The sequence below is a fragment of the Oncorhynchus mykiss genome, chromosome 8 (genome assembly GCF_013265735.2).
Source record: "Oncorhynchus mykiss isolate Arlee chromosome 8, USDA_OmykA_1.1, whole genome shotgun sequence".
In the NCBI taxonomy this organism is placed as follows: Eukaryota; Metazoa; Chordata; class Actinopteri; order Salmoniformes; family Salmonidae; genus Oncorhynchus; species Oncorhynchus mykiss.
This window is the reverse complement of record NC_048572.1, coordinates 29942586-30084828: the sequence shown is the minus strand read 5'-3', so window position 1 is coordinate 30084828 and position 142243 is coordinate 29942586. Positions and strand designations below refer to the sequence as shown.

At 44.3% G+C, this 142243-nt stretch overlaps 3 protein-coding genes and 1 long non-coding RNA gene across 9 annotated transcripts in view; 3 read left to right on the top strand and 1 right to left on the bottom strand.

Annotated features, from left to right (window-relative positions):
- Nucleotides 1-22584: 22584 nt before the first annotated feature.
- Nucleotides 22585-83065, top strand: ches1 (checkpoint suppressor 1). 2 transcript variants are annotated; one of them, XM_036985251.1, is made up of 6 exons: nucleotides 22585-22801; nucleotides 41219-41785; nucleotides 53287-53435; nucleotides 70675-70733; nucleotides 77208-77316; nucleotides 78384-83065. In XM_036985251.1, the coding sequence occupies exons 2-6, from the start codon at nucleotides 41237-41239 to the stop codon at nucleotides 78901-78903; spliced, it is 1386 nt and encodes a 461-aa protein (XP_036841146.1). In that variant the 5' UTR covers nucleotides 22585-22801; nucleotides 41219-41236; the 3' UTR covers nucleotides 78904-83065. The 2 variants fall into 2 exon arrangements, with proteins under 2 accessions (XP_036841146.1, XP_036841147.1); XM_036985252.1 differs by lacking the exon at nucleotides 22585-22801 and adding an exon at nucleotides 22862-23494.
- LOC118965505 lies at nucleotides 44818-46248 on the top strand. Its single transcript, XR_005052851.1, has 3 exons — nucleotides 44818-45582; nucleotides 45674-45712; nucleotides 45787-46248. It is a non-coding gene; the product is annotated as an uncharacterized LOC118965505 (long non-coding RNA).
- A 15404-nt stretch (nucleotides 83066-98469) lies between the features above and the next one.
- gtf2a1 (general transcription factor IIA, 1) lies at nucleotides 98470-112318 on the top strand. 5 transcript variants are annotated; one of them, XM_036985247.1, is made up of 12 exons: nucleotides 98470-98722; nucleotides 100503-100604; nucleotides 100886-101036; nucleotides 104103-104141; nucleotides 104327-104391; nucleotides 105065-105140; nucleotides 105341-105379; nucleotides 105617-105750; nucleotides 107259-107360; nucleotides 107630-107884; nucleotides 109407-109496; nucleotides 109742-112318. In XM_036985247.1, the coding sequence occupies exons 1-12, from the start codon at nucleotides 98693-98695 to the stop codon at nucleotides 109847-109849; spliced, it is 1191 nt and encodes a 396-aa protein (XP_036841142.1). In that variant the 5' UTR covers nucleotides 98470-98692; the 3' UTR covers nucleotides 109850-112318. The 5 variants fall into 5 exon arrangements, with proteins under 5 accessions (XP_036841142.1, XP_036841141.1, XP_036841145.1 ...); XM_036985246.1 differs by having other exon boundaries at nucleotides 105617-105768; XM_036985249.1 differs by lacking the exon at nucleotides 98470-98722 and adding an exon at nucleotides 99807-99944 and having other exon boundaries at nucleotides 105617-105768.
- A 2389-nt stretch (nucleotides 112319-114707) lies between these two features.
- Nucleotides 114708-142243, bottom strand: part of LOC110529762 (thyrotropin receptor) — a 31013-nt gene continuing 3477 nt past the window's right edge. The window contains exons 2-12 of the mRNA XM_021612271.2: nucleotides 135965-136036; nucleotides 132076-132150; nucleotides 130021-130095; nucleotides 129561-129635; nucleotides 126507-126584; nucleotides 125946-126014; nucleotides 124100-124177; nucleotides 121794-121982; nucleotides 117278-117620; nucleotides 116587-117168; nucleotides 114708-116407 (exon numbers count right to left, since the gene is read on the bottom strand). Of these exons, the coding sequence (XP_021467946.2) occupies nucleotides 115784-116407; nucleotides 116587-117168; nucleotides 117278-117620; nucleotides 121794-121982; nucleotides 124100-124177; nucleotides 125946-126014; nucleotides 126507-126584; nucleotides 129561-129635; nucleotides 130021-130095; nucleotides 132076-132150; nucleotides 135965-136036 (2260 nt within the window). The 3' untranslated portion in view covers nucleotides 114708-115783. The remainder of the gene's footprint in view (nucleotides 116408-116586; nucleotides 117169-117277; nucleotides 117621-121793; nucleotides 121983-124099; nucleotides 124178-125945; nucleotides 126015-126506; nucleotides 126585-129560; nucleotides 129636-130020; nucleotides 130096-132075; nucleotides 132151-135964; nucleotides 136037-142243) is intronic.

Below are 142243 nucleotides of genomic sequence, written 5' to 3'. Positions count from 1 at the left end.
TGTACAAATGGTTAAAGTACATAAGGGAAAATACATAAGCATAAATATGGGTTGTATTTACAATGGTGTTTGTTCTTCACTGGTTGACCTTTTCTTGTGGCAACAGGTCACAAATCTTGCTAGTGTGATGGGACATTGTGGTATTTCACCCAGTCTCTCTCTCTCTCTGTCTCTCTGTCTCTCTCTCTCTCTCTCTTGTCTCTGTCTCTCTGTTTCTCTCTCTCTATCGCTCTGGTGGCTTCACACTACGATATACTGACGTACCCTGACACCGAGTTGAAGGGAGAGTGAAATGGAGAGTGTGTGTGTGTGTGAACGTAATATGTGAATGCGTGTGTAAGATGCATGTCTAGGCATGCATGGATGTATGTGTGAGAGAGCCAACACACCACATGCTACAGTCTTCACATCCATATGTATAGAGGGCGTTGCAGAATCATTTGGTGATCATTTGAAGGACTAGATGATGTAAGCTGAGGTCTCATTGATGCTGGTGCCAGTTCATATAGGAACATCAGGGGTATGTTCTATTAGGCAGAATTACTCACTAATGAGTAATGTCATCTATTATCATTTGTTCACACATTGGTTTTAAGTACTAATGTTCTTGATTGAATAGAAGAGACAAAAAACTGCAACCCCCTCCCATATGGCAATCCGGGGAGATCAAAGCAAATACTAAAAGTATTTGAAAGATTTCTATAAGTATTTGAACCCAGGTCTGATAGCCAACTGTGTCTTCTCCCATAGTAATGTATTTAGTATGAGACTGAAGGGCCTGGCCGACTGTATCCCCCTCATACACTTCCATCCTTCAAGACATCATTAGGCACTAACTACTTAGTTTATTACCATGGCGACTGACTACAGGAAGTATTTACCAAAGTGAAAGATGATTCAAAAAGTGTTGTGTTTAATAATTCATCAACTTCAAAGGCCTCCTTATTGAACTTCATGAATAAAGCAACACCACGGTCAAGAACTGTGTTTTACAGCAAACTACCAGAATACACAGGCTATAGAGGGAAACGTCAGTTAAAGTTAGAGAGAGGAAAAGAGGGATGGAGGGAGAGAGAGAGGCAGAGAGAGAGGGAGAGAGATAGAAGGAGAGAGATAGGGAGAGAAAGAGGGATGGAGGGAGAGAGAGAGGCAGAGAGAGGCAGAGAGGGAGGCAGAGAGAGAGGCAGAGAGAGAGGCAGAGAGAGAGGCAGAGAGAGAGGCAGAGAGAGAGGGAGAGAGAGAGAGGCAGAGAGAGAGGGAGAGAGATAGAAGGAGAGAGATAGGGAGAGAAATAGGGATGGAGGGAGAGAGAGAGGCAGAGAGAGAGGCAGAGAGAGAGATAGAAGGAGAGAGATAGGGAGAGATAGAGGGAGCGAGGGAGAGATTCAAAGGTAGACAGACATAAAGAATTGACACGCACACACAGTGGTCAGTCTCCCTGTTGTATGTCCTGGTGTCATTTTATGCTTCATTAGTATCTCGGATGTTCATTAAACATGGCTTCCCCTCAGCAGATATGGTTCCTACAAACTCATTACCAGTCTGGGAGCTAGCACTATGCTAACAAACGGCTCATCAACTCCCACGGGAGGTCGCGCTATGCTAACTCATGAAGACTTAGGGCTAGCATGGAGTTAGCCTGCTATTTGTGCAAAAAAACATTCTCGACACAATGTGTCACTATCTTTCTTTGTGAGTTAATGGGACCAGAGATTTTATTTCAGAGAACACTGGTAGATTGAGGAGGGATGCTTTTTAGAGTATAATTTTAAAGGGAGTGAGGAAAGCGAAAGTAGTTTTATTTTTATAGTCAATTATCGACTTAAATCATACCACGAGACATCCATGTCTTCATCACTGCAAAATATTAATTGTTGAGTTTGATTATATTTCAAAGATTACAAACAGTGTTTTCAAGGTATTTTACTATTTCTGAAAAACATATTTTTTAAGAAATGTGTCATTTTTAAACCTCTCTCTCACCCTCCAATTTAACGTCAATTATCTAAAAACATGTTACTTCTTATGGCTGCAGGGGCAGTATTGAGTAGCTTGGATGAAAGGTGCCCAGAGTAAACGGCCTGCTCCTCAGTCCCAGTTGCTATTATATGCATTTTATTATCAGTATTGGATAGAAAACACTCTGAAGTTTCTAAAACTGATTGAATGATGTCTGTGAGTATAACAGAACTCATATGGCAGGCAAAAACCTGAGAAGAAATCCAAACAGGAAATGGGAAATCTGAGGTTGGTCGATTTTCAACCCAGCCCCTATTGAATACACAGTGGGATATTGGTTATGTTGCACTTCCTAAGGCTTCCACTAGATGTCAACCGTCTTTAGAAACTTGAATGAGGCTTCTACTGTGATGTGGGGCCGGATGAGAGCTCTTTGAGTCAGTGGTCTGGCAGAGAGCCAGGTCCTGGTCACGCGCATTTCACATGACAGCGAGCTGCGTTCCATGGCATTTCTACAGACAATGGAATTCTCCGGTTGGAACGTTATTGAAGATTTATGATCAAAACATCCTAAAGATTGATTCTATACTTAGTTTGAAATGTTTCTACGACCTGTAATATAAGTTTTTGAAGTTTTCGTCCGATGTTCGGATGGACCTGCACGAGCGTTTGGATTTGTGTACTAAACGCCCTAGCAAAAGTAGGTACTTGGACATAAATAATGGACATTATCGAACAAATCAAAAATGTATTGTGGAACCAGGATTCCTGGGAGTGCATTTTGATGGAGATCATCAAAGGTAAGGGAATATTTATAATGTTATTTCTGATTTCTGTTGACTCCAACATGGCGGATCATTTCCGTAAAAAAAAAAATGAAATCTGACACAGTGGTTGCATTAAGGAGAGGTATATCTACAGTGCCTTGCGAAAGTATTCGGCCCCCTTGAACTTTGTGACCTTTTGCCACATTTCAGGCTTCAAACATAAAGATATAAAACTGTATTTTTTTGTGAAGAATCAACCATGCTCTCCATCCAACCTCACTGAGCTCGAGCTGTTTTGCAAGGAGGAATGGGAAAAAATGTCAGTCTCTCGATGTGCAAAACTGATAGAGACATACCCCAAGCGACTTACAGCTGTAATCGCAGCAAAAGGTGGCGCTACAAAGTATTAACTTAAGGGGGCTGAATAATTTTGCACGCCCAATTTTTCAGTTTTTGATTTGTTAAAAAAGTTTGAAATATCCAATAAATGTCGTTCCACTTCATGATTGTGTCCCACTTGTTGTTGATTCTTCACAAAAAAACACAGTTTTATATCTTTATGTTTGAAGCCTGAAATGTGGCAAAAGGTCGCAAAGTTCAAGGAGGCCGAATACTTTCGCAAGGCACTGTATATTTCTAACAATTGTATTTTCATCAACATTTATAATGAGTATTTCTGTCAAATGATGTGGATACATGTATGTTTAAGGAATATAAATTGAGATTTATATTGTTTTGAATTTGGCGCCCTGCACTTTCACTGGCCGTTAACGGGATTGCAGCCCTAAGAAGTTCTCAAAAAATAAAAATATTTGCATATGTTGTAGCTTAGGTTTTGTGTTGTGCCCTCTACTGGTTGAGATACAACATGCTCTTTAATACAGGCTGGGTGTCATTTCAATCATAGAAATGTAATTCATAGAATGGACCTATCCCTTCAGACCACAGCAATATACTTTGTACACCATTGATGTTTCAATTTAACTGAAATTTGAACTTCTAATTACTACCACAAAGATGGCCACCGGTCCACCCATATTTGAATGTCAACTTAAATGGTCAGGTTTATTATCTACAGTCACATGCCTACTTATTCAAGGGTTTTTCTTTAATTTGACTATTTTCTACATTGTATATTAATAGTGAAGACATCAAAACTATGAAATAACACGTTTCGATTCATGTAGTAACCAAAAAAGTGTTAAACAAATCAAGATTTATTTAATCATTTAGATTCTTCAAAGTAGCCACCCTTTGCCTTGATGCACACCCTTGGAATTCTCTCAACCAGCTTCACCTAGAATGCTTTTCCAACAGTCTTGAAAAGAGTCCTTCACTCTGTGGTCCAACTCATCCCAAACCATCTCAATTGGGTTTAGGTCGGGTGACTGTGGAGGCCAGGTCATCTGATGCAACACTCCATCACCCTCCTTCTTGGTCAAATAGCCCTTACACAGCCTGGAGGTGTGTTGGGTTATTTTCCTGTTGAAAAACAAATGATAGTCCCACTAAGCGCAACCCAGATGGGATGGTGTATCGCTGCAGAATGCTGTGGTAGCCATTCTGGTTAACTGTCACCAGCAGGGCCTCCCGGGTGGCGCAGTGGTTAAGGGCGCTGTACTGGGTTCGCGCCCAGGCTCTGTCGTAACCGGCCGCGACTGGGAGGTCCGTGGGGCGACGCACAATTGGCCTAGCGTCGTCCGGGTTAGGGAGGGGTTGGCCGGAAGGGATATCCTTGTCTCATCGGGCACCAGCGACTCCTGTGGCGGGCCGGGTGCAGTGCTCGCTAACCAAGGTTGCCAGGTGCACAGTGTTTCCTCTGACACACTGGTGCGGCTGGCTTCCGGGTTGGATGGGCGCTGTGTTAAGAAGCAGTGCGGCTTGGTTGGGTTGTGTATCGGAGCATGACTTTGAACCTTCGTCTCTCCTGAGCCCATACGGGAGTTGTAGCGATGAGACAAGATAGTAGCTACTAAACAATTGGATACCACGAAATTGGGGAGAAAACGGGGTAAAAAAAAAGAAAATAAATAAATAAATTGAAAGAACGTGTCACCAGCAAAGCACAGTGTCACCAGCAAAGCACCCCCACACCATTACAGCTCCTCCTCCATGCTTCACAGTGGGAACCACACATGCGGAGATCATCCGTTCACCTACTCTGCGTCTATCAATGACAGGGCAGATGGAACCAGAAATCTCAAATTTGGACTCATCAGGCTAAAGGACAGATTTCCACCAGTCTAATGTCCGTTGCCTGTGTTTCTTGTCCCAAGCAAGTCTCTTGTTCTTATTGGTGTCCTTTAGTAGTGGTTTCTTTGCAGCAATTCAACCATGTCGAGATGTGTCTGTTACTTGAACTCTGTGAAGCATTTATTTGGGCAGAAATCTGAAGGGCAGTTACCTCTAATGAACTTATCCTCTGCAGCAGAGGTAACTCTGGTCCTTCCTTTCCTGTGGCGGTCCTCATGAGAGACAGTTTCATCATAGCGCTTGATGGTTTCTGTGACTGCACTTTAAGTTTCAAAGTTCTTCAAATGTTCCGTACTGACTGACCTTCATGTCTTAAAGTAATGATGGACTGTCATTTCTCTTTGCTTATTTGAGCTGTTCTTGCCGTAATATGGACTTTTACCAAACAGGGCGTCTGTATACAAACCCTACCTTGTCACAACACAACGGATTGGCTCAAACACATTAAGAAGAAAATAAATTCCACAAATTATCTTTTAACAAGACACACCTGTTAATTGAAATGCATTCCAGGTGAATACCGCATGAAGCTGGTTGAGAGAATGCCAAGAGTGTGTAATTCTGTCATCAAGGAAAAGGTTAACTACTTTGAAGAATCTCAAATATAAAATATATTTTGATTTGTTTATCACTTTTTTGGTTACTACATGATTCCATATGTGTTATTTCATAGTTTTGATGTCTTCACCATTATTCTACAATGTAGAAAATAGTACAAATAAAGAAAAACCCTTGAATGAGTAGGTGTGTCCAAACTTTTGACTGGTACTGTATGGTTCTATGATGTTAATAGGTTTACTATGGAGGATTGACAGTATCATGTAAAACAACATACATTCCCATTCAAGTCAACATTATCTGATGTGTGGACCTCCAACCATCTTTGTAGTACCATTTGAAAGTAGAAATTAACATTTTATTCCCATTTTGATACATTTTATTAGCTGAAACATGACACCCACCCTTTATTCAAGAGCATGTTGTGTCTCAACCAATGGCGTGCACAGCACAAAAACCTTAGAGGATGTAAAATAAGGTCTAAGCTACAACATATTCAAATAATAAGAACAAAAAAGTGTACGTGATTTTAGATAATTGACGTTAAAGCGAAAAAGCTTTTATTAGAAAATAGTTTGAAAAACATTTTTGCATGCTTTTAAATTATATCAATCCATACCATGTATCTTTTTCATTGAGAAGGACATGGATCTTATGAGATGGTGGGGTATCCAAAACTCTGTGCACCTTTATCTCTTGAATGTTTTGCCATTCAGGTCCTAAAAGTAACTTTCTGACCACTTCTTCAATAAGCAAATATGTCTGGAAAGTTTTATTCAAATCAAACGGGGTGCTGTCAAAAAAGGGATTAAATTCAAATGGATTTATCCTCTTATGATATGTTTTGTGACCACACTTTAATGCCATCGCTTTCTGAACGGAAGAATGAAAAAACGTTCTATTGAGTCAGCATTACATAAAGGTCTAGCTCTCTCTCTCTCTCTCTCTCTCTCTGCCAGGTATTACAACCATAACACCATCCAGCCTTGCCTTCTGTTGCATGACCCAGATTTTCCCAGTACAAAGGATGAGTAACGTGTCAACTTGTACAAACAAGTTCAGAGTCCCTTAAATGTTCCCTTCATCAACATCTTTGTAGCATAGCTCTGTGTAGTTTCGCTACAAAGCCATGCTAGGAAACTCTGTGCTGTTTTGACGGCCTGGAAAGCCTGTACCAGTTGTGTCTTGATGTGAACTAGCTAGGAAGGTTATCGCAGTGCAGTTGTTCTGTGCCAGCATTCAAACCTTCTATTGGAATCATTTATATGTAGATCATTGAATTCATTTATTCTATGTCTGCTTGGTTAGACCTTTTTGCTCATGTGGAAAGGCGACCATTAGTGAGAATTTGAACAGGCAATGTACCTTCTAGGAACCCTGCATGGTTGGTAAGTGCCTGCAAATGTTTGGCAAATGCTTGGCATTGTTGGAAAAGTTTCCACTCCAAACGCTATGAACTTCTGTGCCAAAGTTATTAGTTCGGTCTAACTTTGAGATGATATTGAAAGCAAATAAATACCCAATGTCCTTTGCAGAGTATGGCCGTTGTACAAGAACAGATTTTGGAAGTGCACCACCGACAGATTCACAGTGCAGTGAATAGAATAGGATTGTCTGTCTCTTTCTCTCTCCCTAACTGTAGACACTATTCCAGGGAGAACCTCCACAGATCATCTCCATTCATTGTGGGTTCCTTTTATTTGTTCACATTAACATCAAAGGGCTGTCGGCCTCTCTGGGGAAGATGCAGCTTATGTATCAGCGCTCGGCTCGCTTTGACTGATCTGTCTCTTTCAGTCAGACCTAGCTGCCCTTCCAATGTCCATCCCTCATCGCACGGAAGTACCGCAAGCATGCACACACACGCACACACAGTCTTGTACAGCTAACCTTGTGGGGACACACATTTCAGTCCCATTTAAAATCCTATTTTCCCTAACCCCTAACTCTAAACTTAACTCTATCCTGTACTCTTACCCTAACCCTAACCCTAACCTAACCTTAACCCTAACCCTAACCCTAAACTAAACTGAAATGGTCCACTCACACAGACAGTTGGTGAAGGCGCAACAGCGCCTCTTCAACCTCAGGAGGCTGAAGAGATTTGTCTTGTCACCTAAAACCCTGACAAACTTTTACAGATCCACAATTGAGAGCATCCTGCCGAGATGTATCACTGCCTGGTACGGCAACTGCACCGCCCACAACCATAAGGCTCTCCAGAGGGTGGTGCGGTCTGTACAACGCATCACCGGGGGCAAACTACCTGCCCTCCAGGACACCTACAGCACCCGATGTGGTAATGAACACTATGGAAGACAGAGAGCTAGTTTCAAGCATAGGGCGCAGCAGGTGTTTATTGTAAAGGACCACAGGAGAAGGTCATACACAGAGTGTCCAACAAGGCAACAGTACAGGCAGGGAAAAGGCTAGTAATGTCGTTCCAGATGATCAGGCAATAGGTTGATAACAGGAAATCCGATAGGCTAAAGTACAGGCAGGGAATAGGCAAAAGGCGTCATTAGTGAGGCAGGCAAAAATTGCCTCTTTGCGTCAACTTCATGTAATTGTCAATAAAAGCCTTTGACACTTATGAAATGCTTGTAGTTATACTTCAGTATTCCATAGTAACATCTGACAAAAATATCTAAAGTCACTGAAGCAGCAAACTTTGTGAAAATTTATATTTGCGTCATTCTCCAAACTTTTTGGCCACGACTGTATATATCTTATACCATCTATTGCATCTTGCCTATGCCACTCGGCCATCTTTCATCCATATATTTATATGTACATATTCTTATTCCATCCCTTTAGATTTGAGTGTATCAGGTAGTTGTTGGGGAATTGTTAGATTAGAAGCACAAGCATTTTGCTACACTCGCTTTAATTAACATCTGCTAACCATGTGTATGTGACTAATACAATTTAATTTGATTTGACCCTAGTTCCTAACCCTGACCCTAAAACTAACCCTAACCCTTAACGTAACTCTAACCCTAACACTAATTCTAACCTTAACCCTAAAACCCCTAGAAATAGCATTGGTCAAATTGGTCAAATTTTTGTTTGTGTACTATTCTAGTTAAACACGTCCACACACACACATACACACACACACACACACACACACACACACACACACACACACACACACACACACACACACACACACACACACACACACACACACACACACACACACACACACAGTCGAAAATGCATATCACCCAATACCCAGCAGTCAGTGGTAGAGTCCATACAATCCATACCTTCACTGAATAGCGTTGAATTTCATATTGCTTTTCTGAGAATGGCTCAGGAATTGATGAGCGTGTCTCTATCGGCACCCTATCCCCTATAATTATCAGGAATCACGTTGAGCTCTCTCTCTCTCTCTCTCGCTCTACCACTCTCTCTCTAGACCTTTCAATTTCTTCTCTCGACCCCTTCTCTCTACTTATCCCAACCCACCTCTTCTCCTTTCTCTCTCTCATTGTTAATGTACCCAGATGTGATGACCATTCCAGATTAAAACACACAGGACATGACTCATTAGCCAAGGGCTTCTTTTATCATCTCTCCCTCTCTCTTTCCACATTTCTCTCCATTTCTCTGTTCTATCTCAATGTCTCGCTCCCTTCATCTATCTGTTCTCCCTCCTTTGCATGTTCCTGATCCCCTGTTCCACTGTTCCACGCCCCTTTTATGAAGACACAATAGAACCAGCCAGACCCACAAAGGTTACAGGGATCTACAGCCCTCTCTGTGCCTCAGAGGTCAACCTCTCTCAATGGGCCTCACTTATAGACACAAAGCGCGCACACACACACAAACTCACATGGCCCATCTGAAAGATTCTTTTAGTGAGAAACCAGTCTTCTCAACGGGCTGATATTGCTTTAGCGTCTCTCAATGGGGTTCTGTATTGCACGGTGCTGTGTGCGTTTCAGTCTGACGATATAGTTAGCGTCACGGCTCTGTAGTTGAAATTAGGGGAAGTGGATGACGTAAAAGCTAGAGTCCTGTAAACTATTCAATTGGTTCCATTGTGCTCGGCAAACAAAATCCAACCTAGCTTTAAGTATTTGAAACAATCACCGCCTGTGGGTTTTATGGCGAGCTGGACAGTGATATCTCTGCTCAAATGGCATGTCTGGTCCAATGTCTGCGTGTGTGGCATGTTAACCATGTCTGTTATGGGGAAATGGCGTTAGGTGATACATTGCATTAGGCTCAACCACTGCAATCACATCCAGCAGGAACTAAGACATGCCGGTATGTACTATCAGCTTGTGTTGGGTTTACATTGGCGTTAATAGTCAGGATATATAAACCAGTTATTACAGCTATCCCATGTTATATTTATGTTACTCTCGTTCACTGGTCAGTTCATCATTAATCACACACTAACGATGCATGGCAACTAATGACAGCTGAGTGTTCTTCCTAAAAGATGGAGATGAAGGGTAAACAACTAAACAAATAAACAAACAAACAGCGGAGCTGATGACATGACATCAACTGGGCCAATTAGATGGCAAGCCCAGATTGTCTGGCTGCAGGCTACACGCACACACACACACACACACACACACACACACACACACACACACACACACACACACACACACACACACACACACACACACACACATACACACACACACACACACACAGGCACACTCATATAACACACTCACTCAAACACACTCATGTAACACACTCACTCAAACACACTCATATAACACACTTGCGCACGAGTAGAATGGCAAACACGCACACGTGTGCACGCAGGTCGGCAGACACACACACACACTCATGTACGAGCATACACACACATAGACGCACACAGACGTAGATAAACAGAGCTTGCACATAGACACTCATGCACACAGACGCACACACACTTAAAACACACACCATAATTATAAGCACATGGAGATATACATGCAAACTGCATCATCACACAAGAAAGTACACATACACACACGCATATACACGTCTAAAACTCTACTGAGTGAGGCAGCCATCAAATCATGCTGTCTGTCTGTCTGTCTGTCTGTCTGTCTGTCTGTCTGTCTGTCTGTCTGTCTGTCTGTTCTCCTCTAGCTCATTGATTTTGTTTGTTTGTCCCAGGGCGATGGGAGGCCGTATTACACACACACACACACGAGAGGAGCGTTCCAAATTGTTCGATGTAAGTGGGTCATGCTTTCCTACGGTCTCTTGAAAGAGAAAGAGCTTTTGTGCATCTGTCGCCGAAAGGCAATCGCACCCGCCATGGTTTTTTGGCTGCATGTTTTATGAGTATTTATGGAATAGGCAGGGATGGTTGTGGAATAGGCCTATGGTGCTTGCTTGGCTGGGAGTGGGTCTGGGAATGTGATTGATAGGTGATGAGGGGGTTTGGGGGCTGAGGGTTGGGTCTAAGAGGGGGTTTGGGGACTGAGGGTTGGGTCTAGGAGGGGGTTTGGGGACTGAGGGTTTGGTCTAGGAGGAGGTTTGGGGACTGGGGGTTGGGTCTAGGAGGGGGTTTGGGGACTGAGGGTTGGGTCTAGGAGGGGGTTTGGGTACTGGGGGTTGGGTCTAAGAGGGGATTTGGGATCTGCGGTTTGGGTCTAGGAGGGGGTTTGGGGACTGGGGGTTGGGTCTAGGAGGGGATTTGGGAACTGAGGGTTGGGTCTAGGAGGGGGTTTGGGGACTGAGGGTTGGGTCTGTGACAGGTAATGATGAGTGGTTTTGGGGCTGAGCTGAGCTGCACCACTGTGTAATCAGACAGGCCACGGCTCCACCATTCCATGCACCAGGGAGGAAGTTTGGCACGAAAGTAGAGTGGCTAGACCTGTCACATCAAATGATGCCCAATCATTCACCCACTTTATAGGTCCAGGATATGTGTGGGCTATTCCAAATTGGATGCCCCTGGCCTACAGTGGAGTGCGTGGTGTGTCTGGTCTGTCTGTCCAGACAGCGATTTGAAAGACTATGAGTATCTGTGTGTGTGTGTGTGCGTGGACGTGCGTGAGTGCTATATCACACTGGTTTGAAATGAGCAATGAGCAGTGCAAAGTAATGGTTTGTGAACTGAATTGGAGAGTTACATTTGGTGTTGTGACTGATTTTGTTTCCTAGAGCAAGAGAGTGTCACAGGAAATGCCCAGCTAGCTGCATAAATGAACAATCTACAAAATGATCTATGCTGTCAATCACCCATGCAGGTCAGGGTGCATGTCTGCATTAAGTGTATCCAATGTCATATAACAGTTTATAATGAATCTCTTAAGATCAAACAGATGGCGCTGGAATGGAAAGCCGGAATGGGTAGCTGACGTTTTACGGCTGCTGGCCAATTCTGTTATTTTGTGTGTATTTTTTTTAACACAATGTTTCTTCCATCTTTTCCTGCAACCGGAAAGTGCTTCTGGACATCAGAACAGCTGTCGCTAACCTCGATTTGGATTGAGATTTCTACTTCAACATGTCGGACGGCGCAGGACATACTGCTCACCCCGGACCAGGCCCTTACACCCCCGAGACTCGGAAGAGAAAGACAGAGGGCGGCGCAATAGAGGCCCACATACCCTGATGAAACTACATGAGCTAGGAGATAAACCTCCTCTACCCTCCGTTCTATTGGCGAACGTACAATCACTGGAGAACAAACTGGACGAGCTGAGACTATCCTATCAACCGGACCTGAAGAACTGTGATATCTTACGTTTCTCGGAATCGTGGCTGAACAACTACATGGAAAATATACATCTAGCTGTTTTTTCTATGCATCTGCAAGACAGAGCGGCAGCTTAGGGTAAACTCAAGGGGGAGATTTGAGTCTATTTGTTAACAACAGCTGCTGCATGATCTCTGATACAAAGGATGTCTGGAGGTTCTGCTTGCCTGAGTTCGAATACCTCATGATAATATGTAGACCATACTATTTGCCTAGAGAGTATTCATCTATGTTTTTCGTAGCTGTCTATTTACTACCACAAATCGATGCTAGCACTAAGACCTCACTCAAGGAGCTGTAGAGGGCCATAAGAAAACAAGGAAATGCTCATCCAGAGGTGGCACTCCTGGTGGCCGGTGATTTGAATGCAGGGAAGCCGAAATCTGTCTTACCTCATTTCTACCAGCATGTCACCTGATGAAAAAACTCCAGATCACCTTTACTCCATACACAGAAACGCATACAAATCTTCCCTCGCCCTCCATTTGACAAATCTGACCATAACTCTATCCTCCTGATTCATGCTACAGGACTGTTATGCTAGCACAGGCTGGAATATGTTCCGTTCTCATCCGATGGTATTAAGGAGTTTACCACATCAGTCACCGGCTTCATTAATAAGTGAATCAATGACGTCGTCCCCACAGTGACCGTACGTACCTTTCCAAACCAGTAGCCATTAATTATTGGTAACATCCTCACTGAGCTAAAGGCTAGAGCTGCAGCTTTCAAGGAGCGATACACTAATCTGGAAGCTTATAAGAAATTCTGCTACGACCTCCGACTAGCCATCAAACAGGCAAAGCATCAATACAGGACTAAGATCGAATCCTACTACGCCGGCTATGACTCTCATTGGATGTGGCAAGTTTATCACGGATTACAAAGGGAGGCCCAGCCGCGACCTGCCCAGTGAGGTGAATTTATCAGACTAGCCAAAGGCCTTCTATGCTCTCTTCAAGGCAAGCAACACTGAACCATGTATGAAGGCACCAGCTGTTCTGGATGACTATGTGATCATGCTCTCCATTAGCTGATATGGGTAAGGCCTTTAAAAGGGTCAGCATTCACAAGTCCGCAGTGCGAGACGGATTACCATGACGCGTACTCAGAGCATGCACTGAACAGCCGGCAAGAGTCTTCACTGACATTTTCAACCTCTCCCTGACCCAGTCTGTAATACCTACATGTTTCAAGCAGACCACCGTAGTCCCTGTGCCCAAGAATGCCAAGGTAACCTGTATAAATGACTATTGCCCTGTAGCACTCACATCTGTAGTCAGGAAATGCTTTAAAAGGGCTGGTCATGGCTCACATCAAAACCAAACACTTCATTCCACAGTAAGAACCTCATACCAATGGTCAAGCATGGTGGTGGTAGTGCGATGGTTTGGACGACTTGCCTTAATAGAAGAAACCATGAATTATCCTCTGTATCAGAAAAGGAGAATTTCAGGCCTAGTCAAAGTCCAGAGCTAATCCCAATTGAGATGTTGTGGCAGGACTTGAAATGAGCAGTTCATGCTTGAAAACCCACAAATGTTGCTGAGTTAAAGCAGTTCTACATGCATGAATGGGCCCAAATTCCTCCACATTGATGTGAGAGACTGATCAACAACTACAGGAAGTGTTTGGTTGCAGTCATTGCAGCACAAGGTTGCACAACCAGTTAGTGAGTGTTATGGGGAAATTACTTTTTCACACAGGGGAATTGGGTGTTGCATAACTTTATTAATTAAATATATCAAATATGTATCAATTTGTGTAGTTATTTGTAAACTAAGGTTTCCTTTATCTAATATTAGGTTTTGGTTGAAGATCTGATAACATTCAGTATCAAAAATGTGCACAAATAGAGAAAATCCGAAAGTGGGCAAATACTTTTTCACGGCATACTTTTTCACTGCATACTTTTTCACGGCATACTTTTTCACTGCATACTTTTTCACGGCATACTTTTTCACTGCATACTTTTTCACTGCATACTTTTTCACGGCATACTTTTTCACTGCATACTTTTTCACTGCATACTTTTTCACTGCATACTTTTTCACGGCATACTATTTCAACGCATACTTTTCACGGCATACTTTTTCACGGCATACTTTTTCACGGCATACTTTTTCACTGCATACTTTTTCACGGCATACTTTTTCACGGCATACTTTTTCACGCCATACTTTTTCACGCCATACTTTTTCACGCCATACTTTTTCACGTCATACTTTTTCACGGCATACTTTTTCACGCCATACTTTTTCACGGCATACTTTTTCACGCCATACTTTTTCACGCCATACTTTTTCACGCCATACTTTTTCACGCCATACTTTTTCACGCCATACTTTTTCACGCCATACTTTTTCACGCCATACTTTTCCACGCCATACTTTTTCACGCCATACTTTTTCACGCCATACTTTTCCACGCCATACTTTTTCACGCCATACTTTTTCACGCCATACTTTTTCACGCCATACTTTTCCACGCCATACTTTTTCACGCCATACTTTTTCACGCCATACTTTTTCACACCATACTTTTTCACCTACTCATTAAATTATTTTTTTATTTTTATTTGTTACTATTTTCTACATTGTAGAATAATAGTGAAGACATCAAAACTATGAAATAACACACATAGAATCAGGTAGTAAACAAAAAAGTGTTATTAAAATCCGCTGAGCAGGACTTACAGATAAAGTTGCAAATGGAGGGTATATTGCTTTCTGAGTTCACCAGTAAACTACCAGAATGCTGGTATCTTTCAAGGATTTTATGTAATCTGTCACAGGACATCGAGTGGCCCTTTTGGGTACTTCAGATTATCACAGGTGTCTGTATTAATCTCTGATCCTCTGCATGTCCTTATCACACGTCAAATGTATTGAATAATTCAAAAAGAAGATTTTAAAATAAAAAAAATTGTGACAAAGCTGTAAGTATTCTCCTAAATATAAACCATCAACTAAGTGAATATCATTGGTGCCTAGTTAAATAAAGGTTCAATAAATAAAATAAATGATTAAGTTGACGGTTTCAGCATGAAATATCCTTTATAATATTTTTGACCCACATTTTTTTTTTTTTAACTGTGTCAATATTTATTTGTTGTAAATGTTTTAATGCCATTGTATTGGAGGCTTTTTTCACTAATTTGGATATTTCATCTTGTACCATATGGTCTGTCCACTAGAAACTCATGGATAATATGGACCCCGATATAATATTAAAATATAAATGAGAGAAGTTACGATAGATTGCCATACATTTTCTGTTAATTACCAAAATTCCTGAAGGATTCTCGTAACTTTGGTAAATTACTGGTAGCTTTACAAACCTACATACTGTAAAGACCTCCAGGCAGGAGGAACACACCCAGGGACTCATGCTGTAATACTCGACCCCCACCAAGGCCTCTCCTCCTGATTTAGACTGGCCTCCACTGCTACCTGCTGTGGAGTTCAATGTCCAAGATCTAAAGGAGATGTACTTCTCTGTGGGTAGCTCTGCCACCAACATGAGACACAGGAGTTGAGGCAAAGAGATTACAGATCAGAGATTAGGGAAGGTCATTAGGTAAAGGAGAGTATGCATGGCTCATAATGTCTATCATGATAAATACCTACATTCGTTCGGTGTGTTTGAACCAAGTGGAAATATCTCATACATTTGAGTCATTCTAATAAATGTGCAAGAGAGAGAGAGGGAAAGAAGAAGAGGATAATGGAGGAATCGCTTTTTCACATTCTGAAAATGGAATCTCAATGTTAAGGTCGGCAATAAACAGGAAATATTGAATATGATTTCATCTTTGTCTTTCCATAGTACATCATTATTTTTCAGTTTCTCTTCCTCTCCTTTTTGCTTTCTCTCTTTCCTGCTCTCTCTCTTTCCTGCTCTCTCTCTCTCCCCATCTCTCTCTCTCTCTCTCTCTCTCTCTCTCTCTCTCTCCATTTCTCTCTCACTGGGTGGGATGAGTCATTGAGGACAGAGGGAGGGAAGAGAGGAACGGGAGGGACAAGAGTAGAGAGAAAGAGATGTAGTGGCTGTGTTCTATTCCTCTGGAGGTGTACTGCCCTTCACACTCTATCCTGAGCACCACGTCACCGACACTGGGAGAGGGCAGGGCACTATACATCATGGTATATATATATATATATATATATATATACACTGAGTGTAGAAAACATTAGGAGCACCTGCTCTTTCCATGACATAGACTGACCAGGTGAATCCAGGTGAAAGCTATGATCCCTTATTAATGTCACTTGTTAAATCCACTTCAATCAGAGTGGATGAAGTGGAGGAGACAGGTTAAATAATGATTTTTAAGCCTTGAGACAATTGAGAAGAGAGTCTTTGAATGGAGCATGGTAGAGCGGGCCAGACGCACAGGTTTGAGTGTGTCAAGAACTGCAACGCTGCTGTGTTTTTAATACTCAAGTTTCCCGTGTCTATCAAGAATGGTCCACCACCCAAAGGACATCCAGCCAACTTGACACGACTGTGGGAAGCAATGAAGTCAACATGGTCCAGCATCCCTGTGGAATGCTGAGTGTACAAAACATTAGGAAAACTTGAAGTCGTCGGGGCATGAACTCTACAAGGTGTTGAAAGCGTTCCACAGGGATGCTGGACCATGTTGACTCCAATGCTTCCCATAGTCGTGTCAAGTAGAGTAGAGACCCTGCTGTGTGTCTCTCTCTGGCCCTGGGCACACAGACAGGCAAGGACTGGAGAGAGAGTATGTACTTGAACTATTTGCACATGTGGTTACAACACTGTGTGTAAATATATATATATATAGCCATAATATGACATTAGAAATGTCTCTATTCCTTTGGAACTTTTGTAAGTGTAATGTTTACTGTTTATTTTTGGCAGTTTATTTCACTTTTGATCATTATCTATTTCACTTGCTGTGGCAATGTAAAGACATGTTTCCAATGCCAATAAAGCCCTTTAATTGAAATGAATTGAGTGTGCATGTGTTTGTATACGTGCATGCGCATGCATGTTTGTGTGTTGGCGAACACTTGTCTGTGTGTGGCCAGCGCGCTCGCCCACAGGTTTATAGCTGTGTCTGGGTGTGAGAAGTGGACTCTATCACCCGCTGGGCCTCAGGCTCACACACTTTCCAAAATAAACAGCTCCTGCAGCCCGGGATTACTATCGATCCATACCCAGAAGGGGGGGGGGGGGGGGGGGGCGGGGGCGAGAGAGAGAAAGGGGAACCTTCCAGCCAGGGAAGTCAGGGAGAAACAGACTATTTCCCAGGAATGTATGTTTCACCAATTGCAGGTTAGGAGGTAGAGGATGATTTAAACACCACTCATCCATCCTACTGTCAAGCTGTAATAAGAAGCCTCTACAGGTTTAACAGTAGCCGTCCAGACTTCTGTGTGTGCTTGTGTGTGTATGTGTTTAAAAAAAGTGAAGACAAAAAAAAACACTGAGAAAATGAGTAAATGGTCTGTTGTTTGATTGACAGCTTGGCCCGCTGTCTGTTTCCTGTCAAACATTTGATTGCTCGCCCGCCCCCTCTGGCCGAGGCTCATGGGTAGGCTGGACGGAGTGGCAGCTCCATTTAAGGAGTTAAGGATCATGGATGGCTAACTCACAGACCTGTGTGTGTGTGTGTGTGTGTGTGTGTGTGTGTGTGTGTGTGTGTGTGTGTGTGTGTGTGTGTGTGTGTGTGTGTGTGTGTGTGTGTGTGTGTGTCAACTTGACTCCTTCAAGGAATAACACACTGACTATACAGTAGTGTATGTATACTGGTACAGTAGTGTGTGTATACTGGTACAGTAGTGTATGTATGTATACTGGTACTGTAGTGTGTGTATACTGGTACAGTAGTGTATGTATATTGGTACAGTAGTGTGTGTATACTGGTACAGTAGTGTATGTGAGGACCAGCACTCTTCTCCCCATATATTACCTACTGAGCATACTGTACCAGTTAGACATGGCTACCACTATCCAGTTACATCACACACTCAGCCTCCTTCCTCCATCCCTCTTCTGCTCTGTCAGCATGCACCTCCATTTGCTGATGAACAGGGGGAGGAAGGAAAGGAGGTGGAGGAGCAGGGGATAGAGAAGAAGAAGAAGAAGGAGGATGAGGTGGTGGAGGAGTGAGTGAGAGAGAGAGAGAGAAAGAGAGAGAGAGAGAGAGAGAGATTTGTTTGGCTCCTAAAGCAGATAAAACAGCAGTAAACTCTGCAGACATGTATAAGATCCTGACTGTCACTAGGACGTAACACAGCCCTCTGGGTCTGCACAAACACACGCTGCCTTCTAATCAGAGAAAGACACTGTATGGACATAATATGACATTTGAAATGTCTTTATTCTTTTGTGACTGTTTACTGTTAACCTTTTATTGTTTATTTCACTTTTGTTTACTATCTATTTCACTTGCTTTGGCAATGTCAACATACGTTTCCCATGCCAAAAAAGCCACTACAATTCAATTGAGAGAGAGAGTGAGGGGGGAGAGATGGGGCCAGAGAGAGAGAGAGGTGGGAGAGAGAGAGAGAGAGAATACAACCACTATTTATCGGTTTAAAAACACTGTAGCTGGTAATATAACATTTAAACGTCTTTATCCTTTTGAAACCTTTATGAATACAATGTTTACGCTTCAAACACACTGACCGTGTCCTTGCGCAAAATTGTACGGATCGGAATATGTACAGTTTGAGGCATGTGCATTTCTTTGATGAGCACCATACCCAACGCTCTGCAACTGCCTCTGCAACGCAGTTCTGCAAGGCAAACGCAGCCTTTCATTGGAAATGAATGTAATTCTGCTGTACCAAAATGCAGTGACGCTGTCGGTGTGTTCCAAGTGTTACTGTAAATTAAAAAATAAATGTTTTGTGTTGTTTCTTGTTTCTTCTCACTTTTGTTTCTTGTTTATTTCTCTTGCTTTGGCAATGAAACATGTTTCCCATGCCAATAAAGCCCCTTTGAATTTAATTGAAATGTAAGTCCACATTTATTAGTATAGTGTTGTTACCACAGTAATTACACAGGGATAAGGGAGACTGAATGTAAAGTGTTACCCCAAAATATACATTTGAGCTTATTCCTAGCCTAGATTACAATGTCACTATCTTGTGATTCATGTTTATGTCAGAAAGTATGTGCTATATGGCGTTGAGTGTGTTTAAACCGTTTGCTGACAATATATGGTGTTACATTTCACACATACAAATCAAATCCAATGTTATTGGTCGCGTACACATATCTTATAGATGTTATCGCAAAATATGTGTAAATCCTTTATTTTTTTTCGTGGGATTTGCGTGTACAAGCCTTCCATGCTTATGTTCCTTGCTCCAACAGTGCAGTAATACCTAGCAATACAAAACAATAAGCGCCCTAAAAAGTCCCTAAAAAAAGTAAGCGCCCTAAGTCCCTAAAAATAATAAGAAAGCAAATAAGAAATAACAGAGGGAACAATGTCAAGAGTCCGGAAAATAAATGTATATGTATATATATAAATACATGTATTATTTTATGTTAAACAATTTTATTATTATAGACTAGACATCAACTAAATTATATAGTACCAGTCAAGTTTGGACACACCTACTCATTCAAGGGTTTCTCTTTCTTTGTATAATTTTCTACGCTGTTGAACAATAACGAAGACATGAAATAACACATATGGAATCATGTAGTAACCAAAAAGTGTGAAACATATCAAGATACATTTTATATTTTGAGATTCTTCAAAGTAGCCATCCTTAACCTTGATGACAGCTTTGCACACTCTTGGCATTCTCTCAACCAGCTTCACATGGATTGCTTTTCCAATAGTCTTGAAGGAGTTCCCACATATGCTGAGCACTTGTTGACTGCTTTTCCTTCATTCTGGTGTCCAACTTATCCTAAACCATCTCCCGAGTGGCACAGCAGTCTAATGCACTGCATCTCAGTGCTAGAGGCGTCACTACAGGGTCACTACCAGGGTCACTACAGACCCTGGTTGGATTCCAAGCTGTATCACAACCGGCCATGATTGGGAGTCGCATAGGGTGGCGCACAATTGGCCCAGCTTCATCTGGGTTAGGGTTTGGCCGGTGTAGGCCGTCATTGTAAATAAAAATTTGTCCTTAAATGACTTGCCTAGTTAAATAAAGGTTAAATAAAAAAAATATAATAATAATCTCAATTGGTTGAGGCCGGTTGATTCTGATGTTGGTCATCTGATGACGCACTCCATCACTCTCCTTCTTGGTCAAATAGCCCTTACACATCCTGGAGGTGTGTTGGGTCATTGTCCTGTTGAAAACAATTTACAGTCCCACTAAGCGCAAACCAAATGGGATGGCGTATCGCTGCAGAATGCTGTGGTAGCCATGCTGGTTAAGTGGGCCTTGAATTCTAAATAAATCACTGATAGTGTCACCAGCAAAGCACCCCCACACCATCCCACCTCCTCCTCCATGCTTCACAGTGGGAACTACACATGCGGAGAGCATCTCTTCCCCTACTCTGCGTCTCACAAAGACATGGCGGTTGGAACCAAAAATCAGAAATTTGGACTCATCAGACCAAAGGACAGATTTCCACCGGTCTAATGTCCATTGCTTGAGTTTCTTAGCCCAAGCAAGTCTCTTCTTCTTCTTGGTGTCCTTTAGTAGTGGTTTCTTTGCAGCAATTCGACCATGGAGGCCTGATTCACACAGTCTCCTCTGAACAGTTGATGTTGAGATGTGTCTGTTACTTGAACTCTGTGAAGCAATTATTTGGGCTGCAATTTCTGAGTCTAATGAAGTTATCCTCGGCAGCAGAGGTAACTCTGGGTCTACCTTTCCTGTGGCGGTCCTCATGAGAGCCAGTTTCATCATAGCAGAGGTAACTCTGGGTTTTCCTTTCCTGTGGCGGTCCTCATGAGAGCCAGTTTCATCATAGCAGAGGTAACTCTGGGTCTACCTTTCCTGTGGCGGTCCTCATGAGAGCCAGTTTCATCATAGCAGAGGTAACTCTGGGTCTTCCTTTCCTGTGGCGGTCCTCATGAGAGCCAGTTTCATCATAGCAGAGGTAACTCTGGGTCTACCTTTCCTGTGGCAGTCCTCATGAGAGCCAGTTTCATCATAGCAGAGGTAACTCTGGGTCTTCCTTTCCTGTGGTAGTCCTCATGAGAGCCAGTTTCATCATAGCGCTGGATGGTTTTTGCGACTGCACTTGAAGAAACATTTTCCTGGATTGACTGACCTTCATGTCTTAAAGTGATGATGGAATGTCGTTTTTCTTTGCTTATCTGAACTGTTCTTGCTATAATATGGATTTGGTCTTTTACCAAATCGGGCATCTTCTGTTTACCAACCCTACCTTGTCACAACACAAGTGATTGGCTCAAACTGATTAAGAAGGAAAGAATTTCCACAAATTGACTTTTAACAAGGCACACCTGTTAAATGAATTGCATTCCAATTGACAACCTCGTGACGCTGGTTGAGAGAATGCCAGGAGCGTGGAAAGCTGTCATTAAGGCTACATTTAAATATATTTTGATTTGTTTAACACTTTTTTTGGTTACTACATGATTCCATATGTTATTTCATAGTTTTGATGTCTTCACTATTATTCTACAATGTAGAAAATAGGAAGAAATACAGAAAAACCCTTGAATGAGTAGGTGTGTCCAAACGTTTGACTGGTACTGTGTATATATATATATATATATATATATATATATATATATATATATATATATATATATATATATATGTGTGTATAGTAACTTGAATTAAAAATGTATAAATGACAAAGGCTCAATGCTTCTTTCTTTAGTTGAGTGTTTCCTGTGTTGATGAAGTCCTTCAGTCAGCCGGTCAGTCAGCCAGTCAGTCAGTCAGTCAGTCAGCCAGTCAGTCAGCTAGTCAGTCTAGCCTACTGGAGCCTCTGAACAGCATGATCTGATCAGCTCCCTCTAGGAAGGCCCTCGTTGCCCTGGTAACCTGCTGACGCTCTGAGGGAGGAAGGGCTCTGTTCAGAGACAATGGCATTCTTTCAGAGAACTACACTAGCACTAGGACCCTGGAGAAGACTGGGACTCCTGTTGGTGAGCTGTGGAACACACAACCCTAATGAGAGAGAGAGAGAGAGAGAGAGAGAGAGAGAGAGAGAGAGAGAGAGAGAGAGAGAGAGAGAGAGAGAGAGAGAGAGAGAGAGAGAGAGAGAGAGAGAGAGAGAGAGAGAGAGAGAGAGAGAGAGAGAGAGAGAGAGAGAGAGAGAGAGAGAGAGAGAGAGAGAGAGAGAGAGAGAGAGAGAGAGAGAGAGAGAGAGAGAGAGAGAGAGAGAGAGAGAGAGAGAGAGAGAGAGAGAGAGAGAGGACTACAGGAACGCAGTCAGTCGCCTGTGTTGCTCAGTGCCAGAAACGCAGAGCTGGGGCGGAAATGGAGGGGCTCAGGCTCAGTGGAGGGAACTGACATTGCAAACTAGGAGAGGAGAGGTAGAACTATCGGAGAGGAGGAAAGGAAGGGGCTCGTCTGGACAACAGAAGGATTCTAAGGTGACTTTATGGCTCTTTTCAATCGCTGTCTGTGGTGGTGGTGGTGATGGGGGGAGGGGGTGTGTGTGTGTATATGTATGTGAGTGTGTGTGTAGACTTTAGCAACCAAAGGAGGTTAAGTGTTGACATGTGCTGCTTCTGCACTTCTAAGTAGAGAGACAGTGTGTTTTTCAGTGTTACACAGCGAGGGATAGTTATGTGTTTGTTTTGAAGGGAGAGTAAAAGGGAAAGTCTGAGTGAGTGTTGACAGTCGTCGACTGGAGGGAAGGGGTCCAGAGGAGTGTACACTTTTAAGGGAACAGGGGGACCCCATCCACTCATGTTAGAAGGAGAGATAGAGTAAAGCGAAAATTGAGAGAGAGAAAGAGAGAGTAATTTGAGAGAGAGAGAGAGAGAGAGATAGCGATGGGGAGGTTTTAATCAGCTGAGCTCGGTGGTTTAGGGTTGTTGGTATACTGTACACTGTGTCCATGGATAGAGAGAGAAGAGTGATGTTTTAGTCAGCTTTGGGTAAAGTCTTGTAATACATGGGGATGAATTGAGCTGTATGTCATAGCTTAGATTGAGAAGGGACTCTTGTATGGGGATAAGGGGCTGGGTACTGTACGTGCGAGTGTGACAGGCGGCAAATAGGTTGAGAGAGGCAGATCTGATCAGACGCACAGCAACAGTGGAAAGAGCGCGTGGCACAGGGTGAGCACTATCACATCACGTTACACACACACACACCACATCTCTCTCTCCCTCTTTCCCTCTCCCTCTCCCTCTCTCTCTCTCTCTCTCTCTCTCTGAATATATTTATAATAAATGGACTCCCTAACCGTGGAGTTTGTGTATTCGCCAGCATATCAGGGCCACTGTGTTTGATAAGAGTGAACAAGCATGTCTGTCATTATTGCATGTTTCATCTGTTCACCGGCATCTCTTTATTTACACGTGCAACATTATTTGTTTTTGTATTATCGTATGGCGGTAGAATCCTGTGTGTGACTTTCCGTGGGTTTGTTCGCCTGTCCTTAATCTGTGTGTTTGTTCGAGTGCGAGTGTGTTTACATCTCTGTCTGTGTGTATCCACGGCAGTGCAGGGAATGTTCACTTGTTAGACAGTGTCAATCTCTGTCTCTGTCTCTCCGTGTCTGTGGTCTGTGTGGGCTCTGCAATTTTTATAGATTGATGAGCGAGAGAGAGAGAGGGGGGACAGGAGCGAGTGCAAGGGATAGAAAGAGTGCGAGAGAGAGGACAGCAAGAGAGAGATGGAGGGAACAGAGAGAAAGCGAGAGAACCTGTCGTGATCTAGTGAAGTTCATTCATAATTCACCCGCCCCACCGTATGGCATCGTTCATTCAGATAATGATCCCCATTGGCTGTGTTCATTTAGGATCTCAGCCCTATATCGCCCTGCTAGTCTCAATGAAGAGACCCCCTATGTCGGAGCTCTCACTGTGTCTGGACTCCAAACACACTGTAACTGACGTTTCCCCGTACCCCCCACCAACGTCAATAAATGCCTGATGCAAAAGTCCGATTTCCATGTAATATTTAATTGAAATGAGCCTTCATTTATCCCAGATAAAACATGTGCTTGATCAATTGCTTACCAAAGACAACTAATGCTGGGCTACAGCTATTGGTCCTCTTTATTGGTTCCCAGCATTGGCCTGGCCTAGTCAAAATAGACATGTCCAGTCCTGTGTAGTCTGGATGTGAGAGTGAAGGCCAGTCAATGTTATAGATACCATCCATCCTAAATCCAATGGGTCAATAACGACTTTCATTTGACACATAGGTCAGCAGTAACAAAGACCGTCATTTCTCTCTTTGAGCTAATTCACACATACCCTCCTCCCTACTTCTCTTTCCTCAGCTAAGCGGCGTGTGCGTTTAGTGCTGTGTTAATGCAGTCTAAAGCCGTATAGTGGAACCACTGCATATTAGTGGAAAGAAGAACGATGGTCTTTGTGTCCCCCCCCCCCAGGTTATAATTGTCATTGACTCTTCAATAGCCACCCTGCTGTGCCCGAATGGAGTCATTGTCCACAGCACAGCGAGCCTGGCTCAATTAGCTCCACTCACGTCAGTAAGAGAGCGCCCAGCGTGTGTGTGTGTGTGAACAGTGTGTGTGTGTGAACAGTGTGTGTGTGAGTGTGTCCTCTTGCTAACTAACTCAGTCCTTATAAAGCTCGGGTAAAAATAGAGCGGGATGGAAAAAAAGGTTTTATATTTTGAGAGATGTTCTCATTTCTAGCTGAGGTTGCCGACAGATTTGAAGGGATGATTCTGGTGTGTGTGAGTGAGTGAGTTTAAGGAGTGTGTCGGACCAGGAATGCCACTGCTCGTGTGGAGAGGCTCTGTCTTGTGTTTTTGTCAGATAAGATGTTACATTTCCAATTCTGACTTGTCCGTGTGAGTGCACATGTGTGGGTTTCTGTGTGAGTGTATGTGTTCTGTGTGTGACTGTGCATGATTGTGTGTGTGGTGTGTGTGTCGGCGGAGGTATAGCGTGAAGCTGGTTGCTAAGCGAGGCAGGGACGTGGGTGGAAGGATTTCCTGTCGACAGGAGAGTTTGCTTATGCGGGGAGGGCCGTGCCGAGGGGAAGTGTGTGTTGTGTTTTTCTGTGTGTGTGTGTGTGTGCGTGTGTTATTTGCCTCGATCACTCATCAAGCAACACACACACCCAAGAGTAGTCTCTCATATTACTGTCTGGACAGACAGACCAAACACACACACCACTGTAGGCCAGGGGCATCCAATTTGGAATAGCCCACACATCTATAAGTGGGTGAATGATTGGGCATCATTTGATGTGACAGGCTGGCCCTTCTACTTTCGTGCCAAACCTCCTAGTCTGTTGACAGTTATTTGGGTTGCATAATGTCCTGGCTGGCGTCATTTGGCTGTTCTGTTCTTTTAGATGGACCTTGTGGCACATCCCCCAAAACCCCCATGACGTTATCCCCATAGCATGGACTTGCTCTCTCTCTCGCGCGCGCGCTCTCTCGCTCTCGCTCTCTCTGTCCTTCTCTCTCTCGCTCTCACTCTGTCCTTCTCTCTCCCTCGCTCTCTCTGCAGTGATGTCATGTCTGTTTTATTGTGTCCCACACGTGAGGGTTGCCATTGCCATATGCACCATCGGCATGGCTCCCACCATAGTTACGTAATTGACATTGAATGAGAGGGAGGGGTGACGTCAGTCCCTCTGGTCCTCTCCTCTCTGGCCAGCTACAGTGATGTCATAGTTAGAAGCAGCCATACAAAGTCATGGTAGCTAGCGAGAGGGGAGGAGCCAGAGTGTTTTTTAAAACCACCTCAGGGCCAATCAGATTTATCTAATGTGTTTACCTCCTTTGCGGCATCCCTCTATGGCAGACACTGTTATCAAATGCATTTATCACACAATCTGGGATTTGTCCCCGTCACTTCATTTATATAACAGCCCAGCCACTTGGTTTGGATACAAAGATGAGGGTTTGGGGCAGGAGAAATGTAATATCACTCAAATTCGTAAATGGCGCTATGGATGCAATGATTGACAGTCCATTAGATCATATTTTGAAGCTATACATTGTTTGTAAACAAACACATTGTTTACTAACAATGGAGGAAAACAACTTTATATGGTTGTTATTAAATAGTAATACAGTGGTTGTTATTATATCCTTTGGCCGCCTTTCCTTCCAGTTCTCTGCTGCCGTTGACTGGAACGAATTGCAGAAATCACTGAAGCTGGAGTCTTATATCTCCCTCACTAACTTTAAGCATTAGCTGTCAGAGTAGCTTACCTATCACTGTACCTGTACACAGCCCATCTGTAAATAGCACACCAAACTACCTCATCCCCATATTGTTATTTATCCTCTTGCTCCTTTTGCACCCCAGTATCTCTACTTGCACATCATCATCTACACATGTATCACTCTAGTGTTAATGCTAAATTGTAATTGTTTCGCCTCTATGGCCTATTTATTGCCTTACCTCCCTACTCTTCTACATTTGCACACACTGTACATAGATTTTCCTATTGTGTTATTGACTGTATGTTTGTTTATGTGTAACTCTGTGTTGTTGTTTTTGTCGCACTGCTTTGCTTTATCTTGGCCACAGTTGTAAATGAGAACTTGTTCTTATCTGGCCTACCTGGTTAAATAAAGGTTGATTGATTTTTTTATATGGTAATACAGTGGTTGTTATTATATGGTAATGCAGTAGTTATTATATGGTAATGCAGTAGTTGTCATTATATGGTATTGCAGTAGTTATTATACGGTACTGCAGTAGTTGTATTATATGGTAATGCAGTAGTTATTATATGGTAATGCAGTAGTTGTTATTATATGGTAATGCAGTAGTTGTTATTATATGGTAATGCAGTAGTTGTTATTATATGGTAATGCAGTAGTTGTTATTATATGGTAGTACAGTGGTTGTTATTATTTGGTAGTACAGTAGTTGTTATTATATGGTAATACAGTGGTTGTTATTATATGGTAATGCAGTAGTTGTTATTATATGGTAATACAGTAGTTGTTGTTATATGGTAATGCAGTAGTTGTTATTATATGGTAATGCAGTAGTTGTTATTATATGGCAATGCAGTAGTTGTTATTATATGGCAATGCAGTAGTTGTTATTATATGGTAGTACAGTGGTTGTTATTATTTGGTAGTACAGTAGTTGTTATTATATGGTAATACAGTAGTTGTTATTATATGGTAGTACAGTAGTTGTTATTAAATGGTAGTACAGTAGTTGTTATTAAATGGTAGTACAGTTGTACTAAACTAATAAGGCATATATAAAGTACCAGTCAAAAGTTTGGACACACCTACTCATTCAAAGGTTTGTCTTTATTTTGACTATTTTCTACATTGTAGAATAATAGTGAAGACATCACAACTATGTAATAACACATATGGAATCATGTAGTAACCAAAACAGTGTTACAAAAATCAAAATATATGTTATATTTGAGATTCTTCAAAATAGCCGCCCTTCGCCTTGATGACAGCTTTGCACACTCTTGGCATTCTCTCAAACAGCTTCACCTGGAATCCTCTTGAAGGAGTTCTCACATATACTGAGCACTTGTTGGCTGTTTTTCCTTCACTCTGTTGTCCAACTCATCCCAAACCATCTCAATTGTGTTGTGGTCAGGTGATTGCAGAGGCCAGGTCATCTGATGACGCACTCCATCACTCTCCTGCTTGGTAGAATAGGCCTTACACAGCCTGGAGGTGTGTTGAGTCATTGTCCTGCTGAAAACAAATGACTAAGCATGAACCAGATGAGATGGCGTATTGATGCAGAATGCTGTGGTAGCCATACAGGTTAATGTGCCTTGAATTCTAAGTAAATCACTGACAGTGTCACCAGCAAAGCACCCCCACACCATTACACCTGCTCCTTCATGCTTCACGGTGGGAACCACACATGTGGAGATCATCCATTCACCTACTCTGCGTCTCACAAAGATGTGGTTGGAACCAAAAATCTGAAATTTAGACTCACCAGACCAAAGGACAGATTTCCACAAGTCTAATGTCCATTGCTTGTGTTTCTTGGCCCAAGCAAGTCTCTTGTTCTTATTGGTGTCCTTTAGTAGTGGTTTCTTTGCAGCAATTTGACCATGAAGGCCTGATTCACACATTCTCCTCTGAACAGTTGATGTTGAGATGTTACTTGAACTCTGTGAAGCATTTATTTGGGCTGCAATTTCTGAGTCTGGTAATGCTAATGAACTTATCCTCTGCAGCAGAGGTAACTCTGGGTCTTCCTTTCCTCTGGCAGTCCTCATGAGAGCCAGTTTCATCATAGAGCTTGATGGTTTCTGCGACGGCACTTGAAGAAACATTTAAAGTTCTTTAAATTTTCCGGACTGACTGACCTTCAATACGTATAGTAATGATGGACTGACATTTCTCTGAGCTGTTCTTGCCATAATATGAACTTGGTATTTTACCAAATAGGGTGTCTGTATACAAACCCTACCGTGTCACAACAAATGCATTAAGAAGGAAGGAAATTCCACAAATTAACTTTCAAGAAGGCACACCTGTTCATTGAAATTCATTCCAGGTGACTACCTCATGAAGCTGGTTGAGAGAATGCCAAGAGTGTGCAAAGCTGTCATCAAGGCAAAGGGTGGCTACTTTGAAAAATCTCAAATATAAATGATATATAATAGAATTAACATCAAATATCCCAAAATATACCTTTAATTGTCTAAAGGGAGTGGTATAGGTTTTTGTCTTGAGAATAGCTTGTCTAATGGTTGTTTTATTGTCTTATGCTGTTCTGTTGTAAGAGGGAGATTAGACTTCAGCTGTGAGGCCACTGAGACCTGTAATCGCTGTGCCATTGTAGCGAGGCCACTGAGACTAAGACTGGCTTTGAAACTGATCTCCCTCTGTTGTGTCTCGTAACTGTGTGTGTGTGTGTGTGTGTGTGTGTGTGTGTGTGTGTGTGTGTGTGTGTGTGTGTGTGTGTGTGTGTGTGTGTGTGTGTGTGTGTGTGTGTGTGTGTGTAACTATGTAACCGGAGATGCAGTTTTTCGGTGTCCGACCGTTTGACCTCTGTTGTTGATGCTTAACTGAGAAATAACAAAAATCTGAGAGGAGAAAAGTGGAGGAAGAGAAGGAAAACCAACTGAGAAGGAAGAGGTCGCGACAGAAACTTGGTGACGTTTGTGATTTTAGCCAAATCGTCTGGTTTTTAAAAAGTCCCAAATAAGTGGAAAAACAGAGAGCAGCCATCTAGTTCTGTGTATCTAGGATTAGAAAAGTCTGTTTTATTCTGAAAGCTTTGTGGCTACACCCATCTATCGCTGACTCCCGTTCTACAGTCTCTTTAACTGGCTACGCACACACATACACACACACTGGACTCTCCGAGTCTGAGGAAATCAGAACGGACTTAACCCTTTGTGTGCTGTAGACAGCCAAGCAAATACATTACAGTGATTTTCCAGCGATTATCTGATTACTGTAAGAACTCAGCTAGACTAAGGTTCAGTCCCAAATGAAACCCTATTCCCTACATAGTGCACTACTTTAACTAGGGACCATAGTGCTCTAGTACAAATTCGTGCACTATATAGGGAATAGGGTGCCATTTGGGACTCATACTTAACCTCTCAGGGACAAACCAAACCACACAGCCGTGGTCTAGCTCAATGACCACTATTCAGACACTCAATCCCAAAGTTATAATCACACTCTCAAACTTACACCCTGACACAATAGACATTGGGTATGGACTTTGTTTTGTTCCAAACGTGGTTTTGGTCACGGAATGTTAACTACGGCCACAAACAGTAGAACTCAAAGCAGCATCATCACACTTAAAATCCCTAAACTGATCCTCTGACCCCTCCTCTTTTTCCTGTCTTCCCTCTGCCGGTCTCCCCTCTGTCTGTCTCTTTCTCTTTCTCCCTCCCCCTCTCTCGCCCTCTCTCCGTCCCCCTCTCTCTCCCTCTCCCTCCCTCCCTCTCTCCCTCCCCCTTTCCCCCCTCTCTCTCCCCCCCTTTTTCTCTCTCTTCCCCCTTCTCTCTCTCCCTCCCCTTCTCTCTCTCCCTCCCCCCTCTCTCTCCCCCCCTCCCTCCCCCTCTCCCTCCCCCCTCTCTATCCCCCCCTTTTCTCTCTCTCCCCCCCCCCCCCCCCCCCCCCCCCCCCCCCCCCCCCCCCCCCCCCCCCCCCCCCCCCCCCCCCCCCCCCCCCCCCCCCCCCCCCCCCCCCCCCCCCCCCCCCCCCCCCCCCCCCCCCCCCCCCCCCCCCCCCCCCCCCCCCCCCCCCCCCCCCCCCCCCCCCCCCCCCCCCCCCCCCCCCCCCCCCCCCCCCCCCCCCCCCCCCCCCCCCCCCCCCCCCCCCCCCCCCCCCCCCCCCCCCCCCCCCCCCCCCCCCCCCCCCCCCCCCCCCCCCCCCCCCCCCCCCCCCCCCCCCCCTCTCTCTCTCTCTCTCTCTTACTCAGCATGTCTGTCCATGCGGGGGCCTGTTCCCTGGCAGGACAAGGGGAAAAAATACCTTCCCATATGATATAAAGACAGTGGGCCCAGCAGTGTGTGTGTGTGTCACCTGAGACGACGGCTGGGCTGCACCATAGCAAAAGGGAACAGCTGCCTTCCAACCATTGGTCACGAGTGTGTGTGTGTGTCTCCTGTGTCACACACATTCTCAGATCCTTCACTAACCATCTATTAACAGACACACAACACAACACAGCATGCTGACTTACAGTACAAGTACACTCTCAACCTCCCTAGCGTCTCACAGTCAATTTTGCCTAACATCTTTAGACCAACAGAGCAGCACTTTCCCTGGCGATTCATTCATAACAAATAATACAGGGATTCAAAATAAACATTCAATTCAATACTGTTACTCATCACTTTCTCTCTCAGCTGATTTGACTCAAACCAAATTCTGCTCTGCTCCTCTCTTGTGTAAGAGAATGTGAGTGTTCTCTCTCTCTCTCTATCCTGTCTCTCTCTCCTCTCTCTATATCTCTCCCACATCTCTCACCCTCCCTCCCTCCCTCCCTCCCTCTTTCTCTGAGGGAATGTCCTTGGCCCATCTGACTTGCATCCTCCCTCTGAGGTGTCCGTCAACCCCCGGCGCCGGGCCTCTCCCCTGCCAGGCAGCCAATCAGAGCAGGAGGTGTAAATGATGTCAGATAGCGAATGGTCTGAGAGGCGGGGCCTCCCTCCAGGTGATTCATTATAAAGACACCTCTTATTATTATTATTAAGTGTTGGAGGGGCCACTGTAGGAGAGGCCCTTAATGAAAGTGGAGCAGGGAGAGAGAGAGCAGTGTGCTGAATATTCAGCAGCTGCTACCAGACTTGCTGACTCCTCGCGTTCATGCTCTGAATATAACGTATGATATACGGCTTACACACCAACACGCCTCTGATGCGCTCTGAGAGGGTATGCGTGTACGTGTGCCCGTGTGTGGGTGTGTGTTTACAGTATCTACTAGGAGTTTTGTAACTGAGCCACTGGATCCTCTTTCCCAGTATTTTGCTGGTGTACTGTAAGACACTGTAAAGAAAATGGGGGGGGGGGGGGGGGGGACTTCAGGAGAATATAATGCAAGTATGCAGGAGTTTACCGGGGAGATTTAGGAGAGAATGTGGAAAACGGAGAGAACTGCAAGCGTTTGGAGGAGACTGTGGTAGATGAAACACCGCGGCAGTGCATAGCAGACAGACTTGCGTCCCAAATGGCACCCTTTTCCCCCCTAGTGCACTACTTTAATCAGGGCCCTAGTGCACTATAAAGAGATCGGAGGGAATAGGGTGCCATTTTGGATGCAGGGAGACTTTATAGGAATGTAGACAGAACAGAGGGACTCTAGAAGTGTGTTAGGGTTCTGAGAACTGATAGGAAACAGATTGTTGTTTTTCCCCCTCAGATCTCTGGTGGTTGTGTCTCGGGTCACGACTCTGAGGAGAGGGTTGAGGCCTGCTTTGATGATGAATATGGATCAGGTGCTCTAAATGTCAGCTCCCAGTACTTCTTCTTCTCTGCTCTCATCCTTCTCTCTCATCCTTATTTCTTACTTTCTTTCTCTCTCTCTCTCTTTCTTTCTTTCTTTCTTTCTTTCTTTCTTTCTTTCTTTCTTTCTTTCTTTCTTTCTTTCTTTCTTTCCTCAATTCCCTGTCATCTGTGCAGTATCCATGGATCAGGCCTTCTCCTCTCCTCCATCCATCTCTTCTCTCTCCTCTCATCTCATGTCCTCTCATCCCCCATATCCCCTGGATGAAGCCCTCTCCCTGAGCTCCACATCTAATCATGGCACCATCATTTCTCACTCTAATTCTTTTGGCAGGGCCTGTCAAACAGCATACGCTAGAGGACACTGTGACTTTGAGATGCTGCTAATGACACAAGGATATTTCCCCCTCGCTCTTTGGTGATTAGATAGAGAGGGAGGCAGAGATATGGGTGGGAGAGGCAGAGAGAGATGATAGGAGCAAGGCCGAATTACCGAACAGGCACACAGGTCTACGTCCCCCAGGGCCCCCGATCTCCATGGGGCCCCCCCCAAAAAATTATATTATTTTATTTTTTGGGTCCCCTGGAGGTCGGGGCCCCCCAGATTACACACAGTACCAGTCAAGTGTTTGTACACACCTACTCATTTAAGAGTTTTTCTTTATTTTTACTGTTTTCTACATTGTAGAATAGTAGTGAAGACATCAAAACTACGAAATAACACATATGGAATCATGTAGTAACAAAAAAAGTGTTAAACAAATCAAAATATATTTGATATTTGATATTCTTCAAAGTAGCCACCCTTTGCTTTGATGACACTGTCGGCATTCTCTCAACCAGCTTCATGAGGTATTCACTTGGAATGCATTTCAATTAACCGGTGTGCCTTCTTAAAAGTTAATTTGTGGAATTTCTTTCCTTCTTAATGCGTTTGAGCCAATCAGTTGTGTTGTGACAAGGTATGGGTGGTATATAGAGGATAGCCCTATTTGGTTAAGGACCAAGTCCATATTATGCCAAGAACAGCTCAAATAAGCAAAGAAAAACGACAGTCCATCATTACTTTAAGACATGAAGGTCAGTCAATGTGGACATTTTCAAGAACTTTTAAAGTTTCTTTGAGTGCAGTCGCAAAAACCATCAAGCGCTATGATGAAACTGGCTCTCATGAGGACTACCACAGGAAAGGAAGAACCAGATTTACCTCTGCTGCAGAGGATAAGTTTATTAGAGTTGCCCGACTCAGAAATTGCAGCCCAAATAAATGCTTCACAGAGTTCAAGAAACAGACACATCTCAACATCAACTGTTTAGAGGAGACTGTGTGAATCAGGCCTTCATGGACAAATTGCTGCAAAGAAACCACTACTAAGACACCAATAAGAAGAAGCGACTTGATTGGGCCAAGAAACATGAGCAATGGACATTAGACCGGTGGAAATCTGTCCTTTAGCCTGATAAGTCCAAATTTGAGATTTTTGGTTCCAACCGCCGTGTCTTTGTGAGATGCAGAGTAGGTGAACGGATGATCTCTGCATGTGTGGTCCTACCGTGAAGCATGGAGGAGGAGGTGTGATGGTGTGGGGGTGCTTTGCTGGTGACACTGTCAATAATTTATTTAGAATTCAAAGGACTATCGTTTGTTTATCAACAGGACAATGACCCAACACACCTCCAGGATGTGTAAGGGCTATTTGACCAAGAAGGAGAGTGATGGAGTGCTGCATCAGATGACTTGGCCTCCACAATCACCTGACCACAACCCAATTGAGATGGTTTGGGATGAGTTGGACAACAGAGTGAAGGAAAAGCAGCCAACAAGTGCTCAGTATATGTGAGCACTCCTTCAAGACTGTTGTAAAAGTATTCCAGGAGAAGCTGGTTGAGAGAATGCCAAGAGTGTGCAAAGCTGTCATCAAGGCAAAGGGTGGCTACTTTGAAGAATCACAAATATAAAATGTATTTTGATTTGTTTAACACTTTTTTGGTTACTACATCATTCCATATGTGTTTTTTCACAGTTTGATGTCTCCACTATTTTTCTGCGTAGTAAAAACTAAGAAAAACCCTTGAATGAGTATGTGTGTCCAGAATTTTGACTGGTACTGTATGATAGTAAAATGTGTAGTATTGCAGGAAATTAGCTTGAATTGCAAAATTTGAACAATAGCATGGGGGGGGCATAGGTACGGTAGTATGGCCCTGGGTAGGAGAAGATGAGCTGACGATAATCACAAAAGAGAGGTGAAGGAGAGGGAGTGTGAGAAAGAAAGGTCGGTTAACTGCAAAACTCTTTTTCTAGCCTTCTTCATGTGGCAAAGCACGTTGGGATTCTCATCCACTTTCTCAACCAAACTTGCTGGGGAGCAGAGGAAGCCAAAAGTGGGCGGGTCTCTGTAACAGCCGTTTCAGTGGTTGTTGCCATGGCATTAAGTGTCGTGGACAAATTGTTGGCTAGTGGCTGAGGGCCCGTGCTGCTGTTTGTTACAGATAAGTGGAGGAGCCAGACGAGAGAGAGAGAGGTGGAGAGGCCTACAGCATACTGTGTATTAAATGCAGAGCACACTACTCTGTGCAGGCCCAGCCAACCACTACTCTGTGCAGGCCCAGCCAACCACTACTCTCTGCAGGCCCAGCCAACCACTACTCTGTGCAGGCCCAGCCAACCACTACTCTGTGAAGGCCCAGCCAACCACTACTCTGTGCAGGCCCAGCCAACCACTAGTCTGTGCAGGCCCAGCCAACCACTACTCTGTGCAGGCCCAGCCAACCACTACTCTGTGCAGGCCCAGCCAACCACTACTCTGTGCAGGCCCAGCCAACCACTATTCTGTGCAGGCCCAGCCAACTTTCCCACTTTAAAGCTTTCAAACACACATAAAACCCATCTAGTTCATTCTGTCTGTCTGCGCCCACCTCTTTTAGAGTAAAACCAATGAATCTTCAATCTAGTCTCCTGTTTTAATTTGTGCAATGGCTCCTTTGCATATAGGCTATACCTTCTGAGCTGGCCATATATCAAACATACACTGACACTTGACCACACACTTGTGTAAAGAACACAGAGTGCCAGGAGGGAGCTGCAGGAACTGTCAAAACAGAAGAATTGTCTGGAAGATGTGTGTGTGTGTGTGTGTGTGTGTGTGTGTGTGTGTGTTTGTATGGTGCGTCACAGAGAGTCTGAAATATAGAAGTTAAAGGGCCTTCGGGCTTTAAAAAAAAAAACATGTTAAGCCTGACCTGAGGCGAGTGCACAGCGCTCAACGTTAGACTTAGAGTCATAGTCAGTCTGCTCTGCTGTCTGTGTGTGTACTCCCCTAAGGGGGCTGGAGGCTGCACACTCACCGGTCACCTTCACTGCACTACACTGACCTCAGATCAGCCAGAAGAGTTAGGGTTGTTTGTGTAGAAGTCTAGTGAGTTCAGGGAGAGAGGGAGTGATGACTGTAGAATCATAGTGAAGGCTGCCTTTCTGTGTGATGTGTCATATTATGGTGATTGACAGAAGGCTTAGTAGCGTGTCGTACGCGTCTCATTTATTTCCACTGTTACTGCTGACAGCTAATCATTTGTTTGATACATGTTTCTGTGACTACTTTTGATTCGCACTTCAATTAATTACATTCTGCATGGCATGATAATGAAACAGCATTTTGGTTTTTTCAAGTGCTGGTCATGTGTTTGATTGTGTGTCTTTTGATACTGTAAAAAGTAGGTCTCTCTATTGTGTGTGTGTGTGTGTGTGTGTGTGTGTGTGTGTGTGTGTGTGTGTGTGTGTGTAATCGTGTGCAGCTCTTAGGAGGATAACACAATGAACCCTGACCTCTGTCTAATAAACTCCCTAGGCTCTGTAGCAGGGCGAGAGGCAACAGAGAGACACACACACACACACACACATACACATACACCAACACACACTGGACTATCCTGTCCCATTGGTTAACTGGCCTTACATGTTTGCCCTGTGGAGCCCTGCTAGTTGTTGTCAAGGGACCACAGGGAATGGAAACTGAAACGGATTTCATCGACTCAAGCAGCTAGAGAAAACCACAACCTTTTGTACACCAATGTTGCGCACATATAGGGGGTTATTATTTACTCACCCTCCCTCTCTCTCTCTATCGCAGGGCCCATAGGGCTCTGGTCAATAGTAGTGCACTATAGTAAAAGGGTGCCATTTGGGATGCACATTATGAGATTTTGTATTCATTCTATTCTCCCTTCAGTGGCCAATTCACTGAAGGCTTTGAAAGGACTGTAAGGTCTCTGGTTGATAATGTATTCTCAATTAGAGACAATTAACCATGTGAACCTGACTGACCTGAGCACAGTTTTGTCACCGCCTTAATAGACTGTCTCGCTGAGGATTTCATTAACCTCTTCACCCCTGTAAACATTTTGTCCTCGTGCCACTCATTATAGAGAAGAGGTGTGGGTTGTAAGAGAGGCGAAGGGTTAAATACACACAGTTCAAACTCACAGACAAACACACTCACTCACACACTTAGCCAACGCTGCTGTCACATGTTATAGAGACACTAAACCACTGGGCACTTGTATTTGTACACTGTATTTAAATACTGTATCCCTGACATATCTCATTCTATCATTTCCTACTGTTGTACATTGGATTTTAGTTACACTGTTTATACACACCACATATGTCTTTATATACTGTATTCCTAACATAGCTCACTCTAGTATGTCTACTGCTGTTTATATCATTATTAGTATATCTACTGCTGTTCATATCATTCTTAGTATATCTACTGCTGTTCATATCATTCTTAGTATATCCACTGCTGTTCATATCATTCTTAGTATATCTACTGCTGTTCATATCATTCTTAGTATATCTACTGCTGTTCATATCATTCTTAGTATATCTACTGCTGTTCATATCATTCTTAGTATATCTACTGCTGTTCATATCATTCTTAGTATATCTACTGCTGTTCATATCATTCTTAGTATATCCACTGCTGTTCATATCATTCTTAGTATATCTACTGCTGTTCATATCATTCTTAGTATATCTACTGCTGTTTATATCATTCTTAGTATATCTACTGCTGTTCATATCATTCTTAGTATATCTACTGCTGTTCATATCATTCTTAGTATATCTACTGCTGTTCATATCATTCTTAGTATATCCACTGCTGTTCATATCATTCTTAGTATATCTACTGCTGTTCATATCATTCTTAGTATATCTACTGCTGTACATATCATTCTTAGTATATCTACTGCTGTTCATATCATTCTTAGTATATCTACTGCTGTACATATCATTCTTAGTATATCTACTGCTGTTCATATCATGCTTAGTATATCTGGTGTAAATTCATCCGGTGTACATATCATTCTTAGTATATCCACTGCTGTTCATATCATTCTTAGTATATCTACTGCTGTTCATATCATTCTTAGTATATCTACTGCTGTACATATCATTCTTAGTATATCTACTGCTGTTCATATCATTCTTAGTATATCTACTGCTGTACATATCATGCTTAGTATATCTGGTGTAAATTCATCCGGTGTACATATCATTCTTAGTATATCTGGTGTAAATTCATCCGGTGTACATATCATTCTTAGTATATCTGGTGTAAATTCATCTGGTGTACATATCATTCTTAGTATATCTGGTGTAAATTCATCCGGTGTACATATCATTCTTAGTATAACTGGTGTAAATTCATCCGGTGTACATATCATTCTTAGTATAACTGGTGTAAATTCATCCGGTGTACATATCATTCTTAGTATAACTGGTGTAAATTCATCCGGTGTACATATCATTCTTAGTATAACTGGTGTAAATTCATCCGGTGTACATATCATTCTTAGTATAACTGGTGTAAATTCATCCAGTGTACATATCATTCTTAGTATAACTGGTGTAAATTCATCCGGTGTACATATCATTCTTAGTATAACTGGTGTAAATTCATCCGGTGTACATATCATTCTTAGTATATCTGGTGTAAATTCATCCGGTGTACATATCATTCTTAGTATAACTGGTGTAAATTCATCCGGTGTACATGCACAGAGATTGCATTTGGATTACCGTTACAGTGCTGTTGGAGTTGTTTAATTAGATTCGTTCCAATGATACTTGATTTCTTTAATTTGATTACTTTTTTAGAGGTTGTATTATTTGTGTACTTGTTGGACATTTTACTGCATTGTCAGGATCTAGTAACACAAGCATTTCGCCGCACCCGCCATAACATCTGCTAAACTCTGCATGCGACCAGCACACTTTGATTTGATTTGGAAATATGATTCCACCGTCTGCAAATTTCCCACCCAACCAATGTTTGCTGCTTTGGGATTGTATTGTTGACTTGGCACTCGTCTTGCTTTGAGAGGAGCCATCTTGTGCGGTAAGATGGACATCGGTGACCTCGTCAAGAGGTTTGGACATTGATGTGTGTGAGAATAGAGGCGCCGGTGGTTGACTGGGTGGATTCCATCAGACTCAGGAGAAAAAGTGGGTGTCAAGGTCACGAAGGTCGTAGGGTCGTGTACACAATATTTTAATTAAACATGTACAGACACACAAACACAAGCATGCAAACACACACACACACACACACACACACTGTCAGTCTGTCAAGCCTCTAGTAGGAAGTACCCCTCCCTTCAACGATCAAGTCTGAACTTGAGCAAGAACTCTCGTTGTCCTTTAAAAGTCAGTCATTAGGGGGTTGTATAAATGTTGTATAAAAGTTTGTTTAGAGCTCAAAGTGCGTTAAGGAGAGATTTCTGAAAACTCTAGGGTATGAATACACGGCTCTGCGCTGCGCCTCGCTACGGCTCGCACACACACTCATAACACAGGCCCTAACTGGAAGGAGTTTGTTGTCATAGCAACAGTAAAATTAGATGACTTTACTGTCAGCCGTAATGTGTCATGGCCCTGCCTCGCCTGGTGCCTTGCCTGCCGTCATGGCAACGTAACAAGAAAACGCTCCCTGTGTGTTCCGTTGTTCCCTTCTCCTCGACGACCGACGCCACGACAACGTCCAACTGGGAACCATGTCACACCAATAACCTTCCCTATCACCTCGCTGCCACCCACACCTTGACGAGCCTGCCATATATCTCAACCCCTCGCTTACCTTTCTTTGTTCATCCCCTTTCTATTTTCGAGGCTTTTCAAGTGTAGGAATATCTATTGTCGAGCTTCGGAGGAGATGTGTTACGGTCAACGTGAGTACTGGTGCAACATGGCTCCGTCAGGTAGCTGCTGTTGATATCCCAGGGATATCGTCAGTTAAGGAGGAACTATAGATAACAGATATCTACAGACTGGAAGCTAGATGACAGATGAACCTGCTCTAGGCTACTGTTTGGTTGTCGTATAAGCACATATGTGACTGCCATGGTCCATGCAGCCTACAGACATTTATGGAGGAAGAAAAGGTCCAATCAAATCAAACTTTATTGGTCGCGAACACGTCTGCGGATGTCATCACAGGTGCAGTGAAATGCGTGTGTTTCTAGCTGCAACTGTGCAGTAATACTGCAGCTAGCTGTACAAAAACAATACACACAATCCAGAAATGAAGAAATGTCGGGAGCGAATCCAAATAGCAACCCAACGATCAGATACATCTGCCTATCTGAAAGCCGCTTGGAATCGAAAGCCGGTTTAGGCTGTTCGGCGGCCATATCCACAGCACACATACAATGTATGACTAACAGGCTCCGAGACAGTTTCTATCTACAAGCCATCTGACTGGACTGACTACCAGACTCCTATTCTCCTGCTCAATTTATACCCCCTCAATACATGTGTAAATATTGGACTATAAACGTGCCTTCCTGTATTATACTTATGCTAAAATGTCTAATCTATTCTACTGAGATGTTTACTTTGTTTGTATTCTTGTTTTTTTTACTATTTAGTATTGTATGTTGCGTTGCCGAGAAGGAACCTGCAAGAAAGCATTTCGTTGGACGATGTATACCATGCGTTTCCCCTACATACAACGAATAAAGCTTGATACTTCAAACTACTCTACAGAATAGAGTCTATAGTCCAATGCATATTTTTATGAGGGCAAGAGAAAACCTATCGACAGATGTCAAAACCGTAGGCTAGTGCTTGGTGGCCATAATCATACATTGTCTACCGTACAACCTACAGTAAATATATGTGTTCTATTCTATATATATATAGCTCAGTCCATGTAACTCGGTGAAGAAGAATTATCAGAGCAGGAAAGAAGAGTAGCTTCCCAAATAGCACCCTATTCCCTTCATAGTGGGCCCATAGGGCCCTGGTCAAAAGTAGTGCACTATATAGGAAATAGGGTGCCATTTGAGACGCAGGGCTGTTGTTCTGTGGTGAAAGCGGCTCAGAGGGGGCCGGGAGCCATGGCAACGTGACAGCTGTCATAGCTAGGGGGGAAAGGGGATGGATGTTGACAGCTGTCCGTCAATCAGCCAGAGAGAAGAGTCAGATCGGGGGATGATTTCCTTGGCTCATAGCATGATCACACAGGGTGAGCTGGCTACTACATATCTCCTGCTGGGATTAATCTTATCCTAGTGTGTGTGTGTGTGTGTGTGTGTGTGTGTGTGTGTGTGTGTGTGTGTGTGTGTGTGTGTGTGTTCATTTCCATCTTGCGATCATCTTATCGACAGAAGACGACACCTAACACAGGATATAAGCATTTACTATGCAGTCAATTTAGCTACTGTTCTAGCAATTCATCTGCAGTTAACTAATGCATTCTAACGCTCATCTTATCTCCAATGGTTGGTGTGATTGTTACAGCAACCATTTCTGAGGATCCCATCAAAACTGTCTCAAAACCCACTGTAGAAGCATCAGAGTTGCAGACATGACTTGATTCATAGTAACCCAGTCTTGTGCTCTTCTCCCCTCCCCCATCCAGGAGAGAGTCCAGGGCTGGATGGGACCCACCATGCCGCCCAGTAAGAAGGCCCAGAGCCCCAGCAGTGGTTTGGGAGCGACCCGGGGTCTGAGTCCCCTCTACAGGGAGGCGGAGGCAGCCGACCTGTCCCTGTCTCTGTCGGCATCCTTCTCCAAGGCCGAGGACGAGGAGCTCACCAGCCTCTCCTGGCTCCACGAGAGCACAGACCTTCTCAACAGCTTCTCTCACTCGGGGCTCCGCTCCGTCTCCCCCCTGCAGGACCCCGACGGTCACCCTCTACCCCCCCACTCCCCCTCCTCCTCCTCCCCTTCCCCCGACCCATGTGATTCTTCCCAATACGACCTGGCCACGGGAGCCAATCGGAAGCCTCCGTACTCGTTCAGCTGTCTGATCTTCATGGCAATAGAGGACGCACCATCCAAGAGGCTGCCGGTGAAAGATATCTATGGTTGGATCCTGGAGCATTTCCCGTATTTCGCTAGCGCCCCTACTGGTTGGAAGAACTCGGTACGCCACAATCTGTCGCTTAATAAGTGTTTCAAGAAGGTGGACAAGGATAGGAGCCAGGTAAGGAGGAGGCTAGCAAAGACACACACACACGTACGCACATGCTCACACACACACACACACACACACACACACACACGCACACTCACACACACACACACACACACACACACACACACACACACACACACACACACACACAGCTGCACCACACTCTCTTGCTCTCTTTCTCTCGCTCTCTCTCTCTATCTCTTTGTTTGTTTGAGGTGCTTGGATGCATTTCAAATTCAGTTATCAGGAGAACAGCCATTTCAATCTCCGAGTCAAACATATCCAGTATTTTGTCTACACATGTACAAGGAATTGCTTTATCAATACTTCATCATCTCACTGAATTCCAACTAAAAAGCAGAAGTTTGGCGTTCTCTGGAGGGAACAGCCATTTCAGTTTTGATTTAAATCTAGATCTGGTTTCATCTAAAGGCTTAAATATTTCACTAATCATTCTCCTATTTCAGGAGCTGGTTACATATACCATATATACTAATTAGGAAAATAATTCCCATAACCAATTAATACTAAAAGTTGTATTAACATTCATGTCAATAGATATCAGATATCATCTGGGAAAATGTAAATAAATACTGGAAGAAAGGGTTATAACCCACACTCACTGAGCTCTTCTTTACATTTTAATGTCTTATTTCTTCAGCCAGGTCACCCGTGATAAAAGTCATTATTCGACATCCATCCATGTCTGAGGATGACGTGAAAACGCTTCCAAATTTGACTTTTGGGGCAACTTTGAAAGCTGGCGTTTGAGGAACATGGCTGAACGTCCAATTCTGACGTGAGGCTGTTCCGGAGCTGGTTGAATTGTTCTGCAGCAGAGGTCAGAACTAAGGGACGTGTTTCGGCGACAGCCGAGCGTTTGGAGAACAACAGACATCCACCCATATTTACAGATGACGTCACGTTGGAGTACTGCTGCTTTCTTTTTTTCACAATCATTATTCACAATCATTATTGACATACATTATTTACACACATTTCCTACTGTTTTCCACCAAAGATCCTGTTGCTCAAAGGCAGAAACCTAACAGAAGTTCTTCATTCAAGCCTCTACGGCTCTGTTTGTAAGACATAGAAATTCTTCTCTGTCACTTCCTCATTTAAGTGGCTGTACAACTTCTAAGCCCTGGAACCTCAGTTGGCACACATCATGTTTGACCGCATTAAAGTGTCTGGCTACAGGGGACAGTTCACTGTGATGCATTTCTTTCTTCGCCCTCGTACGGGAAAGAAAATGTATGTCACGGGGGTAGAATTTCCTGTAAAACAAAATTTGTGGTCTATTTACTCAAGTGCCCCATGTGGCTATTATTATCTTGGGAAGTCTAAGAAAGAATTGAAAGTTCGTATTACAGAGCACAAGAGCAGAGCACCCCTGTAGCCAGACACCATGTGTCTTCTAATGAAGTTCATATGTGAGAATTGCCAGAACAATCCGAGATGCCAAAAATATATTTTCGCTCCCTCAGGCATATAATTACCCATAAGGCTTATATTATGTACACTATACAGGCTTTAGCTTGTGCATTAGATTCTTTATGAAATGAACTTGTGAGCTCTTAACTACATTTGCCCAGCACATGAACCACAGCCTTTCCCTTGTGAGTGAATGTGATATGTGGAAGGACAAAATGTACAAACTGTATCGTGTGTGTGTGTGTGTGTGTGTGTGTGTGTGTGTGTGTGTGTGTGTGTGTGTGTGTGTGTGTGTGTGTGCGCGTGTCTGCCCTTAAGTTACTCTGTCATCTGGCCCCTTGACTACAACTGCATAGAGTTTTCCTTGTATACATATCTCCATAGTAACTAGGTTGCAGTTGACATAAAAGTATGCTGTTGCTGTGGAGACGGGGAAACTGATTTGGCTATACTGACTTTGAGTGTGTGTGCCCGCCCTTGGGTATGTACAAGAATGTGTGTGTGTGTGTGTGTGTGGGTGTGTGATGGCAAGGACAGAAAGGTGCAGTTGGCAGGGACATTTTTTTTCCTCTCACACAGACAGTTTAAGACAGCCAATTAGTTCACTCTCCAATTCTGTCAAATAACCGCTCAGCCCAAACTGACTACCAACTGTTACAGGAACAGAAAATACATCGTTACATAAAGACGCATACCTCAGTATACACACACGAATATGTGCCTGGTCTTAAAAACAGCTATTTTACCTGAGAAAAAAGGCTGCTTTGTATGGAATCATAACGATGTCAACTGTGTAATTTCGAGGAAAGACTAACGTTACTATTGCATTCAGCTACTGTCTTTCTCAGGAGAAGCTGTTTGTCCAGTTTTTCTTTCCCTTTTAAATGCCTTTCCTCTGTCTGTTTATCTCTGGATTGAGCAGTACGGGTCGGGTAAGCATTTTTTACATGGCCTTATATTCCACATTAACATCAAGCTAGTGGGGAGGGAAAATCTTCCAATTGGATTGGGGTTTAGTATAGTGAACAGTCTTGGTTGGTCCACGGGCTAAGTCCTTGCTGGGTCCACGGGCTAAGTCCTTGCTGGGTCCACGGGCTAAGTCCTTGCTGGGTCCACGGGCTAAGTCCTTGCTGGGTCCACGGGCTAAGTCCTTGCTGGGTCCACGGGCTAAGTCCTTGCTGGGTCCACAGGCTAAGTCCTTGCTGGGTCCACGGGCTAAGTCCTTGCTGGGTCCACGGGCTAAGTCCTTGCTGGGTCCACGGGCTAAGTCCTTGCTGGGTCCACGGGCTAAGTCCTTGCTAGGCCTTGGCTTGGAATAAAAAAGCCTTTTTTTTTGCAAATGCACCAAATTATATTTCCATTAATTTAGAGAGGTGGAGATTATTATGACAAGACACGATTTGTTCCAGAGAGTGTGTTTCTGGGTCATATTCAGGTAGACGACAAGACTACTGACTGGGGTTAGCTTAGTGTGTGTGTGTGTGTGTGTGTGTGTGTGTGTGTGTGTGTGTGTGTGTGTGTGTGTGTGTGTGTGTGTGTGTGTGTGTGTGTGTGTGTGCGTGTGTGTGTATGTGTGTGTGTGTGTGTGTGTGTGTGTGTGTGCGTGTGTGTGCGTGTGTGTTTGTGTGTGTGTGTGTGTGTGTGTGTGTGTGTGTGTGTGTGTGTGTGTGTGTGCGCGCGCGTGTGTCTGTGCGAGACAGTCAGAGGGCTCAAGTCTCACGGTTTCCATGGTGTTGTTTACAAACAGGATTCCTCCATTGGTGAATGAGAAGCCTTAATGACAGGACACGGTGTTGTGCTCATAATACACACACACACACACACACACGCAGCTTTATATTGGTTATGAAATCAAAGCTGAAAAGTGGGTTATGAAGAAACAGTTCTGTATGAGAAGCAGTTCAAAAAGAGCGATTTGGTCAATGCAATACTCTCAACGCTTTCCCAGGGTATTGGGATCAGACAATGAAACAACTTTGAACTAAATCTCTGTTTTCATTGTTGGCTAAAGTGGAAACAGACTGGTAACCAGGCTAACTCAAGATCCATAGCAACAGATCTCTGGTAAAAGGGGTGTTTCAGGGTCTACATGGAACTCAAAAGGTTTCTACCTGGAACCTAAAAGGGTTTTTCATAGGGCTCTCTTGCACTCTAAAAATGTGGGGTTCAACAAGGGTTCTTCTAAGAACCTTAGAGTTCTTGGCACTGAACGTGGCCCCCAGTAGGTTCTTCCAAGAACCCAATAGGAGGTGGGGTTCATCGAGGTATCTCCTTAGTTGGTGGGGGTTCTTGCAGGAACCTAACTGCCCAACTGAAACATTTAGGTGCAGGCACTTCACTGAAAAACGTAAAGATCTCTTCAATTTAAGGTAAGGTTTGTCCTTTGTATGATCTACATTTATTTTGTTTAATGATGATACCATCTATCTTTTCATATTTGTGCCAATCTTTCAAAAACAGAAAATGGACACAAGTCAATGGATATCAATCAACAAAGAGGTAAGAATATTTTGAAGGCTAGCTGTATTGAGTGCAGATGACTAAACTGCTCACCTTTGCGTCTGTGTCTGCAGGTATGAAGACGAGGAGGCATACAAAGGTATGTCAGTAGCTGTTGGTATGTTATTATGCAGATCACATTTACCATATTCCTCTCTTACCTCTTCAATGAATATCCCATAGGCCTCTACATTATGGACATGGTATATGAAAACCATTATCAAAGCCGTTGTTTTCATTCCCATTTACCACAAAAAACAAGGTATGAATACTGTAGTGTGCATGTTTTATTAATCATCTGTATAATTACTATTCTTTGGGATTCACAGACTTCACCCTCCCTACACCTCTGATGAATATAACAGGAAACCTGTTTGATCACCATGCTCTGCAAAATCATTCTGGCTATGGATACAGAGAACATCAACACATTAACATCATCACACCATTGGACTTGGGGCTCTGCTGGGAGTTTACCTCATATTTAGATTGTTTTATTCTGCTTTGCCTCTAAAATCATAATAAACACTGAGAACTAAAATACCGTGTTATTGTTGTGATTGTTATGCATATTATTATTAATATTAATAATAGTAATAGGGGGCGGGGGGGGGGGGGTAGTTCAAAATGAACCCCAAAAGGTTCTTTGAGGATCCATTAAAAGGGGTTCTTTAAAGAACTTATAGGGGTTCCCCCACAGTTTCAATTTGAAGAACCCCTGAAGGACACTGCAGGAACCTTTTGCTTTTTAAAGTGTATGGGGACAGCTGAAGAACCCTTTTAGGTTCTACATCCTTCTTTACAAAGAGTGTAGGGTTGGTCACAGCAGATGAAGAAAAACAGATCCTATGTTTTCAATGACTCTTCAATGTATTTGGAACAAAGAGTTATCTGATATAACCTTGTCTGCCATTATACTATGATGCATCTTAGAACCATGGCAACACCCGGATCCCTGGTATGTGGTTGGTTGAAGAGGTATACAGTATTAGGGTCAGTAACAGCAGGACCATTTAATATCCTCCCCCCTCCCCCCTCTCTCTCTCTCCTCTCTGCCTTCTTTTCCTAGTGGGTCCCAGACTACAGAGTACAGTTTATGTAACAGAGGAAACAGATGTGGGGAGCATACAACTCCTCTCTTTCTCTCTGTCTTCCATTCTGTCTGTCTGTCTGTCTGTCTGTCTGTCTGTCTGTCTGTCTCTCTCTTTCTCTCTTTCTTTCTCTCGTTGACAGACTGAGTTGGCCTGGACTAGAGGTCTGCTGTGGGACTGATTTTCTTCATCCCGCTCCTGCTGCTTTTCGTACTGCGCCCCCTCCTGCTGCTTTTCGTACCGCGCCCCCTCCTGCTGCTTTTCATACCGCGCCCCCTCCTGCTGCTTTTCGTATCGCGTCCCCTCCTGCTGCTTTTCGTACCGCGTCCCCTCCTGCTGCTTTTCATACCGCGCCCCCTCCTGCTGCTTTTCATACCGCGCCCCCTCCTGCTGCTTTTCGTACCGCGCCCCCTCCTGCTGCTTTTCATACCGCGCCCTCTCCTGCTGCTTTTTGTACCGCGCCCCCTCCTGCTGCTTTTCATACCGCGCCCCCTCCTCCTGCTTTTCGTACTGCGTCCCCTCCTGCTGCTTTTCATACCGCGCCCCCTCCTGCTGCTTTTCGTACCACGCCCCCTCCTGCTGCTTTTCATACCGCGCCCCCTCCTCCTGCTTTTCATACCGCGCCCCCTCCTGCTGCTTTCCGTACTGCGCCCCCTCCTGCTGACTTCTTGACTGACACCAACCCGCTCCCGCAAGAAGTGGTCCCGAATCGGACTGCAGTCCCGTTATTGTAGGTGTAGCAGCCCAGGTCCCAGCCGTTTTGAGATCACACATATAGACGTATTTGATCTTGCACGCCTCAAGAAAGAGAGGGAAGGTAGGCCACTGAACGTAAATCAGCAAGAATTAGGCTATTTGAGTTTGTGAATATTGCTAACAAACAGGTGCTTTAACACGAGAACACGTACAAGACAGAAAGACGACCGTTCTCAATAATCTGCGGGACTAAAACATATTTTAATTCCAAAATTGTCTGTCTGACCGCCCGTTCCTGACCGCAGCATGAAAAATGCTCTCAGCCTGGCCACAGGTCCCGTGGGATGCCCTCTGGAATGCAGCTCTTTAGCCTACACCACTCTGTGTGTACTCTTTACAATCAGTGCTTTTCTGTCTTTTTCTGTTAATAGTGTCTATTAAGACATGTGTTTCAAGATTTAAGTTTTGTTCTAAACTGGGTGGTTTAAGCCCTGAATGCTGATTTGGCTGACAGCCGTGATATATCAGATCGTAAACCATGGGTATGACAAAACATTTAGTTGTTACTGCTCTAATTACATTGGTAACCAGTTTATAATAGCAATAAGGCACCTCGGGGGGTTGTGGTATATTACCAATATACCACGGCTAAGGGCTGTATCCAGGCACTCCAGGCAAGTGTTTAAATTGTGCAGTATTAGCAATAGTAAATACGATTGTGGTAGCAGCCGTTGTGATGTGTGTGTGTGTAGCGTGTGTGTGTGTTTGTGTGCAGAGAGTCAGTGCAGATGGTCAGTCCAGTTCAAGTGTTCAGCAGTCTGATTGCTTGTAGATAGAAACGGTCTCTGAGTCTATTGGGATCAGACGTCATGCTCCGATACCATCTGCCCAACGGTGAGGGAGTAAACAGCTCGTGGCTGGAGCGTGTGGGGTCCTTGACGATGCTGTGGGCCTTCCTCTGGCACCGTTTCTAGTAGATATTCTAGATGGGTGGGAGCACAGTCCCAGTGATGTACTGAGCCTTCTTCAACACCGGCTGGAGGGCCTTGTGGTTGTGGACGGAGCAATTGCCGTATCAGGCCGTGATGTGACTAGTCAGGATACTCTCCATGGTGCAGAAGTAGTACTCGGAGAGGTGCCGTGCCGTGTTTCCTAAGCCGCCTTAGGAAGTAGAGACCGTGTTGCACCATTTTGACAAGAGTGGTGATGGTTTTGGTCCATGTCAAGTCATCGGTGATGTCTGTGTAACCAGCTCAGATATTTTTTTTGTTTCTTTCCCTAAGGGTTAAAGCTAGCATTGGGTTTCTATTTATCTGATCCTAGATCTGTTGTTAAGGTCAACTTCTACCTCCTGGAGCCATGTGACTTCAGGGTTTCCGGCAGCCTTCCCAGAACACTTTATAAACACAGATGGGCAGTGGCGTGGAACCAGGTTGGGTTGGGTCGTAGTGTCGGCACAGAACACTGAGCACACATGCAGCTGGTTCTTCTAGGAACAAGGCTCTTTCCAAGACACCAAGACAGGGGGGGGGGAAATAGTGGTGACCAGCCAACCCAAATTGAAATAGCCTAGGCACTGTTGTTTTTAGTTGAGCGACGTCAGAGAGAGAAACACTCAATGTAAACTAGTGGGACTCGTCTCTGCTGGTAAACGCAGCTATATATCCAGATACATCTCTCACTCATCCCCATTGCGAGGGCTGGCACGAAGGGCCATCTTCTCCACTGTGAACCAATCCTGAATAAATCTGTCACCTAAATTCTAGCCATTCCCTGTTAACGGCAGGGTTATTTCCATACCTCAGTGCCTCTGAAGTACATGTAACCATGCTAAGAACACACACTACATGGCCAAAAGGATGTGGACAGCCCTTCAAATTAGGGGATTTGGTTATTTCAGCCAGTTATTTCATTGCTAACAGGTGTATAAAATTGAGCACACGGCCATGCAATCTCCATAGACAAACATTGGCAGTAGAATGGCCTTACTGAAGAGCTCAGTGACTTTCAATGTGGCACCGTCATAGGATGCCAGCTTTCCAACAAGTCAGTTTGTCAAATGTATGCCCTGCTAGAGCTGCCCCGGTCAACTGTAAGTGCTGTTATTGTGAAGTGGAAACGTTTAAGAGCAACAACGGCTCAGCCATGAAGTGGTAGGCCACACAAGCTCACCAAACGGGACCGCTGAAGCACTTAAAAATCGCCTGTCCTCGGTTGCAACACTTACTACCGAGTTCCAAGCAGCCTCTGGAAGCAACGTCAGCACAAGAACTGGTCGTCGGGAGCTTCATGAAATGGGTTTCCATGGCCAAGCAGCTGCACACAGGCCTAAGATCACCATGCAAAATTCCAAGCGTCGGCTGGAGTGGTGTAAAGTTTGCTGCCATTGGACCCTGGAGCAGTGGAAACGCGTTCTCTGAAGTGATGAATCACGCTTCACCATCTGTCAGTCTGATGGACGAATCTGGGTTTGATGGATACCATGAGAACACTACCTGCCTGAATGCATAGTCCCTACTGTAACGTTTGGTGGAGGAGGAATAATGGTCTGGGGCTGTTTTTCATGGTGCTGCCTAGGCCCCTTAGTTCCAGTGAAGGGAAATCTTAATGCTACAGCATACAATGACATTCTAGACGATTCTGTGACTCCAACTTTGTGGAAAAAGTTTGGGGAAGGCCCTTTCCTGTTTCAGTATGATAATGCCCCCGTGCACAAAGTGAGGTCCATACAGAAATGGTTTGTTGAGATTGGTGTGGAAGAACTTGACTGGCCTGCACAGAGCCTTGACTTCAACCCCGTTGAACACCTTTGGGATGAATTGGAACGCCGACTGCGAGCCAGGCCTAATCGCCCAACATCAGTGCCCGACCTCACTAATGCTCTTGTGGTTGATTTGAAGCAAGTCCTCGCAGCAATGTTCCAACATCTATTGGAAAGCCTTCCCAGAAGAGTGGAGGCTGTTACAGCTGCAAAGGGAGGACCAACTCCATATTAATGCCCATGATTTTGGAATGAGATGTTCGACGAGGAGGTGTCCACATACTTTTGGCTTAGTGTAGCTGACACCAGTAACCAGTCCCTTCAGCCTCACTTGTCCTGGGTCTAAAGCCCTAATTCCCTGCTACCGTGGCTGACACACACCTGCAGGAGAAACAGGCCTGGTGTTGCATCCCAAATTGCATCCTATTCCCTATTCCCTGCACTACTTTTCACCAGGGCCCATAGGTCTAGTGCACTATGTAGGGTATAGGGAATAGAGTGCCATTTGAGACGCTGATCTGGTGTTGTGTGGGTGAATGAGGATAAACCAGTTCCACCTAATGGAGCTGTGCAAGAAACCTCCAGTGGGGTTTTGAGAATGGCACCAATGCATGTTCTGGGAGAGGAGTTGGAGGGGGTGAAGGGAGGAGAGGGAGAGACAAGGGTGCAGCTGCAAAACACTTATTTTTTGGGGGGGGCGAGGGGTTACTGCATACTGTTGGTTGGACCTCATTAGCTTACAAAAAAGAATAACACCCATTAACAAGACTTGGGGTCACTTTCTTTGCCAACAACACTCCACCACCACTACTCCTCTCAGGTTAGACGTTACTCTGGGACCCATGGCAGGATGTGCTGTGGGATCGGTTTACCCTCCCCAAATACTAACCATAGCCATGAGTTTTTAAAAACAAGAAACTGGTCCCAGATCAAATGTCTAGTGGTAAAGTTCATCCTAATCTGCCAACACTGACATAGTTCAGCACCTCCTCTCCACCCCCTGCTGTTGCCTGTTGCCTAGGCGAGTTCTGCGCTCTGATTGGCCCATCGACCGAGGGCTGTGGAGCTCTGATTGGCCCATCGACCCGGGGGCTGTGGAGCTGTCTGCTGATTGGTGGTTGGGGGTGGTGAGGTCAGCAGACAACTCTAATGTTGGGAGCATCGATTTAACAGGCTGCCAAGCGGCGTGCTCACACACAAACACACACACACAAACACACACACACACATATGCACACACACACACATATGCACACACACGCAGTGGACTGGCGGGAGAGTGCGAGGGGGAAATTTGGGCCGGCAGGGTCACCTCTGCGGGGGTGAGATGTGAGTGATGTCATGGTGCGTGTGTGTGTGTGTGTGTGTGTGTGTGTGTGTGTGTGTGTGTGTGTATTCGTGTGTGCATGGTTGGGTGTACTATCATACTCTCCAGGGAAGGCATCTCTAGCTGTACTAGACCCACACTAGGGAGCTAGGCATGCTGGGTAATGTCAGACACCACAGGGGAAGTGGCTGGACTGGGTACACACACATGCCTGTAAACATATGAGGCCTAAATATTACAACCTAGTGCTTGTAATGAAGTCTATATACTCTGTCCTTTAACAAAACACAGAAAAAGTCACAGTGATGGGATTGATTATATTAGCTCAGTTGGTAGAGGATGGCGTTGACAACGGGTTCAATTCCCAGGACTACCCATATGGAAAAGGTACGCAGGCATGACTAAGTCACTTTGAACTTTTGAACACGCACACACACACACTCTTCGCACTCTCGTCACTCCATTGTCTTTCTACTGTCTATTTGGCAGGCGTGATCGGAGTAGTGAAGTAAGAAGTTGCATGGGGGTTGTGTGTGTGTGTCTCTCCAACGGCACTGAGGGGAAGTAGACGTCTTCATTGGGCGGGGGGAGTTCTAAAATAGAACAGCACAACCCCTCTGGAATGGAAAACTCTCCTCCGGTCTTAACCAAGTGCTCTGTGGTGATGTTTCACTTTGGAAAATGGAAATATCACTGCAATAACACACACACACACACACACACTATCACTGCAGAGAATATATTAAGACTAATATGCCTTGAAGACATATCTTCTGATAGAATGTACATTTGTGTGATATGTATGAGTCCTGGGGTGATGTTTGAGAGGTACTGTATTTCCGGAGTTTTCCTAATGGATTCAGTCATGTTCTGTTTCAATGTGCTTCATCTGGTTGGGATCTGGTCTGCAGCACAACTCTGTAAGAAAGTGAAGGAGAAGAGGGGCGAGAGAGAGGGAAGGAGAGAGAGAGAGAGGCAGAGGGAGGGAGAGAGAGTGAGGCAGAGGGAGGGAGAGAGAGCGTCAGGGGGAGGGAGGGAGAGAGAGGGATGGGTGGAGAGAGAGAGGGGGAGAAAGTAAGAAGCGAGAGAGGGGGAAGGAGAGGGAGAGGGGCAGAGGGAGGGAAAGGCAGAGGGAGGGAGAGAGGGAGAGGCAGAGGGAGGGAGAGAAAGAGGCAGAGGGAGGGAGGGAGAGAGAGAGAGGCAGAGGGAGGGAGAGAGAGAGGCAGAGGGAGGGAGAGAGAGAGGCAGAGGGAGGGAGAGAGAACATCAGGGGGAGGGAGGGAGAGAGAGAGAGGGGGAGAAAGTAAGAAGAGAGAGAGAGTGACAGAGAGACTTTGTGAATAGAACTAGGGGCATTAAGTCGCTGACAACAACAGAAAGGCAGGACATATGGAGAGGGTTGTGTGCTGGATGTTGACTGAGCTTGTGCTTTGGACCTGTTTGTTCTGCTCTGTGTCTCCTTGTTTGTTTGTGGTCTGGTGTGTCTATGATGTAGGCTGGTTTTCCAGGGACAGTGGATACTGAGAGCAACAACTGTCATGTAGCCATGGTTCAAATGGTCAATGCTTCTGTTTCCATGTTGTTAGTTAAATAATACTAACCATCCTCTTTTCTCTCTGCCTCTCTCTCTCTCTCTCCCTCACTCTCTCTCTCCCTCACTCTCTCTCTCTCTCCCTCACTCGCTCCTTCCCTCTCTCAGAGTATAGGTAAAGGCTCGTTGTGGTCCATAGATCCAGAGTACCGAAACAACCTGATCCAGGCTTTGAAGAAGACCCCGTACCACCCCTACTCCCCAGGACTGGTTACCCCCTCCACCTCTCCCCCCACCTCTCCTCAGGCGTATCACAGGTAGCTTACATACCTCTCACACTTCACACACTTTCTTCATTCTGTCTTTTATACCTTCTTCATATCGTTCACCCACTTCTTCCCTCTTTCCCTAAGGCATATCACAGGTAGCTACACACCTCTCGCTTTCTCTCACACACACACACACACACACACACACACACACACACACACACACACACACACACACACACACACACACACACACACACACTTCCCTTGTGTCCCTTATTCTCTCCCTCTCTTTTTGACCCCTTGCCACCCCAATTTGTCATTGACATTCCCCCCCCAGTTTCCCCCGTTCCTTCCCTTCTTACCTCCTCACATCCCCCTCTTCTTATCTGCTTCTATAATTCTTTGTTCCCCCCTTTTACAACTCTGTCCCTCTCCCTTACCTTCCTTTCCTCCTCTCTTCTCTCCATTCTCCCACCTCTCATTCCTCTCGTTTTCTCTCCTCTCTGGTCACCCCAGTGGGTAGCTATGTCAGAGAAAACCACTATAAAGCTTTTTCAGTTTTTTCTCTCTTTCTTCTCTCTGGCCCTCCATCGGTCAGCCAGTCAGTGGGCAGGTTGGCTCGCAGAACCACTGGACTGTGTAAGACCGAATAATTGGCTCAGTGTAAAACGTAAAAGTGTCATTTTTAACAATGAGGGATGGGGAGGTGGAACAAATTGGAGGCCAGTTTCCGGATGCTGGTAGAAAAGGGAAAGATGTCAGTTTCTCCATTACATTATACAGCATGAGAAAGAGGAATAAGGCGAATACGTTTTCTATTGACAGAGACTTCACGCCCGGGGTCCCTAGCGGCACTTTGACTCAGTAGCCCACATGCGCGCGCACACGCACACAGAAGAACCCATGTGTGGAAACGGACAGGGCTATTGGAGAGGAGGCATGTTTGTCTGTGTCCTTCAGTGAGGGGCATTGTGATGGTATCAAAGTCAGGTCAGTGATTATGGTACAGAGAGCGTGCAGAGGGCTTTGTGGGGCCAGGATTATCTCAGTGGTGTATACAATGGGAGGGAGGGAGGGAGGGGGAGGAAGGGGGGGGGAGGGGGAGACAGATTCACATGTGTTTTCTTTGTCTACCTCCATTGTTGTGCCTCAGAGAGCTCACATTTCTCAGTTCCACCTTCCACCAATGACTTACTCTGCTCCTGAATGATTGTGCATGGCATGCAGAACATTTAGGGGTTCCATGAGAGGGAGGATGGGAAGGAGGAGGAAGAGAGACAGAGTAGAGCATGCTGGGTATCAGGTCAGCTCCCTGGCGCATTCCTTCACACCCTATCGGCATCTGGATGGGGGAGGAGGGAAGCGAGCGGGGAGGAGAGGGAGTCTCGAGGGACTAGAGAGGGAGAGAGCGGGAGGAGGGCTGAACGACCGTCTGCCACGAGTTAGCCCCTCGCGAGACGATTAATGCATGGTTGCCTAGGCGACGGGAACGCCTCCATGGCAACACATGCGCTGAGACAGGTGCAGCCACACCACAAATCTATTTGTTGCCTGGCGGAAGAAGAAAATAATTAGAAAGAGAGAGGGATAGAGGAGAAGAGAGGGAGAAAGAGGGAGAGAGAAAGGGATAGAGGAGCAGAGAGGGAAAAAGAGGGAGAGAGGAGAAGAGAGGGAGAGCGGAGAAGAGGAAGAAAGAGGGAGCGTGGAGAAGAGAGGGAGAGGAGAGAGAGAAGAAAATAGAGGGGGGACAGATAGAGAGGGAGAGGAGAGAGAGAGAGAGGAAATAGAGGGGGAGAGCTAGAGAGAGAGGAAAATAGAGGGGGAGAAAAATAGAGAGAGAGGAAAATAGAGGGGGAGACAGATAGAGAGAGAGGACAATAGAGGGGGAGACAGATAGAGAGAGAGGAAAATAGAGGGGGAGACAGATAGAGAGAGAGGAAAATAAAGGGGGAGACAGATAGAGAGAGAGGAAAAAGAAGGGGAGACAGAGAGAGAGAGAGAGAAGAAATAGAGGGGGAGACAGAGAGAGAGGAAATAGAGGGAGACAGATAGAGAGAAAGGAAATAGAGGGGGAGACAGAGAGAGAGGAAATAGTGGAGACAGAGAGAGAGAGGAAATAGAGGGGAGACAGAGAGAGAGAGGAAATAGAGGAGGAGACAGAGAGAGAGAAAATAGTGAAGGAGACAGAGAGAGAGAGAGAGAGAGAGAGGAAATAGAGGGGGAGACAGAGAGAGAGAGAGGAAATAGAGAGGGAGAGATAGAGAGAGAGGAAATAGAGGGGGAGACAGAGAGAGAGAGAGAGAGGAAATAGAGGGGGAGACAGATAGAGAGAGAGAGAGGAAATAGAGAGGGAGAGATAGAGAGAGAGGAAATAGAGGGGGAGACAGAGAGAGAGAGAGAGAGGAAATAGAGGGGGAGACAGAGAGAGAGAGAGAGAGGAAATAGAGGGGGAGACAGATAGAGAGAGAGAGGAAATAGAGAGGGAGAGATAGAGAGAGAGGAAATAGAGGGGGAGACAGAGAGAGAGAGAGAGAGAGAGAGAGGAAATAGAGGGGGAGACAGATAGAGAGAGCGGAAATAGAGGGGGAGACAGATAGAGAGAGAGAGGAAATAGAGGGGGAGACAGATAGAGAGAGAGAGAGAGAAAAGAAATAGAGGGGGAGACAGAGAGAGAGGAAATAGAGTGGGAGACAGATAGAGAGAGAGGAAATAGAGGGGGAGACAGAGAGAGAGAGAGAGGAAATAGAGGGGGAGACAGAGAGAGAGAGAGAGAGGGGGGAGACAGAGAGAGAGCAAGGAAATAGAGGGGGAGACAGAGAGAGAGGAAATAGTGGAGACAGAGAGAGAGAGGAAATAGAGGGGGAGACAGAGAGAGAGAGGAAATAGATGAGGAGACAGGGAGAGAGGAAATAGTGGAGGAGACAGAGAGAGAGGAAATAGAGGGGGCGACAGAGAGAGAGAGGAAATAGAGGAGGAGACAGAGAGAGAGGAAATAGTGGAGGAGACAGAGAGAGAGGAAATAGAGGGGGAGACAGATCGAGAGAGAGAGGAAATAGAGAGGGAGAGATAGAGAGAGAGGAAATAGAGGGGGAGACAGAGAGAGAGAGAGAGAGAGAGGGGAAATAGAGGGGGAGACTGATAGAGAGAGAGGAAATAGAGAGGGAGAGATAGAGAGAGAGGAAATAGAGGGAGACAGAGAGAGATAGAGAGAGAGAGGAAATAGAGGGGGAGACAGAGAGGGAGAGGAAAAAGAGGGGGAGACAGATAGAGAGAGTGGAAATAGAGGGGGATACAGATAGAGAGAGAGAGGAAATAGAGGGGGAGACAGATAGAGAGAGAGAGGAAATAGAGGGGGAGACAGATAGAGAGAGAGAGAGAGAGAGAGAAGAAATAGAGGGGGAGACAGAGAGAGAGGAAATAGAGTGGGAGACAGATAGAGAGAGAGGAAATAGAGGGGGAGACAGAGAGAGAGAGAGAGGAAATAGAGGGGGAGATAGAGAGAGAGAGAGAGAGAGAGAGAGAGAGAGGGGAGACAGAGAGAGAGCGAGGAAATAGAGGGGGAGACAGAGAGAGAGGAAATAGTGGAGACAGAGAGAGAGAGGAAATAGAGGGGGAGACAGAGAGAGAGGAAATAGTGGAGGAGACAGAGAGAGAGAGAGAGAGAGAGAGAGAGAGAGAGAGAGAGAGAGAGAGGAAATAGAGGGGGAGACAGATAGAGAGAGAGAGGAAATAGAGAGGGAGAGATAGAGAAAGAGGAAATAGAGGGGGAGACAGAGAGAGAGAGAGAGAGAGAGAGGAAATAGAGGGGGAGACAGATAGAGAGAGAGAGGAAATAGAGAGGGAGAGATAGAGAGAGAGGAAATAGAGGGGGAGACAGAGAGAGAGAGAGAGAGAGGAAATAGAGGGCGAGACAGATAGAGAGAGCGGAAATAGAGGGGGAGACAGATAGAGAGAGAGAGGAAATAGAGGGGGAGACAGATAGAGAGAGAGAGAGAAGAAATAGAGGGGGAGACAGAGAGAGAGGAAATAGAGTGGGAGACAGATAGAGAGAGAGGAAATAGAGGGGGAGACAGAGAGAGAGAGAGAGGAAATAGAGGGGGAGACAGAGAGAGAGAGAGAGGGGGGAGACAGAGAGAGAGCGAGGAAATAGAGGGGGAGACAGAGAGAGAGGAAATAGTGGAGACAGAGAGAGAGAGGAAATAGAGGGGGAGACAGAGAGAGAGAGGAAATAGATGAGGAGACAGGGAGAGAGGAAATAGTGGAGGAGACAGAGAGAGAGAGGAAATAGAGGGGGCGACAGAGAGAGAGAGGAAATAGAGGAGGAGACAGAGAGAGAGGAAATAGTGGAGGAGACAGAGAGAGAGGAAATAGAGGGGGAGACAGATAGAGAGAGAGAGGAAATAGAGAGGGAGAGATAGAGAGAGAGGAAATAGAGGGGGAGACAGAGAGAGAGAGAGAGGGGAAATAGAGGGGGAGACAGATAGAGAGAGAGGAAATAGAGAGGGAGAGATAGAGAGAGAGGAAATAGAGGTGGAGACACAGAGAGAGAGAGAGAGAGGAAATAGAGGGGGAGACAGAGAGAGAGAGGAAAAAGAGGGGGAGACAGAGAGAGCGGAAATAGAGGGGGATACAGATAGAGAGAGAGAGGAAATAGAGGGGGAGACAGATAGAGAGAGAGAGGAAATAGAGGGGGAGACAGATAGAGAGAGAGAGAAGAAATAGAGGGGGAGACAGAGAGAGAGGAAATAGAGTGGGAGACAGATAGAGAGAGAGGCAATAGAGGGGGAGACAGAGAGAGAGAGAGGAAATAGAGGGGGGGATAGAGAGAGAGAGAGAGAGAGAGAGAGAGAGAGAGGGGAGACAGAGAGAGAGCGAGGAAATAGAGGGGGACACAGAGAGAGAGGAAATAGTGGAGACAGAGAGAGAGAGGAAATAGAGGGGGAGACAGAGAGAGAGAGGAAAGAGATGAGGAGACAGAGAGAGAGAAAATAGTGGAGGAGACAGAGAGAGAGAGAAAAAAGAGGGGGCGACAGAGAGAGAGAGGAAATAGAGGGGGAGACAGAGAGAGAGGAAATAGAGGGGGAGACAGATAGAGAGAGAGGAAATAGAGGGGGAGAGAGATAGAGAGAGGGGAAATAGAGGGGGAGACAGCGACAGAGAGAGGAAATAGAGGGGGAGAGAGAGAGGAAATAGAGGGGGAGACAGATAGAGAGAGAGGAAATAGAGGGGGAGACAGATAGAGCGAGAGGAAATAGAGGGGGAGAGATAGAGAGAGAGGAAATAGAGGGGGAGACAGAGAGAGAGAGAGAGAGAGAGAGGAAATAGAGGGGGAGACAGAGAGAGAGAGAGAGAGAGAGAGGGGGGAGACAGAGAGAGAGCGAGGAAATAGAGGGGGAGACAGAGAGAGAGGAAATAGTGGAGACAGAGAGAGAGAGGAAATAGAGGGGGAGACAGAGAGAGAGAGGAAATAGAAGAGGAGACAGAGAGAGAGGAAATAGTGGAGGAGACAGAGAGAGAGAATAAATAGAGGGGGCGACAGAGAGAGAGAGGAGAAATAGAGGGGGAGACAGAGAGAGAGGAAATAGAGGGGGAGACAGAGAGAGAGAGGAAATAGAGGAGGAGACAGACAGAGAGAGAGAGGAAATAGAGGGGGAGACAGATAGAGAGAGAGGAAATAGAGGGGGAGAGAGATAGAGAGAGGGGAAATAGAGGGGGAGACAGCGACAGAGAGAGGAAATAGAGGGGGAGAGAGAGAGGAAATAGAGGGGGAGACAGATAGAGAGAGAGGAAATAGAGGGGGAGACAGATAGAGCGAGAGGAAATAGAGGGGGAGAGATAGAGAGAGAGGAAATAGAGGGGGAGACAGAGAGAGAGAGAGAGAGAGAGAGAGAGAGAGAGAGGAAATAGAGGGGGAGACAGAGAGAGAGAGAGAGAGATAGAGGGGGAGACAGAGAGAGAGCGAGGAAATAGAGGGGGAGACAGAGAGAGAGGAAATAGTGGAGACAGAGAGAGAGAGGAAATAGAGGGGGAGACAGAGAGAGAGAGGAAATAGATGAGGAGACAGAGAGAGAGGAAATAGTGGAGGAGACAGAGAGAGAGAGTAAATAGAGGGGGTGACAGCGAGAGAGAGGAAATAGAGGGGGAGACAGAGAGAGAGGAAATAGAGGGGGAGACAGAGAGAGAGAGGAAATAGAGGAGGAGACAGACAGAGAGAGAGAGGAAATAGAGGGGGAGACAGATAGAGAGAGAGGAAATAGAGGGGGAGAGAGATAGAGAGAGGGGAAATAGAGGGGGAGAGAGATAGAGAGAGGGGAAATAGAGGGGGAGACAGCGACAGAGAGAGAGAAGAAATAGAGGGGGAGAGAGAGAGGAAATAGAGGGGGAGACAGATAGAGAGAGAGGAAATAGAGGGGGAGACAGATAGAGCGAGAGGAAATAGAGGGGGAGACAGAGAGAGAGAGAGGAAATAGAAGGGGAGACAGATAGAGAGAGAGAGGAAATAGAGGGGGAGACAGATAGAGAGAGAGAGGAAATAGAGGGGGAGACAGATAGAGAGAGAGGAAATAGAGGTGGAGACACAGAGAGAGAGAGAGAGAGGAAATAGAGGGGGAGACAGAGAGAGAGAGGAAAAAGAGGGGGAGACAGAGAGAGCGGAAATAGAGGGGGATACAGATAGAGAGAGAGAGGAAATAGAGGGGGAGACAGATAGAGAGAGAGAGGAAATAGAGGGGGAGACAGATAGAGAGAGAGAGAAGAAATAGAGGGGGAGACAGAGAGAGAGGAAATAGAGTGGGAGACAGATAGAGAGAGAGGCAATAGAGGGGGAGACAGAGAGAGAGAGAGGAAATAGAGGGGGGGATAGAGAGAGAGAGAGAGAGAGAGAGAGAGAGAGAGGGGAGACAGAGAGAGAGCGAGGAAATAGAGGGGGAGACAGAGAGAGAGGAAATAGTGGAGACAGAGAGAGAGAGGAAATAGAGGGGGAGACAGAGAGAGAGAGGAAAGAGATGAGGAGACAGAGAGAGAGAAAATAGTGGAGGAGACAGAGAGAGAGAGAAAAAAGAGGGGGCGACAGAGAGAGAGATGAAATAGAGGGGGAGACAGAGAGAGAGGAAATAGAGGTGGAGACAGAGAGAGAGAGGAAATAGAGGAGGAGACAGATAGAGAGAGAGAGGAAATAGAGGGGGAGACAGATAGAGAGAGAGGAAATAGAGGGGGAGAGAGATAGAGAGAGGGGAAATAGAGGGGGAGACAGCGACAGAGAGAGGAAATAGAGGGGGAGAGAGAGAGGAAATAGAGGGGGAGACAGATAGAGAGAGAGGAAATAGAGGGGGAGACAGATAGAGCGAGAGGAAATAGAGGGGGAGAGATAGAGAGAGAGGAAATAGAGGGGGAGACAGAGAGAGAGAGAGAGAGAGAGAGGAAATAGAGGGGGAGACAGAGAGAGAGAGAGAGAGAGAGAGGGGGGAGACAGAGAGAGAGCGAGGAAATAGAGGGGGAGACAGAGAGAGAGGAAATAGTGGAGACAGAGAGAGAGAGGAAATAGAGGGGGAGACAGAGAGAGAGAGGAAATAGATGAGGAGACAGAGAGAGAGGAAATAGTGGAGGAGACAGAGAGAGAGAATAAATAGAGGGGGCGACAGAGAGAGAGAGGAAATAGAGGGGGAGACAGAGAGAGAGGAAATAGAGGGGGAGACAGAGAGAGAGAGGAAATAGAGGAGGAGACAGACAGAGAGAGAGAGGAAATAGAGGGGGAGAGAGATAGAGAGAGGGGAAATAGAGGGGGAGACAGCGACAGAGAGAGGAAATAGAGGGGGAGAGAGAGAGGAAATAGAGGGGGAGACAGATAGAGAGAGAGGAAATAGAGGGGGAGACAGATAGAGCGAGAGGAAATAGAGGGGGAGAGATAGAGAGAGAGGAAATAGAGGGGGAGACAGAGAGAGAGAGAGAGAGAGAGAGAGAGAGAGGAAATAGAGGGGGAGACAGAGAGAGAGAGAGAGAGAGAGATAGAGGGGGAGACAGAGAGAGAGCGAGGAAGAAGAGGGGGAGACAGAGAGAGAGGAAATAGTGGAGACAGAGAGAGAGAGGAAATAGAGGGGGAGACAGAGAGAGAGAGGAAATAGATGAGGAGACAGAGAGAGAGGAAATAGTGGAGGAGACAGAGAGAGAGAGTAAATAGAGGGGGTGACAGAGAGAGAGAGGAAATAGAGGGGGAGACAGAGAGAGAGGAAATAGAGGGGGAGACAGAGAGAGAGAGGAAATAGAGGAGGAGACAGACAGAGAGAGAGAGGAAATAGAGGGGGAGACAGATAGAGAGAGAGGAAATAGAGGGGGAGAGAGATAGAGAGAGGGGAAATAGAGGGGGAGAGAGATAGAGAGAGGGGAAATAGAGGGGGAGACAGCGACAGAGAGAGAGAAGAAATAGAGGGGGAGAGAGAGAGGAAATAGAGGGGGAGACAGATAGAGAGAGAGGAAATAGAGGGGGAGACAGATAGAGCGAGAGGAAATAGAGGGGGAGACAGAGAGAGAGAGAGGAAATAGAGGGGGAGACAGATAGAGAGAGAGAGGAAATAGAGGGGGAGACAGATAGAGAGAGAGAGGAAATAGAGGGGGAGACAGATAGAGAGAGAGAAGAAATAGAGGGGGAGACAGATAGAGAGAGAGGAAATAGAGGGGGAGACAGATAGAGAGAGAGAGGAAATAGAGGGGGAGACAGAGAGAGAGAGAGTAAATAGAGGGGGAGACAGAGAGAGAGAGAGAGAGGGGGAGACAGAGAGAGCGAGGACATAGAGGGGGAGACAGAGAGAGAGAGAGAGAATAGAGGAGGAGACAGAGAGAGAGAGAGGAAATAGAGGGGGAGACAGAGAGAGATGAAATAGTGGAGACAGAGAGAGAGAGGAAATAGAGGGGGAGACAGAGAGAGAGAGGAAATAGAGGAGGAGACAGAGAAAGAGGAAATATTGGAGGAGACAGAGAGAGAGAGGAAATACAGGGGGAGACAGAGAGAGAGAGGAAATATAGGGGGAGACAGAGAGAGAGAGGAAATAGAGGGGGAGACAGAGAGAGAGAGGAAATATAGGGGGAGACAGAGAGAGAGAGAGAGAGAGAGAGAGAGAGAGAAAGAGAGAGAGAGAGGAAATAGAGGGGGAGACAGAGAGAGAGAGGAAATAGACGGGGAGACAGATAGAGAGAGAGGAAATAGAGGGGGAGACAGAGAGAGAGAGAGAGGAAATAAAGGGGGAGACAGAGAGAGAGAGAGAATAGAGGAGGAGACAGAGAGAGAGAGGGGAAATAGTGGGGGAGACAGAGAGAGAGGAAATAAAGGATTAGACAGAGAGAGAGGAAATAGTGGAGGAGACAGATAGAGAGAGGAAATAGAGGGGGAGACAGAGAGAGAGAGGAAATAGATGAGGAGACAGAGAGAGAGGAAATAGTGGAGGAGACAGAGAGAGAGAATAAATAGAGGGGGCGACAGAGAGAGAGAGGAAATAGAGGGGGAGACAGAGAGAGAGGAAATAGAGGGGGAGACAGAGAGAGAGAGGAAATAGAGGAGGAGACAGACAGAGAGAGAGAGGAAATAGAGGGGGAGACAGATAGAGAGAGAGGAAATAGAGGGGGAGAGAGATAGAGAGAGGGGAAATAGAGGGGGAGAGAGATAGAGAGAGGGGAAATAGAGGGGGAGACAGCGACAGAGAGAGAAGAAATAGAGGGGGAGAGAGAGAGGAAATAGAGGGGGAGACAGATAGAGAGAGAGGAAATAGAGGGGGAGACAGAGAGAGAGGAAATAGTGGAGGAGACAGAGAGAGAGAGTAAATAGAGGGGGCGACAGAGAGAGAGAGGAAATAGAGGGGGAGACAGAGAGAGAGAGGAAATAGATGAGGAGACAGAGAGAGAGAGTAAATAGAGGGGGCGACAGAGAGAGAGAGGAAATAGAGGGGGAGACAGAGAGAGAGGAAATAGAGGGGGAGACAGAGAGAGAGAGGAAATAGAGGAGGAGACAGACAGAGAGAGAGAGGAAATAGAGGGGGAGACAGATAGAGAGAGAGGAAATAGAGGGGGAGAGAGATAGAGAGAGGGGAAATAGAGGGGGAGAGAGATAGAGAGAGGGGAAATAGAGGGGGAGACAGCGACAGAGAGAGAGAAGAAATAGAGGGGGAGAGAGAGAGGAAATAGAGGGGGAGACAGATAGAGAGAGAGGAAATAGAGGGGGAGACAGATAGAGAGAGAGAGGAAATAGAGGGGGAGACAGATAGAGAGAGAGAAGAAATAGAGGGGGAGACAGATAGAGAGAGAGGAAATAGAGGGGGAGAGAGAGAGGAAATAGAGGGGGAGACAGAGAGAGAGAGGAAATAGATGAGGAGACAGAGAGAGAGGAAATAGTGGATGAGACAGAGAGAGAGAGTAAATAGAGGGGGCGACAGAGAGAGAGAGGAAATAGAGGGGGAGACAGAGAGAGAGGAAATAGAGGGGGAGACAGAGAGAGAGAGAGAGGAAATAGAGGAGGAGACAGACAGAGAGAGAGAGGAAATAGAGGGGGAGACAGATAGAGAGAGAGGAAATAGAGGGGGAGAGAGATAGAGAGAGGGGAAATAGAGGGGGAGAGAGATAGAGAGAGGGGAAATAGAGGGGGAGACAGCGACAGAGAGAGAGAAGAAATAGAGGGGGAGAGAGAGAGGAAATAGAGGGGGAGACAGATAGAGAGAGAGGAAATAGAGGGGAGACAGAGAGAGAGAGGAAATAGAGAGGGAGACAGATAGAGAGAGAGAAGAAATAGAGGGGGAGACAGATAGAGAGAGAGGAAATAGAGGGGGAGACAGATAGAGAGAGAGAGGAAATAGAGGGGGAGACAGAGAGAGAGAGAGTAAATAGAGGGGGAGACAGAGAGAGAGAGAGAGAGGGGGAGACAGAGAGAGCGAGGACATAGAGGGGGAGACAGAGAGAGAGAGAGAGAATAGATGAGGAGACAGAGAGAGAGAGAGGAAATAGAGGGGGAGACAGAGAGAGATGAAATAGTGGAGACAGAGAGAGAGAGGAAATAGAGGGGGAGACAGAGAGAGAGAGGAAATAGAGGAGGAGACAGAGAAAGAGGAAATATTGGAGGAGACAGAGAGAGAGAGGAAATACAGGGGGAGACAGAGAGAGAGAGGAAATATACGGGGAGACAGAGAGAGAGAGGAAATAGAGGGGGAGACAGAGAGAGAGAGGAAATATAGGGGGAGACAGAGAGAGAGAGAGAGAGAGAGAGAGAGAGAGAGAGAGAGAGAAAGGGAGAGAGAGAGGAAATAGAGGGGGAGACAGAGAGAGAGAGGAAATAGACGGGGAGACAGATAGAGAGAGAGGAAATAGAGGGGGAGACAGAGAGAGAGAGAGAGAGGAAATAAAGGGGGAGACAGAGAGAGAGAGAGAGAATAGAGGAGGAGACAGAGAGAGAGAGGGGAAATAGTGGGGGAGACAGAGAGAGAGTAAATAGTGGAGGAGACAGAGAGAGAGGAAATAGAGGGGGAGACAGAGAGAGAGAGGAAATAAAGGATTAGACAGAGAGAGAGGAAATAGTGGAGGAGACAGAGAGAGAGAGGAAATAGAGGGGGAGACAGAGAGAGAGAGGAAATAGATGAGGAGACAGAGAGAGAGGAAATAGTGGAGGAGACAGAGAGAGAGAATAAATAGAGGGGGCGACAGAGAGAGAGAGGAAATAGAGGGGGAGACAGAGAGAGAGGAAATAGAGGGGGAGACAGAGAGAGAGAGGAAATAGAGGAGGAGACAGACAGAGAGAGAGAGGAAATAGAGGGGGAGACAGATAGAGAGAGAGGAAATAGAGGGGGAGAGAGATAGAGAGAGGGGAAATAGAGGGGGAGAGAGATAGAGAGAGGGGAAATAGAGGGGGAGACAGCGAAAGAGAGAGAGAAGAAATAGAGGGGGAGAGAGAGAGGAAATAGAGGGGGAGACAGATAGAGAGAGAGGAAATAGAGGGGGAGACAGATAGAGCGAGAGGAAATAGAGGGGGAGACAGAGAGAGAGAGAGGAAATAGAGGGGGAGACAGATAGAGAGAGAGAGGAAATAGAGGGGGAGACAGATAGAGAGAGAGAGGAAATAGAGGGGGAGACAGATAGAGAGAGAGAAGAAATAGAGGGGGAGACAGATAGAGAGAGAGGAAATAGAGGAGGAGACAGATAGAGAGAGAGAGGAAATACAGGGGGAGACAGATAGAGAGAGAGGAAATAGAGGAGGAGAGAGATAGAGAGAGGGGAAATAGAGGGGGAGACAGCGACAGAGAGAGGAAATAGAGGGGGAGAGAGAGAGGAAATAGAGGGGGAGACAGATAGAGAGAGAGGAAATAGAGGGGGAGACAGATAGAGCGAGAGGAAATAGAGGGGGAGAGATAGAGAGAGAGGAAATAGAGGGGGAGACAGAGAGAGAGAGAGAGAGAGAGAGAGAGAGAGAGAGAGAGGAAATAGAGGGGGAGACAGAGAGAGAGAGAGAGAGAGAGAGAGAGGGGGGAGACAGAGAGAGAGCGAGGAAATAGAGGGGGAGACAGAGAGAGAGAAAATAGTGGAGACAGAGAGAGAGAGGAAATAGAGGGGGAGACAGAGAGAGAGAGGAAATAGATGAGGAGACAGAGAGAGAGGAAATAGTGGAGGAGACAGAGAGAGAGAGTAAATAGAGGGGGCGACAGAGAGAGAGAGGAAATAGAGGGGGAGACAGAGAGAGAGGAAATAGAGGGGGAGACAGAGAGAGAGAGGAAATAGGGGAGGAGACAGACAGATTGAGAGAGGAAATAGAGGGGGAGACAGATAGAGAGAGAGGAAATAGAGGGGGAGAGAGATAGAGAGAGGGGAAATAGAGGGGGAGAGAGATAGAGAGAGGGGAAATAGAGGGGGAGACAGCGACAGAGAGAGAGAAGAAATAGAGGGGGAGAGAGAGAGGAAATAGAGGGGGAGACAGATAGAGAGAGAGGAAATAGAGGGGGAGACAGATAGAGCGAGAGGAAATAGAGGGGGAGACAGAGAGAGAGAGAGGAAATAGAGGGGGAGACAGATCGAGAGAGAGAGGAAATAGAGGGGGAGACAGATAGAGAGAGAGAGGAAATAGAGGGGGAGACAGATAGAGAGAGAGAAGAAATAGAGGGGGAGACAGATAGAGAGAGAGGAAATAGAGGGGGAGACAGATAGAGAGAGAGAGGAAATAGAGGGGGAGACAGAGAGAGAGAGAGTAAATAGAGGAGGAGACAGAGAGAGAGAGAGAGAGGGGGAGACAGAGAGAGCGAGGACATAGAGGGGGAGACAGAGAGAGAGAGAGAGAATAGAGGAGGAGACAGAGAGAGAGAGAGGAAATAGAGGGGGAGACAGAGAGAGATGAAATAGTGGAGACAGAGAGAGAGAGGAAATAGAGGGGGAGACAGAGAGAGAGAGGAAATAGAGGAGGAGACAGAGAAAGAGGAAATATTGGAGGAGACAGAGAGAGAGAGGAAATACAGGGGGAGACAGAGAGAGAGAGGAAATATAGGGGGAGACAGAGAGAGAGAGGAAATAGAGGGGGAGACAGAGAGAGAGAGGAAATATAGGGGGAGACAGAGAGAGAGAGAGAGAGAGAGAGAGAGAGAAAGAGAGAGAGAGAGGAAATAGAGGGGGAGACAGAGAGAGAGAGGAAATAGACGGGGAGACAGATAGAGAGAGAGGAAATAGAGGGGGAGACAGAGAGAGAGAGAGAGGAAATAAAGGGGGAGACAGAGAGAGAGAGAGAATAGAGGAGGAGACAGAGAGAGAGAGGGGAAATAGTGGGGGAGACAGAGAGAGAGGAAATAGTGGAGGAGACAGAGAGAGAGGAAATAGAGGGGGAGACAGAGAGAGAGAGGAAATAAAGGATTAGACAGAGAGAGAGGAAATAGTGGAGGAGACAGAGAGAGAGAGAAAATAGAGGGGGAGACAGAGAGAGAGAGAGAATTGGGGAGACAGAGAGAGAGAGGAAATAGAGGGGGAGACAGAGAGAGAGAGGAAATAGAGGGGGAGACAGAGAGAGAGAGAGAGAATTGGGGAGAAAGAACAAAAGAGACAGGCAGTTAGCGCAAAAAAAATATGTTATCGCCGTGGCAACGCTTAACTCTCCATGGCAACAGCAGGTGGCTCAGGGCTGTATTTTTCTGTTTGTGTTGTTTTTGTTACCTGCTTTTGTCCATCTCTGGTTAAAACATCAGAGAAGAGAGAGAGAGAGAGAGAGAACAGGAGGAGAGGTTCTAGACCTCCAAATCCGCTCTTTCTTCCTGTCTTTCAGATGGGCTCAGGAACAATAGAAGAGCTAACATTACACCGTGACTTTATTCTCTCAGTGAGTGGTGTAATGAGAACAGCTCAGTAAAGTGGAGTATAGTGTCTCTCTGGGGCTAATAGAAAATAGTGTATCTTTGCTCCTGAAGGAGTTGAGTTTGTTCCGTCTCTAATCTACTTTGTCTCTCTGTAGTCCTGGAGGAGTTTGTTCAGTCTCACTGTGTCTCCTAATGGTCCTAAAAGGGTTTGTTCAGTCAGTCTGTACTAAGCCTGTAAAGTAGCTGCCCACAGCACCAGTGAGTCTTGGACAGTCCCAGCTGAAACCTTCCGTGATTCACAAAGTCAAGTCTGTGAGAGCTCACCGGACCATGCTCACTAATCTGGATCCGAAGACCACTGAACACTGTCTGCAAACCTTACAGCTCCTCTACAGACTTGAGACTTACCTCACCTTCTGTGTGTGTGTGTGTGTGTGTGTGTGTGTGTGTGTGTGTGTGTGTGTGTGTGTGTGTGTGTGTGTGTGTGTGTGTGTGTGTGTGTGTGTGTGTGTGTGTGTGTGTGTGTGTGTGTGAAGATGAACATGACCATTAGCTACTAAATACTCCGTTAGCAGAGTAATGATCGGCAGGAGAGTGTGCTCGTGTGTGTGTGCGAGCGTGTATCCGCGCCTGTGTGCGTCTTTGTAAGTGTTATGTGCGGCTGTTTGTCGTGAGTGTGCTTTGTGCGACCGTGTGTGTGTTGGGGGGAAGTCATGAGGAATCACCCCTGTGGACCACATCAGTGGAGCAGTAATTCTCTGTGGTAATCACAGGGGATAGAATAATGGCAATGCTGGGATATAATCACTGTCATCAGGATCACAGGCTTATGAGCTCAAATTCCTGCTTTCCTTTCAGTATATCTGCGTCTAAAATGGAGCCCTATCCCCTCTCTAGGGCACTACTTTTGACCAGGGCCCTGGTTATAGGGCGCCACATGGGACGCACCTTTTCTGTCAGTCTGGCGCGGCCTGGAGCAGAAACTTACATGATCAAATGATTGACCATCTTTCTCACTCACTCACTCACTCACTCTGTCTGTCTGTCTGTCTGTCTGTCTGTCTGTCTGTCTGTCTGTCTGTCTGTCTGTCTGTCTGTCTGTCTGTCTGTCTGTCTGTCTGTCTGTCTGTCTGTCTCTCTCTCTCTCTCTCTCTCTCTCTCTCTCTCTCTCTCTCTCTCTCTCTCTCTCTCTCTCTCTCTCTCTCTCTCTCTCTCTCTCTCTCTCTCTCTCTCTCTCTCTCAATTCCATTTCAATGTAATGACTTTATTGGCATGGGAAACACATGTTGACATTGCCAAAGCAAGTGAACTAGATAATAAACAAAAAAGTGAAATTAAGAATAAAAATGTGCAGTCAACATTACACTCACAACAGTTCCAAAAGCATAAGGACATGACAAATGTCACATGATGTGCAAGTAGTTAAAGTACAAAAGGGAAAATAAATAAACATAAATATAGGTTGTATTTACAATGGTGTTTGTTCTTCACTGGTTGCCCTTTTCTCGTGGCAACAGGTCACAAATCTTGCTGCTGTGATGGCACACTGTGGTATTTCACCCAATCGATATGGGTGTTTATCAAAATTGGGCATGTTTTCGAATTCTTTGTGTATCTGATTAATCTGAGGGAAATATGTGTCTCTAATATGGTCATGCACTTGGCTGGAGGATAGGAAGTGCAGCTCAGTTTCCACCTCATTTTGTGGGCAGTGTGCACATAGCCTGTCTTCTCTTGAGAGCCATGTCTGCCTACGGCGGCCTTTCTCAATAGCAAGGCTATGCTCACTGAGTCTGTACATAGTCAAAGCTTTCCTTAAGTTTGGGTCAGTCACAGTGGTCAGGTATTCAGCCACTGTGTATTCTCTGTTTAGGGCCAAATAGCGTTCTAGTTTGCTCTGGTTTGTTTGTGTTTTTTTCCCAATGTGTCAAGTAATTGTCTTTTTGTTTTCTCGTGATTTGGTTGGGTCTAATTGTGTTTCTGTCCTGGGACTCTGTGGGGTCTGTTTGTGTTTGTGAACTGAGCCCCAGGATCAGCTTGCTTAAGGGACTCTTCTCCAGGCATCTCTCTGTAGGTGATGGCTTTGTTATGGAAGGTTTGGGAATCGCTTCCCTTTATAGGTGGTTGTAGAATTTAACGGCTCTTTTCTGAATTTTGATAATTAGTCTAATTCTATTCTGCATGCATTATTTGGTGTTTTACGTTATACACAGAGGATATTTTTGCAGAATTCTGCATGCAGATTCTCAATTTGGTGTTTGTCCCATTTTGTGAATTATTGGTTGGTGAGCAGACCCCAGACCTCACAACCATAAAGGGCAATGGGTTCTATAACTGATTCAAGTATTTTTAACTGATATGTCAAATTTTATGTTCCTTTTGATGGTATAGAAGGCCCTTCTTGCCTTGTCCCTCAGCTCATTCACAGCTTTGCTGAAGTTATCTGTGTTGCTGATGTTTAGGCCAAGGTATGTATAGCTTTTTGTGTGCTCTAGGGCACCAATGTCTAGATTGGATTTGTATTTGTGGTCCTGGCACCTGGACCTATTTTGGAACACCATTATTTTTGTCTTACTCAGATTTACTGTCAGGGCCCAGGTCTGACAGAATCTGTGCAGAAAATCTAGGTGCTGCTGTAGGCCCTCCTTGGTTGGGGACAGAAGCACCAGATCATCAGTAGACATTTGACTTCAGATTCTAGTGGGGTGAGGCCGGGTGCTGCAGACTGTTCTAGTGCCCTCGCCAATTTGTTTATTTATATATAGATATATACGTTGAAGAGGGTGGGGCTTAAGCTGCGTCCCTGTCTCACCCCACGGCCCTTTGGAAAGAAATATGTGTTTTTTTGCCAATTTTAACTGCACACTTGTTGTTTGTGTACATAGATTTTATAATCTCTCTCTCTCACTCGTTCTTTGTCACTCTCTCTCTATCCCTTCCCCACCTCTCCCTCTCCCTCTCCCTCTCGCTCCTCTCTCTCTTTTCAGTCCTCCACTATGGCCAGGGAGTCCCTTCTTAAGAAAGAACGGAGGAGTTATCTTACAAGGTAAGCTACCTTTCTGCATCGCTGTGTCTTGTTTGTGTGTCTGTCTTAATCTCTCTCTCTCTCTCTTTCTCCCTCTCTCTCTCTGCTCGGATGCCAACTCCTGAGTTCTGAATTATTTTTTAGAAGGCACCTTGAGAATACCAAGTGCTGCATTCTGACACTTGGCAACATTTCAGAGGATGCTTCTGTTTGACAGGGCGTGTTTGAAAGTTAAAAAAAAACCCTGCTCTGATCTGAAGCTCGGGAAGGCATCATGTGATTTTTTTTCCACCTCCACTTTAGCTTTCCATAACCCTCTCTCACCCACTCTCCCTCTCTCTCTCGTCACTTTTCCTCTCTCATCACTTTCGCTCCCTCCCCTCACTTTCTCTCCCTCTCTCCTCTGACATCCTCCCTCCCTGTCTCCCTCGCTCTCCCTCTCCCCCTCTCTTTTCTCCCTGGTGGGCTGGCTGGCAGTTTAAATGGACATTCAATCCCAATCAGAGTGCACTCTGGGAGTGCGGTGGGCCAGCGGTGCTCTAAATGGGGGAAATGGATACATTAGGCGTCTGGGCCGTGTCCTCCATCCTCTCCATCGCCACTCCTTGGCTCTGATAATGGAGTAATGGTCAAGGAGCCGGCGTGGAAAGCATCTGAGGGGCCCGGCCTCCCTACAGACTTGCCTGTGACTGATGGGTCCGGTGGGAGGGATGGAAGGAGAGAGGGAGGGGTAGAGAGGGGAAAGGGAGAGAAAAGGGGAGAGGGAGAACATTGATCATTACTCCATTGTCAAAAAGGTGGGATAGGTGGGTAGATAGTGGACAGAGAAAGTAAGAGGGAGGGGGAGAGGTGGGAGGTAGGAGAGAGGAATAGAGGAAGAGAGAGGGATAGATGGAGGGAAGGAGGGAGAGATGGGGAGAGGGAGGGAAAGAGGGAGGAGGAGGGATGAGGGAGAGAGGTGGGAGGGAGAGAGGGAGGGAGGAATGGAGGGAAAGAGGGAGGAGGGGGGAGAGAGAGGTGAGAGATAGTGAGGGAGATAGGAATGGAGAGAGAGAGGAAGGGAGGGAGGGAGAGAGAGGGGGAGAGAGTGAAGGGAATGGAGAGAGAGAGATGGAGAAACAGGGAGGGAGAGAAAGAGGGAGGTGGGATGGAGAAAGAAAGAGAGAGGTAGTATACAGTAGGTGGATAGAGAGTGGACAGATAGCCACTATTAATTCAATTCATTTCAAGAAGATTTATCGGCATGGAAAGTGTAGGAACGTACATTACTCTACTAGCTCACTATCCTAGTCCCACAGCCCACAGCCTTGGGCTATTCTAAGCTGTGCTGAGTTGAAACCCAGTGGAAACTGTCTACATGCTGATACTGTATCTTCCACATGCTAGCCCTGGGTTCCATGATGCTAGCCCTGGTTTCCACGATGCTAGCCCTGGTTTACATGATGCTAGCCCTGGTTTACATGATGCTAGCCCTGGTTTCTACGATGCTAGCCCTGGTTTCTACGATGCTAGCCCTGGTTTCCACGATGCTAGCCCTGGTTTCCACGATGCTAGCCCTGGTTTCCCCATGCTAGCCCTGGTTTCGCCATGCTAGCCCTGGTTTCGCCATGCTAGCCCTGAAACAGTTGCTTTCTCAAGGTCTGCTGGGAATGACCTTTAACCTTGAGCTCTGGACACTGCGTCTGAACCCTCCGGTTACAAGCTTGATGTAGTCATAGCGTGCTAGGAATATGTGGCCAAATAGTAAACTTTTGACTACTTTAATACACATCTAAGTGAATTTGTACCAATACGTTTGATCCCGTAAAATGGGGGGACTACAGTATGTATTAAAAGTGCTGCAATATTTAAACGGTTCACCCAATATGGATGATACCCTCAAATTAAAGCTGACATTCTGCACTTTAACAACAACATAATGGTCACTGTCCCGATACTTTAAGAGCTCACGGATATATTCTCTCTCTCTCTGTACCGCCAGGGTGTATAGACAATGTGAGCAGTGTTTTCTCCCAGCTTCTCAGCAGCATATGTCTCGGGCTTTATACCTGCAGAGACGGCATGCCTCCGAAGTTGGAAGACATGAGTCACCGCTATACATAGCATGGCTGCATGGGAGACTAAGCGGGGGAGGGAGGGAGGGAGTGAAGGAGAGAGGGAGAGAGAGAGAGAGAAAGGAAAGGGGTACAGAAAGTAAGCAAGCAAATGAAAAGACCTACAGAAAGAGGGAAACATTTTGTATAAATGGATAGGAAAGATAGACAGGGAAACAGAGAGAGAGAGTCAGTGGACAAATCGAACAGAGAGTTGCCTGTGTATCCAGGCAGGGCCAGGGTTAGATTAGGTAGAGCTGGGCTAGGGCCAAGCCAGGGTTAGATTAGGCAGAGCTGGGCTAGGGCCAGGCCTGGGTTAGATTAGGCAGAGCTGGGCTAGGGCCAGGCCAGGGTTAGATTAGGCAGAGCTGGGCTTGGGCTAGGCCAGGGTTAGATTAGGCAGAGCTGAGCTAGGGCCAGGGTTAGATTAGGCATAGCAGGGCCAGGCCAGGGTTAGCTTAGGCAGAGCAGGGCCAGGCCAGGGTAGAGTGTGCAGTGTGTCTATGGGGTAAACAGGGTCATCTCTTAGCTGTGTGCTCTGCCTCTGAGGCTGTTGAACACAGAGAGGTATTTCCTGCCTCCTCCGCTGAAGCATGATCTACTGCTCTGTGGCATGTGGAATGGGAGCCGTCTCCACGGCAACGGAAAGCCCTCCCTGCCGCCGGAGCGAGAGAGAGACCCAAAAGGGGGAGGGAGAAAGCAGAGGGGGATGTTGACCCAGAAAGACCAAGCAGTAGCACACACATTGACACACACAAAGATAGTCGTGTGCACACTTTCACACTTTCACACACACACACACACACACACACACACACACACACACACACACACACACACACACACACACACACACGCACACAGCGAGTGATCAAGATTACAATGGAGATAGTTTGCAGACAGGCAGGGACTTACTTATAAGGATAACAGGAGCAGCCCTAAAGATATCAGGGTCGGCCCCACAACCAGAGTCAATAGGATTAACATGGATAATGGATGCGGGCTAACAGTCAGGGGCTAACAGACAAAACCCTATAGGTACAGTACAACAGAGACACTCTTTCACGGTACATAATGCATGTATATTGCACATAGGCCTACTTATTCATAAAATGGCAGACGACAGCTACTGTGATGATAGGGCCAAATGTGTGAGTTCACATGCTTAAAAAGAAAGAAAAGGATGAAAAAATAAGAAGTCGCAGACAAAAGCAAATGGTGGTCATCATTTCTGAAAAGCACACTGACCCCAGAGATCCAGAGAGAGAGACGTGGATGACAGCTGTTTCACTGAGCTGAACTGGGGCGTCTGTCCGTGAGCCGAGCTGAGCAGCCAGCCTCGAATGACTGGAGCCCTGGCTCACACACTTCCTCTTTCCCTCTACCGTCACCTCTGTGTCTTTCTCTCTACCCCTCTTTATTTAAACACCTATCGCTGTCTCTCTCTCTGTTTTCTCTTTCTCTTTTCCTCTCTCCCACTCCCCTCTCTCTCCCTTTCGCTCTCTCTCTCTCTCTTCCTCTCTAACCTCCATCGATCCTCTCACTAAAGAAAGCCAGTGCTGTGTAAGTTAGGCAGAACAGAACACAGTGTACTAGCCATGCTTCCCAGAAACACACACACACACACACACACAATATCCCCCATCCCCCACCCTCTTGACAAGGTCTAGGTGTTGGATTAAATACGATTTCTTTTTTACAACCAAATCTCTGTTTTTGATGTAAATGGCATGTTGTAGACACCTTTTTTTTTTTTGGTGATTTCACATTTTTGAGAAACTTACCCCAAACGGCAAACTTCCTGAAAGAACATGAACAAAGGCTCCAAAACCCCCCCAAATACATCCCTTTAGAAACAACACAGCGCTCAGCATAGTGGTGCAGGTCTGTTAGTGATGCATGTTTGAACACACGAAATTGTGTCACCCCGACTTTCATACGCAACGTTCTATTTCATTTTGATGCGACTCGAGCGACACCTCGTCGTCCATTCTACAGGTAACTGCCATAACAAAAGAAACACTTGAGTAAATGAGGGATTCAAAGTGTATTGAAAGCATGGCTGCTTCCAAACAGGACGTTCCAGACACTTGTAGAATCTATGCCGAGTTGCATTGAAGCTGTTCTGGGTCGTGTCGGCCCAACACCCTATTAAGACACTATGTTGGTGCTTTGGTAGTTTACCTGTAGCAGCAGGCTACACATATAACGGAACAGCTGGGTAGGGGAAATGGCTCGAGTTGCGCAAAACGGTATATAACATTGTGGATAATGTTTCAGAATGACACAATTTCACGTGTACAACATTTAAAAAGACACGCATCACTATACTGGGAGCTTTGCCGTTTCCAAAAGGACATATTTGGGTGTTTTTGGAGCCGTTGCTCATGTTTTTGCAGGGCCCCCATACTACACAATGAGGATGAGGAAGGGATTTGCTATTTGGGGTAAGTTTCTCAAAAACAAGTGAAATCACAATAAAGGTGTCTGGAGCAATTTCCATCAAAAGTACTGATTGGCTGTAAAAAAAGAAAACTTCTCCTTTAAGGTCACTACAATGCCTTATGATGCAGACATGATTTATTATTTTATTTCCCTGACGTCTCCTTGAGATCTTAACAATTAAACTGCTTTATGTTGTGTTCTGTGTGTGTATATAAACTTTGCGACCTTTTGCCACATTTCAGGCTTCAAACATAAAGATATAAAACTGTATTTTTTTGTGAAGAATCAACAACAAGTGGGACACAATCATGAAGTGGAACGACATTTATTGGATATTTCAAACTTTTTTAACAAATCAAAAACTGAAAAATTGGGTGTGCAAAATTATTCAGCCCCTTTACTTTCAGTGCAGCAAACTCTATCCAGAAGTTCAGTGAGGATCTCTGAATGATCCAATGTTGACCTAAATGACTAATGATGATAAATACAATCCACCTGTGTGTAATCAAGTCTCCGTATAAATGCACCTGCACTGTGATAGTCTCAGAGGTCCGTTAAAAGCGCAGAGAGCATCATGAAGAACAAGGAACACACCAGGCAGGTCAGAGATACTGTTGTGAAGAAGTTTAAAGCCGGATTTGGATACAAAAAGATTTCCCAAGCTTTAAACATCCCAAGGAGCACTGTGCAAGCGATAATATTGAAATGGAAGGAGTAGCAGACCACTGCAAATCTACCAAGACCTGGCCGTCCCTCTAAACTTTCAGCTCATACAAGGAGAAGACTGATCAGAGATGCAGCCAAGAGGCCCATGATCACTCTGGATGAACTGCAGAGATCTACAGCTGAGGTGGGAGACTCTGTCCATAGGACAACAATCAGTCGTATTTGCACAAATCTGGCCTTTATGGAAGAGTGGCAAGAAGAAAGCCATTTCTTAAAGATATCCATAAAAAGCGTTGGTTAAAGTTTACTACAAGCCACCTGGGAGACACACCAAACATGTGGAAGAAGGTGCTCTGGTCAGATGAAACCAAAATTGAACTTTTTGGCAACAATGCAAAACGTTATGTTTGGCGTAAAAGCAACACAGCTCATCACCCTGAACATACCATCCCCACTGTCAAACATGGTGGTGGCAGCATCATGGTTTGGGCCTGCTTTTCTTCAGCAGGGACAGGGAAGATGGTTAAAATTGATGGGAAGATGGATGGAGCCAAATACAGCACCATTCTGGAATAAAACCTGATGGAGTCTGCAAAAGACCTGAGACTGGGACGGAGTTTTGTCTTCCAACAAGACAATGATCCAAAACATAAAGCAACATCTACAATGGAATGGTTCAAAAATAAACATATCCAGGTGTTAGAATGGTCAAATCCCCCGGTGTTAGAAAAGTCTAAGTCCAGACCTGAATCCAATCGAGAATCTGTGGAAAGAACTGAAAAGTGCTGTTCACAAATGCTCACCATCCAACCTCACTGAGCTCGAGCTGTTTTGCAAGGAGGAATGGGAAAAAATTTCAGTCTCTCGATGTGCAAAACTGATAGAGACATACCCCAAGCGACTTACAGCTGTAATCGCAGCAAAAGGTGGCGCTACAAAGTATTAACTTAAGCGGACTGAATAATTTTGCACGCCCAATTTTTCAGTTTTTGATTTGTTAAAAAAGTTTGAAATATCCAATAAATGTCGTTCCACTTCATGATTGTGTCCCACTTATTGTTGATTCTTCACAAAAAAATACAGTTTTATATCTTTATGTTTGAAGCCTGAAATGTGGCAAAAGGTCGCAAAGTTCAAGGGGGCCGAATACTTTCGCAAGGCACTGTATATACCGTATATATGTATATGTATTTGTGTGCATTTCTGTGTGTGTTTTATGCTGTTTTTTTTGGTGTGAATTTGTTAGTATGTATCTTTATGTAAGTCCTTATGTCGGTTCCTCTCTCGGTAGTTCCTCAAGGCGTGATCCAAAATGGGGCCCGCATCAGGAGCCAGGGTCTGTTTCCTGTCATCCGACCCCTACCCATATGCTCCGTGGGAAGCAGAACCACTGCGATAAGGTCAGTGAAACTGTCAATGATCACTCGGCTGGTTATGACGTAGAATTTGACCTGGGTAATACACACACCTCGACACCAAACTATATTTTTCCACCATTTACATAATGGTACGTCAATTTGTTTATTGTACTCAAAACTGGAACCATCACACAAAGGTGTAGTACAGTACCTCATGCTCCTATTGAGTTCAGACGCAGGCTTGCATCCTAAATGGCACCCTATTCTCTACATAGTGCACGACTACCCTATGGGCCCTGGTCAAAAGTAGGGCACTATGTAGGGAAAAGGGTGCCATTTGGGAGTCATGGCCCAACCAGGTGTGTTTATACAGCCTTCTCAATGGTTTATTCCTGTGAAGAACCTTGTGATTCAGAGAAGATTTAGGAACAGGCCTGGACCTGCTCATCCATCATGGTAGCATGGGAGTATGAAGGGACACACACACACACACACACACACACACATGCCATGTCATGAATTAAACATCCCCACAGGCAAGGCAGCAGCTCACATAAGGTATGCACTGAATATTTGATCATATAAAAGAGGGTATGTCCTTCCCATGAGAGAGTAATATGCCAACAGACTGTCCTGCTAAAAGAAAACAACGTTTGATCCGAGGGAGGGTGTGGCGTGGGCGGACAGCAGGACTATTTTGGATTTATAGGATGGCGTGGTGCTCTGATCCGCTTTTATGGTATATCAAATGTACTATTGTGACGACACAGTAGCTATACAAATATGTGTTTGAAAAATGTCAACCCAAATGTGACTACTTATCAAAGGTATGAGTTTACAAATGCAGTAGCCGCGTGTCTGATGATACTATGGTGCAGCCAAAAGCCTGGCGCACAGGGCTAGACATGCACTACAGTCTGTAGAAACAGTAGACAAGTGTGATGTATGTCAACAGTGACTGTAGCCTGTCCCTTTTGTGAACTGTATGGGCTCTGGTCAAAAGTAGTGCACTGTATAGGGAACAGGGTGCCATTTGGGACGCGTCCTAAACGTAGTCTGTTCGCATTAAGACTAACTGTAGCCTTCTGATCTCCTGTGTGTCTCTCCAGGTCAGCTCTGGGGGATTACCTGACCCAAGGCAACATCGGCCACCCCTGTGACTCTCCCTCCCCCCCTCCCAGCGACGACCTCCAGGAGGACCACAACTACAGCACCGCCAAATCCCCCAGCATGCCCTGCTCTTCCCAGGGGCCCTCCACGTTAGACGATGATGATGACATCATCGCGGTGGAGGTCGGCGTCCACCGAGAGGTCAAATCGGAACCTCAAGAAGTCCCGCTGGACTCTGCCTCTGTCTCCTTCCTCTCCCAGCATGCCCGGCGACGGGGCCTGCCCTGGACGAAAAACCGCCTACGGGCCCTGGGCGACACGCTGCCGCTGAAAAAGCGCCGTTCAGCAGCAGCAGCGGTGGAGAAGCCACCGTCGGAGAGCGATGACGAGGAGATGAAGGAGGCGGCGGGGTCGTTGCTTCACTTGGCGGGCGTCAGGGCGTGTCTCAACAACATCACTAACCGCGCCGCCAAGGCTGCTCAGAAGGAGAAAGAGCAGAAAGAGGCCCTAAGGAACTAACTAAGGCCTACACATCTGGTCTACACACCAACCACCAAGACCTAGAAACTAATAGCTAAGACACACTGCAAAGACCAACGTTGAAAAGCAGCGGGTGGCCGCAGAGTGTTGCAGGGTGTGTTAGCCAACACTTGCTGGGTGTGGACGAACGGTGGAGATTCGGTGTAGAATTGTCGGGAATGAACAGAAAACGACAGCAGATATTCTGGCCAGAGGCCATAGGCTGGCCACCCGCTGCTTTTAACAGTTGGTTCTCACGGTGTATTTTGTCTCTAATGCCTGATTCCCACTATAGGGCCGACCCTAACTGTAGCCTATACTGTGCTGGCTCGGATATATTCTTTTCAGATTTTGCTTTCCAGCATGGTTCCAGCAGCAATTATGGTGGATGCGTAACCAGGCCAGCCCAGTACAGTTTGGTTTGGCAGTAGTGTGAAAAGGGTATATGGCCAGGCCTGAGCGCAGAGAGACCTACAGTAGGACTACACACCAGGTCTACACACCGACCAACCAACCACCAACAGGCCAAGAGATAACGTTATTAAGCATTAGTCTCAATAGACACTACTCCATCTCTCTCTCTCTTTAACCTTTAACCTCTATCTCTCCTCCAGGGGCATTAGGAGAATCCTACTTATTTATGGCAATATCAAAAATCTGTTTTTACTATACGTTTCCTGTGTGTTTCAACACTAACTCTGATGGGTAATTGATTCTCACGTGTCTCTGTTGATGTTTTTATGTTGTGTAAAGGGGATGCAAGCCATAGAAAAACACATTTTTTTTGTCACTAATTAGGGAAATACATGCTAAAAAAAATAGAACCATTGAGGAGAATAGCTGAGCGTTTTGTGTCATCTGTAACTTGTCAGAAGTGTATCTGTGAATTTGTAGCAATCTTCCAGTAATGTAAGCCAGGAAGTTGAGCCAATGATACTAACAGATTGAAAACTGTTCAAACTTGCTGCTCACACACGTCATCCTACGCCCATGAGCACAACATGTAAGACTGTGCCAAAGACGAGCGATCGGGTTGCTTCAATGTAGCCAATCTGACAGCTTACAAAGACAAACATAAAAGGCATAGCAACATCAGAAGACCTGTAGAGAAGAGATAGGAGAACACCGTAAATGTCTCAATAATTGTAAAATCCATTCTTAAAGAATCATGCTCTTATTTCTATTCATTACGGTGATTTCTATCACCAATAGTAAAAGCATCATTGAGAATGGGCATGATTCCATTAAGATCACTCCTTAGTATTTAAGCATAGTTAGAACTATACTGTTAATCTACTGTTCAGTTTTTGGTGCCATGGTGATGACTTAGTGCTGGGTCAGAGGCAATATACTGTATCTCATCCATCTTGTTCTTGTTTCTCAGCTGTGTTTGAAATGTCCTCCTGTTCCCTTTTTAGTGCACTATTTTTGACCAGAACCACATGGATCTGGCCAAAAGTAGTGCGCTATGGGGTTGATGGGCTCTGGACAAAAGGAGAGCACTATATTGGGAATAGGGTGCAATTTCAGACATACAGTAGCCTAGACGTCCCTGAAACTCTTCCAGTATTCCTCTTCCACAAACGGGAACGCCGGTTTAAATATAACCCATGCTACGACACCTGCCTATCATTTTTACAGACTCAGAAAACTATATACATAAAGTGTGGATTCGTTGTTGTTTCTTGCAATTCTGTTTGTATTGTTTCCCCTTCTTCCTCTACCCTCATAAAAGTATAAGCAATTTGTCCAGTCTGGACAACTCTGTAAAAAGGTTAGAAAATATTTTATTTTTCCTTTCTTAATTGAAGCAATTTGACCTGCAGGACTTTCTCAGTTATATTGCATGGGTGCTTGTAAATAAGATGCAAAAGTAAATCTTTTTTTATTCAAAGATCATGTAAGATAAACAATGTATTTAGCATGAAGCATGACTTATTTTCATATAAACTTAGATCCTAGAAGAGAAAACAAAGGTTTTGCCACCAATTCTTATACACTCAATTTTATTTAATTTTATTTTCGATTTAAAAAAAAAATGTATTGATATTGTATTTCTTCAGATGAGCGGGCTTTTAATGACATATCTTCTTCAGGGAGACATTTTATGGGGAAATCACTCTGCAATTATGAGGCCCGGCTACTCTGGGCTTTAAGTATAACAGACCTGGGTTCAAAAACTATTTGAAATTATTTCAAATAATTGAATATGTGCTTAATTGAGCTTGCCTGTTGCAATGCAACCAATAGTAAAGTCCCAAAAGTGCAAACCCCGCCCACCTGGCACCCCAGCCAGGCTAAAGCAAACTGTAAAATGATTTGAAAGGTTTCAAGTAGTATTTGAACCCAGTCTGTTAGCTCTACGGCTAGATGGATCAACTGAAAAGCCTCTACTATGGCCTTCAGTCTTCTTCTGCCTCTTAAACAATAAATGTGTCAGTGTTCTAGTGTTGTTCAGAATATATCAATAGTGTGTGAGTGTGTGTGTGTCCAACAACCATACACCCTTTAACATTGTGCCTGCCCTCCAGACTTAATTGTATTCCGATGTCTTTAGCTGACATGTTTTCACATTGAACAGCACATATTTCTTTATTTCTGAAAGTGTTTTCTCTCATTTTGTTCTGTAAATGTGTTACCATTGGGTCCTAGTTTTCTCCTCCCTGGCAGACACTTCCCTGTAAATGGACGGAGCATTATGGACCTGTTTGACATGGAATTTAGAATTTGTCAGAATGTTCCACCGTTTTAACTGGCTCCAACTAGCACAGCCAAACCTTTTGTTGAAAGTTACCCTACCATGAACTGACTGAGGATGTATGTACATAGAGTGGAGTTACTGTACATGATGAACACGTTTCTGTACAAACAGCAGAGGTAATTAGGGGTTAGAAAGAGGTTGTGTGCAGACAGTAGGGAGAGGCAGAGTCAGAGAGAGCCAGACTCTGGTTTGGGTTTATGGGAAAGACTGAGAGTGACTGACAGCTAGACTGGGAGTTAGACAAGCAAATGACAGCAGAGTTCCATTGTCATAGTATTCTATCAACTTTGATACGGAACACTGACTATTCTATTCAATTCAATGTGTTTCTTCTATCAATGTTGACATGAAATAGACTCACTCCCCGTATACCTCACTGCCATCTCCACTTCCTCTCTTGACACTAGAGAAGTGTTATGGTGTTACAGGTCAAGCCCTCTGTGTTATTTGCAGTAGGAAGTCAGTGAACTGGTGACTAATAGTAGAGTCTGCCGTGGCAAGTCAAGGAGAATGTGTTGCTTAAGTAACCACCATCTCCTCCAGTGACTCACATGGTGAGTGTGTCCCAAATGGCACTACTTTTGACCAGAGCTAATAGGGCTCTGTTCAAAAGTTGTGCACTATATAGGGAATAGGATGCCATTTCGGACACTTCCAGTGACATGCAGGGAAGGAAGGTGAAGTTAGGACCATATAAGGGTCTGCTTGACAAATAGAATGATACCGGGAAATAGGACTGAGTTTTTAATGCAAAGGGAAGAAAAATAAGAAACTCTATCACTGCCTGAAAAGCCCTCGAATGAGAAACAAATGTGCTTATTTTATTTGAACTAAAACCTGCCAAACTAAACCATGCTCAAAGTGTGCATCCCAAATGGCAACTCATTCCCTATATAGTGCACTTTTCTTTCAAACGTAGTGCATTACAAAGAGAATAGGGTGCCATTTGGGAGTCGCCCAAGGCAAGCCTGCCAGCCAGTCCGCCATTTTGTTTTCTATTAACGTTTTTTTTTTTTGTGTTTGTTTACTCTGACAAGACGTTACAATACTGCCACGTTAATGACTATTTGAGAAGGGTCAGAAAGCCATAGAATAGAGATGTCAAACGCAAACAACTATGTTGCTCTATGAGAAGAATCGATGTAATGCAGAGTGCACCCAGCTTGGTTGGTTTTCCAATGAATGTTTGATTATTTCCTTGTTGTGCAATCACATTGCCAAAGAACGATTTCAAGCGATTTCAGCGATTTCATTCATGTAAATATCACGTTGTCCAATACCGTGGCAAAAAAAAAATGTAGAAATGTTGTTTTTTTCTTTTCAATTTTTCTGAAACCTTCAATAATGTTTATGTGGTGTATTGTCTTCCAGTTGCAATGATTAAAGTTGACCTGAACTCAACTCCTGTGCTTGAAAGAGACCATGTCATAATTCCATTCAATTGAATTGAATTGGGTAAAAACATTACCACGTTGTATTCCCAGAGGACAGCGCTTAAAAAGTAGTAATTAAAGCACTTGGCCCTCGCTAGTAAAAACAAGTAAAACATCTAATGGTTAGAAGACGAGACAAAGATTACAAAACAACAACATTACATTCATTTAAGTGAAGAAAACTGTCACCATCCATTGCACCTCATCCCTAATCTTAAAAATATAACCAAACCAACAGTAGCAATAAGCATGTAATATCCATCTTATTCTCATCAACTCAAATCAGCCCACACAGACCAACTAAAAACTAAACATATCCTCTGTTACAGAAGTGCATCAGAAAAGCAAGAAAATGCTTCAAAGCTTGGTTGAACCCTTCACATAAGTAAATTGGCCATTAGGTTATTGAGACCAGTGCCTGTGATTGGCTCTGAAGACCGGCCCCTGTTATTGACCTCATATGTTCACATTAACAAGGCTCGGAACATAGCAAGACTTTTTTCAACCTGTTACTTAACTATTCATTCACTTCCTGTAATCATTAAAGTCCAATACTTTTGATTAAGTACTCCCAGTCAGGGCTATAGCTCCTTCTTGTCACTCAGTCAATCTGATGGTTGCCATGATGGAGCCATGTGGCAGAGGGAAGGAAGGCCATTCATAATTAAAGCCAAAGACTACAGGCTTTAATCACCAGCCACTGCCTCCCCGCGCTGCGCGCCACATATCCCTCCACCATGCGCTACAACTGCATGGAGCCAGTCTCTGTTGCTATGCAACTGCAGCAAAGAAAGTGCAAGTATATTTCTGTACATCTTTAAGGGGCATCTTTCCACTGACCCAGTTGCCTGAGGCAAAACAAAAAGTGTCTTAACACGCCATTATGTCTGTCTGCTATGTTTTAGTTCTTTAGGAAGTTGTCCGTCACCACTTTTACAAGGGCCGTTTTTGAAATGTCAGGTCATCTTCAAGACTTTGCCTGTGTAACGTGACACGTACGAGCAGTACATATTACAAGTAATATCCACAAATGTGAGGGCTCTTTACCCACCGAAACGGATGAAATAAATGAATACGTGGTATCCGGGGGCCAGTGTTGTAGGAGAGGAGAATATGTGTGCAGTGTGAGGTGGGGTGAGTCAGACACAGAAGGTTCAATTCAAATCAAACTGTATTGTCACATCCGCTGATTACAACAGGTGTAGACTTTACATTGAAATGCTGACTTATGAGCCGTTTCCCAACAACGCAGAGTTAAAAAGTAAGTCCAAATAGAAAATAGTAGCACGATAAATAACATTAACGAGGCTTATATAAAAGGAGCACCGGTAACGAGTCAATGTGCAGGTGTACAAGGTAGTTGAGGTAATTACAGTATGTACATGTAGGTAGGGGTAAAAGTGACTAGGCAATCAGGATAGATAATAAACAGAATAGCAGTAGCGTATGTGTGAAAATCAAATCAAAATGTATTTGTCACATGCGCCAAATACAACAGGTGTGTAGACCTTACGGTGAAAAGCTTACTCACAAGCCCTTAACCAACAATGCGGTTTTAAGAAAAATGCAAATAGTAGCTATTCAGGAGTCTTATGGCTTGAGGGTAGAAGCTGTTGGAAAGCCTTTTGGACCTAGACTTGGTGCTCCGATACCGCTTGCCGTGTGGTAGCAGAGAGAACAGTCTATGGCTTGGGAAGGAAAGTGTGTGTATGTTTGTGTGTTTGTGGCGTCAATACGCATGTGTGGTTTGTGAGCCTATGTAATGTGTGTGTGTGTGTGTGTGTGTGTGTGTGTGTGTGTGTGTGTTGGAGTGTCAGTGTAAGTAGTTGTGAGTGTGTGGGTATCGTCCAATGAGTGTGCATAGAGGCAGTGTAAGTGAGTAAGTGCAACAAAGGATCAATACTAACACTAATAGTCCGGGTGGCCTGTTGAACAACTATTCAGTAGTCTTATGGTTTGGGGGTAGAAGCTGTTCAGGTGCCTTTTGGTCCCAGACTTGGTGCACCGGTAGTGCTTGCGGTGCCTTTCCAGAGTGAACAGTCTATGGCTTGGGTGGCTGAGGTCTTTGACAATTTTCCGGCCTTCTGACACCGCCTGGTATAGAGGTCCTGGGTGGCAGGGAGCTCGGCCCAAGTGATTTACTGGGCTGTCTGCACCACCCTCTGAAGGACAGGCTCATGGTAATGGCTGGAACAGAATTGGTGGAATGGTACAAAATATGATGCATTCCAATTGCTCCGTTCCAGCCATTATTATGAGCCCGTCCTCTCCAGGCAGCCTCCTGTGGAGTCAGGGTGCAGTATAAGTAATATAACTGCATTATGCTGCAAAAACTGCACCCAGAATAACGCATCGTTTTCACTGCGTCCAAAATACCACCGTTGACTGCAGTTACTGCACTTTTACTGCACTTTTACTGCCGTTTACTGCACTTTCTTTTTTTTGTTCAGAGTTCTGCTCTTCATGGTCCAGATCATCCAGATTTACTAAATGTCAATTGAGACAGGTTTCCATGGAGACTGTAGAAAGTAGAGTTACGGCTCTTTGTTAGCCTGCATTCATTCCATTGTGTTATGCTTTTGGAGAAAGAAGAGCAGGGGTTATTGTTATATGCCAGGGGTGGGAAAACTACACCCCGCAAGCCGGATCCGGCCTGCAAACCCATTCAATCTGGCCCGTGGGAGGTTTGGACCAGCCTGCGGCAGTTTTTTGGGGGAAATTATTATTTGGGGATAATTAAACACTCCAGGTCAATCTTGAACGTCTACATAAAAAGTATGTAGAAATGATGAAGGACCTATATATTTTCAAATAACTTCCCTTTATCTGGCCTGCAAATAGATTTTGATAAATTAAATCTAATCTGTGCCGCCCTCCATTGAATTTCAAATGTGGCCCTTTACACAAAACGTTTGTCCACCCCTGTTATAGGCTGTATGAAACAATGGACAAATCTTTCCTGAAGTGGACATAAATTTGCCATTTTGACTTAAATTGCACATCTTTTATGATAAAGTATCTTCTCATATTGCTTAAATTGATTGGGATGTGGGTCATTATAGGGATTGGAAACTGATCCTGTTTTTTGTTGTGGTGTGTGATCACTCTCTAGTGGTGTAATGGAGTTACTACATCCAGTGGCTCCTGAATCTGTCACTCGACTCCACTTGGGCAGAGACGAAGAGGCAAAGCGATAAGCCAACTGTCTGACGATACTACACGGTAGTCAGATTCCGATATCGATCAATTTGATATAATCATTTTCCAAAGCATCTGATCTGTTTCTTAACATGAATAAATGCCAACTCATGGCTGTCAAAGATTGTGTGACACCCTCATATTCAGTGGCGACCAGTCTGTCAGGGCAGGTGTGGCTCGTTTAGCTAAAAAAATATATGTTTTTTCCCATTTTGCATGTTATTTTGGCATCAATATGTGTCACATATCAGTTTGCAAACAATGTAAAAAAAATATATTAAAAAAAATCATTGAGTTAATAAAGCCGGAAACAAACATGGTCTCTTTTTTGCTTTCTTGAGTAAGGCAGCTCCAAAATGCAGGTGTTTCAGCCTAGCTCAGTGCTTTCTGTGGTGGTGGGGCAGCCAGCGGAAAATACAGAGCATAGGGGTTGGTAATGTTCTCTAGTTGCGTCGTGATTGGCTCAGTGTTCTGTCACTCATGGGGTCACTGCAAAATCTACGGAAGGGCTCAAAAATTCAAGCCCATTGAGTGCTGCTATGGATTTACATTAGAAGTGCCCATCCAAGAAGACTCAAGATCTTTGGCCACAGATGAAATTATGTAAAATCACGTTATATCTACTGTAGCTTTGATTAAACTATCATATCATATTTTCAAAATCTTAGCTAGCAATATAGACAATAGTCGTCATCATGAATCAAGTCGACAATCTACTGGCAAATACTTTTTAATCCTTGTCATAATGAAGATAAATTATATATGAAACGTATCAGTGCTCATCGGCCATTGGACATAAACATCCCAAATTCAACAATGAGTGGTTTGGAAGGAATCAGTGGCAAACTGCAAGCATTGCAAAATAATCACTAGCCTGCTATTCAGTGGAGTGGGTTCGTGGTCCAAGTCTGGGTTTAAGGGTATTTTTTTACAAGCTTATAAGGATAAACATTCAACACCATGGGCCAGAAAAGGTTGAATACATTGGCCATGCTGTCAATCCAGCATGACTTCTGCTGAGTTCAAGACAACTGGGAACTCTGAAGAAAAACAAGCTCCGACTAAGAAAATGTGTTTTGAATGGTCATCCAACTCGGAATTCCAAGTCGAGAAATCGGGCCTTTTTCTAGAGCGCCAACCTGAAGATCAATGACGTCATGATTCCCAGTTGTCTTGAAAGCACCATACATCCTGAGAATACCAGACTTCGATGACAAAGTTTGATGGCAAAATTTACACACAAGAAGGACCGCTGCGCCACCTTCCTGTTCAAGTGAGCAAAGCACAACAAGGTGAGTCCAAAAATGTATTGTATGCTGCTGTATAAATTATGTAATATGCCAGGAACATATGTATACTGTAGTAAAAAGTAATACTATGTGTTTTTTTGTTTAGCCCATATGCCTCACCCTAATCATTTGGTCCCTTTCCCCCTAATAACTTAGTGCACATGCAGCCGACAGCCTGTTTTAGAGAAATGTAGTCATCGAATATTGAGATTTCATTGTCTACTTATATTCCCCCTTTATTTATCCTACGGTTTTGACTTGGTGTACAGGGAGAATACTGTAAGAACGGCCCATGTTCTGAATTTTGTCAGTGTACATTTCAAAAGTGCTGAACAAATAATTATATTGACTACGTCCATCCTAGCTCGCTCATTAATGTCTTAATCGAAATCACGGATTTCGCTCATCGTCCCCTGTTGCCATAGTTTGTACTTCTCAATTGTCAGTCAAACCACATTTGTTTAAGCAAGTCAGCCATATCAGCTATGTTTTTTTTTTAAAGGCATTCAATTAGGCTGAATTAACTGTTTAGCTGCCAGACAAGGCTCCGCTGATAGCCAGGTGTAGCAGTGGTAAGGATTCACTCCATGGTGCTGAAAATAAAGCTCTGCTGTTGGGACAGCTTTATGTAGGCCCTAACAGTTTGTGGATTAATGCAATTAATGTATTGTTTAGTGTTGTGTAGTGGATTTTCTGGAATACATCTAAAAAATGTTCTTGTAGTTCTTGGATTATTTTCCTAAAATAGAAATGATTTTAAACAATTGTATGTTTTTACAGTAATTTCATTATTCTTCTGGCCAAATTTCATATTCACAAATGCAATTTTACAAACAAAACACCCCATTTTTCTTACCTTACAAAAGGACATTTGACAATATTTTAAGACAATTAAATACTCTACTAACAAAAATGCTGTTAGAATAATAAATGTGTGTTTATCCCTTAAGTGCTTTGTGTTATTTTTTATTTTTTTTAAATGCTCAGAAAACTTTAGGGGCCAAATAAAACCAGCCGCAGGCCAAATTCAGCCGCCAGGTGGGGAGCCCTGCCCTAGCCCAACTGTCTTATACATGTGTGTTCTTATGTACCTTTTGTATTGATTTATTATTGTTAATAAAAAATCTTTAAAAAAAAAATATATATATACACATTCAGTACATTCGCAAAGTATTCAGACCCCTTGACTTTTTCCACAGTGTGTTACGTCACAGTTTTGTCCCAGCCCCAGCTAACACACCTGACTCCAATAATCACCTAATCATGATCTTCAGTTTAGAATGACATTTGATTAATCAGCTGTGTTCTAGGGATGGAGAAAAAGTGTGACACCAATCAGGCCCTCGAGTACTGGAGTTGTCCACCCCTGCGTTACAGCCTTATTCTAAAATGGATTAAATAAAATAATTCTCTCATAAATCTACACACGGTACCCCATAATTACAAAGAAAAAAACAGAAATACCTTATTTATGTAAGTATTCAGACCCGTTGCTACGAGACTCGAAATTGAGCTTAGGTGCACCCTGTTTCCATTGATCATCCTAGAGATGTTTCTACAACTTGATTGGAGTCCACAAGTGGTAAAATATTGTTTTATTTTATTTAACCTTTATTTAACTAGGCAAGTCAGTTAAAGAACCAATTTTTTTACACTGATGGCCTACACCAGCCAAACCCTGACAACGCTGGGCCAATTGTGCCCCGCCCTATGGGACTCCCAATCACGGCCTGTTGTGATACAGCCTGGATTTGAACCAGGGTGTTTGTAGTGACGCCTCTAGCACTGAGACACAGTGCCTGAGACCGCTGCACCACTCGGGAGCCCGGGTGTCTCCCATGATTTGGAAAGGCACACCTGTCTATATAAGGTACCACAGAGCAAAAACCAAGCCATCAGGTCAAAGGAATTGTCCGTAGAGCTCTGAGACAGGATTGTGTCGAGGCACAGATCTGGGGAAGGGTACCAAAACATTTCTGCAACATTAAAGTTTTCCAAGAACACAGTGGCCTCCATCATTCTTAAATGAAGAAGTTTGGAACCACCAAGACTCTTCCTAGAGCTGGCCGTCCAGCCAAACTGAACAATCGGGGGATGAAGGGCCTTGCCAGGGAGGTGACCAAGAACCTGATGGTCACACTGACAGAGCTCCAGAGTTCCTCTGTGGAGATGGGAGAACCTTCCAGAAGGACAACCATTTATGCAGCACTCCACCAATCAGGACTTTATGGCAGTTTGGCCAGATGGAAGCCACTCCTCAGTAAAAGACACAGCCCGCTTGGAGTTTACCAAAAGGCACCTAAAGTCCTCGCAGATCATGAGTAACAAAATGTTCTGGTCTGATGAAACAAAGATTGAACTATTTGGCCTGAATGCCAAGCATCACGCCTGGAAGAAACCTGGCACCATCCCTACGGTGAAGCATGGTGGTGGCAGCATCATGCTGTGGGGTTGTTTTTCAGCAGCAGGGACTAGGAGACTAGTCAGGATCGAGGCAAAGATGAACGGAGCAAAGTACAGAGAGATCCTTAATGAAAACCTGCTCCAGAGCGCTCAGCACCTCAGACTGGGGTGCAAGTTCACCTTCCAACAGGACAATGACCCTAAGCACACAGCCAAGACAACGTAGGAGTGGCTTCGGGACAAGTCTCTGAATGTCTTTGAGTGGCCCAGCCAGAGCCTGGACTTAAATCCGATCTAACATCTCTGGGGAGACCTGAAAACAGTTGTGCAGCGACGCTCCCCATCCATCCTGACAGAGCTTGAGAGGATCTGCAGAGAAGAATGGGAGAAACTCCCCAAATACAGGTGTGCCAAGCTTGTAGCGTCACACCCAAGAAGACTTGAGATTGTAAACGCTGCCAAAGATGCTTCAAAAAAGTACTGAGTAAAGGTCTGAATACTTATGTAAATGTAATATTTCCATTTCACAAAAATATTTATAACCTGTTTTTTCTTTGTCATTATGGGATACTGGTTGTATATTGAAAAGGAAAAAATGATTTAGAATAAAATTGTAACGTAACAAAATGTGGAAAAAGTCAAGGGGTCTGAATACTTTCTTGAATGCACTGTATATATTTTTCTTAAAAATAAAGAAGAGGCGACAGGGATAACTGTGCACAAAATCTGTCTCCTCCATCATGTGGTGTTTTTGTGTGTTTTTTTTACTCACCAAGCAAGTAGTTTTGTACAGAGGTCAAAGACAAAAAAATGATGGATTATTTGCTGCGTGTGGTTTATTTGATCGAATAGATGTTTCGTAATGCTTCTTTTCTTGCAAGTGTACTGATATAAGTTGGACACGTGACATCCCGGCAACTTGGAGAAAAAATACTTTATATCGGAGTTGTGAATGTTGTTCCCACTCACATCTACCCTCTCATTGGCTAGAATGGTCCCACCTGATCTTGCCTCCTCCCGACTGCCTTCCATTTTAGAAGACATGTATTTTCATTGTTAGAGTGGCCATTTGAGTATCTGGTCAATATAATGGATAATCTGTGTTTTGGACCAACGGATGAGATACAGTACTGCAGGCGGATGCAACATAGGCGGTTGTGGTGGATTGAGACGCAGCCCATGCAAAAAAACATATCTAGCATAAACTGACAGTTTAAAAAAAAATTATGTCGATGTTATTGCGGGTGTAGTGAAATGATTGTGTTTCTAGCTCCAACAGTGCAGTAATATCTAACAATTTCACAACAATACACACAAATCTAAAGTAAAAATATATATAAATATTTGGATGAGCAATGTCTGGGCGGCATAAACTAAGATACAGTAGAATAGGATAGAAAACAGTATATACAGTTGAAGTCGGAAGTTTACATACACCTTAGCCAAATTAAACTCACTTTTTCACAATTCCTGACATTTATTCCAAGTTAAAATTCCCTGTCTTAGGTCAGTTAGGATCACCACATTATTTTAAGAATGTGAAATATCAGAATAATAGTAGAGACAATTATTTATTTCAGCTTTTATTTCTTTCATCACATTCCCTGTGGGTCAGAAGTTTACATACACTCAATTAGTATTTGGTAGCATTGTCTTTAAATTGTTTAACTTGGGTCAAACATTTCGGGTAGCCTTCCACAAGCTTCCAACAATAGGTTGGGTGAATTTTGGCCCATTCCTCCTGACAGAGCTGGTGTAACTGAGTCAGGTTTGTAGGCCTCCTTGCTCAATCGCAGTTTTTCAGTTCTGCCCTACAAATGTTCTATGGGATTGAGGTCAGGGCTTTGTGATGGCCACTCCAATACCTTGACTTTGTTGTCCTTAAGCCATTTTGCAACAACTTTGGAAGTATGCTTGGGGTCATTGTCCATTTGGAAGACCCATTTGCGACCAAGCTTTAACTTCCTGACTGATGTCTTGAGATGTTGCTTCAAAATATCCACAATTTTCCTCCTGCATGATGCCATCTATTTTGTGAAGTGCACCAGTCCCTCCTGCAGCAAAGCACCCCCACAACATGATGCTGCCACCACCATGCTTCACGGTTGGGAAGGTGTTCCTTGGCTTGCAAGCCTCTCCCTTTTTCCTCCAAACATAATGATGGTCATTATGGCCAAACAGTTCTATTTTTGTTTCATCAGACCAGAGGACATTTCTCCAAGAAGTACGATCTTTGTCCCCATGTGAAGTTGCAAACCGTAGTCTGGCTTTTTTTTATGGCGGTTTTGGAGCAGTGGCTTCTCCCTTGCTGAGCGGCCTTTCATGATATGTCAATATAGGACTTGTTTCACTGTGGATATAGATACTTTTGTACCTGTTTCCTCCAGCATCTTCACAAGGTTATTTGCTGTTGTTCTGGGATTGATTTTGTTACGGTGCGTGAATGAGGACCCAAAAGCGAATTAACGTAAACAGAGCTTCTTTAATAACAAAACAAAACGTAGGCTCAGATGGACCGGCAGGTTCCGACAGGACAGGACAAGGTTGCAGCAAACATGACGATAGTCTGGTTCAGGCATGAACAACACAAACAAGAATCCGACAAAGACAGGAGCAGAAACAGAGAGAGATATAGAGGACTAATCAGAGGGAAAAAGGGAACAGGTGGGAAAAGGGGTGACGAGGTAGTTAGGAGGAGACAAGGCACAGCTGGGGGAAAGAGGGGGAGAAAAGGTAACCTAACAACGACCAGCAGAGGGAGACAGGGTGAAGGGAAAGGACAGAAACAAGACACAACATGACAGTACATGACAGTACCCCCCCACTCACCGAGCGCCTCCTGGCGCACTCGAGGAGGAAACCTGGCGGCAACGGAGGAAATCATCGATCAGCGCACGGTCCAGCACGTCCCGAGAGGGAACCCAACTCCTCTCCTCAGGACCGTACCCCTCCCAATCTACTAGGTACTGATGACCACGGCCCCGAGGACGCATGTCCAAAATCCTACGGACCCTGTAGATGGGTGCGCCCTCGACAAGGATGGGGGGGGGGGGGGGGAAGACGAGCGGGGGCGCGAAGAACGGGCTTGACACAGGAGACATGGAAGACCGGGTGGACGCGACGAAGATATCGCGGAAGAAGAAGTCGAACTGCGACAGGATTAATGATCCGAGAAATACGGAACGGACCAATGAACCGCGGGGTCAACTTGCGAGAAGTGGTCTTAAGGGGAAGGTTCTGAGTGGAGAGCCAAACTCTCTGACCGCGACAATATCTAGGACTCTTAGTTCTACGCTTATTAGCAGCCCTCACAGTCTGCGCCCTATAACGGCAAAGTGCAGACCTGACCCTCTTCCAGGTGCGCTCGCAACGTTGGACAAAAGCCTGAGCGGAGGGGACGCTGGACTCGGCGAACTGAGATGAGAACAGCGGAGGCTGGTACCCGAGGCTACTCTGAAAAGGAGATAGCCCGGTCGCAGACGAAGGAAGCGAGTTGTGGGCGTATTCTGCCCAGGGGAGCTGTTCTGACCAAGACGCAGGGTTGCGAAAAGAAAGACTGCGTAAGATGCGACCAATAGTCTGATTGGCCCGTTCTGCTTGACCGTTAGACTGGGGGTGAAAGCCGGAAGAGAGACTGACGGAAGCCCCAATCAAACGGCAAAACTCCCTCCAAAATTGAGACGTGAATTGCGGACCTCTGTCCGAAACGACGTCTGACGGAAGGCCATGAATTCTGAAAACATTCTCGATGATGATTTGTGCCGTCTCTTTAGCAGAAGGAAGCTTAGCAAGGGGAATAAAATGAGCCGCCTTAGAGAACCTGTCGACAACCGTAAGAATAACAGTCTTCCCCGCTGACGAAGGCAGTCCGGTGACAAAATCTAAGGCGATGTGAGACCACGGTCGAGAGGGAATGGGAAGCGGCCTGAGACGGCCGGCAGGAGGAGAGTTACCGGACTTAGTCTGCGCGCAGACCGAACAAGCAGCCACGAAGCGACGCGTGTCATGCTCCCGGGTGGGCCACCAAAAGCGCTGGCGAATGGAAGCAAGCGTACCCCGAACGCCAGGGTGGCCGGCTAACTTGGCAGAGTGAGCCCACTGAAGAACGGCCAGACGAGTAGGAACGGGAACGAAAAGAAGGTTCCTGGGACAAGCGCGCGGTGACGGAGTTTGAGTGAGTGCTTGCTTTACCTGCCTCTCAATTCCCCAGACAGTCAACCCGACAACACGCCCCTCAGGGAGAATCCCCTCGGGGTCAGTGGAGGCTACTGAAGAACTGAAGAGACGAGATAAAGCATCAGGCTTGGTGTTCTTAGAGCCCGGACGATAAGAAATCACGAACTCGAAACGAGCGAAAAACAGCGTCCAGCGCGCCTGACGCGCATTAAGTTGTTTGGCAGAACGGATGTACTCAAGGTTCCTATGGTCAGTCCAAACGACAAAAGGAACGGTCGCCCCCTCCAACCACTGTCGCCATTCGCCTAGGGCTAAGCGGATGGCGAGCAGTTCGCGGTTTCCCACATCATAGTTACGTTCCGACGGCGACAGGCGATGAGAAAAATACGCGCAAGGGTGGACCTTGTCGTCAGAGAAGGAGCGCTGAGAAAGAATGGCTCCCACGCCCACCTCTGACGCGTCAACCTCGACAATGAACTGTCTAGAGACGTCAGGTGTAACAAGGATAGGTGCGGATGTAAAACGATTCTTGAGGAGATCAAAAGCTCCCTGGGCGGAAACGGACCACTTAAAGCACGTCTTGACAGAAGTAAGGGCTGTGAGAGGGGCTGCCACCTGACCGAAATTACGGATGAAACGACGATAGAAGTTCGCGAAGCCGAGAAAGCGCTGCAACTCGACGCGTGACTTAGGGACGGGCCAATCAATGACAGCTTGGACCTTAGCGGGATCCATCTTAACGCCTTCAGCGGAAATAACAGAACCGAGAAATGTGACGGAGGAGGCATGAAAAGAGCACTTCTCAGCCTTCACAAAAAGACAATTCTCTAAAAGGCGCTGGAGGACACGTCGAACGTGCTGAACATGAATCTGGAGTGACGGTGAAAAAATCAGGATATCGTCAAGGTAAACGAAAACAAAGATGTTCAGCATGTCTCTCAGGACATCATTAACTAATGCCTGAAAGACAGCTGGAGCGTTAGCGAGGCCGAAAGGAAGAACCCGGTATTCAAAGTGCCCTAACGGAGTGTTAAACGCCGTCTTCCACTCGTCCCCCTCCCTGATGCGCACGAGATGGTAAGCGTTACGAAGGTCCAACTTAGTGAAAAACCTGGCTCCCTGCAGGATCTCGAAGGCTGAAGACATAAGAGGAAGCGGATAACGATTCTTCACTGTTATGTCATTCAGCCCTCGATAATCTATGCAGGGGCGCAGGGACCCGTCCTTCTTCTTAACAAAAAAAAAACCCCGCTCCGGCGGGAGAGGAGGAGGGGACTATGGTACCGGCGGCAAGAGCTACAGACAAATAATCTTCGAGAGCCTTACGTTCGGGAGCCGACAGAGAGTATAGTCTACCCCGGGGGGGAGTGGTTCCCGGAAGGAGATCAATACTACAATCATACGACCGGTGTGGAGGAAGAGAGGTGGCCCTGGACCGACTGAACACCGTGCGCAGATCGTGATATTCCTCCGGCACCCCTGTCAAATCACCAGGCTCCTCCTGTGAAGAAGAGACAGAGGAAACAGGAGGGATAGCAGACATTAAACATTTCACATGACAAGAGACGTTCCAGGAGAGGATAGAATTACTAGACCAATTAATGGAAGGATTATGACAAACTAGCCAGGGATGGCCCAAAACAACAGGTGTAAAAGGTGAACGAAAAATTAAAAAAGAAATGGTTTCGCTATGATTACCAGAAACAGTGAGGGTTAAAGGTAGCGTCTCACGCTGAATCCTGGGGAGAGGACTACCATCCAGGGCGAACAAGGCCGTGGACTCCCTTAACTGTCTGAGAGGAATGTCATGTTCCCGAGCCCAGGTCTCGTCCATAAAACAGCCCTCCGCCCCAGAGTCTATTAAGGCACTGCAGGAAGCTGACGAACCGGTCCAGCGTAGATGGACCGACAAGGTAGTGCAGGATCTTGAAGGAGAGACAGGAGTAGTAGCGCTCACCAGTAGCCCTCCGCTTACTGATGAGCTCTGGCTTTTACTGGACATGAAGTGACAAAATGACCAGCAGAACCGCAATAGAGACAGAGGCGGTTGGTGATTCTCCGTTCCCTCTCCTTAGTCGAGATGCGGATACCTCCCAGCTGCATAGGCTCAGCACCCGAGCCGGCAGAGGAAGATGGTAGTGATGCGGAGAGGGGGGCAACGGAGAACGCGAGCTCCTTTCCACGAGCTCGGTGACGAAGATCAACCCGTCGCTCAATGCGAATAGCGAGTTCAATCAAGGAATCCACGCTGGAAGGAACCTCCCGGGAGAGAATCTCATCCTTTACCTCTGCGCGGAGACCCTCCAGAAAACGAGCGAGCAAAGCCGGCTCGTTCCAGCCACTGGAGGCAGCAAGAGTGCGAAACTCAATAGAGTAGTCTGTTATGGATCGATTACCCTGACATAGGGAAGACAGGGCCCTGGAAGCCTCCTCCCCAAAAACAGATCGATCAAAAACCCGTATCATCTCCTCCTTAAAGTCCTGATACTGGTTAGTACACTCAGCCCTTGCCTCCCAGATTGCCGTGCCCCACTCACGAGCCCGTCCAGTAAGGAGAGATATGACGTAGGCGACACGAGCAGTGCTCCTGGAGTAAGTGTTGGGCTGGAGAGAAAACACAATATCACACTGGGTGAGGAACGAGCGGCATTCAGTGGGCTCCCCAGAGTAACACGGCGGGTTATTGATTCTGGGCTCCGGAGATTCGAAAGCCCTGGAAGTGGCCGGTGGATCGAGGCGGAGATGGTGAACCTGTTCTGTGAGGTTGGAGACTTGGGTGGCCAGGGTCTCAACGGCATGTCGAGCAGCAGACAATTCCTGCTTGTGTCTGCCTAGCATCGCTCCCTGGATCTCGACGGCTGAGTGGAGCGTGAATGAGGACCCAAACGGTGCGTGAATGAGGACCCAAAAGCGAATTAACGTAAACAGAGCTTCTTTAATAACAAAACAAAACGTAGGCTCAGATGGACCGGCAGGTTCCAGGACCTGGCCCGCAGCCCTGTGCACGATCAAAATTCTTGCGTTGCCATAATGCTTACAAGACAAAGAACACTTTCTAAAACATCATATCTAAGGCTCCGGTCTGTCCAAGAAGTGAGGGTAACGGTAAGGATGTTCTCTGCCCTCCACTTTAAAATATATTTTGCTGAAGAGAGGGCCATTCCATTTTATTTCAGAGGTCCGATTTTCTCCATGTAACCCTTATTATCAATAACGTTCACTTCCTTGTTTTAACCAAAGATTGTGGATATATTGACAAGATACATGTATCTTCGCCAGTGGAGGCTGCTGAGTGGAGAACGGCTCATAATAATGGCTGGAATGGTGGAATGGAAAGGCATCAATCATGTGTTTGATGTTAATGACACCATTCCAATCATTCTGCTCCAGCCATTACCATGAGCCCGTCCTCCCCAATTAAGATGCCACCAACCTCCTGTGCTCTTTGCCCTAACAATGGGAGTCGTTGTCCTCAAAGCTGCACTGCGGGTTGTCGAGCTCCCCTCTACCTTTTTTGAATATTCGATGAGGGTTGTTGACGTCAACCGCCTGTATTCAATGGAGAGAGACGCTATGCTACTAGCTTTAATCAAAAATATTTATAATCATCTCGAGACAACTCCGATATAAAGTACTTTTTTTCAAAGTTGCCGGGATGTCACATGTCCTGCTTTTATCAGGACACTCGTAACAACTTTATAAGCATTACGAAACTTCTAATCGATCAAATAAATATCACGTAGCGAATAATCCATTCATTTTTGTGTTGACCAAATTTGACACTCCCATTGACCTAGATACAAACACTAAAAACTTTATTTTTGGGTGAAACAACGAAAAATATTTAGAAAAAGGAAGATTATCCAATCTATAAACATGTTAGTTTCCACTGGCGGCACCATCCAATCTGCATTACAGACTACTGGTTCACTCTATGAGGAAAAACTTATTTTCGCATAGCTCATAAATTCCTGTGCCTGCCTGAGAAATATGGCATTAGACAGTTTACCTTGTTTTGCAACGTCTGGTAAATAAAAATATAACAGATTGCATGAATGCATTGTGATGTTTATATATCAAACAAAACGTAGTAATACAAAAAAAAAACAGTAGTCAGCATCAAAGCTAATCAGAAATTATATAAGCAAAGCTATTTGCTTTTGTGAATGTTTTCATTCATTCAATTCCCAATACACTATGTAAAAATTACAAATCGCAGTACTGTCAAAACTGAATGTTTTTCTTCTGTACGATATTCTCGCGGACTCTCGCGGTAATGACCGGATTGACCTGCCTTATGTCTCGCGCACTCGCAGCTCCAGCTCAGTATATAAAGGAGGACAACGGCGGGAGAAGAACGGCTGGGAAGGCACAGACCGGATTTGTAAATAAGACCGTTCAAATCTGTGTTTTATTTACAAAAGTTATGCCGGCTAATTTTAAGTATCGTACCCAGTTGTTTTAGATCGTTTTTCCTTTTTTTGCTCTCATTCCTCGCTTCATTTTCGTGTGGTTTTACACTACGCGTAATGGCGAGCTCGGCTAACTCGAATCCAGTGGTAAGGATCATTCTCAGAGGGTAGTTAGTGAGACAGAACTAGTTACGACGGCAAATTAACTGCCCCAAAAAATAATTTGAGTGCAAAAACATTAAAATAAGTAACCTAGGGAATATTGTTGGCAAACAATTTAGATTTTCTCATGAATAAAAATGATAGCCATAAGTACAACAGCCATTTTAACCTCTTCGAAACCATAGCTAAATCATTTTCAGAATGCAGCTGGGGAATGTTTTTAACTTGGGCAAATGTTCTCAGATGCAATTTTTGACCTTTAGTCAAGTCTTCGTTTAAGCTAGATGATTAATTATCAAGTTAGAAATGTGATTTGAGCCTTGTTTATTGGCTTTGTAGGCTAATTTGCAAGCTATTCTGCACCTAACTACAGTAACGTTAGCTAGTCAACATGCATCAACTACATTGGTGCATTTTCAATGTGGACTGGAGAGCTAGCTAAAAAATATTTAACGTAGTTAGTACGATACCTAACGTTATTGCTAGCTAACTAGTAACTATCTACAGTAGCTTCGAGTTTAGGAATTGTTCCTGGAGCCTAATGAAAACTAGCAGTTTGCCTTGATGTACAGTTGGAAGCACCTTCATCCAATGCGTTTGTTTAATTCCTAAATGTCGGAATTAAAACTGATTCAGGTGCTATTTAATGCTTGATCATTTCAAACAAGGTCGTACAGTGCCTCTGTCCACCATTACACGAACAAGGCTTCTCGCTAGCCGCCCCAAAACACGTAGTCCTCTATTCTCCACTATTTATTTGTCCGTCTCTAAAATCACATTTGAACCAGCTCAAGTCACACTATCTTCTAGCAACAATCCCATTTACAGCCAACAATCGAATATTAGTGACTGCGGGCGTGAGGCAATGTGTGCCTGATCCCGGCTCCGTAAAATGGCTTCCACGTCTCCTCTCTCGACGGTTGTGACCCTCCTCCTTTCCGCAGCTCGGTTTTATACAGCCATATTGGCTCTCTAATATAGACTGCCCGGGATGGGAAGGCGCTACTCAACCCTACGTCACCGTCTCTACGTATAAACACCAGACCGAGCTTTAAATAGTGAGCAGACAGGCCAAGAGGCGGGGAGAGCGATGGTGACACCGGGGAAAGTGACCCTTTTTTTTTGTCGTGTTCATGCGACCATTTTCGTTTTTTACGGTGTATGATCGACGATTGAACGTTAAACTATATTGTGCATGGCATATTGAGTTGAGTTCTCGCCAGCTGCTCGATTTATTTAGTTTGTTTACAGTTTGAGAAAATCCTAAAGGCCGATTGATTGAGAAACGATTGCTGCGTTAACTTAGTTACGGTTTGAAAGCTCCCATATGCACTGCACATTTGTGGTCTAGTCCAGGGTTTCCAAACTATGTTCAATCGTGTATTAATGACTTGATGACGAATTGTCCCAACTTGTCCAAGAATTTGTACAATTTTGGGGAATGCAATGAAATGCACACTTTTACTTTACAAATCATAATTTGGAACTTTTTTTTTTTACATCGTTTCGTTGTCAGAATGCAAGAATTGCAATTTTGTGGTTTCTAAATTCTGTTAATTTTAAGATTCTTGTGGTATGCAGTTTATGAATGCCTGGCACTGATGTTCAAAGGCAGTCATGCCCCAAAATGACATTTTTCAAAACATATTTGTTGGCTGACATTCTTTACCAAGCTGCATTTGAGTAAATTTCAGTTATCACTATGTGGAATAACTATACCATATATTAGAGCACTTCTAACAGTGCTCTCTGTATGTTCTGTCAGCCTAAACTGTACAGGTCTGTGATTGAAGATGTTATCAACGAAGTCCGGGAGCTCTTCCTGGATGAGGGGGTGGACGAGCAGGTTCTCATGGAGCTCAAAACGGTACGGAACTCATCACTTCCTTTTTAGACGCATTCCATTCTAGAATATTCTTCCTCTTTTGCAGATCTGTAGTAGATCCTACTATTATGCAATATGAGATCTCTAAGCCTCAATCCCAAATGAATGGACCGTCTAACTCCACCTTCCGTTTGTGGTCAGAGGACGAGCAAGTCTAAAGATCCCTCTGGAAAACATGAAATTATATTAGTCTATAAGCTGATGGTCAACTTCTTACCTACCCCTCCATTTTTTAAAAGTTGTCTTCCTCTCATCTTCCCTAGCTGTGGGAGAACAAGTTGATGCAGAGTAAGGCAGTGGAGGGCTTCCATACCGAGGAGCAGGCGGCCCTCCAGGCAGCAGCCCATCAGCAGGCCCAGCAGGCCACCCAGCAAGCCCAGGCACAGCAGGTCCTCCTGCCCCCGCAGCAGCAAGGTGAGTCCTCGGCCATGACATATCACCTCTGCTGTCCTTGGTACGTTATGGGCTGGTTTCCCAGATACAGAATAAGCCTCGTCCTATAGTTAAAAAGCATGTTCAATGGAGATTCTCAATTGATTAGGCTTTTTAGTCCAGGATTAGGTTGAATCTGTGTTCAGGAAATTAACCTGGCCTATAAACCATTGCCCCATTTTACAGCCATATGCTCAGCCTCTAACACATGGGTGTCAAACTCTGGCCCGTGGGCCAAATTTGGCCCGCGGGGTAATTATATTTGGCCCGCGAGACAATACCAAATTACTACTAGAGCTGGCCCGCCGGTATTATACAGCGCATTCACCACTAATACTACGAATCCCATAATGCTCTGCTGTTTTCGCGCGCCAATCAGGACAGGAACCAGAAACGCTCTCTCCTCTGTGACAGTAGTCATAGCAACATAGACGCTACAACTGTCAGCGAGCTAACCCTTCCCAAAAATGGCGACAAGAAAGGCAGAAAACAGGAGCTTTCTGGACAAGTGGGAGGCAGAATATCTGTTTACATATGTAAAAGACAAACCTGTTTGTCTTGTTTGTGGAGTCAACGTGGCTGTAAGTAAGGAGTACAACATTAGACGACACTATGAAACGAAACACCATGACAAATACAAGGACCTGGACATGACTCAAAGGAGCCAGAAAGTAGAGGAGATGAAAAGAAGTTTGGTTTCACAACAGAATATGTTTAAAAAAGCCACATCACAAAGCGAGGCTGCTGTAAAGGCTAGTTATATAGTGGCAGCAGAGATCGCAAAATCAGCCCGGCCCTTTAATGAGGGAGAGTTCATGAAAAAGTGCATGATGAAGGTTTGTGACCTCGTATGCCCAGAGAAAAAACAAGCATTTTCAAACGTGAGCCTGAGCAGGAACACAGTAGCTGATCGCACATGTGATCTTGCCACCAATCTGTATGACCAGCTGATGGAAAAGGGAAAAGATTTTGTTGCGTTCTCCCTCGCTGTGGATGAGAGCTGCAACGCATCTGATACTGCTCAGCTGTCAGTCTTCATCCGTGGAGTGGACTCAAATCTGTGTGTTACGGAGGAGCTATTAGGATTCAAATCAATGCATGGCACAATCACAGGAAAGGAAATCTTTGAGGAGGTTTCCAAATGTGTAACTGAAATAAAGCTGCCGTGGGATAAACTCGTTGGATTAACGACAGATGGTGCGCCAGCGATGTGCGGTAAAAAGAGTGGACTGGTGGGCATGGTTCGGGAGAAGATGCGGGAAGAGAACTGTGCAGGTGAGCTAACTGTTTACCACTGCATCATACATCAGGAAGCACTGTGTGCCAAAGCCCTAAAGATGGAACATGTTATGACCACAGTAACACAGGTAGTTAACTTTATAAGAGCCAAAAGTCTAAATCACCGCCAGTTTAAATCTTTTCTGGAGGAGTGTGGTTCGGAATACGCAGACGTGCCGTATCACACAGAGGTGAGATGGCTAAGCAGAGGAAAAGTACTGAACAGATGTTTCGAGCTGCGTGAGGAAATATGTAAATTCCTGGAAACCAAAGGGAAGGATACAGCAGAGCTCCGGGAGCAAAAGTTCCTGTGTGAGCTGGCCTTTCTCTGTGACATCTCGAGCCATCTCGATGCGCTGAACCTGCAGCTTCAGGGGCGGGGGCGCATCATCACAGACATGTACACTGCAGCGAGGGCCTTCGAAACTAAACTGTGCCTGTGGGAGAATCAGATGCTGCAAGGAAACCCTTGCCATTTTCCCTGCTGCCAATCCATAAAAGCGCAGATCTCTACCGCCGTGTTCCCATGCGCACAGTTTGCTGAAAAACTCAGTGTTCTCGCCGCTGAGTTTAGCCGGCGATTTGCCGACTTCGATGCCCAGAAATGCAAGTTTGAACTGCTTAGTAATCCCTTCGCAGTTGATGTGGAAAATGCACCAACCAACATCCAAATGGAGCTGATTGAACTCCAGTGCAACGACACGCTGAAGTCAAAGTATGATGCTGTGGGCGCCGCACAGTTTCCACGGTTCATCCCTGACACAATGCCTCAGCTCCGCACCCAAGCTGCTCAGATGCTCTCCATGTTCGGCAGCACTTATCTATGCGAGCAACTTTTCTCCCCGATGAAGATGACCAAAACAACTCACAGGAGACGTCTGACTGATGAACATCTTCGCTCGATACTGAGGATTTCTTCAGCTCAGAGCTTGAGCCCAGACATTGATGAACTAGCATCCAATAAGAGATGCCAGGTATCTGGCTTGGGCACATCAGATTAGACCAGTGTGCAATAATTAATGTTTTCTTTATGCACTTTTTCTTGCTACAAGGCATGGGCTTGAATGGTTGATTGATTTATTATCATTTTATTTGTAAAATTATTAGCCAGTGGAAAAAGTTTATTTTGGTATTTAAATCAGAAGGCTGCAAATAGAAAAGAGGCATACAATTTTTATTTAAATTTTATTTATTTAATAAATGAATGCCATTGATGTGTTTTTTCATTTGAAATTCGATTTTGCATGTCTCCACTATTAAATTATATATTGTATGGTAATAAGCGATGCTTGTTCCATATTCAATGTTAAAGCAAAACTTGTTTTGGTCCATATTAAATGGTTAATTTGTTCAATGTTGGCCCGTGACTTTGTTCAGGTTTTACATTTTGGCCCACTGGGTATTTGAGTTTGACACCCCTGCTCTAACACCTCTAATCACCGTCTTTCTCACTTCCTGGTCCACCTCCAGTGTATGAACATATTTGGGGCATTGAAAAGCGCTATGTAAAACCCATGTCGACTGTTCCCTGACACACCCCTTTAAAGCCAACCACCCACCTCAGACCAGTCCTGCCTGCCACCCCTAACCACCATGTCTGGTCTTTTCACACTCAGTGTATGATATAATTTGCTGTGAGTCCAGACACAACAGGTCCTCGTTCAAGTTGCCGAATTCAAAGTCAATTTCAAAGAACTACTTGAAACGACTACCTGCAAAGTATATGAAAACCACAAATGCATTGAAAAGATAATCCTTTCTCATTCACAGTGACAAGCTGGCAATCCACCCGGCCTACTGTCACAAGCGGTAATATAATCCCTTGATGATGATTATAATGCAGTATTTATTGTTTACATGCACACACACACACACACACTGTTTGTTCCAAAGCGGCATTGGCAAGATGTTGTTTCACATTTATTAGAAGTGTAATTACTGAGTGTGTAATCGATACTTTAATGAACACATGCATCTCCCCTGTCTCTCCACAGCACCCCAGCAGCAAGTCATTGTGCAGGATCCTAAGATTCTGCAGCACATGAGTGCAACAGGGATGGTGAGTGGAGTAGGGTGGTTGTCTGTAGATGGACTACACGTTTAGGACCGGTGACATAAGAGCTGGCTCTGAGCATGACACTGACCAGGCCAGCTGGAGGACAGATGGAACAGAGGGATGAGGGGAGGAGGGGAGGAGAAGCGAGGCCACTCAGGAAATCGTTTAGTGAGAGCTATGGATTTCAGACTGGATTACTGAGCAGATAAACCGAGAAGAGCCTCACACTCGTCTGTTCTCCTCCCCCCCCCCGGGTATTTTCTGAGCTGAAGTTAGATCAGTTGTAGACTCTGGGATATTCTAGCTCTGTTTTTCAAAGACTGGATAGAAAAGTGTCTCCCTAGTTTTCTGGCCTGTTTTTCCCTCTCTAACCTTCCCCCATCAACTGGTTTTGTCTTCTGAACTCACTTGTCATAGATTTAGACGTTGTAGTCTTTGTGTGATGCACAGATTTCACCGGTCTGCACAGAATATGGGATTATAGCAAATTGATAGGTTACATTTGAAATGCTTCTCCAGGCGTTTTGAAGATCTGTTAATCTGTGCAGAGTCTTATCTTGAACAAGCACATATTCTAGCGCACCCTCTTATTTATATATTTTCCCCGTGAATGAGTAGGAGTAGCTCTTTGTCCTTGCCTGGTTAGTAATGTGTGTGTTCTCTGTTTGTCCTGTAGAGTGCAGCAGCCACCGCAGCAACCCTGGCCTTACCCACAGGTGTCAGTCCCTACCATCAGCTTATCACCAGCCAAGGTAGGACATTTTAACATCACACTAGCTCTAGTATTAATCATGTATTATAACAGTGCATAGTGATTCATTGATTATTTGACAACTAAAAGTATATACACAGCCGTATTGTTGCAGAAAGATTACCTCACCAAATACCAATCTGTTTTTTTTTTTTGTTCTGCCCTGGATTTCTTATGTCCTTCCCGGGTGACGCACATCAGGCAATTTGTCCCAGAATTGTTATATTAAGACAGCGGACGGTATGTACAACCTAGGAATAAGAAGCATTTCTTTCTGACTTGTTAATATACTTGTTTCTCAACATTCAAACTGTTCTTGGTCTGGTCATGGTTTCGATAATATGGATCTTTGAGTCTCACGAGGTTGGGTCTGGGTCTCGAGGGCTTCGGTCTTCATCGCTCGTTCCTCTCCTCTGTTCTCCAGTCAGATCCTGAACATACTCCTCATAGGTCTAATATCCTCCTCTCTGACCCCAGGTCAGATCCTACAGTTTGTGCGTGCAGCCAACGGTGCTCAGTACATCATCCAGCCTCAGCAGCAGATGGTGCTACAACAGCAGGTCCTTCCTCAGATGCAGCCGGGTGGCGTGCAGGCTCCCGTAATACAGCAGGTACGCCCCATTACACAGGTAGGTCTGCTCGCCGCCCTCCAACATATACACTACATGGCTTGTTGAACATCTCATTCCAAAATCATGGGCATTAATATGGAGTTGGTCCTCACTTCGCTACTATAACAGCCTCCACTCTTCTGGGAAGGCTTTCCACTAGATGTTGGAACATTGCTGCGGGGACTTGTTTCTATTCAGCCACAAGCATTAGTGAGGTCGGGCACTGATGTTGGGCAATTAGGCCTGGCTCACAGTCGGTGTTACAATTCATCCCAAAGGTGTTCGATGGGTTTGAGGTCAGGGCTCTGTGCAGGCCAGTCAAGTTCTTCTGCATCGATCACAAACCATTTCTGTATGGACCTCACTTTGTGCACGGGGGCATTTTCATGCTGAAACAGGAAAGGGCCTTCCCCAAACTGTTGCCACAAAGTTGGAAGCACAGAATTGTCTAAAATGTCATAGTATGCTGTAGCTTTAAGATTTCCTTTCACTGGAACTTAGGGGCCTGAACAATGGAAAAACAGCCCCAGTCCATTATTGCTCCACCACCAAACTTTACAGTTGGCACTATGGTAGCATTCGGACAGGTAGTGTTCTCCTGGCATCCGCCAAACCCAGATTTTTCCGTCAGACTGCTAGATGGTAAAGTGTGGTTTATCACGCCAGAGAACATGTTTCCACTGCTCCAGAGTCCAATGCCGGTGAGCTTTGCACCACTTCAGCCGACACTTGGCATTGCGCATGGTGATCTTAAGCTTGTGCGGCTACTCGGCCATGGAAACCCATTTCGTGAAGCTCCCGACGAACAGTTTTTGTGCTGACGTTGCTTCCAGAGGTCGCTTGGAACACTGTAGTGAGTGTTGCAACGGAGGACAGACGATTTGTATGTGCTTCAGCACTCGGCGGTCCTGCTCTATAAGCTTGCGTGGCCTCCTACTTCGCGGCTGAGCCGTTGTTGCTCCTAGACGGTTCCACTTCACAATAACAGCACTTCCAGTTGGCCAGGGCAGCTCTAGCAGGGCGGACATTTGACGAACTGACATGTTGGAAAGGTGGCATCCTATGACTGTTTCACATTGAAAGTCCGAGCTCTTCAGTATGGCCATTCTACTGCCAATGCCTGTCTATGGAGATTGCATGGCTGTGTGCTCGGTTTTATACGCCTGTCAGCAACAGGTGTGGCAGAAATAGACAAATGGAGGTGGTACCTCTGGTGGAGGTGGTCCTCCTCGTACAGATTGTCCACAGTTCAATCACAAATATTTTGTTGCCACTTGCTCACTAACCAGTGCCAGAATACCTGGTCCTGTGTCAAAGTTATGATCGATGACATGAGTAGTGGAGGATAAAATGGCCGTTACCCTATGGGCCTTCTGTGAGGTCCTCAGATTTACAGAATTGGCTTAAGGTGGCTATGTTGTGCAAGATGAGTGGTTTTGGAAGGTGAAGTGTCCGTTACTAGTTCCTGGTGGTTCAGTGGGGTGTAATGTCATGTTGCTGCCCCTCAGGTTCTGGCTCCTCTCCAGGGAGGCCACCCGCAGCAGACTGGAGTCATCATCCAGCCTCAACAGATCGTCCTCACTGGGAACAAGGTCCAGCAGAACGCACAGGTCAGATATCAAACACTCACTAGTTATTACTGGCGCTCTATGGAATTAAAAAAGGATGGTTCATGTATTCCCCTGAAATGTTTTGATAAAATATGCATTGGTATACCTACATTCAATGTATTTTTACACTCTACTTTTGAGAATCTATAGATATGCAAGAGGGAATTATTTACCGTATTGTACAAATGATGATTCCTCTGCTGAACACCCCATCCCACATTCAACCAGCTCTCACCACCCAATCCTTCTTAACCCATTTCTCTCTTCAGGTAATGCAGATGCCAGGCCAGCCCGGCCAGGTGCAGCAGATCCAGCAGCAGGTCCAACAAGTCCAACAGGCCCAGGGTGGCGCTGCGCCAGGGCCACCACAGCAGCAAGCCAAGCAGCAGCCTCCTATGATGCTGCAGGTTGACGGAGCGGGGGACACGTCCTCAGAGGATGAGGACGAGGAGGAGGAGGAGTATGATGAGGATGAGGATGAAGACAAGGATAAAGATGGAGGGGAGGACGGCCAGGTGGAGGAGGTGGGTAGTACTCTCAATGAGACTGAGAGAGAGACACAATGGTTCTAAACTTTTACCCTTAGAATGTTTGTATGACCCACTGACTAGGTGAGCAAAACTATCTCCAACCAGTTCCAAAGCACTTTACTAGCACACTGTTGTACTCTCTAGATTTGACTGTAGAGATTGAATGATAGGATGGATATACAGTGCCTTTCGAAAGTTACATTTTTTGTTACAGCTTTATTTTAAAATTGGAGAGAAACAAAATTCCTTCTTCTGCACACAATATCGCATAATGACAAAGCAAAAACAGGTTTTTAGAAATGTTTGCGACTAAAAAATAAATAATATAACTAATAAAAAATATATAAACACATTTACACATTGTCCCGAAGCCACTCCTACATTATATTGGCTGTGTGCTTAGGGTCATTGTACTGTTGGAAGGTGAACCTTCACCCCAGACTGAGGTCCTGAGCTCTCTGGGGCAGGTTTTCATCAAAAATCTCTCTGTACTTTGCACCATTCATCTTTTCCTCGATCCTGACTAGTCTCCCAGTCCCTGCCGCTGAAAATATCCCCACAGCATGATGCTGTGACATGATTCGCCATAGGATGGTGCCAGGTTTCCTCCAGATGTGATGCTTGGCATTCAGGCCAAAGTGTTAAATCTTGGTTTCATCAGACCAGAATCTTGATCTCATGGTCTGAGAGGCCTTTAGGTGCCTTTTGGCAAACTCAAAGTGGGCCGTCATGTGCCTTTTTACTGAGGAGTGGCTTCTGTCTGTCCACTTCCATAAAGTCCTGATTTGGTAGAGTGCTGCAGAGATGGTTGTCCTTCTGGAAGGTTCTCCCATTGCCTCTGGAGCGCTGTCAGAGTGACCATCAGGTTCTTGGTCACCTCCCTGACCAAAGCCCTTCTCCCCTGATTGCTCAGTTTGGCTGAGCGGCCAGCTCTAGGAAGAGTCTTTGTGGTTCCAATCTTCCTTTTTTAAGAATGATTGAGGCCACTGTGTTCTTGGGGACCTTCAATGCTGAAGAAATAGTTTGGTATCCTTCCCCATGTCTGTGCCTCGACACAAACCTGTCTTGGAGCTCTACAGACAATCCCTTCGACCTCATGACTTGGTTTTTGGTCTGTAATGCACTGTCAACTGTTGGGACCTTACATAGACGTGTGAGTGCCTTTCCAAATCATGTCCAATCAATTGAATTTACCACAGATGGACTTCAATCAAATTGCAGAAACATCTGAAGGATGACCAATGAAATCAGAATGCACCTGAGCTGAATTTAGAGTCTCATAGCAAACTGTCTGAATACTTATTTAAATAAGGTCTGTTTTTTTTCGTTTATCAATTGGCAAACATTTTCTAAACCTGGTTTCACTTTCTCATTATGGGGTATTGTGTGTAGAAAAATCAATTTTATAATAAGGCTGTAACGTAACAAAATGTGGAAAAAGTCAAGGGGTCTGAATACTTTCTGAATGCACTGTATGTAGGTTATTAACCCCCCCCCCCCCACCCCCCCCTTTCAGGAGCCTCTGAACAGTGAAGATGACGTAAGTGATGAGGAGGACCAAGAACTGTTTGACACAGAGAACGTGGTGGTGTGCCAGTACGACAAGGTAAGTCATCCCCAGATGACTACAATACGATGTATGTATCCTGTATATGAGAATCCACAGGGAGGAAACCCCAGACTTCCTGTATGTGTCTGGTATCCCCCTCTGCTCCTCTCCTAACGCCATCACTGACACTGTCCATTTGGTTTCCCTGTTCTCCTCCGATACACACACACACGCATGGCATTGTGCGAAAGAGCGAGGCATCCGTCTGTTCCTACTGAACTCTCACGCTTTTCTCTCCTCAGATCCACAGAAGTAAGAACAAATGGAAGTTCCACCTGAAGGATGGGATCATGAACCTGAATGGCCGAGACTACGTCTTCTCCAAAGCCATCGGGGACGCTGAGTGGTAAAACGCACCACAAAAAAGGGTACATCCAAAATGGCACCCTATTGCCGATTTTTATAGTGCACTACTTTTGACCAGGGCCCATAATCCTCTGGTCAAAATAAGTGCACTACATAGGGGAATAGGCGGCTGTTTGGAATGTAGGCAAAGCAACAAAACACCACAAAAGAACTCTGGAACTTTCTGTTCGAGAAAGAGGGAGACCTCAATAACTGAAGACCCAGGGAATCACTGGAGACATTTCAGCCCAAAGACCTGTGGTGGGTTGGTGGGCGAAGGAAAATATATGACACCACCCAAAACTGTGAGATGCACATCTGAATGAATGGTATTTCAGTATCAATACCCAACAAGCCTGAGAAGACTGTCCCTGCATCGTAGAACCCTCAGAGGAGGAGGGATCCTTTGCGCTTCTTTGTTTGAATGAATTCAACTTCAGTTTGAACTGACGGTCTTACACACTTGTAGTTGTAGTGGACCAGATATAACCACTGACTTGACCCACCCTAAACACTTTATATCTATAGGTTTGAATCGAGGTCAAAGTTCAGTGAAAATGCCCAGCGATTGGACAGGGAAATCTGTCAATTCCAGTTGTGCCCAGTGATTGGCTAGGGAACTTGTCAGTCAATCCTAGTAGGGTTTTTTTTCTCTCAGTGACCCTGCACTACACAGTAAAGTTGACACCAGTGTATTGAGTTAAATTGGCTGTTTGCAAAGGCCGTCATTATTAGCTTGTTGTTGTAAATCTCCATTCCATGTCACTGATATGATATTCCTGCCACGTGTTCTCATGGTCCACACTAGAAGTTTTCTTCCGGGTATACAGTTGATACTAGTACTCACTGTGTGTTCGGCAGTGTAGCGCTCCCCTCCTGTGATCCTTGTAACTTTTTCTATTTTTATTGTTATGATGATGACCAACCCCACTAAAGGCAAAAGGTTGGTAATGACCTAGTGATGTAAATTGAGTGAAGGGAACCCAGGGCACCTCCTATTCCCTATAGAATTCACTTTTGTGAGCCCTGGTCAAAAGTAGTGCTCTACAAAGGGAATAGGATGCCATTGGGGATAAAAACAAATAAAAATAATTCCCCTTCTGCTTCTTTTTCAAGCCCTCCTAAATCATTCTATCGTTGACTGACCCCGTGCAAAGACGGTTAATGAATCAACCAATGAATGGATAGATACAATTATTGTACAAATGTCTACAAACACTTACAGTTTTCCTGTTTTGTGTATCTGGTCTTCTAATTCAGTGGTTAATCAGTGCAGCCAGCTGGGGATTTGCATTGTCAGTGTCGATGTATCGTGAAGTCAGTCAAGTTTGGCCACAGCATGCCCAATATTGTGTGTTTGTGAGGTCTGTCCGAGTTCACTGCTTGTTGAAGATGGATTCATCAGTTAATGTTGTTGGAAGAATGGACACCCCACATCCCCTTTCCGATTTTACAGTACAAATAGATAACATTTTTTGTGATTCATTTGTTTTGTGTCGATTTTTGTATTTATTCCTGGAAGCTCAGGCAGTGTTATATTTTTTGGCGGGGGGGGTAAAAGTAATCAAGAAGCCGCACCAATCTGTGCTCTTATGATGATAACGAAGTGTTCCTTTTTTCTTTTACTTGGTTGGACTAGGCTCCATGTGCTGTGGGCCATGTCTTGGCTGCTGTGTACAGCACTGTCTGTCTTGTGCTTTCATTTTAATCATGATGATTTTAGAAAAGTCCTGTTCAAGCAGGTTTCAACTTCTGGGTGGCAAGGTGTGTGTTCTCTGCAGTTTATTTTAACAGTGCCCCATTGCAACAAAAAAATGTCTCTGAAATAAATAAAGTGTTTTCAGCTTTTTCATAGTAGCTTTGATTCTGTTTGGGTTTTGTGTGTGTGTGTGTATATACGTATGTCTGTGCAGTCATTCTCAGACACAATGGCCCAACTCATGACTAAAGTAGTCATTCTGTTGAGGAATGTATGCTGGAACATTTCAGAGTAGCTTCTAGTTCTGGAACTCTGCGCTTGGACAAGCAGTAGCATATGATATGAGCCACTCTTCTGCTCAAGTGGTTTTGACCATTTTAATCAAATAATTTTAGCATTGTTCCTAATTCCACATGTTCTAATTCCCTGATGTAATTTCGTTTGTGCCTTTTTGGATTTTAGTTTGGCATTTAGGTATTCACATATAATGATCATTTGGAGAGGGTTTCTCTAGATAATGTACTTTGACTTATTTTATTCTTCATGTACCATGCTTTTCAACTGCTGTTCAAAAAAAAAAACCGGTTTGTTTGAGATGTATTGTTTGTATCATTCATATAACCATTTTTATTTTATTTAAAATCAGATCTTTGTGAATGACCGTAACTTGGAGGATGTGCTTTGAATACAAGTAATTAGAGAAGGTAGTATTTTATTGAGCAGACATGTTGTTTTTGCCTTTTCTAAACATTTTATTAAAGTAATATCAAAGCTGGTTTGTGTATGGCTTAATGTTTTTAATGAAATAGTATAATCGTTCATTGACAGATGAGCGGCAGAATTTAAGAATTTCTTACCGCGGAAAATAAAGAATTCGGGTGATTTTTAGCTTTGACACAAACTTAAAAAAAAAAAACTGAGCATTCGATCAGCTATAAACCTACAGTCCTTTTCCACGGAGATGACAATCTAGTTTAATCCCCACTTCCCACATTTGTGCGGGATAATCCAAATACTGTATGGCAGTGGGCCATGTTGTGTGGGTGTTTCTCGTGCCCTAATTCCAGACGGGCTGGAATGTTTCATGTGGGTACTTTTGATTGTAAATGGAAAGATGAGTAATGGCCCATCCTAAATGCCACATGGAGTTGACGTTAACTCAGATGGAGTGGATGAGGGATAGTGGACCCTACATACTCCAAGTAGTCTAGGCCTAACCTACTCCTGAGTGAGCACTGGAGTAGAGAGCTGCTAGTTATACTGCCTAATGGTTTTTATGGATCTAGGTACCTCCCGTGTATCCTCTTGATTCCAAAATCCCAAGTCTGACGGGGAGAATATCCTGGGAGTAAGCTCGCTAGAGAGTATGATATTTGACCCAGGTCTACAGGCTTGATGGTGGACATTGCATTCCATCCAATTATAGTGATGGACTCTGGCTGTTATTAAAAGTATTGGAACGTGTGACGTGGGACCTTGTGACATGTCTTGTCGGCTGTGGCATTCACTAGCATGAAATAATGTCAGGCAAGGTGGTCTGGAGACACTTGAAAAATCTGAAAGGGAGGAAGGAGTGTTTTCTTTCCCCTCCACTTCATTCTCAAATGTTCTCGCTGCGTAAGAGAGCAGAGCGTGGTGGAACGCTCTAGTAGTTCTGAGACGGTGACCCTTGACCTTTCAAGAGCAGCATACTGACTACACCTACTGACCTGCGGAGACGTGAGGAGGGACAAGTCAACAAGCTGAGTCACAGCATTAATATAAAAATAGCACGATCTCAGACCCATAGTCCTAATATTTTTTAGATATTAGAATCTGTGCCTTTCTTTGTTTCTTCCCATCTCTCATTCTCTTCCCACTATTTGTGTTGAGAAAGTCAATATGGCAGCATGGTTGCATGTCGTTCATCCAAAGCGCCCTGCCCTCCTGGTTATTTGGGGAGCGGCTGGGAGATGAGCGGTTTATTTGAAATACCAGGAGAGAAATGGGCCCAGCCATGTTAGGAACCAGGGCTAGAGAGAGAATGGAATGAAATTGGTTCAATTTAACAAGTCAGTTTGTTTGACCCTGTCTGTAGACCATGACTGTTTGATTCATATTTTATTTTAGTTTGTGCCATGGGAGCACATAATATTGTTATCGTTATGTACTCTGGTGAACTCCATGATATGTCATGCACAAGTACAGTGAATTGCCTTTCAACCTCAACTCAGTGCTGTAATCAATAACAATGTAATACTACAAATAAATGTGATGAGTGTTTTTACTACTTCAATATAACAGCCTGTTACATGCTCCTCGGTTGGTTTTATTATTCACATTTTCCTTGTATTTAATCCTTTTGATATTGAAGACTAGACTAAGACAACTTGTCAACCAGCAAAAAATATTTTTAATCTGTTGGATATCTGACAAAATCTAACAACAGGCCAATAACCTTTATTTAGCTGAACGGAAGAGTTGCATATCACTTTGGCCTGATGCAAGAGAGAAAATAAAAACATAATAGGAAATTATCCTTTTTCCAGGAAAGTTCATTCCCTAGCGGTCTGCATTTCTCTGAAAATGTCACAGTGCAGTTCAAATGCTATCCAGATGTCAAGCGGGCGGTCATTGGCAGAAAGCTCCAATATCTCACTATAGCAACAGCTATCTTGCATGTTTGTGTTTTTCCTAGGTTCTTCTAGCAAGGCACGGTTTTAACCTGGGTTCAAATACATGTGTATTTGAGTATCTGGTATTGAAAATATTTTGTGTGTATTGGGAGTATTTTCAAATACACAGCCCAAACAAATACTTTTTATTAGAGTATTTGACTGGTTATGTATAAAAACCAAGTAGTCTACCAATTGTATTTGAGACTATTTTAAAATACCTAGGTTAAGTGCAAGGGATGTATATGAGTAAGTGTATTTCCAAATGTATTAAAATATTCAACAACTTGTCTTTCCAATCAAATACATCGGAATGTATGTGAAACTAATTTAAATATTTGAAATAGTAGTTGAACCCAGGTCTGGTTGCATCTTCTGATTGTCTGAAAAGCCACATATCTGAAGGAAATATATATTGGTTTCAGGGTTGGGGTGTATTTCTGGAAATTCTTTACATGTTTATTTGGATCAGTTCAGTAGCAACATTAAATAGGACAACGAGAAGAAGAAAAATAAGGAGACAAATGTTTAATGTATCGCTGGAATGTAATTTACATTTGGGGCAAAACCAGATCACTTACGCTGTAGATACTTTTCAGAGAGAACGGTTCGGTAAAAACAGTCATGTCTGGTTTTCACATTATGGTTCCTATAGATTGATGCCATGTGACGATTAACACATTTCCTCACTTCCTTTATGTAGCTGGTTTGTTAATTAACATTTTTAAAAAGGCACACTAAAAAGATGCAGTATCACAACAAAGTTTAGCATTTTATGCCTTTGTACATGGATTACTCTTCTCATTTCTATACAGTATACACATTGTGCAACATTAAGGGATGCAGTATTTCCCATGTCTGAAGTTCGGTCTAGTTTCTAATCACCCTGGACCTGCAGGCTGATCTGTAATACAGTACCAGGACAATATCCAGGAGCCTCTAAGGAATCGTTTGAGAAATCAAATATCATATTGCAGTCCTCTCTCTCAAAGTTCTCATTGTCTTCATTTAGCTCTTAGTGTAAAAAAAACATGTCCCTTTTTTGTGTCTGGTATGAATAATCATGGATTTAAAGTTCACAAGAAACCGGGGTAGATTTATTTGCTAAATGTGATAAAACATTGATCGAGGAGATATTTCTTGGGGGGGGGGGGGGGGGCAGCTCCAGTTCATCTACAATTTAAACAAAAGTGTAAATCAACTTTCTTTCAGATACAGTACAGCTGACATTTAGCAACAGTTTCAACTCCCAATTAAATCTTTAGAATTAACAACGACCGAAATAGGATCATTTCCTAACAAAGTTTTGCTGCAATCAACCAGAATATCTCATATCTCACTGACACGTAATATTCCTTGACTGTCAGTATATTAATTGCAACGACAAAAAACACAGCAGAAATTGTGAAAACAGTCAAACGTGCGAAAAGGTTCAGAAAAAAAAAAAATACTGGCTTGCTGTAAAATATCTGAACAGTTCAATCCAGTTCCAGTTTTGATTTCACTGTGACTCCTCTCCTCTCTCCAACCAAACCACCACTGGCACCATCACAGTACTCTTTGATCTCCCCAGGCTAGGTTTGAGTTCATGTGTCCAGGCTACGGTTCTCCGGACTGGGTTGCTGGGAGGTGGGTTGGAGGTAGGTTTGACCAGACCCAGAACGATCCTGCAGGTGGATGGGTACCTCCTCTGGTCCTGTTCCCTTCTCGTTTTTGTCTCTCTTCTTACCTCTCCGGCCCTGGTGACATACCCCACTGCTACCCTTCGAACTGACCGTCTGCCCTCTGAAGAGCTGTGCCCGGCGCTGGCACAGCCCCACCTTACTGAGCAGGATAAAGACATCCCCCCTGAAGGCCTTGGTGAAGATGGCGTACAGGAAGGGATTGGCACAGGAGTTGAGAGGGTAGAAGAGCACCAGCAGGATCTTAGAGTTGGATACAGTGATGAGAGGCCGGTCCAGAACCGCCGACATGGCGTAAAACGAGATGGGCGCCATACACAGGAAGTCCGTGAAGATAAGGACGGCCATGCGTTTTGCGATGTTGGTGTCTTTGGAGCCGGACCGGTAGTGCGGGTTATGGACAGTGCAGTAGATCTTGATGTAACAGGCACAGATGACCAGAAATGCCAGGATGTTGAGGATAAGGACTGAGACAATGTACACCTGGGCCACGGTGGACTGGGTGTCCATGGGTAGGCAGATACTGACCTAGTTAAATAAAGATCAAATAAATCATCCATCAATCGTTACAAAACCGATTAGCCAGCCCACTGCTATGGCTACTCTTGCAGGTCTACGGGGTCCTAGGCTTACCATAGACTGGCTAATTGGTTTTGTAACAATCACTGAATCAATCAATTCATATTAAGAAATAGATAAATACTGACCTTCTGGTAACTACTAACCCCCACTAGGGGGAGCGTCGCTAGGAGGAGGCAGAACAACCATCCAGCCAGCATCACAGCAGCTGCATGGGGCAGACGCAACTTCCTGTCCAGCCTCATGGCGAACGTTATTGCATACCACCTCTCTAGCGTGATCACCGTTAGCGTATACACCGACAGTTCACTGGCAAACACGGTAAAGAACCCCGCTAACCCGCAGCCCGGCCCGGTCTGCCAGTCGATGGCGTGGTTGTAGTACTCTGCCCGGGTGTGAAGGTCCACAGAGGCGATGAGGAGGAGATATATCCCCATACAGAGGTCAGCAAAGGCCAGGTGACACATGAGGAAGCGGGAGACGGAGAGCTTGTAGTGAGAGGTGAGGAGGACTAGAAGTGCCACCATGTTGCCTACAACAGCCAGTAGGGACACGAACCACACAGACACCCGCAGAAAGCTGAAGCCCATGATGTCCTCGCACGGGTTGAACTCGTCCGGTGCAGGGGCGCAGGTCACCTCCTCGCCCTCCTCACAGACCACGTAGTCGTAGCGACTGTCGAAGTCCTGGCTGGTGTCCTCCTGGGGGTTCTGTAAGATAAGATTATCACAGACACAGAAATGTATCATTTTCCTTGATTTGTTATTTCCCCACCCAGTCAGCACGGGCAACACTGGTTGCTGACCAGTCTCTCTTTACCTTCAGTGTCTCCCCGAAGCCCACGTCATCATCCGGCTGGCCCCCGAAGTAAGCGTGGTAGTGGAGGCTGCTTTGGAAGTCTCTCCGGGGATCTCCCTGGGTGTCTCTGGACACCCCATCTCTGAAGCCCACCTCGCTGGGCTGCTGGTCAGCTGCATCCCCCATGGGATCCTCTTGGAGGGATGGGACTGTGAGGGGACCCACGGATCTCTTCTGGTGCCGGTCTGCTGCAGTGTCAGAGGCTGGGTCTATTTGAAGAGATGGGACTCTGAGGGGACCTACTGATCTCTTTTGATGCTGGTCGTAGAAAGCTGTCAGGTTGCAGATGATGTACTCAAGGTATCTGCAGTGTCAAAAGAGACTCATTGTAGAAAGTGTACTGTAGATCTATGAGTTTTTCTGTGAGTTTCACTTTCTGCTTTAAGAATAATTGAAGGTGAAATAATTTGTTTGAGTCTGTAATGAACATTGCAAGGTTGATCAAATGAAACTGTGAATGACGGTAGGTTCAAGTTGAGCGCAAACAAATAAATACAAAATAATTTAGCTTGAATCCTTTACTTCAAAATACCTCTTCATACACTCCTGGGTCCAGCTATCATATTATTTACATACCCAGGTAAAGAAAAACGGATTCATGTTGAGAGGCTTGTTGGTCTTCCTACAATAAGAGTGTTGACTGACAGCAATTAAAGCCACCTAATAAAAACGTTATAAACGCGTCAGAGTTGACTTCATCTCAGCCAACATCCACACTGAGCAATTACAGCTGTGCTATTCAACAGCCATTAATCATACTGTAACTGTACACAAGACAGAGCAATACACACTACAGTACACTTCCAGGGTTAGTAATGCACTCTATCATTTTATTTCCATTTACAAAACCATCAATGAAAGAGTTCACAGGTCTCTAGTTGTAACGGAGCCAAGCAGCATTGATTTACAAACTTCCAGACAAACAAATGTTGGAAGGACCAGTCAGTCAAAGGGAAATATGGTTGTGCTCTTGTTTATGTATATTTTTGGGGCAACGTTGCAGATGGTATGGCTCGAGTCCCTAGTGAGACACCATGGTAGAATTGCGAGAGGAAATGGTAGAATGATGATTTATTGGGAAAGATGGGTTGATCTGTGGCTGTCTGAACGGTGGAATTGATGAGTGTTGGAATAATTCTACACACAAGTGTACAGTAGAAATGTTTGAGGTCCTCCAATAAGGGGTGGAGATGGGATTGTTATGAGTTTCACAGTTTACGTTTTGTGGTTTGGTTTCATGCTGTTAGTGGTGTTAGTATGGATCCTGGTAGTTATGGGTGCGCTTGCATTCATGCCCGTCCAGGTCTCGGGTGGGGCTTGATTTTTCCAGCACTTGGAAAATAATTTTTGGCCTGGGGCCGGGCCTTGCCTTTACCGGCATCTCGGGGCTTGTGGGGTCGAGCGCACCCACTAACCAGAGCACCTACTGACCTGACCAGAGCACATACGGACCAGAGCACTCACTGACCTGACCAGAGCACCTACTGACCAGAGCACTACTTTCCCCTTTTCCACATTTTGTTATGTTATAGTACAGCCTTATTTTAAAATGTATTCAATAAATAAAATTAATCTTCAATCTACACACAATACCTCATAATGACAAAGTGAAAACAGGTTTTTACAAAAGTATATAAAAAAACAAAAGAAAACAGATATACCTTATTTACATAAGTATTCAGACCCTTTGCTACGAGACTCGAAATTGAGCTCAGGTGCATCATGTTTCCATTGATCACCCTTGAGATGTTTTTACAACTTCATTGGAGTCCACGTCTGGTAAATTAAATTGATTGGACATGATTTGGAAAGGAACACACCTGTCTATATAAGGTCCCACAGTTGACAGTGCATGTCAGAGCAAAAACAAAGCCATGAGGTCGAAGGAATTGTCCGTAGAGTGCATAAACAGGATTGTGTCGAGGCACAGATCTGGAGAAGGGTACCAAAACATTTCTGCAGCATTGAAGGTCCCCAGGAACACAGTGACCTCTATCATTCTTAAATAGAAGAAGTTTGGAACCAACAAGACTCTTCCTACAGCTGGCCGCCAGGCCAAACTGAGCAATCCCTTTGTCAGGGATGGGATGTTTTTCAGCGGTAAGGACTGGGAGACTAGTCAGGAGATGGATAAATGAATGGAGCCAAGTACAGAGAAATTCTTGATGAAAACCTTCTCCACAGCGTTCAGGAACTCAGACTGGGGTGAAGGTTCACCTTCCAACAGGACAACGGCCCTAAGCACACAGCCAAGACAACACAGGAGTGGCTTCAGGACAAAGTCCTTGAGTGGCCCAGCCAGAGCCCGGACTTGAACCCTGGAGAAACCTGAAAATAGCTGTGCAGTAACACTGCCCATCCAACCTGACAGAGCTTGAGAGGATCTGTAGAGAAGAATGGCAGAAACTCCCCAAATACAGGTGTGCCAAGCTTGTAGTGTCATATCCAAGAACACTCAATGCTCTGCCAAAGATGCTTCAAGAAAGTAAGTGTCTGAATACTTATGTAAATGTGATATTTCCATTTCCCCAAACATTTTGAAACCTGTTTTTGTTTGTCATTATATGGGGTATTGTGTATAGATTGATAAGGGAAAAACAATTTAATCCATATTAGAAAAAGGCTGCAACGTAGCAAAATGTGGAAAAAGTCAAGGGGTCTGAATACTTTCCGAATATATATACAAATATACATATATAGATATACACACACACACACACACACACACCACACACACACACACACAGTTGAAGTCGGAAGTTTACATACGCCTTAGCCAAATACATTTAAACTCAGTTTTTCACAATTCCTGACATTACATTCTCATAAAGATTCCCTGTCTTAGGTCAGTTAGGATCACCATTTTATTTTAAGAATGTGAAATGTCAGAATAATAGTAGAGAGAATGATTAATTTCAGCTTTTATTTCTTTCATCACAATCCCATTGAGTCAGAAGTTTACACACACTCAATTAGTATTTGGTAGCATTGCCTTTAAATTGTTTAACTTGGGTCAAACTTCCCACAAAAAGTTGGGTGAATTTTGGCCCAGTCCTCCTGACAGAGCTGGTGTAACCGAGTCAGGTTTGTAGGCCTCCTTGCTCGCACACGCTTTTTCAGTTGTGCCCACAGATTTTCTATGGGATTGAGGTCAGGCCTTTGTGATGACCACTCCAATACCATGACTTTGTTATCCATAAGCCATTTTGCCACAACTTTGGAAGTATGCTTGGGGTCATTGTCCATTTGGAAAACCCATTTGTGACCAAGCTTTAACTTCTTGACTGATGTCTTGAGATGTTGATTCAATATATCCACATAATTGTCCTACCTCACGATGCCATCTATTTTGTGAAATGCATCAGTTCCTCCTGAGGCAAAGCACCCCCACAACATGATGCTGCCACCCCTGTGCCTCACAGTTGGGGTGGTGTTCTTTGGCTTGCAAGCCTCCCCCTTTTTCCTCCAAACATAACGATGGTCATTACGGCCAAACAGTTCTATTTTTGTTTCATCATACCAGAGAACATTTCTCCAAAAAGTACGATCTTTGTCCCGATGTGCAGTTGCAAACCGCAGTCTGGCTTTTTTATGTCGGTTTTGGAGCAGTGGCTTCTTCCTTGCTGAGCGGCCTTTCAGGTTATGTCGATATAGGACTCTTTTTACTGTGGATATAGATACTTTTGTACCTGTTTCCTCCAACATCCTCACAGGGTCCTTTGCTGTTGTTCTGGGATTGATTTGCACTTTTCGCACCAAAGTACGTTCATCTCTAGGAGACAGAACACGTCTCCTTCCTGAGCGGTATGACGGCTGCGTGGTCCCATGGTGTTTATACTTACTATTGTTTGTACAGATGAACATGGGACCTTCAGGCATTTGGAAATTGCTCCCAAGGAAGAACCAGACTTGTGGAGGTCTACAATTGTGGAGGTCTTGGTTGATTTCTTTTGATTTTCCCATGATGTCAAGCAAAGATAGGCCTTGAAATACATCCACAGGTACACCTCCAATTGACTCAAATGATGTCAATTAGCCTATCAGAAGCTTCTAAAGCCATGACATAATTTCCCAAGCTGTTTAAAGGCACAGTAAACTTCTGACCCACTGGAATTGTGATCCAGTGAATTATAAGTTAAATAATCTGCCTGTAAAGAATTGTTGGAAAAATTACTTGTCTCATGCACAAAGTAGATGTCCTAACTGACTTGCCAAAATTCTAGTTTGTTAACAAGTAATTTGTGGAGTGGATGAAAAACGAGTTTTAATGACTCCAACCTAAGTGTATGTAAACCTCTGGCTTCAACTGTATATATAGTACACAATAAAAATAAATGTGTGAAACAACAGCTCAACAACAACACACACAAGATACATCCTTTTCACATCTCCAGAAAAACGTCATTGTCCACACAACATGGAAATGGCTTCACAATGATTGATATAAAAAAACAACAACATTAAAACATCATCTCACCCTCTCTTCTTCTTGAGGTTCTTGAAGCCACAGCACAGGGAGGGGTAGGTGAGGTCTGCGGTAACCAGGTGTTTGAAGGTTTTGATTGGCGGGAGCTTCTTCAGGTTCCAGGCGTTGCGGGCCATCAGCTCCCTGAGAGATTCCAGGCCTGCTGTGGGGAGGGATGACACCCCCGTCAGGGACACGTCACTGGGGAAAGGAACACAGGGAATACATGTGACAGCTGGAGGTAATACAGGGCTTCTAGAGGGTTCTTACAGAGTTCCGAACAGTTCAGAACAGTGAATATGGGAGACAGCTGGAGGTTAAACAGGGGTCATACAGAGTTCATACAGCTTTGGGTCACATAATATGTCACCTTGGGGGAACGTGTGTGTGCAGACGTGCTGTAATGGTATTTGGAATCATAGGCCATGGCACGGGCCATAGACATTACTATCATTAAAGCCTAACAACAGATGAAGCCTAGTGAAGATGTGGTTTTGTACTGTTTAGGACAGCAACATCTCCCCACTCTCTAATTGTTATGATATGCATGGCTACCCGTTTTGCGCATTCTCCAAATCTGGGATACACATTTTTGTCAAATGCCTATTTATTCCCCAATTGCGATCTTTCTGAAACAGAGCGCAAAATACAACGCCCACATCTTGTTCCCGCAAAAGAGTATCCACCATTCTTCCATCGCCTTTATCTAATTAAACATTCTGTTTTTCATTGTCCACGTTGCCATGCCAAAGACTGAACCTCACTGGGACATAAAGTCACAAATCAGTACAAGCTCACATCCATGGTTGCATCCCAAATGGCACCCTATTCCCTATATAGTGCACTACTTTTGACCGGAGCCCTGGTCAAAAGTAGTGCACTATACAGGGAATAGGGTGCCATTTGGGTATTCCATTTCTCCTTCAGCATCCTGTGTGACTGTATTATCAGCACATAGTGTAACCTACACTCCCCCTTCGAGGGGCCAAGTGGGGGACAAAACATTAACAAGATGTTTCCTCATCTAGTGTATCAGTGAAATGATCTGCTAAATGATTTAATAAGATAATAATAATAATAATAATAAACAGAAACACAAGCCAAACAATGCATAAAATTAAATCACACTTTCTCTCTTTTCCAGCGGCATCTGAGTATTTTTCTGTCACATTGGTTCTCTCTCTCTCTCTCTCGCTCTCTCTCTCTCTGGGGGAACGTTGAGCAACACTGGATAATAATAGTGTGTGTCGAAGACCTGCCGGCGGTCTGATTTTGTCATTGGGAGATGTTTAGGCCATGACCTCATGTGGATGACCTCACCACTCAGCCTCAGGACTAAGACATGTTCCAATACTTTAGAAATATGCATCCTTCCTTTTTCCCCCCTTGAGGTTAGCATAGAGATACGTGATTGAATGGGTATAAGCAAGTTAACAACCTTATTGCTTTCACCAATCCAACCAATTCAGGTCAGTGATTACTTCAAGGAACGTAGGAAGGAAGGCCGCATTTCTGAAGTACTGAACAAGGCTGGGGAACAGATTGACTTATTAAAAACGTATTAAAGAGGACACAGCGTTAGGAGTACTACGTCAGAAACCAGACAACAGAGGTAAGGTTTCTGCATCAAACTCCTCAGAAAGGGAAGGGGATATTTAATTCCACTATGACTCTCAAAACCGAGAAGGGAAGGAAAAGGTTTACGTTTCTATAACACTCACACACAATCTGCGTCTGATTTCCCAGTCAAAATCCCAGCTGTCGCTAAGCTATTTTCATGATTTCTGAACTGTGTTCCTCCCAGACATGTTTCTCACTCATTCTCCACTTTTATGGGAAAATAGAGAGGTACAAAAAGAAATAAACTTTGCCATGAATGAATTACGGAAGTTATGATTTGAACCCATTTGGCTTTGTAAAAATGATTGCTTTCTAGTAATTATTTAACATTTTTGGTACTTAAATCGTCTGATAATTTTGGACTCCAATATAAACTTTCTCTATAAAAGTTCCAAACCCAACTCACAAATTACATATCATTGCAAAACACTCTTGATTAATATCACATTATTGGAACATACTGTATCTCTCTGTTTAATAAGACAAATAACTGACATTTAAGACTGGAACGTAGGAACATTGGATGCATTTGTAGCATTCTTTCAAAGTAGTTTGAGCAACTCTAACTTCAGAATAGGAACTGAACATGTTGGGCAGTGCAGTGAGAGGTATTTCCTGTCCAGGGTTCACTTGAAAAAAAAAGGATGCTCATCTCTATATGACTTTCCTGGTTAAATAATAGATGAGTAATTACGCACAGAAGCATTGGGCCACTAACAGTGCCAGCAAACGTTCTTTCATCCATCTTGGTCAGATGCTTGTTCCTATGGAGGTACCTGGAGAGAAAACACACACACACGCAAACAAGAATGTAACCGGCACACTTCAATCACCATATTCATCCTGATAGCACGGAGACATGCTACAATATTTTCACTATCCCCATCACACCACGTTCTACTGTTTATGTACCCCGCTTCCTGGAGTAACACCGACTTCGGGACGACTCGGGTCTTATCCGGAGTGTTGTTTTAAATTAGCCGTCCCACCATCGGAGAAGGTACTTCAGAAACAGGCTGCACCTTTAAAATAGATATTGTAGAGTCTCTAAATCTAATTTTGATAATAAACGTGTGTGGGAGAGTGTTTGTCTTGGTGTTACAGCTCTGGGATCAGCTCTCGCTCTGAGAAAACACACATACACACCGATACACACACTCCCGGATCAGTTTTTTCTCTAAGCACGCTCTGTGCGTGCCAACCCAAACAGCAGTGTGGTAAGACTGACTACAGTGACTGCCCATTGGTCTAATTACAACTCCATAAGGACCAGCTAGGGTTTTACTAGAGGTGAATGGTTAAATTGAGGGGTGGGGGGGATGGGGTGGGGGTCAGAGCTATATTAATGTTTCATATCCTGATGGGAAAGCTAGAGAGAGGTGACAAAAAGGAGGGTGGCGGGGGGTGAAGTTTGGGGTTAAAGAGAAAACAGTAACAAAAGTAAGTAATCTTTACACGTCTCTATATAATATTGGGGTCGGAGTGGAGGAGGGGTGCATCAGGACAGTGTAGTGACACAGAAAGCAATGATTGTTTTTTTACTTTTCAATTTGAAACTTCATTCATCCAGGTTAGTCTCAGTAAGATGACATCTAGATACAAAATAAGACTTTTTGTTCCCTTATGGGGAAATACATTTCCTTTGGTGCTTTGATGCAGACTTCCTGAAATTGTCTTCTTAAAATATATATATATATTTTTTTAAATCAGGAGAACTAGGGCTTCCTAATCAAGGCTGAGGTTAACCTCTCTTAGCACGTCTGGGAGAACCAGTTCAGATGGAACCGTGATCCTACTGCTTGTGTAGCGTAGTGTAATTTTGAGTAAGGAAATATTCATTCCAGATGTAAAAAAAATAAAAGAAGTTTAATCCAGTCAAAATACTAAGTAACTTAATTTTGTTGAAATGAAGGGGTCTGAAATGACTGATTGTTAAGCCAGAGTGAAAGATATCATAACTGTAACAACATAGAGAACCGTACCTCCAGTACTTCTCTATGAGAAGACTCTTCCTCTAAGGCAGTCCAAAGCACTGTTACAATCCATTTATACTGTAATTGGTTCCAACAGCAAGAGGTCAACAACACTACAACATTACAAGAATCCTTGCTGCTTCAGTGCTTTGTCCTGCATGGCTTTGGGTCAGCAGGGTCAAGCAGAGAGTTGCATGTGGCTACTAATACAGTATTTCATTTTCTATGCTATTATTTTCTATACCATTCTATTCTATTATTTTCTATACCATTCTATTCTATTATTTTCTATACCATTCTATTCTATTATTTTCTATACCATTCTATTCTATTATTTTCTATACATTCTATTCTGTTATTTTCTATACCATTCTATTCTGTTATTTTCTATACCATTCTATTCTGTTATTTTCTATTCTATTCTGTTATTTTCTATTCTATTCTGTTATTTTCTATACTATACCATTCTATTCTGTTTTTTTCTATTCTATACCATTCTATTCTGTTATTTTCTATTCTATACCATTCTATTCTATTATTTTGTGTTAATGAAAAAAGCAAAATAACTTACACAGCATCCAGTTTGGTCCCGTTGAAAGCATGATGTTGAATGTCGGTGAAGCCATTACTGTACAACATCCTGGAAGAGAATAAACACATCAGAAAACATTCATAGCAGTAACATTTACTGAAGTCAAAACTGTTATTTTATGCACCAACCCACTGACTAACTTTGAATCTGTCTGGTTGTACAGGTCCTATTAAAATCAGTAATGCCAATTCCAGCTGTTGAATAACATGTATATTTTTTGTGCTGAGGATTTGCCTGTGTATGCAATTCAGTGACCAAAATCACTACAACATTTTCTGTAAAATATTTCACTGTTATGTTCTCCCCAACAAAATGTAACCACTTCGATCGATGTATTGGTTAGTTGTGTCCTGAATCAGTTTGTCAATGTGACCATGGCTTTGGCATCTAATGTAATGGTCTTTTCTCACTAACAGACATTTGTGAGAACATCTCTGTGCTGGTCACAGCACTCTCAGACTGCAAGCAAGGGTAATGTAATGGCCTATAGTCCACAGTGAAGACACCAGTGAAGCTGTAGAGCTATGGCTGTGTACTCACACTGTCAGCACTTGGTTGGTAATACCGCGGAATGAGTTTGCTGGGACCTCAGATATGTAGGGATGATCAGCTATTTCACTGAGGAGATACAAGAGGAAATTAGGTGGTGTTGCAAATACACTACCGGTCAAAAGTTTTAGGACACCTACAAGGGTTTTTCTTTATTTTTACTATTTTTCTACATTGTAGAATAATAGTTAAGACATCAAAACTATGAAATAACATATAGGGGATCATGTAGTAATCAAAAAAGTGTTAAACAAATCAAAATATATTTTATATTTGAGATTCTTCAAGGTATCCACCCTTTGCCTTGACGACAGCTTTGCACACTCTTGGCATTCTCTCAACCAGCTTCACCTGGAATGCTTTTCTGTTGTTTTGTTGGCTGCTTTTCCTTCACTCTGCGGTCCGACTGATCCCAAACCATCTCAATTGGGTTGAGGTCGGGGGATTGTGGAGACCAGGTCTTCTGATGCAGCACTCCATCACTCTCTTTCTTGATAAAATAGCCCTTACACAGCCTGGAGGAGTGTAGGGTCATTGTCCTGTTGAAAAACAAATGGTAGTCCCACTAAGCCCGAACTAGATTGGATGGGTTATCACTGCAGAATGCTGTGGTAGCCATGCTGGTTAAGTATGCCTTGAATTTTAAAGAAATCACAGACGGTGTCACCAGCAAAGCACCCCCACAACATAACACCTCCTCCTCCATGCTTTATAGTGGGAAATACACATGCGGAGATCATCGCGTCTCACATAGACACGGCGGTTGTAATCAAAATTTGGACTCCAGACCAAAGGACAATTGTCCATTTGTCTAATGTCCATTGCTTGTGTTTCTTGGCCAAAGCAAGGCTCTTCTTATTATTGGTGTCCTTTAGTAGTGTTTTCTTTGCAGCAATTCGACCACGGAGGCCTGATTCACACAGTCTCCTCCGAACAGTCGATGTTGGGATGTGTCTTTTACTTGAACTCTGAAGAATTTATTTGGTCTGCAATTTCTGAGACTGGTAACTCCAATGAACTTATCCTCTGCAGCAGAGGTAACGCTGGGTCTTCCATTCCTGTGGCAGTCCTCATGAGAGCCAGTTTCATCATAGCGATTGATGTTTTTTGCAACTGCACTTGAAGAAACTTTCAAAGAAATGTTCCATATTGGCTGACCTTCATGTCTTAAAGTAATGATGGACTGCTGTTTCTCTTGACTTATTTGAGCTGTTCTCACGATAATATGGACTTGGTCTTTCACCAAATAGGGCTATCTTCTGTATACCACCCCTACCTTGTCACAACACAACTGACTGGCTCAAATGCATTAAAAAGGAAAGAAATCCCACAAATGAACTTTTAAGAAGGCACACATGTTAATTAAGATGCATTCCAGGTGACTACCTCAAAGCTGGTTGAGAGAATGCCAAGAGTGTGCAAAGCTGTCATCAAGGCAAAGGGTGGCTATTTAAAGAATTTCAAATATATTTCGATTTTGTTAACACTTTTTTGGTTACTACAGGGTTACTACATGATTCCATGTGCTATTTCATAGTTCTGAGGTCTTCACTATTATTCTACAATTTAGAAAATAGTAAAAAAATAAAGAAAAACCCTAGAATGAGTAGGTGTTCTAAAACTATTGACTGGTGATGTATATAAAACCTCGTCTGAGAGTAGAAAAAAAGGAATGGAATGCCACAGAATGGAAAATAGCTAAGTATATCTCCTAGCACTATAGTAACCCCTGGCATTAGACGACAGGCGAGACATAATGGATTGGAAAATCCTTACTATAAATAAGACAACTCTTTAGAGAGGACATGATGATGCTTCTACACTCCCCTACATATGTGTTTTGGACAGTATAGCTACATTCCTTAATTTGGCTCTAAACCCCAGAATTTTGGATTTGAGACCAAATGCTTTATATGAGGTGACAGTACATATTTTCACCTTTTTTTAAAGGGTATTTTTATACTTATCTGTTTAACTGTTTTGAAATGAAAGCACTTTATGTATATAGTGTCATGAGTATTTGAACAAATTCACTTCTAGTTTATTACATTTAGACAAAAGTTTAGTAAATGGTCCCATATTCCTAGCACGCAATGACTACATCAAGCTTGTGACTCTACAAACTTGTGGGATGCATTTCGGATTAGGTGGTGCCCAATTTCAAATGAATGGTAAATAACGTAGCGTGTTATTTTGGAATCACTTTTATTGTAAATAAGAATATTTCTATTTCTAAATACTTCTACATTAATGTGGATGCTACCATGACTATGGATAATCATGAAGGAATCGTGAATAATGATGAATGAGAAAGTTAAAGATGCAATCATTTTTCATTTAACTGATCATGCCCCCTTTGGGTGGGGTATGATATTTATGCCACTGTAACCTATTCACTCATCATTATTCACAATTCACTCATGACACATATGTGTTCAGAAACATGTTATATTCTTATTTACCCACAACGTGACTCCAAAATGACACAATACAACATTTACCATTGATTTCTTTTGGGCACAACATAATCTGAAACACAACCAAAACAAACTGCAAATGCATCCAACAGGTTTGTAGAGTCACAAACGTTTGACAAAATGTGATACACTTACAGTGTATTTGTCCAAATACTTATGACACCTTCAAATGGGAGGACTAGATACATAAAGTGCCTTCATTTCTAAATCGATTAAACCGATATGTATGAAAATACCATTAAAAAAAAAAAAGTGACATTCTGTACTGTCCCCTCAAATGCTATTTTGTATAGAGTACAGAGCTTAATTAAAAGTTGTAGCTTCACTGTCCAAATAAATACGGAAAGGAGTGTGTGTGTGATGTCAGTCTCATAAAAGAGATTTAAACCTCAATCGACTTACGGATAAAAATGCCATTATTTTCCACATTTAGTATGACAAATGAGTGAGGTATTGAATGGAATACTGGAATGTATAGAAATACTACTGAAATATGGAATGTTAGACAGTACCTACTTGAGTATAGTGCTAACAAAGGTAGTGTGTATTAGTAATGTAGTTTGCTTACAGTATAAAGTTCATATCATCTGAGTGGATGTTGGTGAGATCAGGAAAGAGGGTGAGGCCAGTATTGAAAATACCCCTAGAAGGAACCAAGAGAGAGATGGTTAGATAGCTGGCAGGCGATGACCAAGCAGACTATCCCAATCAAAACCAAGAGAGAGATGGAAAGATAGCTGGCAGTGACCAAGCAGACTCCCTCACCAATCAAGCAACCAGAGTATAAAATATAACATGACAGTGCCAGTACTGGCATATACAATAGGAACCTTTTAAGTTGAATAGATTGGAAATAATTGCTCAATTATTGCCAAAGCCAAATATTTCAAGACAAGTCTCATCTATTGTATCTTGTGTTAAAGTAACGTTGTCAGTTTTTCACTTACATTAACGTTTTCAAAGCCAAGATGGTTTTGATTTTGAAAAAAGATGCTTATAATAAACATAGGATTTCTAAATGAGCTCACAGGTATTTCAGGTTTGGAAGGTTCTTAAATGCTTCTGGGTCGATGTACGACAGACTCTTTGCGTTCCGGATCTCTCTGAAATGGAAAACACAACTGCACCTTAAAAATTACAGTAAACATGATGTTTTCCAGTTTGAAATGTACTTCTGTGTATCCTAGGATTAAGTGCTCATACATCCTTTGCTTTGCTTAGTAATTTGACATTCCTGTGTCACTGAACATACAGGACATGTTGTGTAGTATATAGGGTTGTATTCATCCCCGCTAGTCCTTTACAGTTTCCTTTCATGTTCTCTAAAAGTCAAGTACGTGCTTTAGGTTCACTGACACACACACACACACACATCAAATCAAATCAAATCAGTCACATGCTTCGTAAAACAACAGGTGTAGACTAACAGTCAAACGTTTACTTACATGCACACTCACACACCCTAAACCCCTCCCCCCCACACACCCTAAGAACCCCCCCCCCACACACACACACACACATACACACACACACACACACACACACACACACACGCACACAGAGTGCTGACAGACGAGGGCAAGGTGCATGTCTGTCTATCGGAAAGACCAGGAGGAAAATCTCCAGAGTCTCCACATACATCCAACCCTGGAAGTCAAGGTTCAATTAACGTTTCATTCGTGTGTTGACTCTGGTGCACCCATCGGCCAAAGAGAGGGCCAAGGGGGGCTCTCCTCTTTGCTTGTCTAACCCATGTGGTGTGGATGAAAGCTGGGGAACGTGTGATCCTAGCCCTCTTTCACACACCTAGGTAACCGCAATCAGCACCTTAGCCAACATGTTCTGACCACTGAGAGTCTGAGCCACTGTGTGTGTGCAGTGAACAGCTTACCTTCCAACCTCCACCCCAATTCGTCCTCCACTACCTCCCTCCCTCCCTGCCTCTCAGTCCCTGAGTTGGTGTGTCTGTGTGCAGTGAACTGCTACCCTACACCCTTCTACCCCATCCCACTCTCCACCTCCTCCCTCCCTCTCAGAGCCTGTCACAGTGGGGACTGTGCTGATGGACATCAATGGAATACGAGATAAGGGGAAAGTCAGTGTTCTGTACTATTGTGATGAAGCAGCTTGATTAGTCTTGACGCAAAGCAAATAAATGACCTCATCCCATGCAACTTAGCGGTCAGACCTTAGAGAGAACATACATCAGACGCACATATAGAGACGACTAAGGCCATTACGCAAACCAACTTGCTGTTTATGAGACGCCTCTACAGCAGCTCAGGCATGGATAGGAAACCCACATCGACTGTTGGCTGTCCCTCTCTCCTAACATCCCCAGTTGCACGCTGTTACGTCTGTCTGTTTAGACGCAGACCTAGCGATGATGGACAGGAGACCGATACTCTATGTATCAATTATTCTCTCCAACGTCATTATGTCAGAAGGCACTTCGCTAAAGTGCTGCCCCAGAGTAAGATGGGACGGCAAAAGCCACGCTCTTCAGATGTCATGAAATGTTGTCGTCAACCGTAACTGTTATGGAAACGCTGTTGGGTAAACAGTTCTAGAATATCTGTTGACCGTGTATGCATATGCTGGCGCTCGCAATGGTTTGCGGCATGGAAGGGGAGAACACTATTTACGATCCTGAAAATAACAAGGCAAATTCATCTAACTTCTTCACCATAATGTGTTTAATAAGAGTCATTATTAGAAGAAAAAAAATACTCCCCTCCATATGTATTTGGACAGTGAAGCAAAACATTTTGTGAAGCTCCAACGTTTTGGATTTGTGCTAGAATGTTTCATATGAGGCTACAGTACAGAATGTCACCTTTTATTTGAGGGCATTTTCATGACTTCTTCAAATGGGGGGACTAGATCTAGAAAGTGCTTTCGCTTCTAAACATTAAAACAGATTTGTATGACAATAGCGTCAAATTAAAAAGGTGACATTATGTACTGTCGCCTCATATGAAACATTCTAGCTCAAACCTAAAATGCTGGAGTATAGAGACAAATTATTTTTATCTTCACTGTCCAAATACATATGGAAGGGAGTGTACATATCCTCTACTCACATGTGGGTAATTTTCTTTAGATTGTAGAAGGAATGCCTCTCAAGTCCTGCCAGTGTTACGTCCACTGATATGTATCTGAAAGGAATAAACCATCATACTTTCATATAGGGATTTTCAACATACAGAAAGACATACGGGATCTTTGTAAAAATAGATCTTTAATTTTATTACTTTTTCCTCCACATTCTTTACACATATGGTTTTACTGTGTAACATTTGATCAAAAACAATTAAAAAAGGTATTGTGCAAGCATTCCAATTATTATACAACATGTGATTTACTGTCATCTACACTCCTTTCCGTAGTTATTTGGACAGTGAAGATCAACTTTGTATACTCCGCCATTTTGGATTTGAGATCAAATGAGGCGACAGTACAGAATGTCACCTTTCATTTGAGGCTATTTTCATACATATCGGTTGTACTTTTTAGAAATGAAATCACTTTATGCATCTTTGAAGATGTTTTTTTTCATAAGTATTTGGATAAATTCACTTATTTGTGTATTAAAGTAGTAAAAAGGATAGTATTTGGTCCCATATTCCTAGCACGCAACAACGACAGTGCATTCTGAAAGTATTCAGACCCCTTGACCTTTTCCACATTTTGTTAAGTTAAGCCTTATTATAACAAAAACATTTATTTTTTTAAATCCCTCAATCTACAGACAATGCTGCATAATGACAAAGCAAAAACAGGTTATCAATTTTAGAAAATGTATATACAAACCCCCCGTAAATATCACATTTAAATAAGTATGGCTCTGGCTGGCCCACTCAAGGACATTGAGACTTGTCCCGAAGCCACTCCTGCATTGTCTTGGCTGTGTGCTTAGGGTCGTTGTCCTGTTGAAAGGTGACCCTTCGCCCCAGTCTAAGGTCCTGGGCGCTCTGGAGCAGGTTTTCATCAAGGATCTCCCTGTACTTTGCTCCGTTCATCTTTCCCTCGATCCTGACTAGTCTCCCTGTGCCTGCTGACGAAAAACATCCCCACAGCATGATGCTGCCACCACCATGCTTCACCGTAGGGGTGGTGACAGGTTTCCTCCAGATCTGACGCTTGGCATTCAGACCAAAGTGTTCGATCTTGGTTTAATCAGACCAGAGAGAATCTTGTTTCTCATGGTCTGAGGTCCTTTAGGTCCCTTTTGGCAAACTCCAAGTGCGCTATCATGTCCCTTTCCCTAAGGAGTGGCTTCCATCTGGCCACTCTACTGTACCATAAAGGCTTGATTGTTGGAGTGCTGCAGAGATGGTTGTCCTTCTGGAAGGTTCTCCCATCTCCACAGAGGAACTCTGGAGCTCTGTCAGAGTGACCATCGGGTTCTTGGTCACCTCCTTGTTCAGTTTGGACAGGTGGCCAGCTCTAGGAAGAGTATTGGGGGTTCCAAACTTCTTCGATTTAAGAATGATGGAGGTCACTGTGTTCTTGGGGACCTTCAATGCTGCAGAAATGTTTTGGTACCCTTCCCCAGATCTGTGCCTCGACACAATCCTGTCTCGGATCTCTATGGACAGTTCTTTTGACCTCATGGCTTGGTTTTTACTCTGACACGCACTGTCAACTGTGGGACCTTATATAGACAGGTGTGTGCCTTTCCAACTCATGTCCAATCACTTGAATTTACCACAGGTGAACTCCAATCAAGTTGTAGAAACATATTAAAGATGATCAATGGAAACAGGATGCACCTGAGCTCAATTTCGCGTCTCATAGCAAAGGGTCTGAATACTTATGTAAATAAAGTATTTCTGGTTTATATTTTTGTTATAAATGTACACATTTAAAAAGTAATCTGTTTTCATTTTGTCATTATGGGGTATTGTAGATTGACGAAGAAAGAATATAATTTAATCTATTTTAGAATAAGGCTGTAACGTAACAAAATGTGGAAAAAAGGGATCTGAATACCTTCGAAAGGCACTGTACATCAAGCTTGTGACTCTACAAACGTGATGGATGCATTTGCAGTTTGTTTTGTTTGTGCTTTGGATTACGTTGTGCCCAATAGGAACTGACTGGTGAATAATCTAGTGTCATCTTGGAGTAACTTTTATTGTAAAAAAAGAAAATGTTTCTGAACACCTCTACATTAAATGTGGATGTTACCATGATTATGGATAATCATGAATGAATCGCAAATAATGATTAGTGAGACATTTACAGAGGAACAAACATCATACTGCCAAATCAAATTCTAACATCTCACCATTACCAATAACAGGAGAGGCTAGCATTTTTGTGGGGGTATGATCTTCAATGTGGGGGTATGATCCATCATCATGGTAGCATCCACATTACTGTAGAAGTGTTCAGAAACATTATTTTCTTACCCTCAAATAAAAAAGGTGAGATTCTGTACTGTTGCCTCAATTGAAACATTCAAAAGTATAAACCCAACGTAAAAAATATGTTAGCTTCACTGTCCAAATAAATACGGAGGGGCGTGTACCTGAACCACTGTGAGAAGTAAAGCTACTAGACTAATGATCCTCAATCCAAAGCCAAGCTTTAGCCTCAGTCCTATAGTCTTAACCACCCACCTCTCCCAATGCCTTGAAATGTATGGGTAATTTAACAGGTATGCATGCACCCTACATATCCATTACCCAGTCATCAGTACCACTGCTTTCATTTGTTATTACTGACTAACTACTGTGTAGGTCGTGTGTAGTCTAATGGCATATAAAACAAACAGACTGAGATTATGAATCTATATCAGAAATGGAATGAGTCTCTTCATTGTGAGAAAGCAGGGTTGGTATTCTAAGTGCAGTGCACTAGACTAGAATTGCTCCTGATTGCTAATAAATACTATTTACATGCGGCTAAATTAAAGGGGGTTAAACAAGTACTTCCGATCTAGACTGTCAAGACTACAGGTTAAAAAGGGTCTCTTTTCCAGTATTCTGTGGCAGGTTGAAGCTTATTGTCATGGGTCGTGTCCTGGTGGCAGAACTGGGCAGCTGCCAAGTCAAAATTGTAGTAAAACTGTATGATATATATTTATTTTTTAACTTTTTGATCTTCATTTAAGGTTAGGCATTAGGGTTAGCAGTGTGGTTAAGGTTAGGCTTAAAATCAGATTTGATTACTTTCTGGCTGTGCCAGCTAGCAACCACTCCGCAGAGCTGCCCCCAGAACAAGATTGATGACGAAAACCGCTAACCTGCTATTCTGTTGGGCAATATAGAGGTGTGCTGGGTGAGACTGGGGAAAAAAATCTCCTTTTGCACTCTCTCGCTCTTATTTCCTCATGTAGGACTTGGACACAGCCACCGGCCTCAGGCTGGGATCAAGGCCTAGCTCGTGTATATTTTCAGTGAAGTTGTCAAAAAGAACTCAATTTCAAATTTCAACATTTTGGCTTGGTGATACCCGTTTCCACCTTCTTCTACTGAGTTTATATTTTACCACATCATCTAAGCCGTTCCCTGAACGAGGCACCAATCGGTACAGCGACTCCACTGGAATACCTTGCCGATGCCTAGGCCCTTGCGGTGGGAATGCTGACATTCCTATTCTAGGACCGCATTAGCTCTTCCAACTGTGATTAGCAGACAGCGGTGATACTAAACAGAGAACAGATCATCTGCACAAGTGGAGGAGAAGAGAGAGAGAGAGAGATTTTTTGGGGGGGAGGGGGGGGGGAAACGGAGAGCGAGAGGAGGCTTGAAAAAAGGCTTCGATCTCTGATCCCAATTTTTGGGATCAGAGGGAGGATAATAGACAGGTGGATGATGTGGAGTCGGGATATTAAGAATTTAAATAGCTTTGTGGCTTAATGAGGTGAGAATTTGTGATGATGATCAGAGAGATAGAAAGAGAGGGACAAGGAAGGACGGAACGGTGAAAAGAGACTGTTTGTGCCGATGGTGATTCACTCACATCCTTGAGATGTTGACCAGGTTGGAGAAAACATCTCCTGGCACTGATGTCAGACGCGTCTCCAGAAGCCATCTGGAAGAGACAGAGGAGTACTGATCAATGTAAAGTTTACAGATCCATGTAGAATTGACAGATCCAACACAATCAAACACTCAAATCGTGCAAAAAGTATTTCGGTAGATTTGGTTCATTTTTGTGTTGCTTAATTCGTGTGAAAATACACCTGTTTTGGTGCGACAGAACTCATAGGAAAAGACACAAATATTTGTGCAACCGTATTCATAGGAAAATACTGGATACTGGTGCATGTTGTATTTAATGAGGGTTGTCAGATTGGAGTAAAAAGTAGTATGTCTTTGTGTGGTATTGGAGGTTTTTGATTGGGGAACAGGCATACATTTTCATGATGGGAAATTGTTCATCAATAAATATGGGTAAACAGAAGACCTGCAAAACAAATGCAGTTAAACAGGTTCATGTAAAATAATGAATTCTGTTGGCTTACACTTATGGCACTTCCTAGGCCATTTCATGATGTTTATTACGTTCGTGCCAATCATGTTATATACTTACAGTGGGCTATTGTAACAAGACATATGCCAGCATTGTAGGACTACTGCCTCTGTCCAGAGGAATACTAGGCTTTCTGAGCAATGGCCGTTAGAGATCACTTTGCCACAGATGAGCCCTGGTTAGAGTCCCTGTTGCAGCTTTCACTTTCTTCTACGACATTGTTGGCAGCGTTCAGATCACGTCCAGCTTACGTCTAGTTATGTGATCTAGTGGAGGGAAGCGTTCTGTGTTTCAACATTGTGTTGGGTTATTCTTACCAGTGTGGACCCAAAACAAACACCTTCTACACATTTACAAACTACCTGTTTAAAGTGTTATTACAACCACGGTGTTCTGTTGTTACTGAACCGTATACATCTAATAACCTGAGAGTGATCCACATTATATGGGTAGACAAATAATGGAAGTGTGTTATGCAGCAAAACAGAATGAGTAAAAATGACAAAAGAGGGCCTCCCGGGTGGCGCAGTGGTTGTACTGTACTGCAGCGCCAGCTGTGCCACCGCCCAGGCTCTGTCGTAACCGGCCGCGACCGGGAGGTCCGTGGGGCGACGCACAATTAGCCTAGCGTTGTCCGGGTTAGGCAGGGTTTGGCCGGTAGAGAAATCCTTGTCTCATCACGCACCAGCGACTCCTGTGGCGGGCCGGGCATAGTGCGCGCTAACCAAGGTTGCCAGGTGCGGCTGGCTTCCGGGTTGGATGGCGCTGTGTTAAGAAGCAGTGCGGCTTGGTTGGGTTGTGTATCGGAGGATGCATGACTTTCAACCTTCGTGTCTCCCGAGCCCGTACGGGAGTTTTAGCGATGAGACAAGATAGTAGCTACTAAACAATTGGATACCACGAAATTGGGGAGAAAAAAGGGTAACATTTTTAAATGTTTAAATAAAAATGACAAAAGAAATCAAGCAAAGATGTACAACTATTTAACCATTTTATTCATTACTGAAACACTACAAACATGTCACCAGTTAAACTCTTGACATACAAAAGTCAAGAGTTGGCTATAACATGAGAACAAGGTGAGGGTGTGTATACGGTATGTGTTTAAGTGTGTGTGTGTGTGCGCGTGTATATTATGGTGTGTTTTATAATTTCCCATCCTAAAAATGTATCCCCATCTGGTATCCACTTAGTGCCAAAATTGTACTGCAGGATTTGTTTTTAAACAATTTTAAAATTGTATTTCTATGTTTCAAGTATAGCTAGAATGTCTGAATAGTGACATGATCATCCTGAAAGCCTGAGGGAATTGAATTCAAATTGGAATTTGTGGAATTGTTGGGGGATAATATTGAAGTGGGAAATTGAATCATTGGAATTTACCTAACATTGAAATTGAGAGCAATTGAATTATCTCTGAATTCAAAGACTGACCTGGAATTTGAATTGAAAAAATGGAATTTACAGGGTGAGGGAATTGAATTTGTGGAATTAACCCCAACCCTGTCCTTCTGCTTGTTCAGTCAGTCTGCAGGATCTATAGGCATGCCCTGAAAACACTCATCATACACTTTGTATCCTGTAAACTGGGTGTGCAGCAGAGTTAAGGCATAACGCAAGAGTGCTGAAGACATGGATTCATCTTGGAGTTGAAAAGTAGACCCAACAGTGAAAAGAGAGAGAGAGACATGGATTGGAGACAAAGAATGGGTACAAGCTCAGGAACACTCCAAAGCCTGTCGATCGCTTTGATTTCAGAATTGTCGGTATTACAAATTTGTTTTAGAATCAAACAAGATCCTTAATTTACAGCGAAGTCGGCCTCGGCTAACCCGGGTAGACTGTATGTTTCTGGTTACTAGGTTCTCTCCATGCAATGCAGGGCTGGATTAAAGGGTTCTTTGAAGTGTATGGTGTAAACCCTGTCATAGGAACATGAGGGGAAAACAAAAACGTTGGGTCTGAGTATGTAGGAGTGGACCTGGACCTAACCCCTCAGCTCTCAGCCAAACCAAACAATGTCTGGCCCTGCTTACACCTACGACCGGGTGGCTGGGGGAAACCACACTGGGTTATAGTGGTTCATTACTAAAAAGTGGTTTATTAGTGATTTATCACTAGAAATGACCATTGGTGATATTGTTTTCAATATCATTACATAAATATTTGTTTGTTTGTTTGTTGTTGCAGTAGTTAATCGCAGCAGCGGTAGCTGAGCTAGCTATTGGACCTAGGTTTTGTTTCAATCTGTAGCGCAGAAGATACACGCCATAGTGCGATAGAAATTTGAAGGCAATGTTCCCACGACTGCCTTCATAGGAAACGCTGCATATGTCGGCTCAATCAGAAAGGACCTTAAAAAAAATGTCAACCGTGCTACAGCGTGGAGTATCAGTAGAATGTCAAGCCTGGAGAAGAAACACTATTGAAATGCTCTTCACTAGGATAAATAGTTCGCTCAGTAGACCATTTCCCCAAAATAATTTCAGCCAACGAAATTGGAGATCCTCTTTAGACTCCTGACTCAGATGGTAATGGAGCCGTATACTCCATAGACCTACTTCAATGTGACTAAGCGTCTGCTCGGAACACCTGCGCTTCTCTGCTAAGCATGTGTGACACTGATCTAACTTTCTTTACCCTTCTCTCCCCCCATTTCACAACTATTTTAACACCAATCTTTACAAATTTGGAAAGATTGTATCGAGACGAGGACGATGGGACAAGGGGGCGGGGGGTGGGAGGGGGTTGGCACGCCAGAACAATTTGGAGAAACAATGGACTAATTCAGTGCTGAGAGCTGGCGGTTAGTCAGGGGGTTGGTCAGTGGTAGCGTAGAGCACAGCAGCTCTTTGACAAAGTCAAACAAACAGAGATACACAGAGCAGACTCCCATCACCATCACAATGTGTTGAGCCATTTCACTGCATACCTATTACTACTACACACACACACACACGCCATAATAAAACCAGTCCAGTGTTACACTGGGGCCACAGAGGGCAGACAATCAGCATCCTACAGGCTTTATGGGAAAATGACTCCCTCAAGTTGTCATTCAAGAGAGAAAAAACCCTCGTTATTTAGAATGGTGTCAGAACAACATGGCTGGTGTTACTACCTTGATCTCTCTCAAGTAGAATGATGGAGCAATACTGGGCTTATTTATGGCCTTAATGATTAGCCTTAATTATTTAGCAAGTGACAGCATAACAGTGTACAGCTTTAAACTGTACTCAATCTTAAAATCCTAAAAGTGTCCCTAATCGTGCCAAGTGTAGGCCAGAGGAGGCTCCTTAAAGGAGGAATGGCAGGAACATCCTCCTCAGTAAATTTCATAAAAATAGACATTGTAAAACATGTAAGTTATAATATTTAGATAAAACTACACTAAATATATTCACGTCTCCAAATAATTGATTAAAACACAGTTATTGCAATGAAGGTCTACAGTAGCCTCAACAGCACTCTGTAGGGTAGCACAATGCTGTAGCCGGAGGACAGCTAGCTTCTGTCCTCCACTGGGTACATTGACTTCAAAACAAAACCTAGGAGGCTCATCATGATTGACATCCCCTTCCATAGACTAACGCAGTAATTATGACAACTTCCGTAGGATGTCCTCCAACCTATCAGAGCTCTTGCAGCATGAACTGAGATGTTGTCCACCCAATCAAAGGATCAGAGAATAAATCTAGTACTGAAAGCATAAGCCGCAGCTAGCTAGCACTGTAGTGCTCAAAATGTGTTGAGTATGTGTCTCAAAGAGAGAGAAAGACAATTTCTTCAAAGATTAAGGAGAAGCAAAAGAGTTGAATTGAATTAGCTAGCAAATGCAGCTAGCAAGTTTAGCCTACTCAAACACCTTGCTCAAACAGAGGGATGCTATGTTAGCTAGCTGGCTATGAATATCCAACACAACACTAGAACTCTTCCAAGTCAAGGTAAGCTTTTGGTTTTACTAATTTATTGCCACCGCGGTTTGCCGGTGTAACTGCTAAACTGTGTACTAACTATACACTAATGTTACTGCATGATTTTAGCGGGTTTACTAACTTGTTAGCTATGTTGACTATGATGTTACTTTCGCTAATATGGGGACAACGATGTAGGTTGTGTGTAGTGGTTATGATATGGCTTCGCTTGGAAAGGTTTTTTCACCTGGTCACATACAGGTAATGTGTTGTGCATTGAACTCCACGAAGGGAGAAGGTGAGAAGGGGAGAGTGCATAGATGCGAGAAGGAATACAATGTGGCTGCTATGAAAGTTAACTGTGTTTCCGCGTGATCAGTGTTGTATTCATTCCGCCGATTCTGTTGAAAAATAGGATCATTTCAGTATCATATAGTAGCCTAAACCTATCGATGTTACATTGAACTTGATGAATGGAATATGAATGACAGTCATCCAATATGCTGTAAGATAAATAAATCCATGCTCGTGAGAAGAACAAAATTAATTGCCCTCCCTCATCTTAAAACGGCACTGACCGCCATTGGTGTAGGGCCTAGGCTAAACCTTCAATCTGTACTCTACCACTACCACTGTCTTCAAGTGTTCTATCAAGTGTTAGGTTATGCAGTGCCTGGGCTCAGTGTTTCCTCTTCTGTTCGTTGTTCTGTTACTGTAACTGCATTTTGAGCAGAAAGTAATGAAAAAACTATGAATTATGCTTTTGTGACTATGTTTGTTCTTAAACCTTAATTAACAGATTATCAAATTAAAATAGTTCAGTTTTGAAGTCATTAATTCATTCTAACAGTTCAGTGTTTAGAATTATTAGTCATGGTAATTTCCTATAATTATTCACACTTCTATACTTCAATTTTTCCCCCCAACCCTTTAGACCCACAGTGACTACTTTAAAAATCATTTGGGAATCGATTCTTAAGAGCTAAATTAGTCAATCTCACCCCTAATTACAATCTATGTGGGATTTATAGACAACGGATACCTGGATCTAAATAAATTGTCATTCTAGAATGAATCCAAGAATTCCAGTGTTAGGAGACTGAAGAGAGTTTCTGTGGGTTTTTCCCCCCTCTCTTGAAAAAAAATGGTTCTCCATAATTATTCTCAAATGGCACTCGCTCTCTCTGGGTGTTTGAGAAATGTGCTGTGAAAAGTAAATATTGTATTCGAGTGCATCGAGCAGGCCCAGCGTCTGGTGTGGGAGAGCTAGCAGTCACGCTACACAGACTTTTAAAGAGTGTCCCTGCTTTCCTTTCCACCGTACCTCTACCTCTTATCTAACTCTTCAACGCATGGACAAGACCTGCAAAAATACCCCCCCCCCCCACACACACAACCTGAATAGAGTACGCTCTGTCTTACCCCTGTGACACACACACACACACACACACGTGCACTCACAAAGAAGGTACACACTTTTTATTAGCATGCACAACAAGAAACAATTGACAATGTGCTGATATGTCAACCTCTTGTAGGTATCCAGCAGTCCTACAGAGAGACTTCTATACTTTAACTATTTACACAGTTACAACACTGTATATAGACATAATATGACATTTGAAATGTCTCTATTCTTTTGGAATATTATGTTGTGTTATGTTTACAGTTCATTATCTATTTCACTTTCTTTGGCAATGTACATATGCTTCCCATGCCAATAAAGCCCCTTAAATTGAAACGGTGTTCACACAAAAGAGACAGGGACCTAGTCCCAGCAGCACTAACACAATGGGTTCAGCTCCAACAATGTGCCCCTGTCAGTGTGTACAGTACAACATCTTCACGCCTA

Coding starts and splice junctions, on each gene's coding strand:
- ches1 (XM_036985251.1), top strand. CDS start 41,237: ATGGGACCCACCATGCCGCCCAGTAAGAAGGCCCAGAGCCCCAGCAGT. Junction 53,436..70,674: donor TCTCCTCAGGCGTATCACAG/GTAGCTTACATA, acceptor CTCTCTTTTCAG/TCCTCCACTATGGCCAGGGA. Junction 77,317..78,383: donor AGCAGAACCACTGCGATAAG/GTCAGTGAAACT, acceptor GTGTCTCTCCAG/GTCAGCTCTGGGGGATTACC.
- gtf2a1 (XM_036985246.1), top strand. CDS start 98,693: ATGGCGAGCTCGGCTAACTCGAATCCAGTG. Junction 105,769..107,258: donor AGGTACGCCCCATTACACAG/GTAGGTCTGCTC, acceptor GCTGCCCCTCAG/GTTCTGGCTCCTCTCCAGGG. Junction 107,361..107,629: donor AGGTCCAGCAGAACGCACAG/GTCAGATATCAA, acceptor TTCTCTCTTCAG/GTAATGCAGATGCCAGGCCA.